General features: G+C 39.5%; 1 protein-coding gene across 1 annotated transcript; it reads left to right on the top strand.

Annotated features, from left to right (window-relative positions):
- The first annotated feature begins 29,164 nt into the window (after positions 1–29,164).
- On the top strand, positions 29,165–137,749 carry cacng2 (calcium voltage-gated channel auxiliary subunit gamma 2). Its single transcript, XM_004066076.4, has 4 exons — positions 29,165–31,087; positions 104,156–104,239; positions 130,989–131,129; positions 135,039–137,749. Exons 1-4 carry the CDS (start codon positions 30,877–30,879, stop codon positions 135,569–135,571), a joined length of 969 nt encoding a protein of 322 aa, XP_004066124.1. The 5' UTR covers positions 29,165–30,876; the 3' UTR covers positions 135,572–137,749.
- The last annotated feature ends 789 nt before the right edge of the window (positions 137,750–138,538 follow it).

The following is a 138,538-nucleotide window of genomic DNA, read 5'->3' as shown; positions in this document are numbered from 1 at the left end:
CTATCATCAAAAAGGAATTTATCATTTTCATAAAAAATATAAAGAAAAACAGAGCAGATTCAGACTTATAAAAAATTTAAATGAAAATGATTTCTACAAACTCTTTACCTGTGTCTAAACTGTGCACTGACTGTGGGAAACCACATGATGGCAGGTTTTGTTAATCAAAAAAATCAAAAGCCTTTTTCATATTAAACATTGGTGAAAAAACTTCAATTCACACAAATTCTTTCACAGATAGTCGTAGACTGTGTACCCAAAAATTGTGTCTGTATGTAAGCACTGTTTGTAATCAGGTTGCGTCTACTCTCAAGATAGAAAACCACTCTGTTTGATAAAACCACCACCAGCCCTCCTTCCCTATCCTCTGTCCTTGTTCTTGTGATAGATTAAAGAAATAGACATCCACATATTCAACTACACACATTCACACAAGCACACACACACACACACACACAACAGACATGGGCACTACAAGACAAATTGAGCTTTATCTGATGTGAGAGCCCTACCAGGAATGCATGGGCACACATGATGCGAAGTTAGTAGCATTAGACAAGCTTGTCTAATGCTACTGATGTGCAAGTTGGTAGCATTAGACAAGCTTGTCAGGCTTTTGCAGGAGCGATTAAGAGAGATGGAGGGAGAAGGGATATGTTGGTGGTCTTGTTCCCATGGAAACTGTGCAGTCAGCACATCTGTACGTGCTATGTTTTGTCCATTGGCATCCTGTAGCTTCTTCCCTTTGCAGCTGGACCTCGCAGCATGTAGGCAAATGCATTGGTAGAGTGGAAACATGTAGAAAAGCTTCTGTGGATGCAGTTGTCATGGCATCATGTTTATACCTCATGGGATATCATCTTATGCTGTTGAACAGCATTCCAGAAACAAGAAGCAAGCACATGTAGCATCGGGAATGAAGCGAACTCTAGTGTGTTCTCAGACCCCCCCCCCCCCCCCCCCCCCCAAAATTTTCCTTTTCTCATGTCTACCCCTCTGTCCGTCTGTCTTTAGCTCTCCCTGAAAGCTTGAGGAGAATCAATATGTTTTCAATTTGCAGGAAAGATATCATCCTCTGCATTCTAATGAGGCTCCACTGGCCCTTTAAATTACAAAGACAGAGGCAGGCAGAGGAATATACAGAGAGAGCTAGATTAAGGCAAATTTTGGTTGAAGGACATTTCAATACACACTTAATAAGTCAGCGTCATAGTCTGTGCAAGATGCCCTAATTGAAGACTCCTGACCACATTGTACTCATCTTCTGATGGCTACTTCCAGCAGGATAAGGCGCGATGTAATAAAGCTGAAATTGTCTCAGACTGGTTTCTTGAACATGACAATGAGTTCACTGTACTCAAATGGCCATAACTTTTAAAATGTGAAAAACTATATAAAATATATTAAAGATGGAATTTCTCACAAAATATTGATTGTACCATGAATATGTTGACAAGTCTTCATTACCAGCTCTTGTAACTGTAGACATTTATTCATTTTGGAGAGATTGATTTTTACAGAATGATGTTTTCACAGAGGTTGCACTTTGTTCACGGTCCCTTGCAGGCCGTGTCACTGCTGCAGTGTCTGCATGTTCAGCTCGACTTCTCATTAAAAGGCAGACAAAAACAATCTTTTTTCTTTAGAAAGGCATTTGTAGTTAACCATCTGTGTCAATACAAAAGGATTGAGATGCTTGCTGTCACAATTGAACATTTATCAGAAGAGTTATTGAAGCAGGAAGATCTGTGAAGCTCTTTCCAATTTCACCAAGTTCTTTGAGTCCTGCACTCTGATTGGTTGACTCCCCCCTCCTCTAACCCTTCCTCCCCCCTAGTTCCATTATCGGACACAGATCAGTTTTTACACAAGTTTCTCACAAGGAATGTGTCAGAAGTCAGAGTGCAGTTGTAGCGCACTTGGGATTTGCGCCAGCAGATTCACGCACATGCAAAAGCACATTTGAACAGTCGTAATCACAGATTTGACGTTGTAACTCTAAATGAACACATGCAAATGGGAATTTGTCAGTTCACAGCAGAAGATTTTTATACACAGATGCAAATTTTTGGTGCACAGGTTTTCACATTCTGTTTTACAATTTCTCACATCAAATCTACAAGCCTGTCCATTTAGACACATTTTTACCCTAATACGTGTGGACTGTGGGTTTTTTCTACGTGTTACTACATTTGGGAATTACCGTATTCACAGTAACGTTTATTTTGGTGGTATCAGTTTTTCACGTATTGCAAACAAGGTTAGGAGTTACAGGGCCCTGTTCCAGAAAGCAGGTTATGTGAGTTACCTCGATAAGTTTGAGGATAAGGAAGCGGATAACCTCAGCTTTTGGTTCCAAAAACTGAGGTATGTTTCAGGGTATGTTAAGTTGCCATAGCAACTTATGATCTGAACATAACCTGGTCTGGAGCAGGTTTAGTTGGATGTTAGTTTGTTTTCAGTGAAGTGAAGGAGCATGGCGTGTCCATTTGAGAAAGATAATACTTTCTCTGTCTTGAGAGGGTGATAAGACCACTTATCGATGGTTTAAAGATAAACTTTTTTACATTGATCTAACCTGCCGTGATGATTTGCTTCAGTTAAGATACATTTTTTCTTAGTTCAATAAACTCAAGAATAACACGTAATTAGTAGTTATTTTACTTTCATGCAAATTAATTCAATTAAGTAGGTGTAACTATGGTGCTGTTGTTAGATCCCGCAGCACAAGGAATTGTGGGATACCATTCCGTTTGCCTGTCTGGACGGATTGGGGTTTAAATGTTGGTTTTTGCCTAAATGTGTTTTGTTATCTAGCTGTTTTACTGCGTTTTGCCTAGTTATTCTATCTTGTTATGTTTATTTCTTTCTGCACCATGAGTGAGAGGAAGGAAGATGATGATAACAACACCCCTTGTGCTGAAAAATGTTGTAAGTTCTAAACTTGAAGTTAAAGGTTATGATAACTGAACTCAGGCTCCATAGAGACAATTCACACTCGGTCATTCATTTTAATATTATAAGAAAGGAGAATATCTGTGGGTCCAAACTTAGACATATGACAGTTCAAGAAAAAACATTAAATTAAGATGGAAAAACATTCAATTGAGTCGGATTATTATGACATTTAGTTTGGTAATTATGTGAATTTGAGTTGTATAAACAATTATTGAGTTGGACAGACATTAGAAATTAGGTTGAATAAACTTATCACAATTACTTGTTGCTAATATATGTTTTTATTTATATATATATATATATATATATATAAAAACGCCCCTCTCACCCTCCGCGGGTGGTTTCTCCTCCAAGCTCGGGTCCTCTACCAGAGGCCTGGGAGCTTGAGGGTCCTGCGCAGTATCTTAGCTGTTCCTAGCACTGCGCTTTTCTGGACTGAGCGGTCTGAGGTCTTTCCAGGTATCTGTTGTGGCCACTCCTCCAGCTTGGGGGTTACTTCCCCGAGTGCTCCAATTACCACAGGCACCACTGTCACCTTCACTTTCCATGCTTTCTCCAGTTCTTCTCTGAGTCCCTGGTATTTCTCCATTTTCTCATGTTCCTTCTTCCATCGCTTGGCACTGCCACATCCACCACAACGGCTTTCCTCTGTTCTTTATCCAACACTACAATGTCTGGTTGGTTCGCCATTACCATCCTATCAGTCTGGATCTGGAAGTCCCACAGGATCTTTGCCCTCTCATTCGTTTCCCATTTTGATCTTGGGGTTTCCAGTTCATATTCTGCACACATGTTCCTGTATATTATTCCAGCCACTTGATTGTGGCGCTCCATGTATGCTTTCCCTGCCAGCATCTTACACCCTGCAGTTATGTGCTGGATTGTTTCAGGCGCTTCTTTGCACAGCCTACACCTTGGGTCTTGTCTGGTGTGGTAGATCTGAGCCTCTATTGCTCTGGTGCTCAGGGCTTGTTCCTGGGCTGCCAGGATGAGTGCTTCGGTGCTGTCCTGTAGGCCAGCCCTTTCTAGCCATTGGTAGGACTACTTGATATCAGCCACTTCAGTTATGGTCCGGTGGTACATCCCATGCAGGGGTTTGTCCTCCCATGAGGATCTGTCCTCCAGCACTGTATCCTCTGCTCTCCATTGCGTGAGACATTCACTGTCATTTGGGGCCTTGAGCTTGATGTAATCATGGATCTTGGATGTTTCATCCTGGATAGTGGCTTCTACGCTCACTAGTCCTCTGCTCCTTCCTTGCGGCTAGCATACAGTCTCAGGGTGCTGGATTTGGGATGGAACCCTCCATGGATGGTGAGGAGCTTGTTTTAACATCCGTGGTCTGTATCTCTTCCTTTGGCCATCTTATTATTCCTGCAGGGTATCTGATAACTGGCAGTGCATAGCTGTTTATTGCCCGGGTCTTATTTTTGCCATTGAGCTGGCTTCTCAGGACTTGCCTTACTCGTTGGAGGTATTTAGCTGTTGCAGCTTTCCTTGTTGCCTGTTCCAGGTTGCCATTTGCCTGTGGAATTCCAAGGTACTTGTAACTGTCCTCGATGTCTGCTATTGTTGGTTCTGGCCCTTGTCCCTGGGTGCTGGGCCTCGCCAAATTTCCAACTGTGGCCGAGCCTGGTCGGGCCATGTTTACAACACCCCTGGTGGGCCCCCCTTTTCCTGGGGTGCCTCCCTCCTGGGTGGGGATGGCTGGCCCCTGCCTTGCTCCTTTCTGGACCAACCATGGGCCGGGTGGGTGGCTGCCTGGAGCGCCGCGCGGGTCTCCCTTGGGGGGTCCTGGCTCGTACCTGGGGCGGGGGGATGCCCAGAACTCCTGGGTGGTGATGGGGTGCTCGTCTGGGGCTGTGGGCACCTTTCTCGGGTGGGGCCCTGCGTTGGGCCCTCCCAGCACGGCGGGGGGGCTGCTCTCCTGGTTGGGCTGGGGCGACACTCTTTTTTCCCCCCATGCCTACCTGCTCTCTGGCCCTGGGGGCCTCGCGGCGGTCCTGCTGGCCCTGGCCTGGGTGGCGGATGTGATCTCCCGGGGGGTGGTTGTTCTCTGCCTGCTGCCGTGTGGCGTTGGGGGGTTCTGGCTGCCACTGCTGCTGCGGCGGGGGTCTTGGTGTGGGGATGGCTGGGCACTCTCCCTCTTTCTTTTCACATTCCACCATCCATTTTAGAAGAACATAAACACTCAATTGAGCACAGGTGTTAGCTCACCTTTGCACTAATAGTTTGCGTGATTGAATGAATGAAATATTTAACACTAGTTGGTTTGAAGGTATAAGTATGCATGTGTGAACACTATCTGTATTATGTACATGTTGACATGTGGACTTTTTTGCAGCTAGCAGGTGTGTTTACAACATTTGAGTGTGTGTGTGGACAGGCCCCAGCCTTTGAGATTTGTATTACATCTGAACCTCACCGTAATGATAAACATCCAGAAACTTGTTGCTTCATGCTGCTTCATGGTCCCCCCCCCCCCCCCCCTCCTATGATCACCTTCCTATCCCCCCTCTCTAACATCCCTCTCTTCTTGTCTCCTTTCCTTTTCCGTCCGGTCCAACACAAAAGATTTTCAAATATGATTAAAATGAATAAAGTTTGGCCTCAATTACAAAAGGGGTTTATTCAGACATACCTCTGTTTTTTCTGAAGATTAATGACCCCTGTTAAAGTAAAATATGTCAAACACAAGAGGCCTTCAGCTCTCATCTGTCTGCCCAGCTGTTGGATAGGACAAGTTAAAAAATAAAAAATAAAAAATAAAAAATAAAAAATAAAAATAAAAAATAAATAAATAAATAAATAAATAAATAAATAAATAAATAAATAAATAATCACGAGACTGAAATATTGTGTAGTCCAAAGCCTTGTGACCATTTTAATGCTTTGATGATGTCTTTAGCAGAAAGAATGCCAAAATAAGAAGCTCAGAAACAGGGTGAACTCCCATTGAAACCCACAATAAAGCTGAAATTGACATAAAGTTTAAAGGTTTAGTATTTCCAAAACTAAAACATATTTAAAAAATCTGAAAGAATTGGAATCAGTTAAAGGCCTTATTAATAATTGGCAGTTCGAATGGTGTCTCTAGCTAAAAGTATGTTGAAGTTATAATGGTTAAAAGAAGCAAAGCTATTCAAGGATTCCCCATGTATCGGGAGGCATGAATTCTGGAAATCCAGAGATATCTTGAAAAGTTCAAGGATTTGAAGAACCAAAAGTCATAGATTGAAAAAGCTGAATATTTTAATAGTTGAATGGTTAAAATAGTTGAAAGATTGTAGGAGTTAAGCGCCAAAAAATTAGCGGAAGATACAACAATGAATAAATAAATAAATGAATAAATAAATAAGTAAATAAATAAAGAGAAATTGGAAAACAATGGCTTGAATGCTTTATATATGGAGTTAATTCAGTCTCAATAATCAGAAATGCACACAACCGGTTTTACAAATACACACGCTCCGATTCACAAATGTGATTTTATGCAAATGTGAAAAATAAATTCGGAAATACACACCTTGTGTTTCACAAACACACACATTGTGTTTCACAAATGCACACTAAATATTTTACAAATGCACAATAAGTGTTTCTCACAAATGTCCACACTGTTTCACAAAAACATTTTAGAAATTCACAATAAATGTATCAGAAATGCACAGTACGTGCTTCACAAACATGATTTTTAGGTACACATGTGATGTGAACTCACAGATCATTCGAATTGCAGAATGTGCATTCAAAATCCCGTTCTCGTTTGTGAATCTCCCCGTGTGTGTGAGAGATTTTTCTACGGTGAATATTGAGAGTCATCTGACGGAGCAGGTCGACTAATGTCACCATTGGCTAGTGAATCTGTCAATCAAACTCATCGGCAAAGCAGGCGGGTTCGCTTTTAGCCAATCGAATGGCCCCTTACACTCCTCACTTTCAAACTGACGAGGGAGGGAGCTGTTCAGCACAGCAGTTGAGAGGACGCGGGCGGCAAACATGGCGGAGAGGTCTTCCGAACGGTATCAGTCTCAGCCCGTAAGTAATGCACTTATTTGATTATTATTCCCTCGTTGTACGTCCTGTAATGTTATTGAATACTAAGTTGAAGCGTTCTCCTTTGCCAAGTGACATGTGTGAATGCTTTATGAACACTTCAGCCGAGTCTTTTGCAGAGTACCCCCACCGCAAATTACCTTAGCTTAGCCTGTACGGTCATATTTTTTATGAATGCGGGGGAGGACTTATGATGGTTTTGTCAAGTTTTATACTTGGTATACCAGCTCTTCACACAGCACGAGTAACTACAACCAACCAGGGGCCTCGAAACTAGCCGGCTTTCGACTCAAATTGTGCTGCCTGCCATGTGAGTGTGAGTGAAGTTCAAGCCGGTGTCGGTTCAAGGTTCTTAACATGATTCAGATGGAACTAAGGGGAAAAACATGCCGGATTTACAGCAGGAAAGAAAGTTTGATAAAAAGTATTGATTTGGAGATGGGGATTTGTTTAAACACTGATGCTATGCTAACTAGCTAGTTAGCTGTTCCGTGTGCTGCCTTTATGTAAACGCGATCCGGGTTAAAGTTAGACACAGTCTTTTCACAACCCAGACTTTAAGATGGGGTGGATATGTGCAACAAAGTTAATTCATATGACATTCATGAAAACGGCATTTTTTAAATATAACAGACGTGAATCCACTGTTGAATGAAAGAAGCCTCATTAAGTTTCTAACGTTAGAACCCGTATTGTGCTGAAAAGCCCTGTGAGATTGTGTCAGAGTGACAGCCACTAAATTCCCCGTATCTTTAATTCCAATGACGTAATGACAAGAATCCCAAACATTATGTTTTTAGGCTGTTTTGTAGTCGATAAGTAGTCACAGAAAGGGTGGCTGGGAGAAATCTGCTGTCAACAGTGATTAGAGTAGAATTTACTGTAAGTATTACAGACAGGCTTCCTGTGATCAGTGTCTTGTCTCTGATTTTTTTTTAAAGCTGTTCTTTACTACAAGGTCAAGTTATCATAGCAAGAGTGTTTTAAAAAAAATCCCCTTTCAAATATTTGAAAGTTATGTAATTTAATCTCAGACAGCTAAATGATCTAATCCATGTTTGTCGTGTTTTTATTTATTCTCTAGGAATTGCTGAAGCGTGACATCCTTCAAAGGCTGCATCATCGACTGTCAGTCAACCTGTTGCTGTGGAAGGCCTGCACATTCAGAAACAGACTGCTTTCCCAGCGCTGCTCCACAGAAAAACTGAAGCAATCTTTTGTTCCTCGTGCCATCAGGCAATACAACTCTCTGGCAGGGCATCTCACAAGTAATTTCTTTTAATTAATTATACCCACTGATTTTTCAATTATTTACCTTTTTTATCAATCTTTTTAATTTGTGATATTTCTATTTGTAATGCGTGTGTGTTTTTATGTGGGATCATTAAATACCTTTCTATTATATTCTATTTCATATTTTATCATCCTATTGTATTACTTTTTTACCTATCAATTGGGAATTTAGCATTTTTGCCCCTGTAAATATCTGTCAGTTGAAAGTATTTGTACTTGTATTCCATAGATCTTGTACCTGAAGATGGCAGACAACAACTGTGCAGACTTGGCCTTCTTCAGTGACGCTTAGAACGTGTATGGCTTACCTCTGAGGTATTCATGTTATTCATAAAGAAATCTTTCATTCACATATCAGGCAGTATAACTACTTGGTTATTTGTACAAAAATAAAATTACTTTTTTTAGACTCCTCTGAAAACAAAGGAAACTCTAAAACTCTTTACCCTCATGAATAACATTTTACCCCCCCTTAACAGTCTCTCTCGCCTCATTTTTTTCCCCAGTGATACATGTAACCCACTCCTGCAATTTATCTAACCTAGAAATTCTACTTATTGGCAACGTACATAAAAACATTACATTTTAAATTGATGTGTTGGCGATGCATTTGTAATTATGTGTTTGAGACATGATTTTCATGTTATTGTCAGGGTGAGAGGAGATCACGGAGGAGAAAATGTGGGCATAGCCGAGTTAATGCTCACAGTATGTAGAACTGACACAAACAGCTTCATTGTGGGAAAAGTGTACACACAATCAATGGTGAGTTGAACCTGGTTTTTGAAGCTTTAATATATACATAAAAGTGAATGATGTATTTAAAATAAATCTGACAATATCTTATTTCTTTTTGCTTTTTTCCAAATACAGGATTGAGCCAGCCCCTCTGGTGTGATGTCTTCATGAGTGTTACTGGTTTATTTTACAACATCCTGCACTCTCCTGAGGACCAAGACTTGCTCAATATCAGTAACATCACGTATTCTGCTGCCACTATATTTTCCTACCACGCATTCAGGCCAGTTTGGATGTCTTTAGTGACGCGTGGGACAGCCATCCAATCAGGATGGAGCAAAGCATGACACCAAATCAGCTGTGGCAGTTGGGCTTGACCCAGAACCCTGTTTCTGATCCCCGGGTAAGTGCTTTATTTCAGTGTTTTTCAACCTTTGTTCACTTGTTCCACGGTCTGACACTGGATTCTGTGGAAAGCTACACCGCTAAAGACGAGCTTTAGCTGGTATTTTTGTTAGAACTGAGCGACTTTATCAGCAGAATTAAGAATAAGGAAGTGAAGACTTTAACCACTTCTGATTGGTCAGACTGATGACATGTGATTAAGCCTTCAAGAATGATTGGCGGAGACAGTTAAAGGGGCGGGACTTTTCCTTACACAGTTGTAGCTGCAGCTAAATCGCGGTACCGTCATTCTTATCAAAATGTCTTCAATAGAATCATATAAACACAAAAGAAAAAAGTCATTTTAAGATCTTTTATATTCCTAACTACTCAGTGTTTTATCAGTGCCCGTTTGGATGAACAAAGAGCTGATTTCCTGGAGATGGAAAATGTTTTTAGATCAGTGAATGAGGGCAATTTCCCACGGCGCACTTGACCATCTCCCACGGCACACTAGTTGAAAAACCCTGCTTTATTTAATCTCACTGTACTGGACAACTGATGTGTGTGCAGTTCGACTAAAGTGGAAAGTATCAAGAACAGTATAATGAAATCACAATGACTACAAGGAATTTTCATCAAAAATGAATGAAAAGTATTGTTGTGTGTTGCAAACTATTTCCCTAAATTGTTTGGTTTTTTAAATCAAGTAGGAAGAAAAGCACATCTGCAAGTTCAAAATGCATCACAATGCATGGCATTATGAGCCATCAGCTGTACTAATCTCTTTGTTAACAGTCACTTATTTGCAAATTAAAAACAGTTATGGAGATATGAGGTCTGCCTGCCAGAAATAATATAAGTCATTATTAGTGGGTCTCTGTTCCTACATAATCTAAAACATTAAAAAAAACAGTGCTGTTCATAAACAGTATCTTTTTTTTTTGTCAGGGTATGCTGGTTCCAGAGATTGAATGGGAGGAGAGTGGATCCATGACTGAACCTCATCCTGGTATCAATGTCCTGGTATGGGACAGTCCCCTTTTGGGTCCACAAATGTTGGAAGTGCAAGACGACATCAACCCATTGTGGAATTCAGACTGTTTGGGAGTGGACCTACATCTTTACTGTCCCGTTTGTTTAGAACTTAATTTAGGCGACATAATTACATACAGAAGAAGAGAGACCGAGGGGAGGAAGACAGAGTTCAAATCAATACTGCTGTATTGTTCAAGGGACTTCATTGTATGTAGTAACAAGTTTATTTCAAATCAAATCCAATCAACATTTACCTGGAAAAAGAAAATATAAGTCAATACATGACTTGGAAAATAAGATTTGAAAGGGGAATGGACGAAGCGAAAGCTTATAAAAATCCAAACCCCCACTCAACAACAATCATAACAACAAAACAACGAAATTAAACATTTGACATAATAACGCTAACATACAAAAAACACCTGATGACGACAGACAGACATGCCCAAAAACTCCGACCAAACACCAAACCCCCTATAAAGGAAACAATAACAGAATAAAACTAAATAAAACAAAACAACCACTTTGATGATGATCCTTCCAAATTCCAAGACTACACATACTCATAATTGTTACATTGCATCTTGGTACACATTCATTATAAATCTTTTAAACATAACTTTAAAATGAACAAGATTTTTACAAGTTTTCATGTTGTCCGATAAATTGTTCCAGAGTGAGACACCCTTTACTGAGATACACAGCGATTTTAATGTTGTCCTTATTTTGGGTTGACAGAATTTGTTGATTCCTCTCAATTTATATTTATTAACAGCATCTCTGTTTTGAAATAAAGATTGAATGTTGGTCGGCAGAGAATTTATTGAAGCTTTATACATGATTTGGGCCGTTTTAAAATCTACCAAGTCCTGCAATTTTAAATTAACTGTATTAAGAAAAAGTGGATTGGTTTGCTCATTATATTTAACTTTGTGAACTAATCTGATGGCTCGCTTTTGGAGTATAACTAAAGGATGCAAATTAGTTTTGTAGCAATTTCCCCACACTTCAATACGATAATTTAGATATGCCATTATAAAGGAATGATACAAAATAAATAAAGCGGATTGGTTAAGCATCGAGCTACACCTTTTCATCAAACCAACACATTTAGCCACTTTAGAACGTAAATGATGTATATGAGGTTTCCAACAAAGCTTGTCATCAATAATTACAACCAAAAACACATGTTTATGCACTCTCTCAATTGGTGTATCATTAATAATAATTTCCACTGGCATCTCCTTGCTTTTCCTGCTAAAGAGCATAAATTTAGTCTTTTTTAGATTCAAAGATAATTTGTTCGTTTGTTTGTATGTAAGGATGTTATGAAAATTAGTACCAGTTTAAATAAAATTCAAATCAGTAGAGATCCCACATTTGCTTAAATTTTGATGTTTTAATCTGTTCATGTTTTCACTGAATTTTACTCTGCAATAAAGGGTGAATGTTTGCACTTTGTTGTTCTATGACCATCTTTTGTTGTGTAGTATTTAACCAGTTATAAAACCCAGAGAGATGAGGATCTTTTTTGCAAGGGCGACCTGGCCAAGAGGTGTATATGTATATGGTTACAATATAAAATCAATGACATTTGAGTTATTAAAAAAATAAAATTAAGGTCCAGCAAAGTGACTTCGGGCTGAGCAGGGGAGGTGTATTGTATATCTGTGATTGACAATGAGATGAACTTGAGGTAATGTAGTCCCACTGCGTGGTACGGAGCAAAGTGATGCCAGTTTCTCCACAGAACCTACTGTGGAAGTTAAAGATTTTTCTCCTCCACCTTCAGATGATCAAGACCGAAGGGAACCGTTTCTGAGTGTTGAAATGACACTAGCATGAAAGCTAAGAGAATAACGTACAAACAATCCCGAGTGAAACGTTCATTGTAAATCTCATGACCAGTACAGAGTTCGATGGATTCTATGTCAACTGCATTCAACCACTGTTGCCTTGCTCCCAGGTCCACTGAAAAGTTGCGCAAGCCAGTAATTTTTGACAACAGAAGGCAATAAACCAGCAAGTCATGCTAAAGCTAACACGCTAACGACCGACTGGTACAGAATCAAACATGGGCGGGGCTCTTGCCACCTGCAGAAAGCATAGAGAAAGTGTAAGGGGCCATTCGATTGGCTAAAAAGCGAATCCGCCTGCTTTGCCGATGAGTTTGATTGACAGATTCACTAGCCAATGGTGACATTAGTCGACCTGCTCCGTCAGATGAGTCTCAATATTCACCGTAGAAAAATCTCTCACACACACGGGGAGATTCACAAACGAGAACGTGATTTTGAATGCACATTCTGCAATTCGAATGATCTGTGAGTTCACATCACATGTGTACCTAAAAATCCTGTTTGTGAAGCACCTACTGTGCATTTCTGATACATTTATTGTGAATTTCAAAAATGTTTTTGTGAAACACAGTGTGGACATTTGTGAGAAAAACTTATTGTGCATTTGTAAAACATTTAGTGTGCATTTGTGAAACACAATGTGTGTGTTTGTGAAACACAGGGTGTGTATTTCCGAATTTATTTTTCACGTTTGCATAAAATGACATTTGTGAATCGGAGCGTGTGTATTTGTAAAACCGGTTGTGTGCATTTCTGATTATTGAGACTGAATTAACTCCATATTTATAGCATTTAACCAATGAAGATGTAAAAGCTAAAATTTGTAGAGAAGAAGAAAATGAGAAAGAAGAAAGTGCATTTCCCGCATTTATCAAGTTCTTTAGTACAATAATCAATAAAAAAAAAAATCCATAACGCCCTGTCAACAGTTGGATTTACGATCAAAAGTATTTTTTAACTGCATTTCTCTGTAGCGCTGTAACGATTCATTTTAATTTTTTTTTAAATTCATATCATAATTTTTGTTTACCAAAATTTTAGCCAAAACTTTAACCAGTATGACTCAGAGATAAACAGTGCTGGTTAAGTTTTTCCACTGTTGTTTTTCCACATCAAAATAATTTGGAACGGAATATTATTAGATCATTCTACCACGATGCATGTCTTTGCTAAATTGTTTCCTAAATCTTTGCTAAAGTGTTTCCACACATTAGACTGTTAATGGTTGGTTGATCTTTTTTTGCAGCCTTCACATGTGTGTTGTCCGCTGTGATGCACTTGGTTGTTTTCACGTTACAGTAAAATAAACCTACCATGCCATCCAATATAGATTACAATCAATTTATTTCATTTTTAAATGATATTACAATGGGATAGTTTGATTTGACTCAAAAACTTGGTAATCAATTAATCAATTAATAGTTACACCCCTAATATAAATTTTCATGCCGTTATTTACGTTGAAGTAATTTGTTCTACTACCAGCATAAACAAAAATCCACTTTAACCCCTGAGTATTGTGAAAACTCTAACACAGCTAACGTGTAGCGGTTCTGGACTGTGTTCTTTTTTTGTGTTACTAACAAAGTTGGGAGTTAAACAGTCACAGTTTTTTTACATGCAAATCTTGTTGCAAATCAGGTTAGAAGTTAGATGTCTTGTAAATATGTCAACACAACTAATGCTTCTAACTTGGTTAATGCGTATCGTGTTACAAACAAGTCAAGAATTACTGTGAACACAGTTAATAACGTCTGAATGACGTTGAATGATTATTATTTTGTCCCGCTTAACGCGTCATATAGATCGGTGCACCTTATATATGACATAAGTTAAGTAGAAAAATAGACCATTCATTGACGGTGCAAATTAAAATTTGGTGTGGCCTATGGTGCAGAAAACACAGTACCTTTTATTAGTTTGTAATTTCTTGTAGTTTATCAATCCAAACCCTTTCAGCTTTACTGGTGATACAAAGTTAGATGGAATTCTTAAAGTAGGCCAGGTTGCAGCAGGTAAGTCAGAGTCATTCAAGCAAACTGGAAGCTCGCGATTAGCGCAAGAGGAATAGGACACCCCGGCTCAGCCTCAAGCCACACGGGCAGAGTGAGAGGACAAGCAAGCAAGGAGCCAAGAAGAAAAGCACAATCTAAGGCAATTAATGTATAATGATTAGACCAAAAAAATGTATGAAATGCTTATTTAAAAGGGATATAAGGTAAAAAACAAAAGAACAAGGAGATACCTCAAATGGAGCTGCACTGACCTAAATAAAACATGTCTAAGTAGGACTTGTGTGTGTGTGTGTGTGTGTGTTTACATTTGCAAGAGCTGTTAAATTACTAGAAAATCTCCATAAATTACAATTTTAAATTTAAAGTACAACACATCATGCACAACTCGCAGTGGACCCTGGTGCATGTTTCTTTACATCCCTTATCTACAGTATGTTTACGTTGTCATGTAAAGAGTACGGCTGAAGCTGACAATGTACTAGAGATGGAGCAATCCTTCACTTCACAAGAATAAATACATGCACACTGAGGTGCACAGCTAATTAACATAATGACAACCTGCTGCAGAAAACCAGCCATAATATGAGTTGATTTTTTTTAAATTACATCTTTTCTGCACTTTGGGCTCATCCTAATTCAGCTAAACATTTATAAGAACGTGTTTTTTTCCTAGTGGTTTAAAAATACTTTTGCTGGTATTTTGAGTGCTTTACATCTATTCCAATGGGTAACTATAACAGATAAAGATCTGTCTTAAGGGGAAAACATATGCAGCCTCACTTTTTACTGAACATTCTAACCAGGTTTTTTTTTAGCACCATAATTAACCCTTATGCTATCTTAGATGACCCCACTCTTGCATTGACGTGTTACCATGACAAAGGTGGATAAAGGTGGAAAGATTTCATGTAACCCATGGACACCAGTGAAGATCACAAATATTTGAAGAAAAAAGGTTCAGAGCACGGTTTAGTGGGTCTAGATGACCCAACTCCCAATGTTAAAGTGCCTAGGATAGCACAAGGGCTAGAGAAACAGTGTATTTTCAGAGAATCACTGGGCTAGACAATTTTTGAGTTGCACTTAATTTTGTAGTTGCACATGTCTGTGGAATGTGGAAATTCCACAAACCTGTAGAAAAAAAAACCCTGAGAACATTTACACGTACATGCACACCAATTTTTTCTTGAGTGTTTTTTTATTTTTTATCAGTATTAACCTAATTGAAAAAAGTTATTTGATAGCAAAAAAAATGTGTGTAGTTAACACGTTAGATTTTTAACCAAAGAGCTGTTAAGAATTTATATATGTGTGAATCCCATGAAGTTACAAAGGTGTTTGTGGATGAGCTTCTAGTGCTTGGGTGAAGTAGTGCTTAGTTTTAGTTTACTGAGAGGAGAAGTTAGAAAACCTAAGCTTCCCTGTCATCTGAAATATTTAGCACCTTTCAGTCACGAGACTTCCATAATTTCAATCATTCCAGTGAAGGAGCAACACTCCTGAATTGGGATCTGCCATTAAAGCTTCAGGGCCTTATCTTAACATCTCCAAGCCTGCATTCACTGACAACAGGGTAAAGGCCCGTACACACCGGGACGAATATTCGCCAGCCGTTATTCGCCAGCGTTTTTCAACACGTTTTTTGTGTTCACACCCAGGCGATTTTCGCTGACGATGAGCCGAGCGAACATGCAATTTCATTCCCTGACATTATATGGCGCTTAATTTAAAACAGAAATACCCCTGTACACAAGGTGGCGCTGCGCAACTTTACGCTTCTTAAAGTCGCTTTTCACTCAGAAGAAGAGAGCAAGTATTTACGCGCTTGTCAGAATCAAACAAAGAAAACATGAATATTTCCAGCACCAGTAGCTCTAGCTCCAGTTCCAGCGATGAAGAAATTATTGTTCTGTTGAATGATGAAAGACGCCGGAAACGACGTCGATTTTGGGTACATCCCATAGTTACGAGAAGAGAAGAACATGGGGAGTTTTATCGACTGGTACAAGAGCTGAAAATGTATCATGATGGTTTTCGGGGATATTTTCGAATATCCGTCAGTGAGTGCATCTTCTTCGTCTTATTTCTTTGCGGCAGTGTAGACGCTAGTTGGCGTATATCTTCTTCGCCGTTACGTATGTGTGCTCAGCATGACAGTTTTGTGTTTGAGCGCCCCCAAGTTGTGTTTTACTGTAACTTCAGAAGCTCCAGACACGTGTGCAAAAGCGCCATTCTCATTGGTCGTGTAGTTTTTGACGCGGCGCGTCAAACCAAAAGAAAACGAACCCGAGGCGTTTTTTAAAAAATGACGCTTTTACGCGTGGCGTTTTTTGCGTAGGTGTGCACACTCACGTTGGTGCCCTTTGTTTAGTCACGAGGCGTTAAACGTCGACGAATATCGCGCGCAAAATTCGTCCCGGTGACTTAAAGTGGCAAAACAACAGTTGTACAAAGTCCCAAACTTATGCTAATTATATTCATTTAAAAACAAATGTCTGGAGGACAGCAATGTAGGATTCACATACCAGGAATTTACATAAAAAGGTTTTGAATAAAAACATACTTAAGGATCCCTTTTTTAAGGTCTGGTACGACCCGGGAATCAGGCCCCCCCTTGGACAGGTTGTTACTGTATTATTTCAGTTTCACATTTGGTATTGTTGTATCTTAAATTTTCTATAAAAGTACACTAGAACTTCTCTACAAACAAAAAAAGTGAGCTCGGAGTGAAGAAGCAATAATGAAACTACTTCAGCATCAGCGAGGCAAGTGCAGCCAAGCACTGTGGTGAAAAGGATATCAGCTCTGCCTCTTTACTCTGCTGTTTCAGTGTCCACCACTGCACAGCAGCAGCACAAGGATTCACATGTTGGGTCCAGATGACCTTGGAGTTGATAAACCCATGCAAGTGCAACTCAAAAATTATCCAGAGCAACAATTCTCTGAAAAGACACAATTTCTCTAGTTATGATACCAAAAACACACCCTGGTTAGATTATTCAGTAAAAAGCCCTTTAGTAACCTTTGTTTTTTGTCAATATTTCTTCTTTTTAAATCTTTTTTCTTACAACCTTTTTGAATCACTTTGCTTCTGATTTTTGTAACTAATCAGATTAATAACCTTTGAGATTACATGCACAACTTGTGTTAGGCTTGCACAGCAACTATCTCCTGTTTAGCTGCATAATCCCTGCTGACCGCCACAATCCAGCTGTTTCTGATCATCAAGTCCACACAAGACCTCAACCTCTCTTCTACACCTCTCATCTGAAGCACTGTGTTAGATCCACAGATCCAAATATGTCCACATTCGTTAATTACCTTGACGGCTTAAGGGGAACCACTTTGGGTCTATGGAATCTGGTGTGAAATTCCAGTTTAAGCCAACCTTTGATACCCTTAGGTGAGGAGAACATTGATACCCTCATGATCCTAATCATTGAGGTCTGATGTGTCTATCTTAAATTTAAATTAGTGTCTCAAATTCTGTTAGGTTTTTTTCTTTTTAGCTTACACTACTGTCTCTCTTTCAAGCGCTCTGAGATATTACTTTAGTAATTCAGAAACATACCCACTCATCTACACACAAATCCTTTTTCCAGGTTATTGTTGTTTATGTTTTCATGCTAATTTTGTAATGAATATTGAAAACACAGTTGTTCATCTTTTTATCCTTTCAGTTCAGAAGAAAACTTACAGCCTGCAATGTGGAGATTTATACGCCTGATTAGCACATTTTTTGCACTAAAAGTCTTTTTTTTTTACTAAACAAAACAACAGCACATCTAATAATCCAGAGTGCCTCACAGTGTGTCCCAAATTATTATACAAACTGTATTTCAGTGTCAAAAATATGAAATTCTTTGTTTTTCAATCAAACTCGTGGATGACACTGTGTCTCTGGGCTCTTTGGATCATGGACATCAATCTCAAATATCTATGATAGTTAGTTTGCCAGGTGAGTTCAATTAAAGGAAAAATTACTACAGAAGGACGTTCCACATTATGAAGCAGACCAACATTTTCAAGCAATATGGGAAAGAAAAATGATCATCCTGCTGCTGAAAATGGTGAAATCATTAAATGCCTTGGACAAGGTATGAAAACATTGGATATTTCACGGAAACTTCAGCGTAATCATTGTAGTATGAAGGGCCTATACCGGGGGTCGGCAACCCGCAGCTCAGGAGCCGCTGTTCTAGTGGCTCCCTGGAGCATTTTCAAAAATATTTGAAAATGTAAAAAGATGGGGGAGAGAAACATATTTTTTGTTTAATATGGTTTCCGTAGGAGGAAAAAACAAGACACAAACATTCTTAACGTTTTCCAATGCTGTAAGAATGTGTAGAATAAATATTAATCAACATTTCTGTCAACAAAAATTTGCGTCATAGGCTGCGACACACGTTTCTACCAGCAGGGCGGCGGACCGCTTAACAGGTGGCTGATGTAAATGGAACCACCGTCAGTTTTGTACATTGCTTGATGAAGTTGCATCATCGGCTGCTACAGGCATAAAAAGAGATAAACTGATGGGGAAACTCTGGGAGCCTATTCTGACATCCTGCAAAGAAATTCAAGTAGAAACTCTCCAAAAAATTAAAATTTCAATGGATGTAAGAATTGTGAAGCTGCTACAAAGTAAGGGATCCTATGTTAAAATGTAACTTGACCTATTAGGATGTATTTGACCAAAATACATTTTTGATTTCAGTTAATATGACTCCTAATGCAGCACGTTCAACAAATGACCATTTTCAGGTCTTTACAATATATAAGATGCTGTGGAACGCTGTTGTGCACAATAATGTGGAACTCTGCATTTTACGGTTTTTATTTCTTAAAAATTCTGTTATCTTTAGAAGGATTGTTCAATAACAACTGCAACAGTGAGTGAGTTGAAAATTATGAAATTACTGTCAATTGCATTGAGTATTTAGAAAAATCATAGAAAAAATATAGGATGTGTACTAAAATAAAGATTAATTCTGGTTGTGCTCACTGATGTTGATGTGATTTTGAGAGGTAATGTGTATTAACATTGTTAATAGTTATGCGTATGATTTTCAACTTTTAGTTTGAATCTGACACACTTACGGAGCCCTCCAGGTGCCAGTGGTTAAAAAAAGAAAAGAAATCTGAAAAACCCTGCGCATAAATTGTGAAACCGTGCCCATGGATTTTACACATCAATTTTTGGGTTGTCCTGACTTTAGGTTAATAGAATTAGTTGATTCCACTCAATTTATATTTATTCACAGCATCTCTGTTTCGAAGGCAGAAACATAGATTGAATATTGGTTGGCAGAGAATTTTTTGATGCTTTATACGTAATTTGGGCAGTTTTAAAATCTACCAAAACCTGTAATTTTAAATTAAATGTATTAAGAAAAAGTGAATTGGTGTGTTCATTATATTTAACTTTGTGAATGAACCTGACGGCTCACTTTTGGAGTATTATTAAAGGATGCAAATTTGCTTTTTAACAATTTCCCCACACTTGTATACATTAATTCAAATATACCATCATGGAGGAATGATACAAAATAAATAAAGTGGATTGATTAAGCATCAAGCTACATCTTTTCATCATTCCAACACGTTTAGTCACTTTTGAACGCAGATAATGTATATGGGGTTTCCAACTAAGCTCATCATCAATAATTAAACCCAGAAACACGTGTTTTTGCACTTTCTCAATTGGTGTATCATTAACAATAATTTGAACTGGCACATCCTTACTCGCTCTCCTAAACAGCATAAATTCATTCTTTTTTAGATTCAATGAAAATTTGTTCCTATTAAACCAGTATTTTAACTTGTAATATTCCCGAGTTATTTCACTTAGAGGTTTCTCTAAGTTCTCCCCTGAACATTTAAGGTTGGTATCATCTGCAAAAACATTGAATTTCATAATTTGTGATAATTTGTAAATATCATTAATATAAATGAAAAACAGAGTTGGTCCAACGGGACTCCAATTTCTTGTTCTTTCGTACCGTAATTTTCCAGACCAATCCTATCTTACACGTCATTGGACCAACGTACAGCCAATCAAAAAGTGCAACGTCATCATTAGCCGCAGGCCCCTGAACACGGCCTGTTACTAATGACTGCGGTCCGAAGCCTCCTCCATTGCGCACACTGTGACAAAGCACCCTCCCTTGCCTGCAAACACGAAGCTGAAAGTCCAGCTGCTCTGCTCAGAGACATGCAATGTGTACGCGCCCATAATTGCGTAACAGCACAATTGATTAATCCGTGTGCATGATTTTTCAGATTTATTATTTTAACCACTGGCACCTAGAGGGCTCAGGACACACTTAAATGCCACGGATTGTTTGTTTGTTTGTTTTTTTGCCCTGGTCTTTGAACTCAGAGCCAGATTCTCTTGCAAAAAGACTGGAAGATATATTTTAAAACTAATCGTACACTGTTTTTTGAGATGTCTTGATGATGGGCAGTAAACATTCTGTGTTTCTTAACTACAGTGGCAGATGAACTTGCATGTCATGCAAATTGTGGTGAACAATCTTGGCGGTATTGGTATTTTCATCATGTGAGCTGCTGCATTCTGTGACTGTTGCATTGAATAGGACTGAATTTAGAGTAGAACTTTTCTGCAGTACATGTGATGAGTTTCCCAGGTAATTGAGGTGTGAAATAGATTTTTGCTTATGATTTCCAAATCTTTGTGTTACAAACTGTTTTAATAGTGTAATATCTCTTAATGTGCCTGCAATATGATTGCATGCCCCATCTTTGGCCTTTTTTTCATCATTTGGTTTTCTGCACACCTCTTCTTTTTTTTTACTTTTTTGTACCAATTGGATCACTGCACAAAATTTTTCATCACAAGATTTCTTAGATAAAATCTCAGAACAAAAGACACTAGATTTTGCTGGTGGACAGTGAAGGCAGCAACAACAATGCCTTGCTTCTTATGATTAAGGGATTTACTGTGCCTCTCTTCTCATCTCTGGCCATCAGTAACAGAGTGCAGCAGGGACTTGAGGCTGTAGCTGGATGAGAGGCGAGAAAGAAGAATAGAGCAGAATGTTAAACATGTCCTCTAGACCTTAGGAAAGGAGGGCGGGCAGCCAACACAGCGGACTTTTCTCATTCTGCTTCTCTCCTCTTCTTTTTTGGCTTACTGTCCATTCTTCTGCATCTCGGTTATCTACTTTACCTAAATCTGATTGGATAACAGTCCCGTTTGTCAAAATCTGTGTATCTCTGGAGCTCCAATGTTTTATCAGTGACTTTGATTAATCAGCATATGAAATGTTAGTAGGCTTGAAGAAGAGACTCACTGCACCAAAGTTCAAGCAGTTTTTCCAGAAAAACTAGAGAACAGTTTCAGTTTAAGGGATTTCAAAGACGAGGGTGTGTGCAGCTGTTTATGGTTGATAAAGAAAAGGGGAATAAATAAATTACTTGAAACCTTTTATATTTTAAAAACTGCAAATGAAGGTAATTCTTTAGGGTCAAATCAGTATCAGCTTAAAATGAATGAAAAACCAGATTGTCAATAAAAAAAAAGAAATTGAAATTTTGAAAACCTTTTTTAGACTCTTTAGTACACCATTCTAAACTTGACGGAAATATTGTAAATTTGAAAACAAAATTAGAAATAAAAGGTAATTTTGAAAAATCTACATTTGAAACCTGAATAAAATAAAATATAATCCTAAAACTCTTACCAAATAAAAACGATTGTTAACATGTAACAGCTGCAGTTTTCAGTTTTTTTTTTATTGTTCAATTCACTGTTTCAATTCAGAATTTCTGTTTGTTGCAGTTGAGTCAAATTTTGTGTGGGGGTGGGGCTTTGTGCTTATTGGCTACTGTGACATGATTGGCATCGGGTGAAAGAGGTTATGGGGATGTTATCTTATAACATTGGGGGAGTTTTTTTTTGTGTATGCCCACATCAGAGAAGGCATGACACAGGCATAGCAAATTCTCTCTCTCTCTCTCTCTCTATGTATATATATATATATATATATATATATATATATATATATATATATATATATATATATATATATATATATATATATATATGTGTGTGTGTGTGTGTGTGTGTCTATACATATATATTTATATATACAGTGTAAATTTTCGAATTTCAGTATTTCCTTTAAGTTGACAATGTGTATCTCTGAGTTTAAAACTGTTTTCACATTTTTTTTATTTGTAGCCCCACCAACTCCCCACATCTTTCTTTACAACCCTCTCATCTTGTCTAAGCTGAGAAATCTCAACTATTAAGTTCAGCTCCATGTACAAAAGCTGTCTATATCAAAACACTTGAGGAAGTGTCAAACAAACATGACTGTAAAAATGAAGCATGTTCATCAGAAGAGGCACTCAACTGAAATCTGTGTGTTCATTTAAGGACAAAGGACAAATTTACAATTTGGTTTTTCATTCCCTTTAATTTAATTTGTGTCTAATCCCTTCCTGATCTGACCCAAATTCTGCTTTTGGTTTTGCACCAGTAACAGCTGACATCAAAAACCTTACAAGCAACATGTTATTGGCAAATATGGTAAACAAGTGTCAAATATTAAACACAAGGCAGCTGTAGGAGCTCAAGAAGACAATCTTAGAAAGGAGACTTTTCATTAAATCACAGGTGGTAAAAGAAACAAGTCAGACACAAAACAATCAAAAACAATGTTGCCCTAGATACTATACACAAACAATGAACAAAACCAGTTGATCCAGTTTGTGTTATTATGCACTCCACTCCATCTGAAACACTCGCTGAGGCCTGCACAGACTGCATTTTTGTAGCAAAAGCTATAGCGAGCAGCTTTACATATCAGAGGCAGCAAATGGCAGCGAGAGATAAATGTGGAAAAAGATTTGAACTTTGGTATCCAGAAATCATGAAACACTGTGTAGGAAGGGCACCTCCTCTGTGAGATACCCTTTGTACTGCAACAGCCTGCAGCTATGTTGCTCCTTTATGTGTAGGATGTGGGCTGCATACATCTGAAATGTCATAACTAATCATGTCGGAAAGAATTGTTTGGTGCCATTATGCAATATTTTATTTTATTTAAGCATTCCTCAGAATATGGGAAATATGATTATGAACTGCAGCAGTTCTGGACTGCAAGGACCAGATGGGTTTTTGCAATTTTCTTAAATACTGCATGTTTAAACGAACATTTTGCTACTGCTGAATGCTAAAAAGCTCACCAAAATTTTGCACACACCTAGTAACTTAGTTAAAATGAATTTTGTACATAATGAACAAATCCCTCTAAAAAATGATGTCATCACACGGGGCACCAGCCCCCAAATAAAAAAAAAAAGAGAAAAAAGAATGGAGCCAAAATCTCTTATGGGTTCAATCACATTATTCCATCTACAAATTTAAACTCCTCCTGGGGATTTTGATCTGTTGCCGCATGACTCATTGAGCATCGTTGTAGAGCTATTACAAAAAAATGTTTATTTTAAAATGTGAAGATTTTGAGCAGCGTAAGCGTGGCAGGCTCACAAAACTGGTGTTTCCTTGTTTCTTGTATATTTTAATCTTGTATAAAATATTGTGCAAATGTTAATACTTGAATCCTTGGTTCAAGATGAACAGAACAATTTAACATGCAATATGAACATACAAGGAATGTGGGCTTGGTTAACAAAGAACCTCAGTAGTCAAGGAATTTCAAAAATTTACAAATGATTATTCTTCTAAAACTTACATAGATCTGTTTGTCACTCCGAAGTGACTAAAAACTAACAAAGGCTGCTATGAAGACAAAACAAAACCATTTTAAAAGGGGTAGTTTTTTATGAGTTTGTCACGTGCAGCTCTGATCTATGGAAGCATTTCTGTTGCATAATAAAAAACAAAAGTCAAACCAGAAATGCTTTTTAATTTTCAAAATGAAGCTGCATTTGTTGACTCAAACAACTTTTTCTTCTTCAACACTGCTCAGTCACTTATGACTCAAAAATAAAATTAAAAATCAGTCCTTCAAAATGCTTCTTTATTTTATACTTCAACACCGCTCATTCTGTGACATAATTAAAGCGATAATGCAAGGAGGGGATTGCATTTTCATTTTCACATAAATCACACACAAAAGTGTGGCATAATGCAATTCCAGTCAGCAATTCCAGGGTGGAGGCGGGAAGATGACGTCAGTACTCTCTCGGTGTGGCCGGCTGGATGCTCCGTGTGAGCAAAGCGTGTGTCTGATCAGTGCAGCTGGACTCGTATCTTCATGTTCATTGGCAGGGGAGGGTGCTCTGTACGTGTGCGCTCTGGAGGAGGTTTCGGACCGCTATCCATCCGGGTTCTCTGCATGATCGAGCTTCTGGACTCAGGAGAACAGTGTCTCACGGGAGAACCAAGTGTCCAGTCAACATAAATGCTGATGTTATCCCACATACTTACAGCCAAGATGCGCATTGCAGCATTGCCCGCATTGCCCGCATTGCCCGCATTGCCCGCTTTGAGTTTAAATGCATCCAAAGCTAAATGTTGTTGGCACGTATTAGCCTAATCCTAACCCTTTCCTGAACCTTATGATATTTTTTTATTTTCATCAAGACAATAATAGTAAATCAGATCCCCTGGTTTTATTTTTTTATTTTTTCCCTCATGCAGGACAGCAAGCTTTCAAACTCTGTCAGAGAGAGATGGAAACACCGCTGAGGCGGCCGTCATCAAGGGAGCTGAACCTGAGACTCTCACTGGGATGATCTCTTGAACTCAAACATGGAAAAAAATTGGATAATTCTAATTGGATTTTGCTACACATTTACTAAAGAACTTTTTGAAAATGAAATGTCAAATACCACTGTCATGGTCTGGTCAGTCTCCTCCCCCTCCATCTCAGTTCCACTCCGAACCATCTCCAGCTGTTGCCACTCAACCTCATCAGCCCTGCTGTGTAACCCTTGTGCTATCCTAGGCACTTTAACGTTGGGAGTTGGGTCATCTAGACCCACTAGACAGTGCTCTGAACCTTTTTTCTTCATTGATTTGTGATCTTCACTGGTGTCCATGGATTACATGAAATCTTTCCACCTTCATCCACCTTTGTCATGGTAGGGAGAACACGTCAATGTAAGGATGGGGTCATCTAAGATAGCACAAGGGTTAAAAGGAGACTCAACCCCATCATTCAACGCCAGATCGTTGTCTTCTATGGTGACTACCCTGGTCTCACGTCTAGGTTTGTTCTGCCGTTCTCCTGTTCTCGTTCCTGCCCTAACGTTGTTTTCCTGCTACAGGAAGATCTCATCACGAGCGACACCAGCCATCTCTGAACCATCGCCATCTCAAGCAGAAAACTCTCGGAGAGGGATCCAATTAAAAACTCTTCTTACCTGTTACTCGCCGGCCTTGTTTCTGGGTTTCAGCACCTGGGTCCGCCACGTACCGGGAATCATGACAACCACTTTCTTTATCATTTTAATAAAGTGAAAGAATGAGCAGTGTTGAAGAAAATGAAAAATACATTTGGTGGATTGATTTTTCATATTAATTTTGATTCAACAAAAGGAACTTTATTGTGAAAATGAAAAAACTTCTCCTACTGGTCAGTATGCTTTCATACTGACCAGGATGGCAGGGGCAGAGGGAAAAAGTGAGGAGGTAGTTATCGCCTGAGGGGCATACAGTGCCACTCGCAGTTTTATATCCCGTTAATTTTGCTTTGTCCTCCATGATAGAGACTAACACCATTTGAAAAGCAACTTTGATTGTAAATTTTATTTTTTCCATATTTTTGGCCACAGCAGTTTTAAACACTAATGTTTTTATTTTTGGGTTTGAATTACAATATTGATTAAAACCCAAATACATCTATTTCGAGCTGCCAGGAACTATAAATCAGCACCAAAGGGGCTGGAAAATGCACTCTTCTGCTTTGAGTTTCTTGGTGTTTCTGAAGCAGCTGTGTGTGTATCCCTATGAAAATACCATGCGGCAACAGCACAGCCTATCACAAGAGGGAGACAGCTGCCATGCTTCTGGAATTACTAAGAGCGCTGTCCATTTCAGCAACACGGAGAGCAACCATGAACCAACTTTTTCCCCCAAAAACCTTCCATTTTGGAGGAAATTTCCTAGGTTGGAATCGATAAAGTATCTTTATCTTTGTCTTCAAGTAGTATTTCTGTTCATTGTAACATCTTTATTGATGGCTTTGATAGTATCTTTGGTGTTTCTTACAAAGACGGGGGGGTTGACAGAGTCAAACATACAGAACACAGATCAATGAGTTTAACAGCCTAATACTTCTGTTTTTATTGAAGTTATCTAAGCCCTTATCCAGACGGTCAAGTGTTTTACTCGCACTGCTCTCTTCTTTCGTCTATTGTGTCTTGCTCTCAGCAGGAAATTAAAATACACTGCCACCGTCTAGAAAATAACACTATGTCTTTGATAACAAGGGGAAATCTTGGTGGTTCCTGCCAAAAAAATATATATGGAGTATGAAGTGGTAAAAGGTTGACCATTAGATTTAGAGTAGCAGGATCCTATCAAAACTGAGCCATAAATGTTTCAGCGCACAAATACAGTCAGAAATGAATCAGTATGTCTGTTAAACTGCGTGAATGTTTCTGTCTTTCCATCTCTTACATCTGCAGTAAAAGAGGCTAAACATTTCAGAATTTGGCTTTTTTCCTATTGTCTGATGTGAGGCTGTCATGATCCAGGTAATGTATGACATGAATTTTAACATGAACTTTGGCATGAATGGAGGATTGTGGGTACCCTTTACAATTGTATTAATTGTAAACTCATTACATATTAATTGTAAATTCATTACAGAAATGATGAAATGCATTGATAAAAAAAACAGACAAACAAAAAGAAAGACACAGTTAAGTCACATTTGCTTAATTAAATATAGTGATCATTCACTAAAGTCAAGTAGAGCTTGATTTATTGCTTGAAAGGGAGTGGGAAGAACCAAGCTTATCTAATCCCAACCCTACTGAGTTTATTGATTTTATAGTTTTCCTAATCCGGTTCAATTCTTTTCAAGTAATAAAATCAAGTGCTTACTGATGATTGACTTATCGTCAGAAAACATTCATTCAAGATTTCAGTAAACAATAACTTGAATTACACACCATGTAACAGACATGTAATACACCTATTATTTCATGCAATTATGAATGTTATATTTACTGACTAAATATTTAACCCTAACCCTAAATATTTAATTTAAAGTTAAATGTTTTTCATAAAACTAAATGTTTAGTTTGTAAACTAAATATTTAAATCTGATGAAGGTAATTACTATCAATAAAGGGACTGGTATTGAACCAGCATGCACTGTGGCGGGGTAATAATTTTCACCAGGGCAGGAGAAGCAGCGGGACGTAATAGAAAAAACCAGAAGGAAAAAAAAGACCTAAGGCTGTGGACCAAAATGGCACGGTTATGGATACTACAAAAGTAAACAGATCACCAGTCCACCTGTGGTGTCAATCAAATAAATTTAAAAAGGAAAAGTTCAAGGTGAGAGTGGCAGGGGGAAGGGGGGCTCTGCCACAGCTCGATGTGCCAGCAGAAGAGGATGTACCGACAGGTCTCAAAAGGGTAGGAAAGCCCTGAGAAGAAACCTATTTACAAAAACATAGCCGCCATTCCTGACTCATTGACTTTGGGTCGCAGCCCAATCAACTGTCACGCTGCAGGTTTTCCTTACCCGGAGCGGAATCCATGACGGAGGCGAGCCCGGGAAGTTTAAAGTCGGAGTCGTACGATTTGATTAGGTTTGGAGTTTAATTAAAGAAACAACACAAAGTTTAGATTGTTTCTGATTGAGAGTTCCGGTCTTCCATTTCTCACTCTGTAACTTTTTTGTCACAGATGTTATTTATGCTTCAAGTGATGGAGGAAATTGGCTGTTTTTACGCTGTTTTTGTTCAAATGTAGGCATATGCCTTGATCATCCTGTCTTAAAATTTTGAATAAGACAGAAAGTTTGTTGTGTTGTGTAACTCTGCCAGTGAAACTAAGGGAGTTGCGGCTCACGAGACTTGACAAAGACATGAGTCAGGTGCGTCACCGGAAGTAGGTCGTAGCTGTTTACAGCCCCCACCGTCCGCTTATCATTTGCATGTTAGCTAAAAACGTTGTTTTGAGTTAAACAATTTTCCACAAATTAAATATTCAGCTCCAAACTAAACATTAAGTTAAAAAGCTAAATATTTCATTTAGATATTTATTTAACAAATAAATATTTTGTTACAAAGCTTAAAGGTTTAGGTCAGATCGAAATGTTTAAAAAGCTAAAAAAAAACATTTGCAAACTACATGTTTAATTTTATCAAATACAATTTTTGTTTACAAACTATAAATTTAGTTTATAAACTAAATACATAATTATGAAAAAAATATGTAACTTCAAATTAAATATTAAACTTGCTAAGTAATTATTTAGCAACTAAATGTAAGATTACATGAATTAAAAGGTTAAAATATGCATTTGCAAAATGAAACCTCTTTTTCCTAGCAGGTTGTGTGCTGTTAATATTTGACTGTCACTTTACAAACAGCACCCCATAGTTGGTTCATTGATTCTTTGATTTCCTTTTCAAGTTTTGGGATGGAAGCACCAAAAACCTGACAAAAATGGATTACCCAAACCAGTAGAGTATTGTTTTTATAAAGTTTTATTTTTCTTGGTTAAGGAAACAGGAAAAACCTAATTTGGTAGCTAACGGATTTAACTGGAAAACGTATCTTTGAGTGAGCTTGTTTTTGCGTAAAGCGCCGCTGCTGCGCACAGACCTCTCTCTCTCTATGCTTGTGTCGATTTTTTTATTCTACGCTTCTAACCATCATCCACCCCCCTCCTCCTCCTCCTCCTTTTCCTCCACTTATCTCAGCTCTGCGAAGAAGAAGAACGAGGTAGCCAAGGATTGACTTGAAATGTTCTTTTTTTGCGCGCAGGAGCCGCAGAGCAGTCGCGCGTGCAAACAAAGCAATCCGGCTGCTTTTTGAACATGCCTGACCGTTTTTTATCTGATGTCAGTAAGTGGCCGCGCGCCTGTGTGTGCGCGCGCTCGTTTGCTCGTCTGTCGGCCGTGATATAACAGTCTTGGATCGGTTGGATGCAGAGGAAGAGGAGGGGGGTAAGAAGCTCTGACGCTCAGGGAAGCTTCGTCCGTCACACCGTGTCCTGCGCTCTTCAGCGGCCGGTTGCCTGACCGGTGATGCTCGGCCTCTCTGCCTGGATGCGCCCCTGTGTCCGCGGTGTGCCATCGCTGCCGCTGCCCCAATCCCCTTATAGTAGATTCCCACTGTTGCCGGAGGAAGGTCTTGGGACCACATATGGAAACTGGGAATCAGAATTTTAGGAAAAGGGGAAAATAATCTTTTTTTAAATATTTATTTTCACAACTTCAAGATGTTTTTCCCTTTCTTTTAATCACAATTATTTTAATAATTCTAAAGGGGGTTGATTTATTTCCCATCATGGCTTATTTAATGACAGTTGTGATACTGGCTATTATCTGGCATAAATTCTAATTTTGTCTTTTATTTGGAGCACAGCTGGATTCTGCTGGTTTGAACCTGTCCTCTCATCTCTTTCACCACTTCAGATTTTCTTTACATATGCTTGCCTGGTTCACTTGTCTGTCCGTCTTCCCATGTCTCCCATCTTCGTCTTCCTACATCTCAATTCTCCAGAATCTCCATAATTCAGTAGTTAGAGTTAGAGACCATCACTGAATTGTGCCATCAACCCTTTGGAGAACACTGCTTTTTTTTTTTTTTTTTACTTCTTTTGGGGCTTTTTTCAAAGAAATCAGGCCGCCAACTGTGTTACTCTAACCCCCCCAGCACTTTTTCAGCATGAATTAATTCACACTGCATGCGGCTGTTCATCCATGTACAGGTGCGTGCGGATAAAAGTTAGGTCTGTGAGGGTGTGTGGGCACGGCAATGACGTTGTTGGCTGCATGTGACAATCTTCATCTGCACATTATTCCATACAGTACCGCTGAAGCTGTGAGAGCTGCTTCAAAATACCCGCTTTTTTATCACCCAACTCTTTTTCGGAGTTTTGACTTTTTGAGGCCTTCAAACTCAACTAAGTAGGCCCAGATCCCAGACCACATCTCTTGTGGGATCTGCTAGAAGCCTGTGTTTTTAGGTCAATGTTCTTTTTTTTCAAAGCAGGGCAACCTCCTGCCAATTTGGGACAACATTTTTGAAAGCTTTTCCGCTGAGGGTTCTGTTGTTCTGGCCAAAGTGTTCTTGACCCATCTGTTGGGTCAAGCTGACAACAAGTCCACCTCACAACCCCTCATCTTTAACTACTTTTTTATCTGCTTGTTGCCCCCCCCAAAAACCAACCATACGATTTCCCCCGAGCTCCCCTAATTCCCCTGCCCCCCCAGCTCTCCCCCGCTATCGCCGTCCACCCGACGCCGACCACCCCCAGTTTTCCGAGCTGGCGTGGCGTCGAAAACTCACAAATATTTACTTTCTGTACATCAAGAAGAAAGGAGGCCCCCCCTTCGTGGAATGTGGCAACATGGGGGTGTTTGACCGCGGCGTTCAAATGCTGCTAACTACGGTGGGGGCCTTTGCTGCCTTCAGCCTCATGACCATCGCTGTAGGGACGGACTACTGGCTGTACTCTCGTGGCGTCTGCAAGATCAAGAGCACCAATGAGAATGAGACCAGCAAAAAGAATGAGGAGGTGATGACACACTCGGGCCTCTGGAGGACCTGCTGCCTGGAAGGTGAGCTGGAGACATGCAGCACGTCTGTGCACGGGTACACCGACACCGCTCTGCCATTCCGCACCAGGAGCTCGTTCCCGGTGTGGCCACGCATACATACACTCAGATCTACGATCCATCCAAATGAAAACTACAGTTTATTCTTGCCTTTCTGTATATTTTGTGATTTCTCCAGTCCAACAAATATTATAGCTTGGACTTTCTACATCTTAAAACACACCAAACAACTGCACCAAGGCTTTACCTTTAACAGTGGAGCTGCGGGTTCTTATATGTGGCGATTCGTTTCACGAATCAAGATCATCAATTCACAGATTAAACCATGATTCTTACAATTTAATCAAAAGTTGTCCTAATAGTTGGTCTTTGTCTGTCTTTTTACTGGACAAATGAAAATTAAGGGCTGCACGATGGCGTAGTGGTTAGCGCTCTTGCCTCACAGCAAGAAGCCCCGGCTCAAGTCCCAGTCGAGAGACCTAAACCAGAAGATCAATGGGGGACCTTTCTGTGTGGAGTTTGCATGTTCTCCCCGTGCATGTGTGGGTTTTCTCAGGGGACTCTGGCTTCCTCCCACTGTCCCAAAACATGCTTCATAGGTTAATTGGTCAACCAAAATTGTCCCTAGGTGTGAATGTGAGAGTGCATGGGTGTGTGATTGAGGACACTCTACCCTGCAACAGACTGGTGACCTGTCCAGGGTGTCCCCTGCCTTTGCCCACAAGTGGCTGGGATAGGCTCTGGCAGCCCTGTGTCCCCAAAAGGGAATAAACAGTAGAAGATGAATGAATAAAATAATATGTATTTAAACACCTTAATTTTATTCCTTTTGCCAGTAAAAAACAAACCATAAATGTCACCGTTGCTTTGGATCCTTTTACAACAAATCCTGAGAATGTTCTCCACAGTTTTTCACAGTCCACACTCCATAGTCTTGCTGACTACAGTTCCAGCAAAAAAATTACCAAAAAAAGATAAAGATTACTTAAACAGCTAAAGAAAAAGTTCACAGTGCATTAATCTAAACTGACTAACAAACATTTCTGGTAAACTGACTTTTTTCATCTTTAGAGAAAATTGATCATTAGATGTATTTAATGTCCTTGGCCTATATTAAGCTTTTAGGTGTATTATAGCGTTAATTCCTCACAAAAAACCCTAAGCAGTATTTTTGCTCCATTCACATATATCTGACCATTCCTCTAAATCCCTGCCCTCTGAGCACTAGCCCCACCTAATCCATGAAAACGAGTGGGCTCTCACATTGTGACATAACAAAGTGAAGAATGGCCCCTTCCAGGAAGAGTCTGTGCTGCCAACACCACCCCCAGACTAACACACACACTTTCTCAGCAGAGCAAATTGCTTTCATTTTATATGCACATCCATCCTTGAAAAAGTTTGGATGTTGTTCGTTTTCCTGGGCAAACAGACAGGCTGCCACGGCCGGCTCAAGGTTGACATCATGAAATGGGCGGCACCCACATCGAGCAAAAGCCGGTGACTCCGAAATTGAGTTGTCTTACTTCTGGGTAGGAGAAGTAGCTCGCAAAAATAACTGATATTTAATAAAAATATTAATTCTTTAGTGTGCCAAAGGTAATATATGGATATAGTTTACTTTGAAAAGCTTAAAAATGGCAATGACTTATTGAAAAATGAGTCTAATATTGGTTAACTGACATTCCGTTAATTCGCATATTAAAGACTCTCTTTTTTTATCTACAAAAAAAACACTTGATATTTTTATTTTGAAAATGAGAAGCTTCACTGACATTTTACTTTGAAAATGTATTTACTTCAAGTGACAGTAGAGGATACGGTTTTAGCTTATGTACTTATCCAACATTATTCTGCATTTTAGAGCGATTATTACATTGCCTAAAGTGTATTTTTACTAACTCGATTGACTAAAGATCACAAATAAGCTATCTCGGACGTAGCAGAAATTCATCCTTGAATTTTCGGGACCAGATCGCAAATATCGCATACGTGTTAAAGCCCCATTCGACAGCAGCAGTTAAGAAAGAAATTTTGTTGCTGTCTTTAAGATCTCTCACAGATACCAAAGTGTCTTCACAGATAACATGTGGCTTGAGTAGGTAAACAGTTGTTACCAGCCTCTGCTCCTATTACTGTTTGTGCATAACCAATGTTATTGACACGTTTCTCAAAGCAAAATAGAGAAGGGGTTGTGTTCTTGCAGCCAACAAACTGACATGTATTTTCCAACTAACCTTTTCTAGGAGAAAAAAAAATCTGTCAAGGTTGAAGAAAATCCAGTGTGACAACCCAGTCCTTTTATTTAGCCAGTTCAAAGGCCTAGACATTATGTGGAGTGAAAATGATTCATGGGATTTACATGTAAAAGGTCAAACCCTCTTTTGGAGTGCGTAGTCAGATTACAGTGTTTGTGAGAGTCATGTCAAAGGGGGGAAAAACAGCCAAATGACTGCTTTCATAGCGTGTCGATAAAACAAACGTTGTGGACAAACATTTAGGTGGCAGAGGGAAAAAGGAATTGAAGCATATGTGAGCTGCAGTGTGAGTTTATTGGTGATCATACAATAGGGGAGCTGTAAAATGTCTTTTTTGTGTGTGGAAACAAACTTGTCAGGAGCCCAACGCAGGACACACCGCAGAGTGACACATCACACACACATTGCCACATGGACAGTTATTCCAGCTCAATCAGTTATAATAATTCAGCAAACTTCTGGATTCACCTGATGCACGGGACAAAGCCGTGCACTAATGACATCAATTCACTGCATTTAAAGGATTTCTCCTGTGATTCACATTCTGTCTGTGGGATATAGCCACTAGAATAGCTTCTGCCTTCACATTCTATGTGGGTTGAAGACCGATGCAGTGTGTATGTAGTATGTAACTCTGTTATGTGATGTAGAAGTCTGCAAACCACTGAATAGCTCAATGTCTGCCAAATTACTGCATTTTACTGTTTGCTTGAATGCATGTCATTAGCAGAACTTAGCTATTACTCACAGAGTAGCACGCACTTATGCATATCAAGTTTTTTTAATTAGCCGTTATGTGACATCCCCTGATTGCAACCTTCTATTATCACATTGGTCAAATCATGCTGACTTAACCTGGCATACACCTTTTTACTCATTCTCGCTATATGAAAGTTAATCAAAAAATTGAAAACTATTCATCTGTGTTAAACTTTGGAATAAGATATATCAACATTTGAATTATAGTATTAATAGGAGGTTCGTGCTTAATATTCTTTGTGTTGCTCATAAAATGATACTATTTTTGGATGCAGTAAATTAGAACACTCAGGACCTTTTTTTCGTTTGGCTTTCTTTTATTTTCTTAACTCTTCAAGATTAAAAAACTACCCCTTGATGGTGCAAGTAAAAGTTGGAAGCCTGTCATAATAGTAAAAAACTTAATGAACCCACTTTTTTAGTTGTAGGTTGATCCACAATGTCACAAAATTAAATGAAAATACCTCAAAATAAAGCTTTCCACAAACAAACAAGGCTAAAGGTTACAGGTGATGTGATTACGCTAATGCGGCTAACAACACTAATGTAGCTGATGGGTAGTTGTATTATTGGGTAGTGTGTAATTCTAGAGTTACTGTGAATGCAGTTAAGGTCTGACTGACAGACTTATTTCTGATTCTTTTGTATTTTTTCTTACAGTATAGTTCAGTGCGCCTTATAAATGAAAAACGTTTGAAAATTGACCATTTATTAACCCTTGTGCTATCCTAGGCACTTTAACATTGGGAGTTGGGTCATCTAGACCCACTAGACAGTGCGCTGAACCTCTTTTCTTAATGATTTGTGAACCTCACTGGTGTCCATGGATTCCATGACATCTTTCCACCTTTGTTCACCCTTGTCATGGTAGGGAGAACACGTCAATGTAAGGGTGGGGTCATCTAAGATAGCACAAGGGTTAAGTTTGCCTTATTATCTGGTCCACTCTATTTTGCAGAAAATATGGTACCAATGTTTTAAGGCTGTAACTCTCCAATTTATACACGTTTCTTAGACAGATATAAACATTTTTATACTTTTCTCTTTTGTTAAACTCTTGAAGTTCAAACCTTCCTTGAAAAATAAGTCTAACGTTCTAGATTGAAAACAAAGATCAGATTACAATCACAGATTTATGTAGATTTGTCAAACTGAGTGCATTTAGCTTGACACCGCACAGAGTAGTTTGATAGACAAAGTCAGCAGCCAATCAGGACGCATAATAGGATACTCTATTAAAAAAGAATGCAAAATTACACAGAAAAAAATCTGCAAAACAGCAAGACCGCGATATATCAAGACACGACTATGTGACGTCAACATCTTTAACACCAGAGGAAATTAAACCTAGACAAATACTAAAGGATAATTTCAAATACTAACATGTTTTTTATGAAAATGCAGCTTCAACAAACCACTACAAGTATCCCTTTTTTCCTTACTAAGTATCTTTACTTTTCTCTCATTCAACGCTTGCTCTGCATCTTTGGCACCAGATTTAAAATGGTTAAGAGCAGAGAAATATCGGAGACAGATCCAGTGTGCTCTCTATGCTTGGCCTTCACAGCTACAGTTGCTTTATAGCTGTGTGGTGCAAAGAAATGAGAGGGAAGAGGGAAAAAAGATTGGGAGGCCCTGAGAAAAGGAAGAAAGGAAAAAGAGAAAAAAGGGAGAAAAAGAGCAGGCAGCTCTGGTTTGCTGTCACACACCCTCAGGCATCTTGTGCTATCTTTAACACACAGGCCCACGTTCTATCTAACTTATATTACCCAGGCTTTTAACATAATACGTCACAGCTTGATTCAGATTTCTTTTTCATGCTTTGGACAAGATGTACATGATTTGCAGATACAGGGGAAGGCCTGCTTAAGTTTGCCATCACAATGACAGGTCAACAGGACAAAACCGGAAACATGATATCTAGGCTAACACCTTGTAACTCTCGGCTTGTATTGTAAACAATCTGCTTTTACAATAGAGCACTTGTCTGTGTGCAGATGTTAAAATATTAGCCTACATCACGACTTTGACATTAATCATCCTAATAAGCAACAGCTCAAGCAGTTTTTTTATGCTGATCATCTGCGCAGCCTGACTGCGCAGCATCTTTTATCTAAAGCCACAGATAGTGAAAGACTGTGATAGGAAGTAACACATTACATAGAATCAGATTGTAAAAAAAAAATTCTATTGGTACAAAAAAATGCCACTATATAAAGCTGCAAATAGTTTAGCTGCTGGGAACAGAAATGCCATGTAATCTGATTACTGAGATAATCTGATTAAGGGAAAAATGCTGTCATTTGTAATACTACAAGCAGTAATTATTAGTAATCATAACAATTAGTGTATGGTATAGATTATTGATGGAAAATACAATATCAGATGATTAATTTTGGGATATTTAGAACAGGAAGAGTCAATTTCAAGAAGATTAATTGAAAACTCTAGTTTTTCTACAAGAGACATATAGAGAGATTATTTTCTTTGATTTACAAACAACTTTTGCACTTTTGTAGCTCCTGCTTTTTCCTTAATGAGTGGTTTTATTTGGCTTGGCAGCTCATAAAAAACCAGGAGGTATTTCATTGTTTTTGCTTTTGTTTTATTATTTTTTGGTCAAACTTTAAAGAAGGACAACGTGTGCTGATTACATGGTGTTTTGCTTCAAAACAGCCAATCATTGAGCATCTGATCTGTTTTTTTGTTTTTTTTTACATTCAGTTGTTTTGTTTTTTTTGTCTTTGGTTGATCAAAGATCTTTTAAATTAAAATTGTAAAACACATATCACACAATCTAAGATGGCTTGCAAAGAATTGCTGGAAGGCTGGCAAAAAGAGTTATGTATTCTCCCTACACAAAGAAGCTTGCAGTCAGCATCCAGCCGCTCTCTGTTGGCGGCCTGTTGTTGATACAGTTATAAGATTGACTGACAAGGCAAAGCAGCTGTCAAACCTCAACCAACAGCTCCAGGAATCAAGGCAAGAAAGAGGAGGAAAGGAAGAAAAAAAACATTTGGGATTTTTTTTAAACTTGTTTTTTCTCAGATTTTTTACCTAACCGTAACGACTTTCAGGATTTGGTAGAAAATTAGTAGTAGTAGTTCTGTTTTTCTTAAAGAAATAATTGTTTTGAAATGCAATTTAAAGCTTAATTTTAGTCTTCCATCTCAAAATGCCACAAGAACACCAAAAAGACTATTTTTATCGGAGTAGATCTTTAAAGACATCCATGCAGCCATTCCGTCATCGTTCTAGCAGCAGGTTTTGAAGAGTATGCCAGTGGAACTCTCAATGGCTGTCACATTGAAAGGATGGGCCTATGCTGGTGGCCCAGGTGTGGGATCTGGCTCCAGAGACACAGTCTGTCACAGTCTTCTGTGATAGATCTTGCCCCGGGACAGTGGCTTGTTTTTTTGCCACAGAACGGAGCTGCCTCGGAGGCCCCAGTCATGACAGGTGGAGCTCAGCAGGCTCTAAGTGCTGCTATTAATCTTCATCACGGAGACGAAGAGCGAGCAAGGTGTGTGTGTGACAGCAGATATGTTACTGCAAACATGGTGGAGGTGTCTATGAGTGTACTCTGTGCACATGTCCAACACAGAATCATGTTTGTGAAAATATCTGGGGACTCTGATCCTTTAAAAAAACAAAAACAAACTTTGTGAATGATGATTTCCATCCAAGCAGGACAGCAGATTTCCAAAACAAGAGTTTGTGCCAGAAAAGGATTATGTTGACAATGCTGCATCTTTACAAGTCCAAATGGTTTTTGTGTGTATTTGTTTTCCTCATTTTCTTTTTTGTACTTCCCTCATAATGGGGCTTTACTTCTTAATTTAATTAGATTATGTCTAACTGCCCTAAAGGTTAAATGTTTATTTTATGATCCACATAAGATTTTGTTTATTATGTAAACATACTAAAGGAAATTCATGTTAATACATGAATTAAAATGGTTAAAAATTCAAAATTGTAATGCTCTTTTATGGGACTAAATAGCAAAATATAGGTTTTAAAAAGCTCTGATAATCTGAATCCAATGTGATTTATGAAGGTAGATACACTTAAATTGATTGCTTGATAACAGGCATAATGTGCGTATGATGCACTCTAATAGTTGAGAGACAAAAAAGGCCTGTAGTTTTCACCTATGATGAAAATTACAGGCTTCTCTCACCTTTTTAAGTGTTAGAACTTGCACAATTGGTGGCTGAATAAATTCTTTTTTGGCCCACTGTAGATTTACCTCTTAAAACCCGAATACATTTCCATATTCATTTATATATTAATAAAACAAAAAGCTGCTTGTGTTTTTGCTGTCTAGTAAATGCTTAACTAAGTAAAGTTAGAAGGTTTGATGCGTATTTGATATGTATTTGCATCAATACAAAGATTGTTTCCTTCATTGAAACTGCTTGCTTGTACATGCATGCATAAGATTTTGGTGTTTAGATTTCTTCTTAAAGATGCTGTTGGTGCAAAACCAGAAAGTCATGATCTATTCCAATGTGAAAACTGCAAAACAAAATAGTTTTACAGATGTTTGTCTGTAGCTAAATATGTAAATATAAAAAATCTTAATTTATAGCCTGAGACGCTCATTCTATCGAACAGTAATGTGGTCTTTGGATGTACAAGTAACTTCTAAAACCTTTTGAACACAAAAGCCTTACTGAAAATGTTCTAAGACATGGGTCGGCAACTTGGGCCACGCGAGCCACAGTGGGCACGCAGAGGAAACAGACAGCGGGTGTAACAATAGGCACTTGATTTGTCGTTTGTATTTTACAGATTTGAAAAAAAATTGGGTTTGAGTGACAATCTCTTCTCACAATGAGCTTTTTTCGCCTATGAGTTCATAAAGAAAAGGGTCCAGTCACGCAGCGCTGTTACTGTGACCGCACCCACCTATAATACTATAATACTAATACTGCCACTTTTCCGCGTCAGCCTTCATGAACGGGCAATTAAAAATTTTTTGAAACTGTTGTCAGTAAGATGACAGGTGGGGCTAAATGAGCCCGTGTCTGTGGATGGAACGAAAGTGCGTGCTTGAGTGGGAAAGTGCAACGCTGATCCTTGAGCTGTTGCACACATTTATGACAGCAATCGTTTTTTTGGTCATGGCATTGCAGCGGCTGACATTTATGAAGTTATAAGTTCCATTTGTTGAATAATAAACAAGAGAGGTCAGATTAAACCCAGATTGTTCTCTTTTTGTTCTGCAATATGTCAATATGTAATCAAGTTTTAAAATGAATACTTCAGCTGATCACCACTCCATTTACTGAGGGTGAAAACAATGAATAATGAAGCTGTCCAATTGTGGAAAATGTATATTACTAAAATGACCGAACTAATAAAAAAAGTAAAAACATTTAATTTTACATGTATTAAAAGCAGCATCACAGTATTCACTTATATCAAGTAACTCAGGCCCTGTCTCATAATGTAACAAAAGATGAATTATCAAAAAGCATATACTTGTTTTTTCAATGTGAATGGTTGTGAAGATCTTAAAAATATTGATGGTATTTTGTTCTGACGTATCCAATCCTATTGCTGTAGGCATGACATACCATAAATGCAATACTTTTAGTTTCAAACAAGCATAGTTGCAATATATCGGGTGCCGTTTGTAAAGTGAGACAGCCAAATATTAACAGCAATATTTTAGCAATATTTATTTAGCCTGTTTTATTAGTAAAACTGGTTTCAATTTTTAAAAATATATTTTCACCTTTCAATTGATGTATTTATAAATTTTACATTTACTAATTACATATTAAGTCTGCTAAGTTAATTGTGTTTTTATAAATAAATACTTAGTTTACAGACTAAACATTTAGTTTGGAAAATAAATATATTAAAAAAAAAAAAAAACGCCCCTCTTACCCTCTGCGGGTGGTTTCTCCTCCAAGCTCGGGTCCTCTACCAGAGGCCTGGGAGCTTGAGGGTCCTGCGCAGTATCTTAGCTGTTCCTAGCACTGCGCTTTTCTGGACTGAGAGGTCTGAGGTCTTTCCAGGTATCTGTTGTAGCCACTCCTCCAGCTTGGGGGTTACTGCCCCGAGAGCTCCAATTACCACTGGCACCACTGTCACCTTCACTTTCCAGGCTTTCTCCAGTTCTTCTCTGAGTCCCTGGTATTTCTCCAGTTTCTCATGTTCCTTCTTCCTGATGTTCCCATCGCTTGGCACTGCCACATCCACCACAACGGCTCTCCTCTGTTCTTTGTCCACCACTACAATGTCTGGTTGGTTCGCCATTACCATCCTATCAGTCTGGATCTGGAAGTCCCACAGGATCTTTGCCTTCTCATTCTCTACCACCTTCGGAGGTGTTTCCCATTTTGACCTTGGGGTTTCCAGTTCATATTCTGCACACATGTTCCTGTATATTATTCCAGCCACTTGATTGTGGCGCTCCATGTATGCTTTCCCTGCCAGCATCTTACACCCTGCAGTTATGTGCTGGATTGTTTCAGGCGCTTCTTTGCACAGCCTACACCTTGGGTCTTGTCTGGTGTGGTAGATCTGAGCCTCTATTGCTCTGGTGCTCAGGGCTTGTTCCTGGGCTGCCAGGATGAGCGCTTCGGTGCTGTCCTGTAGGCCAGCCCTTTCTAGCCATTGGTAGGACTTCTTGATATCAGCCACTTCAGTTATGGTCCGGTGGTACATCCCATGCAGGGGTTTGTCCTCCCATGAGGATCTGTCCTCCAGCACTGTATCCTCTGTTCTCCATTGCCTGAGACATTCACTGAGCACACTGTCAGTTGGGGCCTTGAGCTTGATGTATTCATGGATCTTGGATGTTTCATCCTGGATAGTGGCTTCTACGCTCACTAGTCCTCGGCCTCCTTCCTTGCGGCTAGCATACAGTCTCAGGGTGCTGGATTTGGGATGGAACCCTCCATGCATGGTGAGGAGCTTTCGTGTTTTAACATCCGTGGTCTGTATCTCTTCCTTTGGCCATCTTATTATTCCTGCAGGGTATCTGATAACGGGCAGTGCATAGCTGTTTATTGCCCGGGTCTTATTTTTGCCATTGAGCTGGCTTCTCAGGACTTGCCTTACTCGTTGGAGGTATTTAGCTGTTGCAGCTTTCCTTGTTGCCTGCTCCGGGTTGCCATTTGCCTGTGGAATTCCAAGGTACTTGTAACTGTCCTCGATGTCTGCTATTGTTCCTTCTGGAAGTGAGACCCCTCCTGTGTGGACTACCTTGCCTCTCTTTGTCACCATCCGGCTGCATTTCTCGAGCCCGAATGACATCCCAATGTCAGTACTGTAGATCCTGGTGGTGTGGATCAGGGAGTCAATGTCACGCTCGCTCTTAGCATATAGCTTGATGTCATCCTTGTAGAGGAGGTGACTGATGTTGGCCCCATTTCTGAGTCGGTATCCATAGCCAGTCTTGGTGATTATTTGACTGAGGGGGTTGAGACCTATGCAGAACAGCAGTGGGGACAGAGCATCACCTTGGTATATCCCACATTTGATGGACACTTGTGCAAGTGGCTTCCCATTGGCTTCAAGGGTGGTTTTCCACAGCTTCATTGAGTTTCCTATGAAGGCTCTTAGAGTCCTGTTGATGTTGTACAGCTCCAAGCATTCAGTGATCCATGTGTGTGGCATTGAGTCATAGGCCTTCTTGTAATCAATCCAAGCTGTGCACAGGTTGGTGTGTCGTGACTTGCAGTCTTGAGCGACTGTTCTGTCGACCAGGAGTTGGTGTTTGGCTCCTCTGGAGTCTCTACCAATGCCCTTCTGTGTGTTACTCATGAATTGATCCATGTGCCTATTTATCTTTGTTGCAATGATGCCTGACATGAGCTTCCATGTTGTGGACAGACAGGTTATTGGCCGGTAGTTGGATGGGACTGCACCCTTTGAGGGATCCTTCTGGATCAGGATCGTTCGCCCTTCCGTTAGCCATTCGGGGTGAGTCCCATCTCTTAGCAGCTGGTTCATTTGTGCTGCCAGGCGCTCGTGGAGTGCGGTAAGCTTCTTTAGCCAGTAGGCATGTATCATGTCAGGGCCCGGTGCTGTCCAGTTCTTCATACCTGAGACTCTTTCTTGGATGTCTGCCACTGTGATGGTTACTGGATTCTGTTCAGGGAGGTTGCTATGTTCTTTTCTCAGAGAGACCAGCCACTGGGCATTGCTGTTATGTGCTGTCTGTTTCTCCCATATACTTTTCCAGTACTGTTCAGTTTCTAGCCTTGGTGGGTCTGCTCGGCTGTTTTGACCCTGCCACTGAGCGTACACATTTGCAGGTTGAGTTGCGAAGAGCCTGTTTATTCGTCTGGCTTCATTGTCTCTTGTGTACCTCTTTAGGCGGCTGCTCAAGGCTAGGAGCCTTTGTTTGGCAGTTTCCAGTGCTTCAGGTATGGGCATCTGGCTGTATCTCTTAGGTACTTGCTTTCTCATTGTACCTCTTTGAGCCTCTGTCAGCTTACTCACATCCTTCCGAGTTGCCTTGATTTTGGCCTCTAACCGTTGCTTCCATGGTGGGTACTGTTTTCTTCCATGGTTGCTCTTGTAGCCAAGCATCTCAAGGATCACTGCTGCTGAAGTGTAAACCAGTTCATTGGTTTCTGTAATGTTTGTGGTAGGAATTGCCCTCAATGCTTCATTCACAGTTTCCAGTAGACTTTCAGGTACGTCACTTAACCGTCGTAGTTGGTGTCGGGGTAGCCTAGTGTTCATTGTAGACATGATCTTGTCTTTCAGGTCAGTTGCTGCCTCGCTCAGTGTTATTGTGGTTGTTGGGGCTGTGTACCCAATCTCAGGGTGGAAGTGTGGCATAACCTCCTCTCTGACCTGTTGTTCTGGCTCTCCCGTGCCATTGTATTGTATCGCTTCAATCTCAAGTTGTGATAGGAGTTGCCGTTTGTGGATGTTAGAGCACTGAGCTACCAGTTGTTTGGCAGTTAGCCTTGATTGTGGGTTTCGAAGCATCCATTCATTCCACATTCTCTGCATGTAACCCCTCTGGGTGGGATTACTTGAGTGGTAGCATTCTAACAGAACCTTGTTCTCACATCTAGTCCATTTCCGTCTTGTTCCAGTAGCCCACTTTCCATCAGGGTGCCCTGGTTCCTCAGACCTTGTTTGGCCGGGCGACGTCTGAGCCGGCATGACATGTGGTTCATTGTCTCTCATGTTGTGAGATAGGCATTAACGTTAAGGGTCTTGCCCAAGGACCCTCACTGGGTGATGTAATTGCCCGTCTTTGTTATGGTAATTGCCCCATTTCCATTGTTATGGTAATTGCCCCATTTTCCATTACCATTAGTTGTTACCATTAGTTGTTCGTTCCGCCCTGGGAATGGAACCCGGGTTTCCTGCATGACAGTCCTTACCAACCGAGCTACCCATCCGGTATATATATATATATATATATATATATCAGACCTAAGTATTTGTTTTCCAAACTAAACATTTAAGCATCTTATCTAAGTATTTATTTTTTATATAAATATTTAGGCCAAATAAAAAAATTCAGCTTTTACACTCAATATTTAGTTTGGAATGTTTAACTCCAAGTTAAATATTTAGCTACCATCCAAGTGAACTTGCAGATAAATGGACTGCCAAAATAAAAGCTAGATTTTGCTCAATCTCTAAATTGTTTCAAACCAGAGTTGTCACTCATGCATGCACTTCTGCTGTACTAATTCAAGACATGTCCAACCTACTGCCTAAACAACATTGGACGAGCCGTTTTATCTGCATTTTTTTTTGTAAATAGGCTTCTTCTCAGGTAATCGCTACACTTTTAAGACCTGTCGGCACAGCCACCTCTACTAAATCACTCCCGCCCCACTCTCACCTCAAACAGAACTTTACCTTTTTTAAATTTATTTGTTTGATTCACACCAGAGGTGGATTAGCGGTCTGTTTAGTTTTGTAAAGTAAAAAACTGTGCAGTCATCTTTCTCCTTCATCAATCACGGTCATTAAATACAAATAAAAAAGTGCTCATTTTCCACACGATAGCAGGGGGCACTAATCGAATAATGCGAGATTATTAAAACAGAAGAGTCTATAAACAGCCCCCATGCCACCTTCCCATCCTCTCCTTATCTAACTATCTTCAAAAGAAGTAAAGTTATTTTAATGCATGAGCTAGACAGAACATATCTTAAAAATATTTTTGTATTTATTTGTATTAGAATTCAGATTTAGTTGGTGATGGCACAGTTGTTGCAGAGAAGTTTTAGAATTAGCACTTCATGTCATACATGTTGCTAACCCCTGTTCTAAGAAGTCATTAATGTTTAATGCATCCACTCTTCTATTTTAGAAACCAAAGAGATTGCGACACGTCAAGATGGTTTCACCCACAAACAGACTTAACTGTTTAGAATTCATAAAATTCCATTGGACACGAAAACTGCTGACCTTCTGAACAATAAAATGGCAAAGAGCGGATTTCTAACGCCAAATGACCCTTAAGACTCACTCCGATGAAAAATTGTGTTTTTTGTGTTTTTAACATATTCTTGTGGCATTTTTGATGGATATAAACAACAAAAAATAAGCTTTTCTATGTATTTATTCATTTGAATTGTTGGGCATCAATAGCAGACGAAAAATACTTGTAGCTGTGACGTCGAAGCTACTATGGGCAGGCTAAAAGCTCCCTGCTTCGTTCCATTCTGATGCATTCACTTACAGACAAATAGAATTATGTAAATCTTTGTTTTCTTTGTCCGAGCTGGCATGTGGCTTAAAACTGTGTGGCTGGGTAGATCCGATTATGCTCGCACTTTTTGTTTGACTGGTAATGTTGGTTGAGGGTTTTAGGAGCTAAAAGCTAGCGGTAGACTGTGTAAACGAAGAGCTCTCATTTATGGTTGACAGGAGGTGGGGGACGAGCTTGATCTGTGCCAAGGACGTGCAGAGACCTTTGGAGGGGCGGGTGCTGAAATTTAAAAATGGGCATGTGGAGCACAAATTTAACAATTTATGATGACAACTTTCAGGATAGAAGACTATATTATAGCAATCCATATTATAACTTTATACTTCTTCAAGGTTGCCAAAGCATGGTTGCTTAGCTGCTGTGGCAACAAGCTTCAACCTGACTGTCACTTCCCTTCTTCTGGAGGTCAAGGTCTACTGATCCAGCTTTCTTTGTGTTCTGTTCACACACCATAAATTCTTTTTTGGCTCGGCTAAGGGGCCGTCTCTGCAAAATAATTGTATAAACTGCTGCTAAGTCTACATCTTACTGCTTCAATGCACCAGATGTGGTTGCAGTTGCCTCAAACTTTGGACAGGTCAGCACAAAACAAAGCTGATGTTTTTAGAGTGATCATTGCATGAGCTGCTGAAGGACTGGATGATCTTGCAGTGTCATTTCCTCAAGAAATGGACAACGTCATTTGAATAAGTGATGCAGAATTGCAGCACTTGGGCAGGGTCAGTTGGGTGTGTTAGTTCAAGTAGGTTTGGGTGTGGCCTCTGACTGGTTCCTGTCCTCCTGAACAGCTGTTTCCTCTCTGTGGGCTTAAATTCCATCTCTGGGGCTGTTTCTTCAGCTTATGTCTCCTTAGTTTTCATCATTCTCCCTGTTTTCTGTGGAAAAATATCAAACCCTCTCTCTTCCCCTTGCCTGACCTTCTTGACGCCTGGCGCGGATCACTCTACCGGTAGAGGAATAGACAGCCCTAAGTCACTAAGGCTCCTCCTTAAAAAATACTTTCAGACACTTCAATAGCTTTAAATACCCCTATAACTGGAGCAATAGGAAAGAGCCAGAGGGGTAGGGAAGCAATTCAGGTTTGGCCTAAGAATACTTGTCAGGAGCTCTGGACAATTAACAAGTTAAACCAAGTGGACTCAAACTGAGGGAATAAACAGAATTCCGTTGTTTATCGCAGGTATCCACAATATATGATCACAGATGTTTCAATGAAGTAAATACCTCACTACACATTTTATACACTTTTCTCAGACAGATAGCAATATTTACCCACTTTTCTCTCTTGTTTAAATTGTCAAAGTTTAACATTTCCTAAAAAAAAATAGGTCCAGTGTAATAAAATGAAAACAAGATCTGCTTTTGATTAAGCATTTATATTGATTTGGCAAGTAAAGCATTTTTTGTAAACCAGACACAGCACAGATGGACACAGTCTACAGCCAATCAGGATTCAGGAGACAGTTTGTTGTTGAAAACAATCAGAAATTACATGCAAAAATTGCACTGAAAAGAAAACTGCAAAACAGTGAGACCGCAAAAGGTGAATAGAGATATGTCAAGAGAACACTGATAAGGGAACTTAACTTGAAACTAAGGGGAAATATCTAGGAGTGAACAGATTTCTATATTAGTCTTGTGTTTGATTTAGAACAGATAATAGCGGCTTACACGTTGTATATCCAATTTTGCAAAAATGATAATCAACGCCATGACCCTAAAGAGGGATGAAGTGGGTTTGGAAAATGGATGAATTATTAACTACTGGTAGTTTCTTTTGCTGCCCTTTTAGAGAGAATGTTATTGCATGTATGTGAAATCTGAACTTGTAACTGGTGGTGGAGGACCCAAAATGCAGGCTTGGTGGCAGGAAATAAACATTTAATAAACAAATTGAAACGTGACAAAAACTATAGGGAGAAACAAAAAGATGACAAAGTAGAAAAGAGCAGACGACCTGACAAGGATGAACTGAAAACCAGACACTTAAATATGCTGAAGGCAATTAACTAAAATGACGACGGCTGTGGATCAAGATGGCCTGGGAAATAGTGGGACTGTGGGAAACTCAGAACATGACCAAAAAGCACACAAAACAACAGAACCCTTATAGAACTGTAGTTACTGGCCTCTGGCCCAGTTGCAATTTGCAAATGGGAGAGCTAATTTCTGCCTTTTATGAAGAGTAAAAAAGAAAAACATTTTACTCAACATCTGGAAATTTTTAGATTTGATGAATAGAAGTCCTTTTTTTTTAGTCATAAGGCATTTCTAAACCATTTGGTGCTCCGATAATCAGTTCAATCGTTTAGAAGAGAAATCCTCTTTTGATGGGATTTTAAAGAGCAATGACACTCTAATTCATCAATAACACTCTCTTCATCGTCTAATTAATGCAGTCATTCCACCTTCTATTTGTGGCAGCTCTTCTTATCTTCTTGTATGGCATTACTTGGTACTGTTGACCACATGACATGGTGTAACTATGGTGATACAGCACTCTGTTGGCAGCACAAGGCCACCTGTCAAACTAACATCACGGCCACTCAATCAAAGAGAATGTTTACGGGTTTCTCACACACCACCTGGGACTGACACACACTCCACAGGACACACATCAATCACACACAGCAAATTTCGTATGCAAAGTCATATTTGATACAGACTTTTCTGAGACCCCTACCTCATAATGGACATATGTAAATACCTGGGCTTTCACCTTTACAGCAATCTGGACTGGTCTAACAACACAGACGCTCTGTACAGGAAGCGCCAGAGTTGCCTTCACCTGCTGAGGAGACTGAGGTGTTTTGGTGTGTGCAGACAGCTGGTCAGGACTTTCTATGACACTGTGGTGGCCTCAGTAGTCCTTTCTCCTTTGTGCTATCCTAGGCACTTTAATATTGGGAGCAGGGTCATCTAGACCCACTAGACAGTGCGCTGAACCTTTTTTCTTCAATGATTTGTGATATTCACTGGTGTCCATGGATTACATAAAATCCTCTTCACCTTTATCCACCTTTGTCATGGTAGGGAACACGTCAATGTATGGGGGGTTCATCTAAGACAGCACAAGGGTTAAGGAGTTGTGTGCTGGGCAGGGGGCAGTATAGGCAGAGACAGGAGGAGACTTAAACTGGTTAAGAAGGCCAGCTCTTTCCTGGACTGCACACTGGAGTCAATCGAGGAGGTGGTGGACAAGAGGATGTTGGTTAAGCTAACATCCATCATGGATAACCCATCCCACCCCCTGCACCAAACTGTAGAGGTGTGACCAGCTCCTTCAGCCCGAGACTGTTACACTCACAGTGCAAGAAGGAGTGCTACCGCAGGTCCTATCTCCCCACAGCCATTAGACTGTACAACACGGTGCTGCAGTGATACACTATGTGCCCACTCTGTGTTTTTTCATTTATTGTTGCCGTTGTTTCAGTCCTTTTTGTTTCTTATAACAGTTGTTTGGTTTGTATTTTTATTTATTTGGTTTAAATTATTTACCTTGTCACGCAGGTTACAGATGTTCTTCTGTTCTTTTATAATGTTGCACTGTTAAATAGTGGGCTTTATAGGGTTAACATGGAGTGATAACTAGAAGTAAAATAGCTTAAAAACATTTTTGAGGGGTAAAGTCTCTTTATTTTTTTAATTTATCGAGTTTTACTTTTAGACTTGAAACATTATTTTTTCCTAGGAGTTTCAAAGCTTTTGAGTTTTCACAGAGTTCGACAGTAAAAGTAGCAACAATGTGGCATTGCAGCTGCCCTGAATTTGCCTAAGTCCCATCTACACAGAATCATTTTTAATTCTTTAAAATCCTGCCAATTCAATAGTCATCTCATGGTAAACAGTCTAATCCACTTTAATTTTTACATCGCAGGCCATTCCAATTCAGGACACTTGTGAATCTTGTGGGTTTTATGTGTGGGCAGGGAACCAAAAATCTGTGGAATTAATCTTGAAATTGTTTTGAGAGCTGCAGTCATGTGTTCAGTGGTGTGTTCACACTGCTGTGGATGCTGAAGTGTTTCACTAACAGGATTATGCAACATGACAGAGCTGTTAGCTGTCTGTGGTGGGACAGGAAGCAAGTGTGCCAGAGGCGTGTTGATCATATAGACCGTACAGCCAGTTATTGTGAAGGTATGTGATTTATTGTTACAGGCCCACTCAGATGACAATTGTGTTTTTTGATGTTTGGTAAATGTTCTCCTTACTAGCATTTTTTGATGATGAAAGACGTATATAGAAGACGTATAGAAAAAGAAATGTAATATTCAAAGTATTACTTTGTTTAAATTGTAGTGAATCAGGAGCAGACAAAAAATGCTATTTGAAAAAGCTTGTAGCTTTGAGGTAGAAGCTACATGTTCTTGTGACATTTTTTGATGATGGAGGACATAAAGTATAAAGAAAATTAAGCTTTCATTTGCATTTCTGTGTATTTCTTTATTAAAATAGTTGTAAATCAGGAGGAGACGGAAAACAGCTGTTTGAAAAAAACATGTTTGTTACGCAGAAAATACAATGGGTGGGACACAAGCTCCCTGCTCCGTTCCATACGGATCCACTTGTAAACAAATGGATCCATGTACGTCTTTGTTTTCCTTGTCGGAACTGGTATCTGGCTCAAAACAGTTTGCCTGGATAGTTCCAACATTGCTGGCAATCTTTGTTACTCAATCTTTTATGTTAGCATCGGGTTGTGATGGGCTGTAAATTAGTTGAGCGTAAAAACAGAAAGATGATGGGAAGTGAGGAAAGGCTTACTTTGCTCCAATAGTCCCACCCACAACTCTGAGGGAAGTTTTCTAATGAACTCCTGCCACTCTGCAGAAGCTATGTCCAGTTTTTTTTTTATTTTGGCTAAAATGGCATTATCACAGTTGAATGAACTCTGGGAACGCCTTTAAAGAAGGTCGAAAGACGATCGGAGTGGGACTTTGAGGTATATTGGATCTAAACAAAAGCACCTGAAGTGTGTTTTGAAATGTTGTAATCTATCTGGTAAAATGTGTTTTGCCTTTTTTTACTAAAAACTTAAAGGAGTTGTTTTTTTTAAGTTTTGTATTCTGATTTACATATCGACCCACAAATGAGCCATCTGAGAAACTGGAGCAGATGATCCTAAAATGGGTTTTGCGGCTATATGATTAGTATGAGAGACTGCACCAGGATAATAGAACAACATATCTAAATCTTTCTGTGTGGAATGGTAAACACGATAACAGTTGTAGGGAATGCACATTTGGTTTTTTATTTTACATATTTTTTCCCTTTTTGCTCATTAACAAACAAGTTAACAAGAATTATTGGTAAGTCCATTCACATTTTATTTCCATGAAGTTCAGCCCTCTGTTTTTTTTCAGCATAAGAATAATACAAAAAGAACATTATTAGAACATCATGCCATGCTGTATGGTCACATGGCTTGATCATTATTTTCTGCCATCACATGTGTGTTATCCACTGTGATGGCACTTGTCATTTTTATATTATAGTAAAATGAACCTACTATGTCTCAATCCAACTCGTAAAAACGTGAAAACGTGATTGACATTTAGACAGAGCGCCGTGTATCTCCCAAAATTGCTTCAACATCAGTAATGCCAACAGAATGAGTCCGTATGCAGAAGGTGCTCCGGATAATAAGGCTCTGTCATTTTATCTAAAAAAAAAAAAAAGGTTTTTAAGTCCACCTTATGGTGCAGAAATAAATGGTAGTTTGTCTACTAATGACACCAAAATCCATAATATTTGTACTGTTGAATGTGTGACAAACACTATTTGAGCTTACAGTACTGCTCAGCTCAACAAATGCAAACAAAACAAACCTGTAATAAAAACTGTCCACATTTTTGACACTTTTTTAAGTATTGCAGTTCTAAATCAGACATAAAAAAATGTAGAAGTAATTATCGTACCATGGTTAAGGGATAGCAACGATGCAGTAATTTCATATTTCATTGTGGAGAGCAACAGTTCTGTGTGCATGCCTCACTTCCATTCTGTAACACAACACTTTCCAACATAACAGTGTGTCATATGCTGTATTTCACAGTGGGACTCCTGCATTGTACAGTAGTAACAGTACGTCACGCTCTTTGTTTTACAGTATAGTAGGTTTAGAGTGGTGCAGCAGAAAGCTGTTGGCACCTCCACACAGGCTGTTTAACGCCTGGTGGGAGCGGTGCACACAGGCCAACTATTGCCTGATCCTGCAGACATCATGAGCCAACTGCAATGACCACGCACTCAGTGGTTCTTTGTGTTTGTGTGCATGAGCAGCATGTGGAAGGGCCTGTGTGGATGTACACACATGGGCCATGTTTGTGCCCTGGTTCTATGCCACACACCATCAGTCAGAGCGGGGCAACAGATAATCTGAGATCACTGTGAATGAAGGGTAAAGCCTCAATGGAGTTGGTGTTGGTGGTAACATATGGACATGGACTGATGACTGTGTCATTTGTAAGCTACAAGAGTAATGGTGTTGGTGTGCTTTTTAGCAGTTTTAAAGGCTGATTTCCACTGGTCCCTCTGTGGTGCATCTCCATTGCATTGACACAAGAAAATGAAAAATCCACAATCCAACACCACATGGATGCGCAATCACCCTCTGAACTTAATGGTCAATTTATTTGTAGTGCACCATCAATGGGGAGACTCCAGAATTGTAGGGAAAATAAAATGAACAGATTATCAATACAATTTCCAAAATTCCAGTTTGGCGGCCCAGATTAAGTAGTTTAACATATAAATAGTTTAGCATATGGCCCATCCCTGCTCTGGAGCGGGGTACCCAAACTTTTTCTTATGAAGGCCACTTAACGTTTTTCTTCTCTGATGTGTCTAATTTTAAATTTATGTCTTTCTTTTATTGTGAGGCCCTTTGGTACCCTGAAGGAGTTGTAAAGGGCTATATGAATAAAGTTACATATCCTTACTCTATTGTTATCATGCCGTTTTGTTGTCGCTCTCTCTCAAGCTACACTCACACCACCCTCAGAAATGCAAGTTTACATTGTGTGCACTTCATTAGATGCAAACGCCATATCTATTTTTTGCATATAGTTTTAGATATTTTAAAATGTTGTTCTGCAATTTTTGGGATATTTATTCAAATGAACTAAATTCTGATATTTTCATCTGTATTTACTACCAGGTCAGTGGCTTTGTGAGAGAGTGTTCAGCCTAAGACTTACAGGCCGAGTCACACCAAAGACTGTAAAAATGTTTGAAACTCAGCATTATGAGTTTGATTGGGGGTTGAACCACCAAATGGTTTCTGATTGCGGCTGTGTCTGCAGCTCACCGCTCCCTCAGAGGATGGGTCAAGTGCGGAGAACAAATTTCACGCACCTATGTGCGTGACAACCAATGGGACTGTAAGTTTAAAAGGGTGATTCTATACATTCTATATATTTCTTTAAGTTTTCAAAAAGCTTTTTACATACAGTAGGTGTACAGATTAATTCATTTAGTTTAAAATACACAATATAATAAAGAGTAACAGCATTCAACAGAGTACATAAAAGTACATTGGTGATTAAAGAGCCATTCAGTCAGGAGAAATGCTCAAGCAGTGTTTTTGACTGCAAAAGCTGACTTGCAAAGAAGATTGCTGGTTCCACCAGCTGCAACCTCCACCATGGGAGATCCACGGGCCCAGATGGGGGTTGATGAAAGGACGAAGCAGCAGCAGACTTGTGCCTCTGGAGAACTGCAGTGTAGCCACGGGGAGAGACCATCTGTGATCCAACGGCTACTCAGAGTGCGTCGCTTAGATATCATTCATTATCCATTTGTGGTTTCGGCTCTAGAAATGTTGTTTTTAACCTTTCAAAGATAAATCATATTTAAATGTCTAAAGTTTAGGTTTCTCTTTTCACATCATGTTTTAGTGTGAATTGATGATTTCTAAAGGAATATTGCATTCTGTCTGAAGCAATCATTGCAGTTTTTTTATGCACAAAACATTTGAAAACATTCACAAAAGGGATCCTTACCCAATGTCTAACCATTAATGGTGACTTCATTCTGAAAATGACAGTCCCATTTTAAATTAAAACGTAACATTTTTTATGTCGATTTAAGGAAACTTGGGCACTCTAAACATTAAGCCCTCTTTGATATGACTTTAATTCATATCCCTTTTACAAGAGCGTCATTAATACAACCACACAATATGCATTTTATAGATCTTCAAAAGCTACCCAAATTCCAAAACTGGCCAAAAGAATTGTTTTTTAATCTCAAAGCAAATAGTAAATGGCGTAAACTTTTATAACGCTTCTCTTTCTTACTTTAAGGTACAAAGCGCTTTACAGTCACAGTCCCATCCACCTATGCATGCGCACATTCACACACTATGGTGTTCCCATTGAAAAGCAGGGAGGGACTTCTTTTTTTTTCTACTGTTTACCAGAGTATGTCCACAACCTATCATTTTAAAAAGACTTGGTGCCACATTCAAAAGCAGTTCAAATCTCACAAATCTTGCTCTAGGCTTTTTCTTTCACAGCTCTATTTCAATGTATGAAAGATTTGGTGTAACAGAATTCCGGCCAGGCACAAACCGCAATTATTAATTTCTCCTTCATGATCAATTTGTAAACGGTTGGCATTTCCCCTAATTAAAATGCATGCCACGTCACTACCAAATCGCAGCATGTCTGCATTTGCAGCTGGAAGAGATCCTTTCTCATTAAAAGGTGGGGAAAAAAAAAAAAAAAATTCTTTTGAAATGCAATTTTAGTTCACTCTCTGTGTTAATACAAAAGGACTGAGATACTTGCTGTCACATTTGAACGTTTATCAGAATAGTTATTGAAGCAGGAAGTGTGAATCTGTGAAGACCTTTATAACTTTACAAGTCCTCTGACTCCTGCACTGTGATTGGTTGACTCCCCCCTCCTCGAACCCCCCTCCCCCTTTGTTCCAATATCGTACACAGATCAGTTTTGACACAAGTTTCTCGCAAGGAATGTGTCGGAAGTCAGAGCGCAGTTGTAGCGCACTTGGGATTTGCACCAGCAGATTCGAACACACGCAGAAGCAGATTTTAACAGTTGTAATCACAGATTTGACGTTGTAACTCTATATGAACACATTCAAATGGGAATTTGTCAGTTCTGATTCTGTTTGTCAGACTTTACAGCAGAAGATTTTAACACAAGGATGCAGGTTTTTGGTGCACAAGTTTTCACATTCTATTTTACAAGTTCTCACATCAAATCTACAAGCTCGTCCATTTTGGAACGTTCGTATCTTGCCCTCTTCAACACTTGAGCGGGCAAGGTTGAACCTCTGATCTTCCAATCAAAAGCCAACCACTCTACCTCTGCACCACAGCCACACACAAGCACAATTTGAAACTGACATAATCGTCATCAGATCATTTCCAGGTCTTTCTTTTAACTGTTTTCTGACCTTTTTTGCGAAATATTGATTTTTTTACCACATTTTCAGGCACGTAGAGTACATTCATATATACAATTTTTTAACAGGGAAAAAGACTATTTATAAGGTTATAGATGTGGGAACATCAAATGCAAACCAGCCCATTGTTTTAGCAAATAACACACCTGAAGTGAGTGACAAAAAAGGAGCTCTGGTGCTCTTTTTCTTAGCATCGGATAATGAGAAAGGATGACCATTCAAGTTTTTAAACTAAACTTTGTTGCAGTTCTCCAGGTAGAATCTAGTCAGCGAACTATTCTATATCGTACCCCCATGTATTCTTGAGGACAAAGGATGCATTGTTGTAAGTAGTACACCCACTCAAACCCCAGTCAATGTCTCAGGAGGAAAACAAACTGCTTCATGATCCATCTATTGTCTGAAAAAGAGGCACAAATGAGGCGAGGTACCCATCTATACTGCCTAAAATGGAACAAAGCCAGGTGTCAGTCTGCGATTCATCATATCTTTATGGCCAGTGGACAGCTTTAATGCTAAACAGCACATATGGCTAACTGACATCAACAGGAATGATGCAGCAATGATGAACTCCATTCCTTGATTTTATGTTGTGTGATCCTCCATTAATCCCCTGCTTGTGTTATGTATATGTCAAATGGTTTGAGCTTTTATGAGCTTGGTGTGCAGTACTGCAGTTTAAAAGTTTTTTTAAGTTTAGACACAAGAACAGACAGGTTAGGAGTAATTATGAAGTTAAGAAGAAACTTTTCTTTCATTAATTTTCCAATGAATTTAATGATTAATATCTTAAATACAGTAGATTACCTAAAGAAGGAGTGCCCACACTTTTTTGATGAACAAGCGCTGTCTGTCTGTCTGTCTCTCTCCCTGTCTCTCTCTCTTCCTATAGAGTGGTCTGCGATCTTAAAATTTCACCTGTGTACCCCATACAAATTTGGGAGTAACACATGTTAAAGTTGTGACTAAGACCTTAGCTATAAAGTGGTAGGCCATAAAACTGAAATCATCCACTTTGCTACTGTCCTCCGCCTTAAGAGTAGCTCCAGCCCAGTGTGCAAAGAGATTCATTAGAAAAACACTGTTTGGAAGACTTATTTTTGTTCTATTATTACTGCTCATCAATAAAGATGAATGAGTGAGTTTGTTGAAAACTTGACTCGTCTGTGCAGAGTTCAGACTTCAACCTGACAGAACATCTTTAGGATGAATTAGAGTGAGGGCTGGGAGCCAGACCTTCTTGTTCAGCATCACTATGTGACCCTAGAAATGTTCCTTTGGAAGAATGATAAAATATTCACACAGAAAACACTCCAAAAACCTGCGAAAATCCTTCACAGAATAGTTGAAACTGTTACATCTGCAAAGGTTGGGTCACTGTCACATTAAACCCCATGGTTTATGAATGGGACATCTTCTCAGGTTTATTTCTGTGCAAAAGGAGATGAATATCAAGCAAATACAGTGTGTACAGATATGTTCAGACAAGTAATAGATCGTTCTTCAAGAACTGAGATTTCCTTAAATATTGTATCTTCATTTAAAGTGTTAAGCAATGCAAATTAAAATTATAATTTAAAAAAATGGCGTAGCTTATGAGCCCAATATTATTTTACTTGTCAATTGCTTTAGCTCTGAGCATGGAGAAACAATGACTGCAGTCATGCAGAGGCAATAGGACAAGTGGGTTGATGATTACTATAATTAGCAGATAAGTGTTTTACTGGGTTGATTCTCCAGCTTTTGATTGCATTGGTACACTGTTAACATTTGTGCGCATGGAGAAAACGGTGCAGATGAAACTGAGTCTAGACACACCTGATTCAGATTTAAATCAGATTAACGATTAGATGAGTAAAAGGGGTCACTAAAGCGTTATTTGCTTTTGTGTTCATTTATTTTACCTTTATTTAACCAGGTAAGCTATTAAGAATATGTCCTTATTTACACTAATGACCTGGTTTGGTTAACACAGTTGAACAATTTAGGATTAAAATGATGAAAAATGAGCAGGTGCACTGTTAAATTATAACAATTATTACATATTTTTTTACACTGTGAAGTTAATAAGTATTTAAACCCTTGCTGATTTAGTAATTTTGCCCACCTAGAAAATAAATTAACACTTTGCCACCTTAATGGTAGGTTTACTTATACAGTCGTGGCCAAACGTTTTGAGAATTACATAAATATTGGAAATTGGACAAGTTGCAGCTTAAGTTTTTATAACAGCAATTTGTGTATACTCCAAAATGTTATGAAGAGTGATCAGATGAATTGCACTACAGTCCTTCTATGCCATGAAAATGAATTTAGTCCCGAAAAAAACGTTTCACTGAATTTCATTGCTGTCATTAAAGGACCTGCTGAGATCATTTCAATAATCGTCTTGTTAACTCAGGTTTTTTAACTCAGGTGAGAATGTTGACGAACACAAGGCTGGAGATCATTATGTCTGGCTGATTGGGTTAGAATGGCAGACAAGAGATGTTAAAAGGAGGGTGATGCTTGAAATCATTGTTTTTCTATAGTTAACCATGGTGACCTGCAAAGAAGTGTGTGTAGCCATCATTGCGTTGCATAAAAATGGCGTTATATGCAAGGACATTGTGGCTACTAAGATTTCACCTAAATCAACAATTTATAGGATCATAAAGAACTTCAAGGAAAGAAGTTCAATGTTAGGAAGGCTTCAGTCAATAACGGGAGTGAGAGCATCAGAGAAGAGACAGGGGTAGTCAGGATCCTGGCTCTTCATATGGTTTTGTTTCCTTAATTTAAATGACATGTTAATGTTAAGAAACTTTTTTCGTAATATATCTTTGATATAAATATGCTTTATTTGTTCACCACTGATAAAATGTAAAGAATCAATTATAAATTACAAAAAACTACAATCCTACTAAAAACTATGGAATTAAAACATTTTTTTTCCTTTTAAACCCTTGTGCTATCTTAGATGATCCCACCCTTACATTGACGTGTTCTCCCTACCATGACAAAGGTGGATAAAGGTGGAAAGATTTCATGTAATCCATGGACACCAGTGAAGATCACAAATCATTGAAGAAAAAAGGTTCAGAGGACTGTCTAGTGGGTCTAGATCAGTGTTTTTCAACCAGTGTGCCGCGGCACACTAGTGTGCCGTGGGAGATGGTCAAGTGTGCCGTGGAGAAATTGCCCTCATTAATCATTCACTGATCTAAAAACATTTCCCATCTCCAGGATATCAGCTCTTTGTTCATCCAAACAGGCCCTGATAAAACACTGAGTAGTTAGGAATATGAAAGATCTTAAAATTACTTTTTCTTTGTGTTTATTTAATTCTATTAAAGACATTTTGATAAGGATTACGTTACCGCGATTTACCTGCAGCTATGACAGTTTGCGGAAAAGTCCCGTCCCTTTAACTGTCTCCACCAATCATTCTTGAAGGCTTAATCACATGTCATCAGTCTGACCAATCAGAAGTGCTTAAAGTCTTCACTTCCTTGTTCTTAATTCTGCTGATAAAGTCGCTCAGTTATAACAAAAATACCGGCTAAAGCTCTTCTTTAGCGGTGTAGCTTTCCACAGAGTCCGGTGTCAGACAGTGAAACAAGTGGACAATACAATAAATCTCAGAGACGCCAGTCTTTCTGCAAGTTTTCGGCACTTTTCACACTACATCTCCCATGATGCATTGGCTTAAAGAGCCAGTGTCCCAGCGCACAATGAGTTGTCCTTGCGAAACGCCTTGAAACCCCAACAAACAAACAGTTTCTAAATTTTTCTAATTTAACTTTCATTTCATCTCTTAGAAAAAACAGCCGCAACTTCCTGCTTTTCCGGCCACAATTATCACAAAAATACACGTGAGATTGCGGGCGGGGGGGGCTGTCGATCAATACAGACCATGAAGTTCTGTTTTTTTTTTTTTTTTTTGGATGCTGGTGTGCCGCGGGATTTTTGTCAAGGTTAAAGTGTGCCGTGGCTCAAAAAAGGTTGAAAAACACTGGTCTAGATGACCCAACTCCCAATGGTAAAGTGCCTAGGATCGCACAAGGGTTACACAAATTGAAAAAGAGAAACAACAAAAAACACTGAAACCACAACCCATTCATCTTCTAATCCATTTTTGTCCCTTTCGGGGTCATGAGGCTGCCGGGGCCTATCCAGGTCACTTGCAGGCAAATGCTGGGGACACCCCGCACAGGTTGCCAGTCTGTCACAGGGCTACAATCACAATCAGGGCCAGGTGGTAATGGGACAATCTGCAAATACATTTAAATAGATTCTCAGGAGATTTATGTTTAGAGTTGTAGAAAGTAAAAGCAACTGTACCTCCTGTGTTTGGGTTACTCTGGGTTCTGGTTTGTCACCTATCTGTCCTGCAGAACTGAAGTGCAGAGTCATAGAGAGACCCACTGTAATTGCCTGTGGAGTGAATCAGTTACTCAGATGTTTAACTACTCATTGATTAACTCCAGTGCCAAATGACCCAGTAAAAGACTGAGGTTTTAATGGGCAGGTCATGTTGTGTGATGGTGTGTAAATGTACAATGAGGTATCTACTGCTGCTGGATCTCTGTGTGTTCATCCATCCCTATCCATTACTAAAACTGCTCTTTGATCTGTTTCTGTGCCATTGTTCAATTTTTCATATTATTGTAGTAAAACCGCTAAAACATGATGGTGACAAGAAATGAATCATTTACGGTATTTTGTGTTGTTCACTGCTATGAATATTTTTAATTCCTTATTACCTTTTTCTGTTTGATTTAAATTCATAAACTTAATTTTTTTTCCTTTAAATTAAAAACAAGTTCAGGATTTTTTTTACCATCTGGATGTGCTTCAACATCACAAACCGCTGTAGGAATGTTGTCTTCGCTTAATGTTCTGATTGGAGAAAATGGAGCGTCTTTCCCTGCAGCAGGTACTCGTGCACATGCTGAGTCAGTATAAGTGAAACGATTCAGCAGTTTCCTGAAGCCTCTGCAGGATTCAGGTCAGTGCAGTGACACAAGTATGTGGATATAAAATGGCTTCCAGCAGCACTGCATGTATTTTGATGTTTTATTTTTACGGTTTTAGTTTTGTTTTGTTTTTTGGTTTTTTGCTGAGATGTGCTTACTGACAAATAAAACATGCAGTCGAAACGCACAAAATCAAAATGGTTTTTCGTTTCACATCACTTTTTTATCATGCTTTATAGGTATTATGGCACTAAGCTTAATTAGCCGTTTTGACTGTAAATACAGAAAGAACTTTAGGTCTAAGGGTCATCTAAGATAGCACAAGGGTTAAGTGCAAAATTCCTGGACTTGGGCCTCTCTTGCATGGGTTTTGCTTTATCCCATAGATGGCAGCACTAGTTATCCAATATGGCAGCGCCCCTGTTTAATTCAAGAAGGGTAGTCCAGAGTCATTAGTTTGCTAGTCCCCTGAAATTATAAAAGTGAGGTGCTTCATATTATAGCATTTGTAAGCTATGAACTGGTGCTAAATCTGGGTAAAGTATTAGTCAATTGGTGTAGCCTCCCTTTAAGCTATGCAATTAAAATCATTTCCTGGAAAAACAAACCTCTTGGACTTGGGCCCCTTTTGAACTAACCGATTCAATTTTAACTGCACCTTTTACTGCAGACACCCCTTACATCTAAACAATATTCACTCCAACACTCACACAAACAACCAACATGTATCTTACACAAGGAAGGTGGGACCTCTGATCATCTGCCCCCTACCCATCCCTGGTGGGGGAAATCAGGCCCCTTGGCAATGGGGTTCTGGCTTCCTGATCCAGACAGACACTTCTCCATGCAGGGAGAGGGATCCCTGAGTTCTCTGGTGGGACCATGATCTTATCCCAACCTGTGGTGGGGGTTTTGGTCCTTTCTCTCGAGCATTGGCCCCTCCAAAATTCCAACTTTGGGTGAGCCTGGTCAGGTAATGTTTACTAGGCTCGTCAGGGACCCCCCACCTCTCTTGGGTGTCCTTTTCATGGGTGGAGGTGGGCAGCCCCTGTCTTTCTCTCTTCCTGACCTCCCGCGGCGTGGAAGGGTGGTTGCCTGGCACATGGGCAGGTCTCCCATGGGGGGCCCTGGCTCGTGCCTGGGGTTGGGGATGAGGGGATGCCCGGATGTCCCTGATGGTGTTGGGCTGCTTGTCTGGGACTGGGGAGCTCTCAGGGGGTGGGGTCCCGTGCTGGGCCCCTGGCGAGGCGGAGCTATCCTGCTGGCTGGGCTGGGGTCTGCACTCTCTGTGCTCCTGTGCCTCCCTGCTCTTTGGCCTTTGGGGTCCCTGCCGCAGTCCTGCTAGCCCTGGTCTGGGTGTCTGGCTGGATTTCATCAATCTGCTATACCATGCTGGTGTCGGGGGGCCCTGGCCTCCGCTGACACTTCAGAGGGGGTCTTGGTGTGGAGACAGACGGGCACTCTCCCTCTTTTTGCATTCCATCATTCTCACATTGCACAAATTCATTCTCCCAACTCCTGTTTACCCCCTTTTCTTCTGTGCCCTTACTCCCCGTCTCCAATAGCCCTCTCTTCTTTCCTCTTCTTTTCCGTCCGGTCCAACAAAAAAAATGGTTCAAATGTAATCAATATAAATAAAGTTTCACCTAAATTACAAAAGGGATTAATACAAATACACACCTTGTGTGTATTGGAAGATCCACAACCCCCTGTTGTAACAGTAAAATATTGTCCAACGCAAGAGGCCTTCAGCTCCTAACTGCGTGCTCAGCTGTTGGACAGGACAATTAAAAAGATAAAAATTAAAAATATATTGCTCCTCAAAGCCTTTAATGGAAAAGTACATAATTTACATTCTCGTTTTATTTAAACACTTAACGTTTACTTGAGAAATCTTTGTCATTGTTTGATTTTAAGTAACACAACAATAGCAAAAGTGTAAAAGAAAATAAACAAAACATCGTAATCTTTGTCCTGAGTAAACTTTGCATTTGAGGTGGGTAAAATGTTTGACTCTGTAGTTTTTTTTTTTCCTGTCAAAAACTTCTATTCATCCATCCATCCATTTTCTATACCCCTATATCCCTTTCGAGGTCACAGGGTTATTGCAGCTTGCCGCAGCTACTGTTAGACCAGTGATTGGATATAGAGAACTAGACAAGTGACCCCTCCCCCCCACACATTCTGAATAGGAAATACATGGTAGCTCCAAGAAGCCAAAATCTTATAGAATTCTACTGAGAAATAAACTGTTAGTACTCAGTCATTGTATATGTCAGTAAAACCATTCTTGTACTGATAATTTTTTCTCAACATCTTCTTATTAATTCTTTTTTTTTTCATAATATTTTTTCTTTATTGCGAGTCATTCAAATTATAAAGATAAGGTAAGACTTTAATTATCCCAAGATGGGGAAATTCTTTTGTCTGCAGCAGCAAAGTGACATTCAACAGTGGAACAGTATAAAAGAACAGAAGAACATCTTTGTCTTACACAACAATTACATTAAAATTAAAATACATACCAAACAATGATACCAGTTGTAAGAACAAAAATGACAGAAACAACAACAACAGTGACAACAAATGAAATAGTGTGTCACTGTAGTACTGTGATGTATAGTCTAATGGCTGTGGGGAGGAAAGGACCTACAGTAGCGCTCTTTCTTGCACTGTGGTTGTAACAGTCTCCTGCAGAAGGAGCTGGTCAGTACCTCTGCAGTTTGATGCAGGGGGTGGGAAGGGTTATCCATGATGGATGTTAACATAACCAACATCCTCTTGTGTGCCATCTCTTCGATGGACTCCAGTGTGCAGTCCAGGACAGAGTCTTCTCAACCAGTTTGTTAAGTCTCTTCCTGTCAATGTTTGTACTGCCCCCTGCCCAGCACACAACTCCATAAAGGACTACTGTGGCCACCACAGTGTCATAAAAACTGACCAATCAGATGCCTCAGTCAAAGCATGTGGTGCCCGCTGGCCCCCACCTCTAACGATTGATTCTCTCGAACCTGCTTTTAATGGAAGGGGTGTGGGACTTGGAACAAACTTACTCGTAATTGGTGACAGTAGTTGCCATAAAAATGTTGACTGACTTGGACCAATCACTGTTGTATGGCTCCTACATGGCCACATCCGTCTAACGGAAAAATGGTGACTGAATTGGCTTAATTTTGCTGGAGCTGGAGGAAAGGCATTTATTATAGGTGCCATCACACCCTCTCTGTCTCTCTATATACAGTGAGTGTGTTGGGCGAAGGCGGGGTACAGCCTGGACAGGTCACCAGTCCATCTCAGGGTGGCAACAATAAAAATACTTTTTTATTTTATTTTGCCAAATTAAAATGCTAAATTAGAATTTCGCTATGGATATTTAGGTGTTGCGATAAATAGTTCATGAACCCAGAGGGCCAAATACTTTTAGTATTGCTTTCTAAGCACTTGGTTGCTTATTTCCTCTCCTTTTTCTCCCTTTGCCTTCTGTTCCTTCCTGCTTGGTGTCTCACATTTAGGAATTTGTTGAATATTTATAGACAGATTAGATTTTAGAGAAAACAAAAGGAGGGAAGTTGAAGGAAGATAAAAGGGAAAAGAAGAAAAAACCAAGGGATGAATGGATAAAGTTTAAGAGGAAGATGACGAAAGCATGAGAGATGGATGGAGGTTATTTTGCAAAGCCAAACTCTGCACTTGGTGGCTTTTTCTTAAATGAAAAACACTGGACGGGAAAGCTGCAACAAGGCGCTCCTCAGAACACTAGATGCTCCTTACGTACTTCATTTGCTCTTTTTCAATAGTCTGGAATTAATCATTCTGCCCAGAGCACTTTCAGAAACGAGGGGACAGAGACATGGTTTGCATGGAGCAGAGAGGCGGCATTAGTGTTCATCACCAAACCGTCAGTGAGTTTTTTCTGATTAAATCTTCTCTGTTGTTTCACTTATTTAGTGATGTCTAATCACTGTTGTCATGGCGATTGTTGTGGAAACCTTGGTAGATGCTCTTTTACATTATCAACATATTTAATTATTAGTCCATTCGAACGTTTGGCTATGGTCAGATGGATGGATTAATGAATGGTCTGATGGAGTGATTGATTTATGGATGGATGGAGAACCGTGGACAAAATTGTTTGTACTGCTATAGTATTTAAAGAAAAAGCTGCACTGATCTGTGAAACAACTTGAAACAGAGAAAAGTAATGGTGATCTTACTTTTCTTTCAAACACAATCTTGTAAGAAAAAACAAATCAAAACAAACCCCAAAGCAATAAGCAGCAAAAAAAAAATGTTTTCATTGATATTATTCTTGGCTTGGTAGTTAAATGGTTAAAATTATCCAACAGTACAAACATGGTATCACAAAACACAATTGTTTCAGGAGTTGAGAAAACTATCATACATGAATCTGTTAAAAGTAAAGGTCCCAAAACCATCTCCAATCAGTATATTGATCCTCAGACATAAATCCAACAGGAAAATAGGGAAAACAAGTTAAAGACACAAAATCTTGTCTTTTAACATACATCAAAAGCATGTGAAAATTTTGGGATAAGTAATTTCTCTGTTTTATGTTGTCTGGTGTTTTGTATATGAATAAATAAAAAAGAATATGAATGGAAACCAGAGGACCCAGAACAACCTCAAAAGTAATGTATGGTCTTATCGTAAAGATCCCCGCATTCTTAAGCATCTCAGCCAAAGGAAAGTTAATGGAGAAACACCACTGTTGATAGTGATGCGTCTATTCTTTTCACAGAACTTCAAATGATCCGTTAGAGAGATGAGATAAAACTGGAGCTTTTGGACAACATTCGTTTTATGTCCACAGATGCTCTGGAGAAAAATAAGCACAGAAAAGCTTGCCTACATTTCATGGGTCTTCCAATAGGATAATGATTCTAAAGTACCGTAATTTCAATCCTAATTGATGGTTATTAACCCTTGTGCTATCTTATGGGGTCAAGATGACCATTGACGTGTTATCCCTACCATGACAAGGTGAAGAGGATTTCATGTAATCCATGGACACCAGTGAAGATCACAAATCATTGAAGAAAAAAGTTCAGCGCACTGTCTAGTGGGTCTAGATGACCTCACTCCCAATGTTGAAGTGCCTAGGATAGCACAAGGGTTAATGCATTTTAAATGTCAAGCATAGTCAATACGTTACAACGGAAATATTGTTTCATGGTTTGTGGCGGCATCTGCAGGAAAAAAAAAGGTAATTACATTCAGGCATTAACGGTACAGTGTATTAATTTCACCACAAGAAGGCAGACAAGATTTTGTATGTCACTGCCTCTGCGAAAGGAAGGACCGTGACGCAGTAGAAATTGAATCAGAGCGGGATTCAGAGAGAGAGCCAGAGCAGGGTTCTTTGAGGAAAAACGTTGTGTTGGCGAGAAGAAAAGGCGCTTTCGAGCTAAGTGGACAAATGCTTACTTTGTCGTACCTCTTGGGCTGGATTAAGTCCTGTGCCTTGTTTGCAAGCAGGTAAATGCAATTCTCCAGTCATTCAAAATAAATCATCATTATATTACAAAACTATATTATAAAAACTATTACAAATTTACCAGCAAGGAGCGCAACAATAAGCTTTAACAACTACAATATGCCTATGCTGCACAGCAGATAATTTTTACCAAAATGGCTAAATCCAGTGAAGTTGTCACAGAAGCGAGTGACGTTGTGGCTTTGGAATTGGCCCGGCGTAACAAGCCCTTAAGTGACGGGGAGTTTGTAATAAGACTGTATGCTGAAGGTAGCTTTCATTGTTTGTTTAGAGCAAATGAGAACGTACCTTTGTTCATTAAAGTTATTAAAACAACTTTTTCTGTTTATCCATTTTTTTCAAACCTGGCTCCAGTCTAATGTCGAGTTCCTAATTTGGCACTCCGCTACAAAAACTTTGAGGAACCCCTGGCCTAAAGTGACCATAGCACTGATCCAGAAACAAGGTTTGGTTGGATTTTAGCTTTCTCTTTGTCCAAAGGGAGGAAGACTTAGACTGTAAAAAGAAAAATAGAACAGAAATATTGAAAAGAATATTAGATGTAAAGACCTCAAAGCAGTGGTCCCTAAATCCAGGCCTCGAAGGCCGGATTTAGGGACATGTTTTCCAACCAACCTGCCATTAAAACTCCCTATTGGCTAAACACACCTGATCCAGGTAATCAGCATCAAATAAGGCAGGGTTTCTGGATAACCAGCAGGACACCAGCCCTCGAGGCCTGGATTTGGGGACGCCTGCCTTAACCCTTGTGCTATCTTATATGACCCCCCCCTTACATTGACGTGTTCTCCCTACCATGACAAAGGTGGATAAAGGTGGAAAGATTTCATGTAATCCATGGAGACCATTGAGGTTCACAAATCATCGAAGAAAAAAGGTTCAGAGCACTATCTTGTGGGTCTAAATGACCCAACTCCCAGCGTTAACGTGCCTAGGATAGCACAAGAGTTAAAGCATACACTTGGGACATAAAGAACAGGAAAAAAAAGAACAGGAGAACAGGAGTTAGCAGTGATGGGCGAAATAGTATATGTGTTGGAGGAAGAGGTGATTATGAATGTGAAGCGAATGAAGGAAATTTCCCAAACATCTGCAATGAAATTAACATCTGAAGCAGTCGAGTAAAAAACTCCTGAGTAAAGTTAGGATTGCTGATGGTTCAACTGATTCTTGTTGATGTTACTAAATTTCACAGACACAACAGTGAAATAAAAGAAAAAATTAGGAAAGTCTAAGAGGCCATTCGATTGGCTGAAAGCTAGCACGCCTGATTTGCTGATGAGTTTGATTGACAGATTCATTAGCCAATGGTGACATTAGTTTACCTGCAGCGTGAAGGGAGTCTCAATATTCACCGCAGAGAAATCTTTCACAAATGTGGGGAGATTCACAAATGAGTTCTAAAATTTGCACGATCTTTGAGTTCATAGTACAAGTGTACCTAAAATTCATGTTTGTGAAGCATCTATTGTGCAATTCTGAAATTTTTCTTTGTGAATTTCTGAAAAATATATTGTGTTTTTGTGAAACACAGTGTGTACATTTGTGAGAAACACTTATTGTGCATGTGTGAAACATTTAGTGTGCATGTTTGAAATACAACGTGTGTGTTTGTGAAAAACAGGGTGTGCATTTGTGAAACACAACATCTGCATTTCTAAATTAATATTGCACGTTTGCATAAAATTACAGTTGTGAATCAGAGCGTGTGTATTTGTGAAACAGGTTGTGTGCATTTCTGATTATTGAGACTGAATTAACTCCATAATGTACTGGCATCGGTTAGCGACAGTCCAATGTGAACACTGTATGCTAAAAGCACATTCCAAAACCCATGTTTAGCTGGTTCTTGAATGCGCCACACAAACCCGGTGTGTACGTAGCTTTACGCTGTTTAATACCCACTCCAATAAAAATCGTCTTTTTGTTGTTTTTAACATGTTCTTGTAGCATTTTTCTCATGATGGAGGAGTTTTATCAAATAATTTAAGATTAAAACTGAGTTTCTGAGTGTGTCTTTAGTCAAATCGTGATGGATCAGGAGCAGATAAAAACCCGCAGTTTAAAGAAGCTCTCAATTGTGACGCAGCAACTGAAATGGGGGGGGCCAAAGTCTCCCTTCTCTGGTCCACTCTGATGCATCCATCCATGTATTTCTTTGTTTTTCCTTGTCCAAGCTGGTATCTGGCTAATAACTGTATGGCTGGATAGCTCCAATATTGCTCTCCAGTGAAAAAAAGACAATTTTCTTTATTTATGTAATGATGGATGACAGGACAGCAATGAATAATGATTGACATCTCCAGAGATTACAAAGTTATTAGTTTTTTTCATACCTGTAGCATAGCAAGGGGTGAGTCTATAACATCACAAGCAGCAGTTACAGGTTATGCACAGAAAAGTCTCTCGGGTTGTCTAAAGTTCATCAAGAGATGTTAGAGTTTGGAATATGATCTGTCTCTGTCATCATGCCTTTTAAGGACTGTTTCTGTGCTCCTATCAGCACTCTGTTCCTACCTGTTCTGTCTGCCATCCTTTCACACATATTACGTTGTAAAAAAGGTCTGTATTTCCCCCTCATCCCTCAAAATCTGTTCTTCAACCCTGTTTGGATTTAAGGTGTAATAACAGGCATTATGTAGGCTTTGGAAAAATCAGTAATAAGTTCCCACATGTAAACATATCCTGGTAACCCTTGTGCTATCCTGAGCACTTTAACATTAGGAGTTGGGTCATCTAGACCCACTAGACATGATTTGTGATCTTCACTGGTGTCCATGGATTACATGAAATCTTTTCACCTTTATCCACCTTCGTCAAGGTGGGGAGAATACATCAATGCAAGGGTGGGGTCATCTAAGATAGCACAAGGGTTAATATCGTTACTAGTGGTAACAGAGCTATAAAAGGCCAGAATAACCAGCTAATAACCAAATTGTGTTTTCTATTTCCATATATTACATTTTTCTGGTCACTGCCAACATAGCACTGCCTTAAACTATGTTAACACTGACATGAAAAGTCCAAACAAAAGTCTATGTTAATAGATATTTGCGCATTTTGGGCTTTCGAGATGCACGTTCACATGTTCATACGTAGCTACACAACCTTTTACAACTTTTTGGGGGCTCTACATAAAAAACGTGTGACCATAGAAAGTGCATTGCAAGTTAAACCAGGTCAGACTTTGACCTTCCCTTGTGACGTATGTATGGTATCCCTTCTTATTAGCCGTTGTGCCAACTGTTTGAAAATTCATCACGGAGGAGAAATTAATAAGTGCGGTTCGTGCACGGCCGGAATTATGTGACGCCAAGTTTTCATTTAATCGTAATAGAGCTGTGGCAGATAAAAGGTCTTTTACCTGGCAGAAGGGAAGGGTGAGTCCAGATGGAATATCTCAAAGCATACAGGTCAGGTTTGGTATTATAAAACCACAGAATGTACAGGTTTAAGGGCTAAAGCGTGGTCTAAGACAGAAACGTGGTCAGTAATGGGCAGAAGAAGAATGCTGGAATGTGCTGGAATGTGCCGGAATTCTACTACAAACTGTAACTGGAGTGGGGATCTGGAGGACAATATATATTTGCAAAGCTGAGGAATAGGAGCTTGACTCCAGCAGAAGAGAGCATGAAAACACAGGAGGACCAAAAAGATAAGGAAGATCAGGGGGCGGAACAGGATTATGACACTGTGTGTATAAGTGGGTGTGTGTTTATGTGCACAGATAAAAAATAATGTCTGCATTGGGGAAGGCACTCATTTAGTATTTATTGCTACAAAATGACTATGCTTTGGGCCTAGAAGGTTGAACACCATTCAAAAGGTTTGATATTGAATCGTTAACAAGACTGTCATTAAAAGGATGGAGTTTTTAAGATTTGCCTTTAGTTTTTCATCAATGGTTAATAGAGCTCTGCAAAGAACTGGCAACTCATCCAGGATGTACCCCGCCTTCACTCAATAGTGGCTGGGATAGGCTCCAGCAACCATGTGACCCAGAAAGGAATTTGGCAGGTTTGGAAATTGGATAGATAAATGAATGGATGGCTGAAAGAGCTAGATACAGATCAAGGAATGAGAAACAAAGTATTTTTTCAAATTAAAATAAGAAGGCAGTATTTGATTTGCATGCAAAATCATCAACATTTGTCAAATAATACCATCTTCTGATTTTCATACATTATCTGTTTTTTGGCTTTCTTCTTTATAAACGTGATGCATCCCAGATGTAAAAATATTATACAATGTGTCCACTTGTATAACAAATAAAACTTTAAAATGTGTATTTTACCTTTACTGTACAGGGATTTTATTACTGTTTCTGTGACATTTTTATATATGTCAGTGTGGTATTTTCCGCAATACATTTAAAAAAAACAAGAGTGCACCTCATAATCCACAGCATCTTGTACTCTATCAAAATGTCAGGCTGTTTTTATAGGAACTTCAAACAAGGTTGGCTGTTTTGTATATATGCTTATGTGGCTAACATGTAGCGGTGTTAGCCTGTGTTTTTTTAGATGGTATTAAAAAGGATGGAAGTTAGCGTTGTCATAGTACTGTTTGTTTTAGCAGATAAAATCCCCTTTTATATGTTGCAAACAAGGTTGGGTGTTTTGTAAATTTGCTAATGCGGCTAATAGTGTCACACTGTGTTTCTTTTATGTGTTACCAAAAAGTTTGCATAATCACAGTAGCATTTATTTTAGCATCATTGATCTGTTTTTGTATGTTGCAAACAATTTTGGGTGTTAATGCTTATATGGTAACATGGCTAACGTGTAATGGTGTTGGAATGTTTTTTTTACTTGTTACTAAATAGGTTGGGAGTTAGCGTAATCACAATAACATTTGTTATCAGTATCAGTTTTTTTTTTAATATGTTACAACCAACGTTGGGAGTTACAGGTATTGTAAATACACTAACGTGGCTAACATGTAGCATGATACAAACAAGCTCTAGAATTAATAATTAGGTACTAAAGTCTGACTGACTAACTTATCTGACTCTTTTGTCTCAAAGTAGTACGCCGCATCTCCCTCGTGAGGGGTGAAAGAGAGGGGAGAGCCAGCGGGGCGAGAGGGGAGAGCCAGCGGGGCGAGAGCGGAGCAGCGCTTTTCACGGGGCGTCTGCAGAGCAGCTGGTCGGTCCTGTATGCGCTCCTAAGCTTTCTCTCAGCGAAACACCATCTATGCATGACGTAAACCAGAGCAGTAGTGACACACGATCGGAATTAACCGTTGACATGGTCCACGATCGGATAAACGATCGGAATAACCCACCTATCTCGATCGGAAAGAAATTTTGATCCGAACGAGTCTGATCGGGGCAGAGTATTCCGAACGGTGTGTTTACATGACGCATTTTCTTTCCGATCAGGCGTTCTTTCCGATTACTTTTGCCCATGTAAACGCGGCTTATGTCACTCTTGATGCAGACCAAGGCGCTCTTCTCGGTCACATGATAGGGTACTGCTAAAATAAATCCCAGGAGCTAGCAAAATGAGTAAAAAACAAACGTATTTTAAAAAATTTAAATGCCAAGGGGAAAAAGCCCAGTCAGGAGACAGAAGAGGAGCCTTCAACTTCCAAAAAAAAGAAAGCTATATTTAATAGACAGTACTTCTTTTATGCACCATGATTGTGGGAAGGGGAGAGGATGATGACACCTGTGCGATGTACAATGTCATGCGTGTCAAAATAAAAGCTCAAAAGGCGTCTTGACACATCTCTGTTCCTCCTTCGTCGAAACGTTGCTACATTAATCGTCCGCCACTTCTTAAAGACCGGTCCATGAAAACTTTGTCTGACGTCATACTGGTCCGTGGTGTTAAAAAATTCGAGGACCACTGCCCTAACCGACAACTCCATCCATCGTCTTCATCAACAAACTGTCTACAATAAACACTACAATTTTTTTCATGGCACAATTTGTGCTTGTATGGCATATGGGTACCTGCCATATCAGTTCTGGTAGTTTTGAACTTACAAAAGCTTTTGAACATAAACTTCTATGAAAGGATGTTAAACCAGAGGCCCATGCAGTTGATTAGTCATAGCCCCCCAAGCCCCCCTATCCTTTACACTCATATCCCCTACTTTCCATGCACTGACTCAATGGGACCTCACACACGTAAACACATGCAGCTGCATTTGCATGCACAAACACACAGAGCTCCTGATGGTTTCTTACCAGCCCTCTCCGAGGTAGTCAAACCCCTTAACATGTCCTCCCTGTGGACAAGAGCTAATTGCTCAGATTCATAAGCATGCAGAGATTCACTGTAAAGCAAATATAATTTGGGCTTTTTTGCAAGACAGCGCAGCACACATGTATGTACGATTTGATTTCCAATAATTCATTTTTGTACACACAAAGTTACATTTACTAAATATAAATTTCTAGAATTGTTTTGAGATTTAGAACTAAAGTTTCCTCATAAACATTTTCACTATATTACCAAAAGTTTTCGCTCACCTGCCTTGACTCACATGAGAACTGAAGTGCCATCCCATTCCTAACCCATTGAGTTCATTATGATGTTGGTCCACCTTTTGCAGCTATTACAGGTTCAACTCTTCTGGGAAGGCTATCCGCAAGGTTGAGGAGAGTGTTCATAGGAATTTCTTATCATTCTTCCAAAAGCGCATTGGTGAGAAGGCCTGGCTCTCAGTCTCCGCTCTAATTTATCCCAAAGGTATTCTATCAGGTTCAGGTCAGGACTCAGGCCAGTGAAGTTCATTCACGTCAGACTCTGTCATCCATGTCTTTATGGACCTTTGTCCATAAAGACATGGATGACTACTTTGTGCACTGGTGCACAGTCATTTTGGAAGAGGAAGGGGCCGCCCAAAACTGTTTCCACAAGGTTGGGAGCATGGGATTGTTCAAAATGTTTTGGTATACTAAAGCATTCAGAATTAATTTATGATAGAGCTGACAGTTGACTGTGGAATATTTAGGAGTGAGGACATTTCACGATGGGATATGCTGCACAGGTGGCATCCTATGACAGTTCCACGCTGGAATTCACTGAGCTTCTGAGAGCGGCCCGTTCTTTTACATTAAACAACAAAGATGAATGAAAATAGTCTATTATATTAGCATTAGAACGTTGAAAATGCCAAAAAAGGGATCCTCCTCCTCAGACGGAAGTGTCACACAAACGTAGAGATCTTGTTTTTGGCTGAGGAGGAAAGGATTGAAGTGGAAAGCTGCAGGGACACCGATGGCTTTATCGGGCTGCAGGGATCCTGCAAACCAACCATCAATAAATAAAACTTTAATAAATTGTAAATCAAACAAATGAGCTTCCAGATATTTGGAACGTTCACGCTCATTCAGATCACCTGTTCTACTGAGTTAAGTCGGTCTGCTCTGTTGCTGCGCGGCATTCACCTGCTGCTCTGCATGCTCACTTCCACTTAATATCGTAAATGTACAAGTTTTTTTCTCATAAATTTACGACTTAAAATCTTTTAAATTTACGATTTTTTCTCTTAAATTTACGAGTTTTTATCTCCTAAATTTACGAGATAAAAACTCGTAATTTTACTTTTTTTTTTTAATACTCCGTCGTACTACACAGTTTGTGTGACGATTGCAATAAAAAAAACACCCCTCTCACCCTTCCGCTGGTGGTTACTCACACAAGCTTGGGTCCTCTATTCAATTCAATTCAATTCAATTCAATTCAATTCAATTCAATTTTATTTGTATAGAATCACAACAACAGATGGGCTTCGAAGTGAAACATGAACTCAAAAGGATCATGAATACAGAGAGTTCAATAGGAAAATACTAAAATGAACTAACAAACTGACTAAGCTATACTGGCATCCCTGCCCTTAGACCCCCCCTTTGCGTTAGGAAAAACTCCTAAAAAACCGGAATCCTCTAACAGAGGCCTGGGAGCTTGAGGGTCCTGCGTAGTATCTTAGCTGTTCCTAGCACTGCGCTTTTCTGGACTGAGAGGTCTGAGGTCTTTCCAGGTATCTGTTGTAGCCACTCCTCCAGCTTGGGGGTTACTGCCCCGAGTGCTCCAATTACCACAGGCACCACTGTCACCTTCACTTTCCAGGCTTTCTCCAGCTCTTCTCTGAGTCCCTGGTTTTTCTCCAGTTTCTCATGTTCCTTCTTCCTGATGTTCCCATCGCTTGGCACTGCCACATCCATCACAACGGCTCTCCTCTGTTCTTTGTCCACCACTACAATGTCTGGTTGGTTCGCCATTACCATCCTATCGGTCTGGATCTGGAAGTCCCACAGGATCTGTGCCCTTTCATTCTCTACCACCTACGGAGGTGTTTCCCATTTTGACCTTGGGGTTTCCAGTTCATATTCAGCACACATGTTCCTGTTTATTATTCCAGCCACTTGATTGTGGCGTTCCATGTATGCTTTACCTGCCAACATCTTACACCCTGCAGTTATGTGTTTGATTGTTTTAGCCGCCTTTTTGCACAGCCTACACCTTGGGTCTTGTCTAGTGTGGTAGATCTGAGCCTCTATCGCTCTGGTGCTCAGGGCTTGTTCCTGAGCTCCCAGGATGAGTGCTTCAGTGCCTTCCATAGGCCAGCCCTTTCTAGCCATTGGTAGGACTTCTTGATATCAGCCACTTCAGTTATGGTGGTGCATTCCATGCAGGGGTTTGTCCTCCCATGAGGATCTGTCCTCCAGCACCGTTTCCTCTGCTCTCCATTGTCTGAGACATTCACTGAGCACACTGTCAGTTGGGGCCTTGAGCTTGATATACTCATGCATCTTGGATGTTTCATCCTGGATGGTGGCTTCCACGCTTACTACTCCTCTGCCTCCTTCTGTTCTCCTGGGTTTTTCAGCTCTCCATCTGGGTCTTGTTCTTCTGATTTCTGGTCCACCAAAAAAACTGACCTATTGATGAGTTCACATATGTCAGACTCCTCCTAAAATAATAATAATAATCAAATCCAATTGTATTTTATTTGTACAACATTCAAAATATCAACAATCAAATTTAACCATATACGTACATGAAGGAAATCATACATTTTACCTTCCCAGAACTGTATTGAAGTTTTCACATTGTGGTAAGTAAACAACATTACCCTAATCTTGTAGGATAGCTTATCATAACTGCAGTAACATAAAATGTAATAAACAGTAAAACATATGCAAAATAGTTTCAGAGATATCAAAGATTTTTTGCTTCATTTCTCTTCCTCCACGGGCTGCACGGTGGTGTAGCGGTTAGCGCTCTTGCCTCACAGCAAGAAGGCTCCGGTTCAAGTCCCGGCTGGGGGACCTGAACCAGAACATCAATGGGGGACCTTTCTGTTTGGCGTTTGCATGTTCTCCCCGTGCATGCGTGGGTTCTCTCCGGGGTCTCTGGCTTCCTCCCACCGTCCAAAAACATGCTTCTTAGGTTAATTGGTCAACCTAAATTGTCCCTAAGTGTGAATGTGAGAGTGCATGGGTGTGTGATTGCGGACACTCTACCCTGCGACCCTGTCCAGGGTGTCCCCTGCCTTCGCCCACAAGTGGCCGGGATAGGCTCCAGCAGCCCTGTGACCCCAAAAGGGAATAAACAGTAGAAGATGAATGAATGATGAATAAATACTCTTCCTCCACTACAGGCCTCTTAGTGTGATAGAAAAGCTGAACCAAACATTTCTGAAATACTTCCAATAATATGCATTTACAAAAATAAGGCAAACCATGGATCACTACGTGATGTATTAACATAATATCCTTTCTTTTAATTAGTAACAGCAAAGTGAGAAGGTTTTTAACTGTGAAATCATAAATAACATGTTGGAACACAACATTATTTCCCTCAGTTCACCCTCACAGCCTCCTATACTTTCATGCTTTGGCATAAGATTATTTTTTACACAAAGATATCGCAGCCTCATAGCTAAAGAAACATGCTTCTCACCACTGTTCTTGGTTCAAGACTTAGCACGTTGATTTCAGCACGCGCTACAGCCCACAAACTGGCCGGTAAGGAGTTAGCTGACATGGCTAATGTCCCGAGTATTGACACCCCACTCATCTTCCTATGCTATGATAGCAACGCCTGTCCTGTCTTTTTGTGGTTGAAGAGAAAAATCAGCTGACACAAGTTGTTCCAAGTCCTTGTGTTGCTTAACTTAGGCAGCTGCACCTCGCCCATTCTCTGTGACTGAAGTGAAAAGACCGTTACGTAGTGAAATCGTGCTTCAGAGCAGTGCTCAGAGCTGCTAACCCAGTGTAATAGATGCCCCCGTGTGGGGGTTTGGTGAACAGGATGATGCATTCAAGTGTTGTAGGACATTTAAAACGTTACTGTTGGAAATAAAGTAAATGAAATACAGTGATCCCTTGCTATAACGGGGTTTACTTTTCACGTTTTCGCTACTTCATGGATTTGCATTGTGTTCTGCATTCTGATTGGCTAAAAAGTCACTCTGCTTCTTCTCTACCTGTGCGTCAATAACGTTGCAGTTTAATATGTACACGTACGTAAAACAGCTTGCCAAATTTACATTACGTAGGTGCAAATTCTCTTGCAATTTCGAGTTTGCTAATGGAAAAAAGAGCGACAACAACTGCCTATCATTATGTTCTTCCCCCGAACAAACACACCTGCACCGCGGGCTTCATGATGCAGGATGCAGCGGCTCAGTCTGAAGAGCAGTGAAATACACCTGAATCACTATTTGTCCGATTGTACTTTGTATTTTTTTCAAAATCATTTTAAATTTTCTCCCGTTTAATCCAATTACTCGGGTCGCGGTGGGCGGGGCTTATCTCCGCAATTTGAAGCCTTCTGTTCATATTGATGATTCAAATTATTATTTGACAGTATAGTACAGAAGTTATTTGTTGAAAAAAACGTTTTTTAAAGTACTTTTATTTGTGAAACAAATGCTTGAGCATGTAAAATGTTTTTTTTCTTTCTTATCAATGTATAATACAGTATTTAATTGTATAATAATTGTTAAAAAAAAAAAAAGGTTTCTACTTCACGGATTTTGCCTATCACGGGTTCTTTTTGGAACGTAACCCCCGCGAAAAACAAGGGTTTACTGTAATGAATTTTTTGATTCCTCATGTGGGCTACAATTACGTTAACTTCTATATAAATAAAGACTGATCTGATTTGATTTTACTCCTTGGTTATCCCAGCAGTGTTCGGGTCATTGTCATGTTTGAAGTCCCAGCTATGACCTGTCTGTCTTCCATGCTCTAACTGAGGGAAGGAGGTGTTTTCCCAAAAACTCACAATACATGGCCCCAGTAATCCTTTCCTTAATACAGTGCAGTCGTCCTGTCCAGTGTGCATAAAAACACCCCAATAACATGATGCTATCACCTCCATGCTATAGGGATGGTGTCCTATGTACAAGTGTACAAAATTCTAGCTGATAGGTGTAGAAATACATATTTGCACGTTAAAATTTCGAAACTTTTAAAACATCTTGAAAACATACTAAAAACCTAAAAAATTTAAAATAAAATCTGGAAAATACAAATCATAAAACTAGAGTTTAGAGACTCTTTTATGCCAAAGAATGTACTTTTTCTTATTTGTGTTGAATTTTTCAAGAGGGCTTCAGTTGTGTGGAAAAATTGTCAAAGCTGCTTTTTAGATTCTATCTAATTGGAAATAAAGATTTAAACAAGAAAATAAAACTGGTTCATTAAAGTTGGTTAGATGTCAGATAAACAGCAAAATGCCTATAATTTATAATTTTTACAAAATATTTTAGTTTTTTTATATAAAAATTAAATTGGCTACCATTTGGCAACTATATGTGAAATCGACAAATTTTGACGACAAAAAAACAAACGTTTAAAGGGAGTCACAAAAAACAATAAATGTAACTTGTCAGGAGGATTTGAGGTGCCAAAATTGAGATCTATCATTTAAATAAGGTAATAGTTTTGCTTTCCAGAACTCAGACAAAACTCCCCCCAAACCCAATTGAGTTACCGTAGATGGAGAATATAAAGTCCCTTATAAAATCTGGGACAAAAAACAAAACAAAAAAAACAAGCACAAAATGAGATGTTTAGTGGCTGACATGTAAGTTGAGAAAAGACAAGGCAGCAATCTAAGACATCAGCCCAAACTGCTCATAATGGACAAAAGATGAGCCAAAACAGTGACTGAAGAAATAGATGTGTTTTCTGAAGCAATGCAAAATGTGTTGTAAAGGTTGTCAGGTAAACACACCTTAAATTAACCTGATATGATTGATTGTAGTAGGTTTAGGGGATGTCATCTGGACTTGGTTTTAAAGTTGGAAGACGTTTCGCCTTTTATCCAAGAGGCTTTGTCAATTCTGAAATAGCTGGTCTAAGAGCTGGTATATATGCGCTCATGGGGGAGGAGTCAGACCTGAAACTGGAGGTGTTGTCCACTTAGCCTACATGGTTTCGGGTCGTTAATAGTCCTTTGTCCTCAGCTGGGGGTTGGGGACCCAGTGACTCGCTCTCCAAATTGGTCGTCTCTTTCAGCGGTTAACGACTCAGGTGGAACTGGTTTGGTTTGTTAATGTTTCAAAACACTGCCGTAGATGGATGGAAGAATAAACCTGAGACCACCATTCCTATTAAGAGAAGGTTTATCCTCCTTGACAAAGATGGCTTCTTTCACTCCTCGCTCAAACCATCCTTTCTCTCTGGCTAGTATTCGGACTTCACTGCCCTCGAAAGAGTGGTTTGTGGCCTTCAGGTGGAGATGTACTGCAGACTCAGGTCCACTTGGGTTGGCTCTGCGATGTTGTTAAAGCCGCTTGTGTAGAGGTTGTTTGGTTTCTCCTATATACTGTTCATTGCAGTTCTCTTTGCAGTGGATAGAGTACACAACATTACTCTGTTTGTAGCTGGGAATTTTGTCCTTTGGATGAACCAGTTTTTGTCTGAGGGTATTGATTGGTTTGGGATGAACTGGGATGTTATGTTGTTTGAAAATCCTTTTAAGTTTTTCAGACAGGCCTGAGATATAGGGAATTGAAATACTGTTCCATTTCGGCTCTTGTTCCTTCTTGTCTTGTTTTCCTGCATGTTGGGATCTGGTGAATGCCCACTTGGGATATCCACAGGTTCGGAGGGCTTGGTGGATATGTTGCTCTTCCTTCTTCTTTCCATCAGAGCTTGTGGGGACCTCCTGGGCTCTGTGTTGTAATGTCTTGATGACGCCTAGTTTGTGCTGTAATGTTCTTGATGTTCTTGTCTACTGCGTTGATATGATCTGTGAAAGTCTCCACTTCCTGGCTTTTGATCTTGACCCAAGTGTCGTCCACATATCTGAACCAGTGGCTTGGAGTAGTACCTGGGAAGGAGTCCAGGGCTCTTCTCTCGACTTCTTCCATGCACAAATTGGCCACAATGGGTGAGATTGGAAAGCCCATAGCACAGCCGTGCCTCTGCCTGTAGAAGTTTCCCCTGAATTGGAAATATGTGGAGTTGAGGCACACTTCCAGCAGTTCGCAGATGTGGTCTGGTGTCAGATTTGTTCTGTCTTGTAGCTGAGAATCCTGCAGTAATCTCGTCCTCACTGAAATCACTGCCTCCGTGGTGGGAATGCAGGTGAAAAGGGAAGTTACGTCGTAAGACACCATCGTCTCGTCGGAATCCAGCTGAAGATGTTTGACTTTGTTTGCAAAATCTTGTGAATTCCTAACATGATGCTCTGTGTTGCCAACTAGAGGGGCCAAAATAGTAGCCAGGTGTTTAGCCATGTTGTGAGTTATTGAGTCAATGCTGCTGACAATGAGTCTCAGTGGTATTCCTTCCTTGTGGATTTTCTGGGAGGCCATAAATGCATGGAGTGGTATTACCCGGGTACAGTCTGTAATAAAGAGGCTTGTCGATGACTTGATCTCTCTCCAGTCTTTGTAGGCAGTCTATAACCTTTTTCTTGTAGCCGCTGGCTGGGTCTCTTCTCAGTGCTTCATATGTGGTGGTGTCGCTGAGTAGGTTGGTAACTTTGGCTTCATAGTCCGCCGCATTCAGGATCACAGTACATCTCCCTTTATCCGCTGGTAAAATGTTGATACTGTGGTCCTTCTCCAGGGCTGTCAAGGCCTTTCTTTCATCTGAGGAAAGATTGGAAGGTGGTGGTTTGGCACTGGACAGTGCCGCCGAAATTCATTCTAGGTTTATTTTATTTTTTTTTATTGTGCTCTATGATGTGGAGAATCAAGCCCTACTGTGACAGTGCTTAGGAGATTCTTTAGTTATAATATCGTAGTTCAGTTCCTGTGAATTAGAAAATTTGTTTTTATTATCTGGAACCACTTGTGGAGTTGAAGAAAAACTATAACAAGTAAAACTATTTTGGGGAAAAAATTCAGCTTATATTGATGAGAGCTACTTCATAAAGTCTTCAATTAGCCAATTCTTTGCTCTTTTGCATTTGGAAAAAAAATGTTTTGATGTAGGCAGATTTGCAGCTGTTACTGTATATGTGCTTATATAGTGATCCAAACATCTGCTGACTTAATTATCAATGAATATGCACTGATACCATCATATCTGAGAAGCTAACCCTCCTTTTATTTATTCTACCTCTGTCTCTTACCCAAACCTTTCTCCCTCGTTTTTTAATTAGCTACTCTCATTTTTTGATGTCTTTGTCTCTGTGCCAAAGGGATTTATCAGACTGGGAGACGAAGGAAAACACAGCAGAAGTTTTAAAAAAACAAAACCAGGATAGAACAGCGCAGGGACCAGAGAAAGCGCAGAGGGATTACTTAAAAGAGGGGCATCCTGCTGTTACGGACTGGCAGTTGATGTTACTTTCTATTAAGAGATCAACAGTTTATCAAGCGTAACTGTATTATTGTTTGACTTTTATGTGAACCACTTTTTTTTAAGGTCAGCCAGACTGTATATATATGTTTGATTTATTATTATATTGATTCAATTTTTTTAAAAATAACATTAATGTTATTGTTGTACAGTAAACCCTTGTTTTTCGCGGGGGTTACGTTCCAGAAAGAGCCCGTGATAGTCAAAAACCGTGAAGTAGAAACCTCTATTTTTTTTTTACAATTATGATACAATTAAATCCTCCATTATACATTGAAAAGAAAGAACAAACCATTTTACAGGCTCAAACATTTGTTTCACAAATCAAAGTACTTTAGAAACGTTTTTTAACAAATAACTTCTGTTCTGTACTGTTAAATGATAATTTTAATCATCAATGTGAACAGAAGGCTTCAAATCGCGGAGATTAGCCCCGCCCACCGCGACCCGCGTAATTGGATTAAACGGGAGAAAATATAAAATGATGATTATGAAAAAATACAAAGTACAGTCGGACAAATAGTGACTCGGGTGTATTTAACTGCTCTAAGTTCAGACTGAGCCGCTGCATCCTGACTCCGCTCTGCAGATTTTTCTTCATTTAAAGCCCGCGGTGCAGCTGCAGGTGTGTTTGTTCGGGAGAAGAACATAGTGATCTGCAGTTGGTGTCGCTCTTTTTTCTTCTTCGCAAAAACATCCTTATACACCGACATGCCAACATCAAGAGAATTTGCAAGTACATAATGTAAATTTGGCAAGCTGTTTTACGTACGTGTACATATTAAACTGCAACGTTATTGACGCACAGGTAGAGAAGAAGCAGAGTGGCTTTTTAGCCAATCAGAATGCAGAACACAATGCACGCTGCAAATCCGTGAAGTAGCAAAACCGTGAAAAGTAAACCGTGTTATAGCGAGGGATCACTGTACACCATATTGTCAAAAACAAAGGTATTCGCTCACCCATCTTGACTCACATATGAACTGAAGTACCATTCCATTCCTAACCCATAGAGTTCAACATGATGTTGGTCCACCTTTTTCAGCTATTACAGCTTCAACTCTTCTGGGAAGGCTGTCCACAAGGTTGTGGAGTGTGTTTATAGGAATTTCTGACCATGCGTATTGCGTAAGCGTATTGGTGAGGTCACACATTGATGGTGGTCAAAAAGGCCTGGCTTTCAGTTTCCACTCTATTTTATACCAAAGGTGTTCTCTTGGGTTCAGGTCTGGACTCTGTGCAGAATTCGAAAACCATCCCACACCATAATTCCACCTCCACCAAATATTATACTCAGCACAATGCAGTTCTAAATGTACTGTTCTCACATGGCAACCTCCAAACCCAGACTCCTCTATCAGATTGCCAGATGAATAAGTGTGATTCATCAATCCAGAGAATACATCTCCACCGCTCTAAAGTCTAGTGGTGACGTGCTTTACGTCACTGCATCTGACGCTTTGCATTGCACTTGGTGATGTGTGGGTTGGATGCTATGGAAACCCATTTAATACCCATTCCATGAAGCTCTCTACTGTGCTTGGGTTAATCTGAAGCTCATATGAAGTTTTGATCTCTGTAGCAATTTATCGTGCAGTAAATCGCAGACATCTTGCCACTTGGCGCTTCAGTAGCTGCTGTCCCTTCTCGGTCAGTTTACATGGGTTACCACTTCATGGCTGAATTGCTGTTGTTCCCAAACTCTTCCATTTTGCTATGATAAAGCTGAGAGTTGACTGTGGAATATTTAGGAGAGAGGACATTTTACCAGTGGATTTGTTGCACAGGTGGCCTCCCATGACAGTTCCACACTGGAATTCACTGAGCTCCTGAGAGCGGCCCATTCTTTCACAAATGTTTGTGAAAACAGTCTGCATGCCTGAGTACTTGATTTTATACAACTGTACCCAGGCCAAGTGATTAGGACACCTGATTCTGATCATTTGGATGGGTGAGCAAATACCTTTGGTAAGCGTATTTCGCTTTTATAATTATATTCAACGAAATCATCTTTATGATCCGGTTTAGAAATTTGTCAGGAAAAAATTTTAAGAGGTGGATTAAAAACAAAAGGATGCTCCACAGAGTAAAGGTTTGACAGCAACATTAAAACTAGAAATTGACTAAAGGAAACAAACTAAAATGTTAAGACACCAGAACCAGCTGCCTTTACTGGACGCATGAAACAATACATCCTTGTTTGCAAGTGACAGTATTGACGTGTCCACATTCAGGTAAAAGCAAAAAGGTAAAAAAAAAAAATAAAAAGAGTAATCAGAAAGGAAATGTACTGAGCACTGGACAAAAAAAAAGTGTTGACATACATTTATATTTTTGAACTCTAATTAGCACTTTGTGCACATAACTTAGTATTTTGTGCAGACAAATTAGCGTTTTGTGGGCACAAATGTGCCTTTTATGCATACCATTCAGCATTGTGTGGAGCGATTTAGTACTTTGCGGGCACAATTTAGCATTTTATTTTAATTTTGTGCACACAAATTAGCATTCTGTGTACACAAATTACCATTTTGTGCACACAAATTAGCACAATGACCACAAGTTAGTACTTTGTACACACAAATAGGCATTTTGTGGCCAGAAATTAGTATTTTATTAGCATTTTGTAGGCACACATCAGATTCTTTGCAGACAAATTTAGGTTTTTAGGCAGACAAATTAGCATTATATTAGCATTTTGTGGGGACACAAATTGATTTGAGTTTGATATGTTTTGATTTATTTTTCTTTCAAGCATTAATTGTAGTTAGTACTATAAATAAATCACACATATTTATCAAACTAATTACAGAAATAATGAAATGCATAGATAAAAGTAAAAGATAAACAAAGACACTCTAAAGTCACAATTACTTAATTTAATATTTGATTTGATTTATTGATTTATTTCAAGCATTGTGGTCAAAGCAATAAAGAAATTACACATTTATCAAATTCATTACAGAAATGTTGAAATCCATAGTTTAAAAAGACAAAAAATAAAACAAAACAAAAAAGTAACTTAAATCACATTTGCTTAATTAAATATAGAGATAATTAACTACAGTTAAGTAGAGCTTGATTTATTGCTTGAAAAGGAGTGGGAAGAAGCGAATTTATATAATCCCACCCCTACTGAGTTAACTCATTTGATGGTTTTACAGTTTTTGAGATCCGGTTCTGATCAAGGAAAGATTCTATTCAAGTAACAAAATCCAGTGCTTATTGATGATTTATTATCTTCAGAAAACATTCATTCACAATTTCAATAAACAGTAACGGTACCAATACGTAATAATCATTGATTATCATTAGAAAACATGATGACAATAAACCATTAATTATTGCTACACATTGCAAGTAAACAAAATTGATAGCTTATTGATTGCAATTAAAACCTTTCAGTAATAATTAATGCACATTACAATGTAATACTCATTGGTTGTAATTAAAAGATCTTATTTCACCACAATAAAGTTCACACACGTATTCGGAATTATTCAAAAACTCCTCGTATAACTCCTCTTATCTTCATATCCTGAAATCAGAGTTTCTTTATACCTTTTCTTGAATATTTGGATATTTGAACATTGTTTGAGCTCATTACTTAACCTGTTCCGAATTTTAGTGCCACACACCGACACACAGAAACTTTTCTTTGTGGTTCTTATCAGTTTGATCTTGAAGTTCCTACATCCCCTCAGTTTGTAGCCTCCTTCATTTTCTAAGAACTGTTTTTGGATATTGAATGGTAACGATTTCCCACTGGCTCTGTATAAAAGTTGCGCAGTGTAAAAATCCACAAGGTCATACAGTTTTAAAAGTCTAGATTGATAAAATAAATTGATTGTATGATCAAGATATCCGGTTTTATGTGCAATTCTGACGGCTCCTTTTTGAAGTAAAAAGAGAGAATGTAGTGAGCTCTTATAATTATTCCCCCAAATTTCTGTACAGTAGGTGAAATATGGTAGTATTAAATTACAGTACAATAAATATCTACTGTTTTATTCTAATATATGTTTAGATTTATTTACGATTGAAATACTTTTTGAGACTTTAGTTTGTATGTGTCTGATGTGTTGCTTCCAACTTAGTTTGTCATCAATCAAAACCCCTAAGAATTTGATTTCTGTAAAACTTTCAATTAAGATATTTATTTCAATCGAGAGCTCTTTATTGGCGTTGTAGTTACCAAAAAACATTACTTTGGTTTTATGTAGGTTCAAAGATAATTTGTTGTATCCATCTATAATGTCATGATTTTCAGGCGGAAAGGACCCAGACGCTGGAACCCAGAATAATGAGAGGTGAGTTGAAGGTGAGTAAAAGTTTATTGTTTCTCCGAGGATGGTTATGACTTGGCTTTGTACGAGGTCCGGACTTGAGGTTGGCTGGTTGCGTGGCTGGAGGTGCTAACGCGGTTAGCGACAGAGGCAGAGACTGCAGGTTTCCAGATGCTGCTTAGCAGAAGGTCCACAGTGGCAGAGGCTGCAGGTTTCCAGTTGCTGCTTAGCAGAAGGTCCACACTGGCGTCACTCCTGAAGTGGTTTCTGTTAAAGGGCAACGAACTGGTGTCGGTTTAAAGGCTTTCAGCTCCTTAAGATGAGCTGAGGTGACAAGGATGAGTGACTGCAGCTGGTGGTAATCAGGAGTGGAGTGGAGCACAGCTGGAGGGGGAGGAGTCTGACAGGCACCATGACAGAACCCCCCCCCCCCTCAACGCCCGCCTCCAGGCGGTCCTGGACGCCGATCCGGGTGGGCACGATAGAAATCGTCGATGAGGGTACGGTCCAGGATGAGGGAACGGGAAACCCAAGAATGTTCCTCCGGACTGTACCCCTCCCAATCCACCAGGAATTGGTGGCCAAGACCCCGGCGTCGGACGTCCAGAATGCGGCTGGCCGTGTAGGCCGGCGCACCGTCAATGAGCCGGGCGGGTGGTGGGGATGCGGAAGGCGGGCAAAGAGCGCTGTCTTGAACAGGCTTGATCTGGGAGATGTGGAATGATGGATGGATTTTGAGGGCAGCGGGCAGCTTGAGATGAACACAGGAGGGATTGATGACCTTTTTCAATCGTGTACGGGCCGATGAAGCGAGGAGCGAGTTTTCGTGACGTGGCTTAGCTTGGATGGGAATGTTCCGTGAGGACAACCACACCCTCTGTCCTGGCTGGTAGGTGGGCCCCACCACCCTGTGGTGGTTGGCGGACCGGCAGTTGCTCTCCTTGGTGTGGAGGAGAGCTGCCCTGGTTTGGTGCCAGATGTCCTGGCACCGTTGAAGATGTTCCTGAACTGAGGGCACTGCCAAGTCCAGCTCCTGAGATGGAAACAGTGGTGGTGGGTACCGGAGGGCGGCCTCGAACGGAGACATTCCTGTGGCAGAAGAGGGATGTGAATTATGAGCGTATTCTGCCCAGACAAGATATTTAGCCCAGTCTGTAGAGTTCTGAGAGGCCAGACAACGAAGAGAGGTTTCCAGCTCCTGATTTGCCCGTTCTGCCTGTCCATTGGACTGAGGATGGTATCCAGAAGTGAGGCTTACAGTAGCGCCCAACGCTGAGCAGAAAGCCCTCCAAACTTGGGAGATGAATTGTGGTCCTCGATCTGAAACAATGTCTGAAGGGATGCCATGGTGTCGAAATACCTGCTGGACCAAAATCTCTGCAGTCTCGGTGGCTATGGGTAATTGAGGTAATGGGATGAAATGCACAAACTTGGAAAACCGGTCAATGACTGTAAACACCACAGAGTTGCCTTGAGAGATGGGGAGACCCGTAACGAAGTCCACAGCGATGTGAGACCATGGCCGGCTTGGGGTAGATAGGGGATGAAGCAGTCCTGAAGGTGGAGCGTTGGAGGTCTTGGAGCGTGCACAAGTTGGACAGGCTGCAACATACTCTTTGACGTCCTTGCTCATAGATGGCCAAAGAACCGTCTGCGGAGCAGGTTGAGGGTCCTTGTGACTGCTCCGTGACATGCGATACGGGACGAAAGGGCCCAGGTTATGTCATCAGATCTGAGACAAGATGGAACATATAGCATGCCGTTAGGAGGAGTGGGATGGTCGGGTTCCTCACCTTGGGCTTGGAGAACTTTAGTTTCTATGTCCCAGGTGAGGGTTCCAATGATGCAGGACTGCGGGATGATGGTGGTGTTGGTGCAGTCCTGCTTCTCTGAGGAGCAGAATTTACAGGAGAGAGCATCTGGTTTGACATTACGAGAGCCTGGTCAATAGGTTATGGAAAAGGTGAAGCGGTCAAAGAACTGACAACAACGGGCTTGACGTGAATTTAACCTTTTTGCTGAACGTAGGTATGACAGGTTTTTGTGGTCGGTCCAAACGATGAATGGTTGAACCGCTCCCTCCAGCCAATGTCGCCACTCTTCTAACGCCAACTTGATGGAGAGGAGTTCATGGTTGCCCACATCATAATTTCGTTCTGCGGGAGTGAGTTTCCTGGAATAATACGCACAGGGTTTCAATTTGCCGGACTTTTCTTCCCGTTGCGAGAGCACTCAACCTCGACGATGAATTGTCTGGTGGGATCCAGTTGTATTAGGATAGGGGCAGTGACAAAAAGTCTTTTGAGGGTGTCAAAGGCATCTTGAGCAGCGGGGTTCCACTGGAAGGTTCTGAGGGTGGATGTTAGTTGAGTAAGTGGGGCGGCGATGGAACTATAGTTTCTAATAAACCGTCTGTAGGAATTAGCGAAACAGAGGAATTGCCGAATTTTTCCACGTGAGGTGGGAGGTTCCCACTGAGCGACGGCTTCAATTTTGGCGGGATCAGGTCGGATACTGCCAGCCGCGAAAATGTACCCTAGGAAGGTAATGGCGGTGGTACGAAACTGGGATTTCTCGGCTTTGACGAAGAGCTGGTTTTCGGCTAGTCTTTGAAGTACGAGTCAGACCTGCTCTTGGTGTTAAGGGGGATCTTTAGAATAAATCAGTATGTCGTCAAGATAGACGAACACAAAACGATTTATAAAGTCTCGTAAAATATCATTCACCAAACGTTGGAAAATGGCGGGAGCGTTGGTCAGACCGAAAGGCATGACCAAATATTCATAATGACCCCAGGGAGGATTAAAAGCCCTCTTCCATTCATCCCCCTCTTTGACCCGAACGAGATGATACGCATTATGAAGGTCTAGTTTTGAGAAAATCCGAGCCTCCTGTATGGAATCAAATATCGAACTTATGAGAAGGAGAGAATGTTTTATCTTTAACCGTGATTTGATTTAGCTCGCGGTAATCAATACACGGCCTCAGGGTCTTGTCCTTCTTTTCGACGAAGAAGAACCCAGCACCTACAGGAGAAGACGAGGGACGGATGTGTCCTGAAGAAAGTGCCTCTTGGATGTACTTCTCCATAGCTGCTTTTTCAGGACCTGAGAGATTAAATAACCTTCTTTTAGGAAGCGGAGCGCTGTCGAGCAAGTTTATGGAACAATCGTAGGGTCTATGTGGCGAAAGAGCACTAGCTTTGGCTTTACTAAAAACTGTTCTTAAATCATGAGAACAGTCTGGCACGTTAGACAGATCGATCTCTTCATGACTGGAAACAACTGAGGCATTAATAGGAGGTACCGCAGATTTTAGACAGTTTGCTAAACAAAATTCGCTCCAACTAGTGATGCGATGGAGAACCCAATCAAACTGGGGGTGATGGCGTTGGAGCCAAGAAAACCCTAGCACGACCAGATTCTGGGGGGAGTGAGTGACGAAAAAATTCCCGAAGGTTACCGGAGGTGACGTGTAAAACAGGTTTGGTACAGTGAGTTATAACAGAGAGATGTTGTCCCCCTAGACCAGCGGCTTTAACAGGAGATTTTAGTTTTTCTGTGGGTATAGCGAGAGACGAGATACCACACTGTGGTCAAGAAGGCTTTGTTCAGCCCCTGAGTCTATGAGAGCTTGGAGTTCAGAAATCTTGGACTGATGGTAGAGCTTGACAGGAACGAAGAAAAAAACTTTAGAAATGGAAATAGAGTCACCCACCTGCAGCCTGTCGTCCAGCGGGGGGGTTCTGGAGTTTAAACGAGCCGTACATTGACTGACTTGGTGGCCCTGCTGGCCGCAGTAGAAACATGCCCCTTCTTCGCGCCGTCGTTGACGTTCTTCAGCAGATATTTTAGAAAGTCCCATCTGCATGGGTTCTTCAAGTGGAACACGGAGGTTTTCAGACAAGGAAGTAGGTGGAGAGTAGTGTGTCGTACCTTGAGTAATCTTAACTGGACTTTTGTGAGTCTGAGCGGGTTTCTCATGTTGACGCTCACGTAATCAGGTGTCAGAGCGGAGAGCTGCGGTGACGAGCTCCTCAAAGGTGTGGGTTTCTGGTTGCGTACATATATAGTCTTTGATGAACTCATTCAGCGGTTGGTAAAAAAAACTCTTTAACGTAGGACCCGTCCGGAAAGCCTGGGCCCACTGTAGAGCCTTGTTGCGCAGCGAATTGATGATTAATGAAATTTTGCTGTGGTCTGACTGATAGTACCTCAGGGTTTGCCGAAATAATAGCCAGCACTGGAGGAGGAAACCGCTGCAGGCTTCGACGTCACTATTGAATGGTAATTTGTTGTATCCATCTATAATGTCAGGATTTTCAGGCGGAAAGGACCCAGACGCTGGAACCCAGAATAATGAGAGGTGAGTTGAAGGTGAGTAAAGGTTTATTGTTTCTCCGAGGATGGCTATGACTTGGCTTTGTACGAGGTCCAGACTTGAGGTTGGCTGGTGGCGTGGCTGGAGGTGCTAACGCGGTTAGCGACAGAGGCAGAGACTGCAGGTTTCCAGATGCTGCTTAGCAGAAGGTCAGCAGAAGCAGAGGCTGCAGGTTTCCAGTTGCTGCTTAGCAGAAGGTCCACACTGGCGTCACTCCTGAAGTGGTTTCCGTTGAAGGGCAACGAACTGGCGTCGGCTTGAAGGCTTGCAGCTCCTTAAAAGGAGGTGAGGTGACGAGGATGAGTGACTGCAGCTGGTGGTAATCAGGAGTGGAGTGGAGCAGAGCTGGAGGGGGAGGAGTCTGACAGGCACCATGACATATAATTTTATTTTGTTTAACTCTGTGTTTACCACATTGATTAGTTCCCTGTGATTATCTGTACAATAGAATATGTTTGTGTCATCAGAAAATAATGAGTTTCATAAGCTTTGAACATCTCTTTGGTTTCTGATGTAAATTCATCAATCTTTACAAATTGTTTTCTTCCCGTTAAATAGGTTTTGACCCAAGTTAGCGCTGTTCCTCTTATCCAATACACTTCAAGTTTATCAAGTAGGATGTCATGATTGAGAGTGTCAAATGCTTTTTTTTAATTCAATGAAAATTCCAGCTGCATATTTCTTTCTGTCCAGATCATTTGTGATTTCCTCCACAGCATCAATGATAGCCAATGAGGTTGATCTGTTTTCTCTAAAACCATATTTGTTTTCATTTATAATGTTGTAGTTATCAATAAATGTAACCAATTTATCATTGAATAGTTTTTCTAAACTTTTTGAGAATTGTGGAAGAAGAGAGACAGGTCTATAGTTTGTAAATTGGTGTTTGTCTCCACTCTTATAGATAGGAATCACTTTGGAATTTTCATTTGGTTTGGGAATCTCCCAGTTCGTAATGATAAGTTACATATATAGGTTAAAGGCTTAGAGATACTACTAATTACCTTTTCCACCACCTTCATATCTTTATCCTCACAATCTTTTGAGTTTTTATTCTTGAATTTATCAATTACAATTGATATCAGCTCATTTTCGTTCACATCAGAGAGAAAGATTGAGTTTGGGATCCTTTCGATGGGTGGATTACTGCCTTTGCTAGTTTTGCATTTTGGAATTCCACTGCCAACTCTAGACCCACGTTTACAAAATAGTTATTGAGACCTTTTGCTGCTTCAGTGATGTTAAAGCTTTAACCCTTCTCATCTGTAAAGTACTCTGGATATATTTGCTTTTTGTCCCATTTTTAATTATGTTATTTATTATTTTCCAAACTCACTTTACGTTGTTTTTATTTTCATTCAGTAGATTATTAAAGTACACTTTTTTACTGTGCAGTGTTATATCAGTTAGTTTATCTTTATATGACTTACATCTTTGTTCAATTTCTCTTGTCCTCTGTTTTAAGAATTTTTTATAGAGGTTATTTTTCTTTTTACAAGCATTTTGTAGACCGGTAGTTAACCAAGAGCATTTGGCAAATTTTTTCTTAAATTTATAAATTGGACAGTTCTTATTGTAAAGTGAGCTAAATATTTCTCAAAAACATTCATAAGGGATATCCACATCTTTCTGTCTGTACACAGAGTTCCAGTTTTGTCTGGATAAGTCATTATTAAGAGATTTCATGTTTTTTTTGTTTCTTAATCTTTTGTAGACTGGTTCTTTTATTATTTTCTTTGTCTTCACCTTGATGTAAAATAGTGCAAAAACTGGTTAAAAAAACACTCATATGAGTGTGTTCTATATTATTTGTAAAATATCAATCAGAGTAGCACTTTGAGTAGTGATTCTGCTGGGTCTTGTTATGGTTGGATAGAAACCCATTCCAAACATTCTTTTGATAAAGTCATCGGTTGCTTTATGTTTGCTGGGGTTTATCAGATTGATATTGAAGTCTCCACAGATGTATATTATTTTGTTATTTTGAGGAAAAACATCTTTTCCATCCAGTCACTGAACACTTCTAGGCTTGACCCTGGCGACCTGTAAACACAGCTTATAATGACATTTTTCCCTGAGTCGTTACATATTTCAATTGTAAGACATTCCAGTATTTCCATCCACTGCAACAGACAATTAATCAAGTACTAATAAAGCTTTGTGGTTCCGATTGACAAACTTTAAGAGGATTGGTGGTTTGTCGGTGTCTCTTCTCCTGGGAAGCGGTCTGCAGATCTCCACATTGTGTGTGTCCAGAGGAATTCCATTGGACTTTAAGAACTCCTCCACCTGTTTTTCAATGCGTGCGCCTATGACTTGGGTTTGATTTTCAATCCGGTGACTATCACGTCGTTAGAAATGGAGATCTGCTCTTGGTCATCCATTTGTTTTTCAATTATATCCTTCCTGTTGAAGCACTGTTCCTGCAAAGCCAGAACCTGCTTCACCTCTCCAATAGCATACAGAATTTGTCCATGAACAATCTTCATAGCTTGATCTCCTCCAGCACGAAATCAAACATCTTCCTCAAGTCCTCATATTCCTCAGACACTAGTTTTTTTTTTCGGTGGCATGTTTAGGAACTGCTTTTCCCAATATTTACGCTTTTATGTGGTAAATAGGGTTGAGAAGTGCAGCTGCTCTATGCCTGCGTGGCGTCTTCTCTGAGAACCGGAAGTGAATGAAAATATAATGATCATATAGTGATCATTATCTAAACTCAGTATATTTAGCTGATTTATTGCTTGAAAAGGAGTAGAAATAATCAACTTTATCTTATCCCACCCTTACTGAGTTAATTCATTTTATAGTTTTGCATGGTTTTCGTAATCCGATTCTGATCAGATAGATTATTTTCAAGGAATAAAACCAAGTGCTTACTGATGATTATCTTCAGAAAACATTCGTTCATGATTTCAGTAAACAGTAACGTGAATCACACACCATGTAACAGACATGTAATACTCATTGATTATTATCAGAATACAATTTCATTAAAATCATTGCTACACATTGCAGATCAAGTTATCAAGTAACAAAATTGAGTGCTTGTTGATTATCCTCAGAGAGAATTCTAACATCCTTTCAGTAAACATTAATGATTCACAATTTAGCTAATAATCATTAATAATAATCAACAATCATTAACTATAATTAGAATAGATTATCACATTAAACCAGTGATTATTGTTACACATTGCAGATGTAGAAGTAAAGAAAATTAATTGCTTATTGATTGTAATTTAAACATTTCAGTAATCATTACACAACGTAATACTTATTGGTTGTAATTTAAAAAATCTTTGATTATGTCACCACAATCAAGTTCACACATGAATGTAGAATTATTCAGACACCTCTTGATCCTTATATCTCTTTTAACTTCATATCCTGAAATTAGAGTTTCTTTATACATTTTCTTGAATATTTGGATATTTAAACATTGTTTGATCTCATTACATAACCCCTTCCAAAATGTAGTGCCTCTCACAGACACAAGAAACTTTTATTTGCTGTTTCTTATCAATTTGATAACCCTCCTTCATTTTCGAAGAACTGATTTTGTATACTGCATGGTAATGATTTCTCCTTGGCTGCCATACAGTTTAAAAGTCTGGATAAAAATTAATTGTATTATCAAGATAGCCGGCTTTATGTATAATTCAGATGGCTCTTTTTTAAGTAAAATGAGAGGATGTAGTGAACTCTTATGACTATTTCCCCAAATTAGCACTTTGTACACACAAATTAGTATTCTGTGCGCACAAATTAGCATTTTGTGTACACAAATTAGCATTTTTGTGTACACAATTTAGTATTTTGTGTGCACAATATAGTACTTTAAATGAGCTGAATGATGATTCTGTGCTTACAAAATTAATATTTTGTGCTTACAAAATTAATATTTCTTGGCCACAAATTAGCATTGTATTTGCATTTTGTAGGCATGCTTTAGCATTTTGGGCACACAAATTAGCATTCCGCAATTTTTAAAAGGACTTTACAATAAATGGCGTATACTTATATAGTGCTTTCTACCTTCTTACGAAGGCCCAAAGCGCTTTACAGTCACAGTCCCATTCACACACACATTCACACACTGATGGCGGCTCCGCTGCCGAACACTGGCGCCAACCTCCCACCAGAGGCAAGGTGGGGTTCAGTGTCTTGCCCAAGGACACTTCGATACATGGGCGTGCAAGGCGGGAATCGAACCTGCAATATTATGATCATGGGTCGACCGCCCTACCGCTGCACCACTGCCGCCCCAATAGTATTCTTAAGAATTGTAAAGTAAACAATATCCATGTATATGATAATTTATTACCTTTGGTAAACAAAAGAACAAATCTTTTATTAAATATTAGTTATTTTCCTGAGCTTTCTTTCAACCCGGAAGTAAGATGACTATTTTTGAGTCACCGGTTTTTGCTTCTTGTGGGTGCTGCCCATTTCATGACATCAACCTAGTCTGCCTCTCACGAAAACAAACAACATCCAAGATGGATGTACATATTGTGCATATAAAATGAAAGCATGTTTGCGATCAAGGCTAGCTCTGTGAAGAAAAGGGGTATTTTTGTTAGCCTGGCGGCAGTGCTGGCAGCACAGACTCTTCCTGACAGGGGCTGCTCTTGTTTGTCTACGTCAGCTCATGAGAACCGGTCGTTTATGTGGGTTGGGAGTTGCTGGTGCTCAAAGTGTAGGTTTTTAGAGGAATATTTAAAAATGCGTGAACAGATCAAAGTACAGTTTTGGGGTTTCTTTTCTTGAGGAATAAAACATTATAATACACTTAAAGTCTCAAAAATTTGATTTCGCATGGTATAGGCCCCTTTAAGTAAATCTAAAGCCTAATAGACTTAAATGAAACAGACAAGCTCTAACAGTAGATACTATAAAAGGAAGAAAACAGTCTTGACATTAAAAATGTTGAAGGAAACCCTCACTTTTATAGTTTTTGTCAAACTTTAATGTATGTATCACGTGCATTATCCACCTTAAGCTTGCCTTGCCATGAAACTATAAAATATGAAAAATATTTTGAAATTAAAACTAAATGCATTTAAAAGCAGTTTGATTTTGTACTACTTTGATCTAAGGGTCTGAACTGTTTTTTTGTCCAGTGCAAAAACAAATTATTGTTTAAAAGTAATTTATGGGATTCATTTCTACATATATTTTAATTACCAAAATGTTTCTTACCAACATACTTCTAAATTCTTGTTACATTTTGTTACTTTCTACTGTGCATTGCATCAAGAAAGCTGCTCCACTCTTCAAAAAAACAAAAAAAAAGTCTCTTTTCCCAAAGCAAGGTGTAAGAATTCACTCTTTCTTTTTCTCTGGCACAACTACATATCAAATTAATTTACGTGTTCTGTTCACACACATGTATGGGTCTGCTGATATGAAAAGTAATTGCTTACTCTAAATTAGTTAGAGCAAATAGGGTAAGAACTTAATTCCACATTTATAACGATTATCTTTAATAGGTCTGTGTTGTCAGACGTGTGCTGAAATTGTGTAGAAAGGAAAGAGCTCATTCTGGTTCAAAGACTGAAATGAAATGCAGCTCACAATAAAGTCACTTAATCAAGTGAGGGTTTTCCTATTACTTTAATTCTTCTTAAATCAAAAGGATTTTTTTCCGAAGTGCATTGGGAGTTTTGTTATATTATCAGATTTTTGTATCAATTTTATAAAAGTCTTAAAATAAACTCTGAAAATTTACTTTTTATTTTACTGGGGAGTACATTTTAATTGCAAATGGAAATATTCTATTATCCAACAATATTTCTTTATGTAAAATTGTTATTTTCTTGCTGTGTGTAGCTTTGCCTAAATGCAAGAGTTTTAAACACAGAAGCCTGAAACGCGCAGTTTACTTAGACGTTTCATTGAAAGTGGTTGCTTGACTGCACATTACAGAGGGCTGTGTGAACATAACATCACAAGCATATGAATTGCAACCTCGAAAAATTTCAAATCGCAATAAATATGACAGGCATTCTTTTGGGTAATTGTAACTTTGACCTTCACATACTGTACACGAAAGCTGAGGGTACATATTCATTTTTTGGTACAAACTTCATTTTTCTCTTTTTGATCAAATATTTATTTCATGAACTAATTTTTCTCCAGGTAACTAAGGTTGGACTAATTGGGATAATACCTAACACACATGATGCAGTCTAGCTGCGTCTGATAATGGAATCGCCCCACACCACAGGAGTTAGAATCCTAAATATTCAATGAGATTAAGGATCTCTGATGCCTCACACTGGAGTCGAACATGCTAAATTCAAATAATCAGAACTTTATTTAAAATTTTAGGAAATTAACCCATATGAAGTAGCATTAGGTCTAAAAGCTTAACATTTCTGTAAGAGGGTTTATTCACAAAAAAAATGCTTCCATGTTAATCTCAATCTTCGAACGGCTTCGTCAAGGAATTATTTGAAGTGCGTCATATAGTTTTAGTCCTTTGTCCCTGGAATTCAAACATAAACACTTTGTATGCTATGTTATAAAATCTATGCTCAAAATGTCCCACTTTGTTCTGGGTTGAGTTTCCATGAATCAACAATTGAGACAATTTTGTGAGCCTTCGGTAACATTTTCACCCTGAACAATGACTGATTGGACACCAGTGTTGTGTAATTTACTTTTAAAGAGTAATTGATTACTTTACTGTAGTAACTGGATTAAATGAATTTACTAATTCCTTAATTGAAAAAATAATTCAGTATTCGTTACTTTACTTTTTTCCCACTCACCTAAAAATTCTCAGGAAATAAAGCTAGCATAAACAAGATACCCTTGTAAAATCTACTAAATTAAACAGAAAATACACAAGAATTTCCCTACATAAATTTCACCACATGACCATGAAAGAATGTACATTGTATAGTAGCCTACATAGAATGTGGATGGGTTGCTCATTGACACTAGGGCAGTGGAAAGCAGTTCATTCCAGGACATAACTTGCACTTCACTGAAATGTTGTTCGGAAATAATTTAAGTATCTCCAGTTGCCGAATGTCCCTACAAATTCGTCCACATCCATGTTTCCGCCGTCTTTATATTACTTTGACCAATCTCCAACTCTGCAATAGTGCACATGTGTGCACATGTGTGCACTCATGCATCAGTAACTCTGTTTTTTTTATTAGTATCCGTTTTGCTTTTTTTTTTAACTAAGAGACAATGTCAGTGCCAACTGTTTACATGAATTCATTTGTTTCATCAGTCACCTATGGTTTCACTGTCCCAAAATGTGAATACTGAAGTAATGAGGGTTTCTGTAGTCTAGTAATTGTAATTTAATTACTGAAATTTGAACTGTGATTTATTACGTTACTCAGTTACTGACAAAAGTAATTAAATTACAGTAATTCATTACTTTGTACCCCAAACACTGTTGGACACAAACATAGCATTTGACATTCCATGTTTAAGTGTTACATGACATGTGAAAACTTTTCAAAGATGTTCCATGCATTATTGGCTTCATTATGATTCCAAACTTTAAAAAAAAGTGCGCTCCAGTTTATAATGTTGTTTACCACAACTGATTACATTTTCCAGCCCAGTAGGATATAACAATTGGTGGGCTTCCAGGACGGTTCTGTACTAGACCAAGATGACTTTTGTTTCTTTTTATTTAATCTCAGATAGCTTGATCCAGTAGACCCTGATTTATCAGCAGCCCTAATCAGGACAACATTTAAAACTGTTTAAATGTTTCCTTTACAAGTCTGTTTCTTATGTAGATTTAAGAGTGAATGACAGAAATCTAAATGAACATGTAATGTCTTTAGTTTCAAATTATTTTTTACAATTTGCATTGTTGAGTAGTGCTAATGGAACAGACAAAGAAATGTTTATGACAAATTAAGGAGGAGGAGTATCTTGTAGTCAAGAAAAAAGTGTTACAGTCCCACTCTGATCATCTTTTGATCCATTGTAAAAGCGTTCTCAATGGTCTTTTAACTGTGATCATACCTTTTTTTGGTAAAATCCCAAAACTTGAGTTTTTAGATGTCATTTTCTAGGGCATAGTTTCTGTAGAGGGGCATTAGAGATTCCCATCTGAGTTGGTGGGTGGGGCTGTTGGTACGGAGCATACCCGTAACCCACTTCCAATTACCCATCTGTTTACATGTTCCCTTTTAGTTTATAGACCCCCCCCCCCACCTCCAACCTAACATTACCAGTTCAATAAAAAATGCAAGTGATATTGAAGCTAGGCAGCTGTACAGTTTTGTACCATATTCCAGCTGGGACAAGGAAAGCAAAGACGTACATGGACATAGACGTCTACAAGTGGATGCAACAGAATGGAGCTGATCAGGGAGCTTGTTGCCCACCCAGTGTATTTTCTGTGTAACAAATAAGTTCTCAAACTGTGTTTATTTTTTATTCTGCTCCTGATTTATGACAATTTTAATAAAGAAATACACAGAAATACAATTTTAATCTTAATTTTCTTTTATATATGTCCTCCATCATCGGCAAAATGCCACAAGAACATGTTAAAAACAGCAAAACCAAAATCTTCAATGGAATTGGGTCTTTAAGAAAAAAGAGAAACATTTTCTGTGCTTCACACTTGTAATTCACTACAGTGAGCTACTGTCTACTGTGCAACAAATCTACTCCAATGCTCATCCACCTTTGCAGCTGTGGCATTACTTCAATGGCAGATACACTGAGACAGAATTTACATCGGGAATAAAGACAGCCTGCCATGTATTTGCATAAAACACCATGCCTGCCTAGAGAAGGGCAATGACACATCTTATTTGCTGGTCTTGCACACATTTTCTATACCTCATTGAGAGGGTTAAGATGTTAATATTTCATAAAAGGCTGTCTGTAAGTGTTTTATCACACTACATTAACTCATTCTTTACAGCTATGTGGTCAGCCAATGAGCATGTTTCTGAATGACCTCCGACTACTCAGGAGGTTCGCCAGGGTCTCTCTTATTGATATAGATAATCTTTTGAGAGACTGTGAGGGTCATCCCTAGCAGCTAAGAAAAGTGGGAGACCGGATGGTCTTAATCCCTAAAGGTGCAGGTTGGTATCATAGTAATCATATCTGCTCCGAGAAGAATGCATAATTTTCGAGAGGCAATTTGGAAGGGCAACACTTCATTATGACAGCATTGAGGAGCAGTTGGAGAAGATGTGGAGGTGTTTCTCAGAGTGGGTTTTACAGCAGGCACAAAGATGAGAGGCAGCACAAGAGCTGTCAATTTCCACATTACTTAATTCCTCGAATTGTCAGATTTTTTGAGTGCACAGCAAAAACACAAAATATCACCAAATATCACCACCACAAGTATTTTGGTCTAGTTTTTAGTGTAAATATCTGACTTAAGGCAAAACCACCTTCAGTAAGGCCTAACGACAAGACGATAAACCTTGAGTCATTTGATCTTGAAAACATCTTTTAAAGATTAATTATTTAAAGCAATACTTAAAAAGAAGCAAGATTTTTTTTTAACTTTACATTATTTTTCTATGAGGTTTTATTTGTGAATGATAGGTGGTTTTATTCAAGAAACAGACTTGCCTGATTTAGGGAAACTAGACTGTTGTGTTTGTCTCATAATCAATCATTATTTTTTCAGACATTGTTTTTCTCTTTTTTTATTTCATTTCCACCGGAAAACATATACATTAAAAATCTATGCATGACATCTTATCTATGGTATATCTACAACTATTTACACATTGTTACTCAAAATAATTTGCAGTATAGAAACCTCAAAAACATAGTTGAGAATTCATAAGTATTTTCTTTTTTTACTTTTATACGCCGGTACAGAAATTAAATAACAAAGTCCTTAAATAAATCTAAATTTATTTTAGACCACGTAATTTTAGTTCTATTTTTGAGATATTATAGTTTAGAAAGAAGTCTGTACATGTACTGTACATGTACTGTAGCACCTAAAATAGGATATATTTGAGGGGAAAGTGTATAAACTTTAAAAATCGTGGGAAAAAACTAAGCAAGGCACCTTTATTTTAAGACCTAATATTACCAATTTCCAGAGCAAAATACTTAAACATGAGTGCTTTAACGCTTAATTTAGTCTTAAAAGGGCAGGACATCACCATTTTTTAAAATAAATCTTACCAAGACATATTTTACTATTTCCATTGTCAGACTTTTTCACTCTTTTAAACAAAGAAAAAGATCCTATATTATGTATCTTTTAACCTGTTTTGAGAAGGAAATCTTTTCCAGTGTTACCATGTAAAAATGGTCTTTTTATAAATCGACAATGAAGCAAGAGATTGATTTGTAATTCAGAGGTTGTTAGGAGGAAGAGGAGCAGCGGAGGGCTGAGCTGCCAGCTCACTTCAAATGGGAATTTGGTCTTCAGGGTACAGGCTCATGTATGTATGTGAGAGGCAGATAGGAGAGTCAGTAAAAGAGATGAAGGGGGTTGTGCATGAGAGATGTAGAAAAGAGAAGGAAGGGAAAATGCAATTCCAGATTACATGTGCTTGTGGTGCAGCGTGGGTGGGCATGTGTTGGAGGCTGGGAGAGACACAGAGAGCAGTGTTGGTGGAGAGGGACTAATATTATGGAGTTCCTACCTAGTGGTGTTGGCGTGCATTTAACACATTATGTGATAATCAAATGAACACTTTAGTGTATATCCATCCATCTATCCATTAAAAGTGAAATCCAGAAACAAAGACAACTGTAATTAAATCTGTGGGAGTTTTGGAAGCAGCGTGTCTTTATCTTCTACTTTCTACATCACCTGGCAACCACTATAGGGAATGTGTTATGCCACCTATAATTGCATGCATGGTTCACTATAATGACAATGACAGGAACAGGCTGAATAATATTATGATGTCCCAAAATAACTGCATTACAAGACAGAATCATCAGTTTATGCTAATAGGTGAGGTTTAAATCACAAAAGAATCCCATTTAGCTCAATGAACTGTTTACTGTGTTTGTAACTAGGGTATAAATTCAAATTGGACATAAAAGAATCAGAAGCCATGTTGTTTTTACCTCTTTTAGAGTGGCGTTATGCATCTAGTCAACATAACAACACACAAAAGAACCATTTTTCAATGAAAAGGTTATTTTCCTGAGTTCTTACCTGGAAGTAAGATGAATTGATCTCTGACGCCCCGGCTTTAGCTTCTTGTCAGTACTGCCCATTTCATGACGTCAACCTAGTGTCAGCATTGGCATTGTGTCTGTGTCTCACCTACGAAAACAAACAACATCCAAACTTTTGTGAAGATAGATGTGCATTGTGCATATAAAAGGAAAGAGTTTTTGCCGAACACTGCTAGCTCCACAGAGGAAGTGGGTGTTAACCTGGGGGTGGTGCTGGCAGCGCAGACTCTTCCTGGAACGGGCTGTTCTCACTTGTCTATGTTAGCTCGTGAGGACCCGCTCGTTTTCATGTATTGGGAGGGGCTGGTGGTCAGAGTGTAGGTTTTTAGAGGAATACTCAGAAATGCATGAACGGATCAAAATATCGCTCTGGGGTTTCTTTTCGTGAAAATGAACATTATAATACACTTAAAAGCTCAACATTTTGATTTTGCATGGTATATGCCCTTTAATCAGGCAGATTGTGGATTTCAGATCTACTAAAAACATTAACAGTGAGCGTGTTTAATGTTTAATGACACCCAATAATAACTTCAATCCAATACCCAAACCTATTTTGGGATTGCATTGCTGCTGGAGCCTATCCCAGACACTGTTGGGTGAAGGTGGGATAAACTAAAACAGATTGCCAGTGTGTCACAGGGTCACACAATCATACCCACACTCACAGTCACACATTGGGGCAATTGGTGTCAAACTCAAGGCCTCGGGGGCCGGCCTCCTGTTGGTTTTACAGAAATCCTTCTCTATCTAAAGGCCTGTACACACCGGGACGGATTTCGCGCGCGATTTTCGCCGACGTTTAACGCCTCGTGACTAAACAAAGGGCACCAATGAGAGTGTGCACACCGACGCGAAAAAAACGACACGCGTCAAAGCTTCAAAAAAAAACCGCCTCTTGTTCGTTTTTGTTTTTTTTGACGCGTTGCGTCGAAATCTATTCGACCAATGAGAATGGCGCTTTTGCACACGTGTCTGGAGCCTCTGAAGTTACAGTAAAACGCAACTTGGGGGCGCTCGAACACAAAACTGCATTGCTGAGCACACATATCAGCGAAGAAGATAATCGCCGAGTTGCATCTACACAGCCGCGAAGAAATAATGACGGACATTCTAAAATATCCCCGAACCAAGCACCAGTTGGAGCAACTGGTGCTTGAAATATTCATGTTTTCTTTGTATGATTCTGACAAGCGCGTAAATACTTGCTCTCTTCTTCTGAGTGAAAAGCGACTTTAAGAAGTGTAAAGTTACGCAGCGCCACCTTGTGTACAGGAGTATTTCTGTTTTACATTAAGCGCCATCTAATGTCAGGGAATGAAATTGCATGTTCACTCGGCTCATCGTCAGCGAAAATCGCCTGGGTGTGAACACAAAAAACGTGGCGAAAAACGCTGGCGAATATTCGTCCCGGTGTGTACGGGCCTTTAGGCTGTTAACCTGGATCGGGTGTGTTTAGCAAATAGGGAGCTTTAATAGCCGATTGGCTGGAAAACTTGTTGGACACCGGCCTTCCTTTTAGGGTCACTGGCTGCTAGGGCCTAACTTGGCTATTGTTGGGCGAAGGTGGGGTACATCCAGGACAGGTCGTCAGCCTGTCACAACACACAGTCACACCTAAGGACAATTTAGTCTATGATGCATGTTTTTGGACTGTGAAAATAAGCCAGAGACCCCTGTGAAGCCCTTATTTTATTAACTTTTAGCAAGGATATTTATTACACAGTGTTTTAATGGTACTTGATAGTTTGTTGGTCTACTTTTCTGTAAAACCGCTTTAATTTCCACTAGAGGTGAAATTAAATTACCACCAAAACTCCAGTTAAGAAAAAAAAAACACGTCTAGTTTAATACTACAACAGCTTTTTATCTTGACTACTAATATACAAGGACCCTACTCAGGCTTTTTTCACTGTACAGAGTATATAATGAATTATGTTTTATATATTTTAATACCTAACTAATGACTGAAGTTACAACCATAGTGAAGCTTTTGACCAGAGGTCTGGAGCAGTAGTGTGTTTTTGTGTGTCAGCTCCCTTAGTGTGACTCATGAAGCGTGTGTATAGAAGGGCAACAGTTCTTTTGTCCTTCGATTGCTGTTTATCAAAAGCTGTTTTAATTGGGAGGGCATGCAATTACCACTTGCAGACACCCAAGCTTCACACAGGCAAACACGTGTATTGCAGCAGTCTGCCTTGATGACTAGCACCTTCACCTCCATGTTTGTTCTCTCTTTTATTTACATGTGGCTCATTCTCTCCTCCCTCCTTCAATATCATCACCACTCCCACACACTCGTATTGTAAGACATGCATCTTTTTAGGCACTCACTGTCTTTTTTGTGCTGTTCTTTTTATATTTACAGCAATATCTTGCTTTTTTAAGAAAATAGTCTTAAATCAACTTTACAACATTTTTATGTGTATTTTTTTTCTTAACCTCCAAAGAATTTTTCCCTCTCTCTGACTTTTTTTTTCTATTGTAATGTCATCTATTTTCATTAGTAGTTAATACCGTAATTTCCCCACTGTAGGGCGCACCAGTTTATAAGGGACACTGTTAATAGATGGTCTATTTTCAAATTTGTCAGATAAAGACGCACCAAACCATGAGGAGCCTTAAGTTAGACAAAAAAGTCAGAGATAAGTCCATCAGTCATTCAGACTTTATTAACATATTTACAGTTAGTCTAAAATGTAACCCACTACATTAGAAAGATTAGCCACAGGATTATTCACGATACCTGTAACTTCCGACCTTGTTTGTAACATAAAAAAAAGACAGACAGATACGTCAAAAACAAACGCTACTGTGACTATTCTTAAGGCCCGTACACACCGGGACGAATATACGCCAGGCGTTATTCGCCAGCGTTTTTCGCCACGTTTTTTGTGTTCACACCCAGGCGATTTTCGCTGACGATGAGTGGAGTGAACATGCAATTTCATTCCCTGACATTAGATGGCGCTTAATGTAAAACAGAAATACTCCTGTACACAAGTTGGCGCTGCGCAACTTTACGCTTCTTAAAGTCGCTTTTCACTCAGAAGAAGAGAGCAAGTATTTACACGCTTGTCAAAATCAAACAAAGAAAACATGAATATTTCAAGCACCAGTTGCTCCAACTGGTGCTTGGTTCGGGGATATTTTAGAATGTCCGTCATTATTGCTTTGCGGCTGTGTAGACGCTACTTGGCGTCTATCTTCTTCGCTGGTATGTGTGCTCAGCAAGGCAGTTTTGTGTTTGAGCGCCCCCAAGTTGTGTTTTACTGTAACTTCAGAAGCTCCAGACACGTGAGCAAATGCGCCATTCTCATTGGTCGAGTAGATTTCGACGCGACGCGTCGAAAAAAAAAAACGAACCCGAGGCGGTTTTTTTTTTGACGCTTTAACGCGTGGCGTTTTTTCGCGTCGGTGTGCACACTCTCGTTGGTGCCCTTTGTTTAGTCACGAGGCGTTAAACGTCGGCGAAAATCGCCGGCAAAATTCGTCCCGGTGTGAACAGGCCTTTACTCCTAACTTTGATTACAACATGTAAAAGAGAGCACAGTCTGACACAGCTACACATTAGCGTACTCACAATAGGCTCCCTGTAACTTCCAACATTGTTTGCAACACATTAAAAGCCGACTGACGCTGCTTAAACAAAAGTTACCGTGACGGCACTAACTCCTAATCTTGTTGGTAACACCCAAAAAAACACAAAACACAGTCCAACACTGCTACATGTTAACCACTTAAGCGTGTGTACAATAACACCTAAATTTATTTGCAGCTTTAAAAAACAGACTAATGTTCTGACAGAGTGCCGTGTACTTCTCAAAATTATTTCCACATCAGTAGGCACAGCCAGATTTAATTAAAATATAAGGTGCGCTATTATATTTTGAAAAATATTGAGGCTTTTAAGTGCACCTTACAGTACAGAAAATACGGGACACTATTACATTAATTAAAAAACAGTATTACCGCCTTATTTGCAGGGCTTAGGGACAAGAGACACCTGTGAATAATATGCGAATACGGAGAACCAACCGCAGCTGAAGAATGTCTGTCACCAATCCTTATTCCTCAAAAACAGTTCTGAAACATTTCTGATGCTTTGTAAAATATTTGTTAAAGAACACTGGAATATTGTTCAACATAAAGAGTTTTTTTAATCATTTTTCATCAGAGCAATAGACTGTGCAGTAGCTTACTTTATAACACACATTAGGTGTGTCACTCGGTGCCTTAAAACCAGGAGTTTGTGCTTCCTCCGTCATCAGTTTAGTGCGAAAGTGCATCTTCTTCAAGAAGAGGCCGGTTTCATCCAAATTAAACACCTGCTCAAGATGATAATTATTCTCCTCGATTATCTTCCTCAGCATATCAGGATTTTTTTGCAGCCGCTTCTGAGCTAGCTGATGATATTTCTCCATGCAGGGGCACAAGCTTTGGTTTGTAGCGATTGAGGAACCGGTGAAAATAGCTGTGAAATATTCCTTAGCAGCCATCAAGGAAGCCGAGGGGCGGGCATGCTCTTCATCTCCGCTCCCTTCCTCCCCCGCAGCACCTCCTTTGGATGCAAAAGTCTCATACCAGTGTCTTAAGCTGAGTTTTTGTGATGAACCGGAGGAGTCACGTGACTGAAAAAAATCTGCGAATAGTGAAACGCGAATACGCAGGGGAACACTGTAGTAAGCCATTTCACACATTTAGGGTTAAAAGACTGTATAAACAAAATAAAATACATCAAACCTTTATTTAGACATAAGGATTTTCTCTTGCATAATGTTAATGAATTTATTTGTTTTTTCTCCTTCACAGGATCTTTTAAAGGCATGTGTAAGCAGATAGATCACTTCCCAGAAGATGCTGATTATGAGGCAGACGCTTCAGAATACTTTCTACGTGAGTACTTTCATCCATTTATATTTTCGAAAGATCTTTTTTAGTTGTGTGCCAATTTTTTCAGGAGTCAAAGGTGAATTTTAATGCGTCATTGTTACTTTACACTTTGCCACAAAACCTTTTGTACAAGGGAAAGAAACAATTACGGATGTTTCTGTAATTCCTTTGTGAAATGCAGCACAGTTCTTTTGTCTTTAAAAAATAAATACAGAAATTGGTTCCAACCTGTTTTTTTAAATCATAAAGTAGCAATAATGTATATTGTATAAGTATACTGCTGATGTTACTGACTTGATATGGCTGTTAAAGTGCAGGTCAGAGTCCATGATTACCCCTGGGTTTCTGACTTGATTTGAAGCTGTTAGAGACAGAGAATGAAAGGTAACTGCTAACACTTTCTCCTTGTTTCTGTGGACTAAAGACAATAACTTCAGTCTTGTCTGAGTTTAGCTGGAGAAAGTTGTTTTGCATCCAAGCACTGATCTGTTGGATGCAACAACTAAGTGAATCCACTGCCCCATTTTCACCTGCTGTCAGTGACACATAGATCTAAGTATCGTCTGCAGAGTTCTGATAAGATATGTTATTACTGCGAATTAACTGACCTAGTGGCAGCATGTAGAGGTTGAACAAAAGGGGTCCCAGGATTGATCCCTGGGGCACACCACAGTTCAAGGCCATGAACATGAGACACAACCCCCAATTTCAACAAAATATTTCCTGTCTTCTAGATAGGACTTGAACCAACTAAGGGCAGAGCCAGAAATTCCAAGCCAGTCTTTGAGTCTTTTTAAAAGGATCCCATGAAGAACAATGTCAAAAGCAGCGCTCAGGTCTAGCAGGATTAAGACAGTGACTTTGCCAGCGTCAGTGTTTGAGGCAGATGTCGTTAGGTACCTTGATAAGAGCAGTTTCTGTTCTATGATGGGGTCTAAAACCTGACTGTAAAACATCAAATGAATTTTTTGTTAAGAGAAAATCAGTGAGCTGTTGGAAAACAACTTTTTCTAGGACTTTTCCTAAAAATGGCAAGTTTGAGATGGGTCTGTAATTATTCACTACTGTGACATCAAGATTGCTCTTCTTCAGGAAAGGTTTAATGACTGCAGTTTTTAAGGCCTCTGGAAATGTTCCAGATTGAAGCGACATGTTAACTATTTGAGTAATTGTTGCTGACAAAATGTTCAGTACATACTTTAGAAATCTAAACACATCAAGGCAGCATGCAGACGAACTAAGAAAGGTGTTTATCAGTCAGTTACAGTTACAAAGTGAGTCAGCTTAGAGCAGGGGTCGGGAACCTTTTTGGCCAAGAGAGCCATAAAACGCCACATATTTTTAAATGTAATTTAAAAAGAGCCATACAATAATGTAGCGTCCCTTTCCCACACTGAGGCACGGAGACTTAACCTCTTTTAAGGTTCTTTATTCTGGTTACTGTAGACCACAACAAACGCCGTAAAATTAATTCAGCAACTCCTGAATCTCTCCTGTCGACACGAGACGAGAGCGCTTCTCCCAACTTTATATTCCCCTGCTCCCGCTCCAGCCCTCCCATTTCCCTTATTCGGCCCATAGCTGAACCCCATTGGTCCAAACTACCTAACAACAGGCTCAGCGACAGAACTGAGAGCCAATCAGATCTCTGCTTGATGCGTTTCAAGAACTCCAGAACTTATAACGCGGCCCAACAGCCACCCAGTCCAACTCAGACCGCAACGATATGTTTGAAACTAAATATACAAGTGAATGTGTGCATTTGATGTAATTTCAACACTTTTAAAGTACAATAAGTCTGTGGATTATTTTTAATAACATTGTTATGCTATTGCTAATAAATGATGAGTATTTCTCGTGGTAGTTTTGCTGATGGTCTAGTCTGGTTGATACGTGGTGAGTTTCTGCTTCATGCAGGCATTGAGACTTTAAACGTGATCTTATGTCTGACTGTTCTTTAGATGTGAGGCAGACGCTCACATGCATACGGGGAGACAAACACACACTCACACACTGCAGTGAGTGACGGGCAGCGGGTTTTACGTATTTACAATCCCTGCGCGGTTCACCTGCTGCCTGTCCCCACAACACCTCAGCCCCACCCTCTGCTTTCTTCCTCACACATCCCGTCCCCGCAACTGCGCGCTCTTTCTCAGAGACGGGAGCGCGCACTTTTAGGCACGGCAATTCACAGGTTTCCAGCTGGTACAAACTCTGTGAAATTATAGATAATAGTAACTGATGGTGCTGGCGCAGATTTTTCTCTCCAAGCACCGCTACTACTGCGCGCCTCTGGCATCGCATCGCGCCCGAGAAGGACTGGACTAATGATAAAAAAAAGCATAATTAAAGATTTGTCTGCGAGCCACATGTGACCATCAAAAGAGCCATAGGTTCCCGACCCCTGGCTTAGAGTGACTTGGTAGCTGTTGGGTAGTTATTTTTGTTGTGGAGTTTATGACTTTTTTAATGCCTTGAACCTTGTCATTGAAAATACAGCAAACTCATTACATTTAGATGTGCAAACCAGTTCCAATGGCAGCTGAGCTGGAGGGTTCGTTAATTTGTTTACCGTTGCGAACAAGACGCGAGAGTTGCTGCTGCAACTTCCAATGATTTCAGAAAAGTATCTTTCTCTTGTTCTGCATAAGATTTGGTTGTAGGTGTACAACTCCCCCTTATACATTTCGTGATGAACTTGGAGTTTTGACATGCTCCGCTCAGCTCTGCAACACTGCCTTTTCTGTGCCCTGACCACATCATCGTTCATCCAGGGAGCTTCTCTACCTTTTCTGATTTTTATCTTCATAGGGCAATGGCATCCAGAAGATTCAAAATGCAAGAAGTAACAGAGTTCACTAATTCATTAACATTAGCACCAGAGGCGTTTTCAAAGTTTACCAATTCTGCAAATTGTGCCCTGGTGTTTTCATTTATGTGTCTCCTTCGAACAACTGCAGGACCAAGTGGTGGTTTGGGAGCAACGGACAGGTCAAAGAACACACAGAAATGATCAGACAGGGCGACATCAACCACACTGACATTGGAAATTATAACCCCCTTTTACTGCATGTTTTAATAAATGTTTAGCTCACAGTGTCATATAAAATGTAACCTTTTTGCTCAATCCGAGCATAAATTTGAGCATACTCAAGGTTTAAACTGGGGACATGTCCTGTGGTCTGGAGATGGTGTGCCTCTTGTTCCCTTGCCCCTTGTGTTGTCCAGTGGAGCCTGAGGGTCCCCCTTTGCACGCCACTGTGCCAAAGTCCTGGTGCTGTTCCCTGCATTCTTTCAACACCAACTCCCAGCCTTTCTAGCAACACATTTAAAAACCACAATCTGATACTGCTACACGTTCGCCACGTTAGCATATTTACAAGTACCTCCGATATCATCAACCAGAATCAATCCATGCAGAAGGTACTCAGGATTATAAAGTGCACTTTTTTAGAAAAACATTAAGTCTTTAAAATGCACCTTATAGTGTGGAAGATATGGTTTACAAAAATGAAAACAACAACTTACACCAATACACACCACTACATTTCTCTTCATGTTTTACCTGCTTCTTTGTGTCTCACAGTGACCTTATTAGACCTTATTGACAAATCATCTGCAGTGGCGCAGTGGCTAGCACTCATGCCTCACAACAAGAAGGCCCCTGGTTCACTGGGGGACCTGAAACAGATCATCCGTGGGGGAGCTTTCTGTGTGGAGTTTGCATGTTCTCCCCGTGCATGGGCTTTCTCCGGGGACTCCAGCTTCCTTCCACCGTCCAAAAACATGCCTCATGGTTTATTTGGTTACTCTAAATTGTCCCTAGGTGTAAATGTGATAGTGCATGGGTGTGTGATTGTGGCCCTGCGACAGACTTAACCAGTCCAGGGTGTCCCCTGCCTTCGCCCACAAGTGGCCGGAATAGGCCCCGAAAAGAAAGAAACGGATTAGAAGATGAACAAATGAAAAAAAAGAATGACAAATCATAAAGTGCAGTCACAATAAGAGAGAGAGAGATTGCAGGCGCAGAGTGAGCTCCGCTGCCGGCCGGAGCACTCTATGCCGGGCAGCAGAGCGAGATCCCCTAGTTTGATTCTTGTTTATCATTTTTCCCCACTTGAATTAATGTGGGTCACAGAGACACGGATGTTGCAGCGGAAAGCAGCTTTTGCAGCAGGACAGAGTGAGTACCAGGAAAGACTGTGAATGAACAGTCTCCAGACATGGAGATGCGATTACAGATGCTTTTGTAGAGGTTTTTAGAATAAATAAATCCAATCTCTAAACATCCTCCGTGTCTTCCATGCATTGTCCTGAGAGACACACAGACAGAAATGTGAAGGTATCTGCTGTAAATCCAAGTATTGTTCACTTCCGTGTTTATGAACGACTTATCACGTGAATTATTTCATGGGAACGACTTAATTATTTAGTGGGAACGAATTCATTGTTTTTTTTACTCATGTCAGGTCACGGGCTCCGTAGCAGACAAAAATCAAACAAAAAAACGTATTTTACATCAAATTTGTGTCAGCTGCCTCTCTTGTCTGGGTTTATGGTATTATTTAGTCTTTTTGTTTATGGTGAGGTTCACCATCTATTGCAGGAGCTGTCTGAATGGCGGCCGCTTTCGGTGGTACTTTTGTCTCACTGTGACCCAGTTTATGACTTGCTGTCCCGTATTAGCACATGGAAGGAAGAAATTAAAACAATAATTATGTCAAAAATGTCATAAAGTTTGGGAGGAGAACGATCAAATTCTCCTCCATGTTTTTTTCAACTTCACCCGCTGATCAGATGGAGCGGCGAGTCTTTTTCTGCCCTGCTGTCAATAGAAATTACTAGGAGTGTGTATTGGCAATAGTTTGGCGATTCAATACTTGTCCCGATATGGGCCTCACGACACGATACGTGTCCCGCCATTGTACCGGAACACATTTTTTCTTTCTTTTTTTTAAAGTATTACTTGGAAAAAAAACTCTACCTTAAATTTTAATAAGTCTTCCATTGTAATAAAATTGTCAAATTCAGTTTATTTAATGATTACAATGTTAAGCACTGGAACTGTATCTCATATATAAGTTGCTTTTACCTAAGCAAATTTATAGTGCTTTTATTTTTGTAACTTAAAATATATAAAGGGAACAGTCAACATTGTCTGAGTGAAAAGATCTGAGAAATCTTTTTTTAAAGTCTTGAGGTATACGAGGTAGCCAGTGCCAACTAAAAAATGAGAGTAAATGCAAAAGTGAGAACGAGGCCAAAGGAAACTTATCCACTGAGGACAAAGGGAAGATTTATAAAGAGGACAAGAGGATAAGAGAGGACAGGGACTATGTGAGGAACATACCTGATGAGGAAAAATTGTTAAAGAACAAGGTAAAGTCAAAGAACTGAGACTCAAAGATGGGAAAACTTTTCACAAGCAACACCTGATAAGGACTGACACAGGAACTGCACCAAAAAGGTGAAGATTTTTTTTAAAAGATGGGTAGATAGAATGGGTTAAAAAGGAAAGCAAAAATGAAGAGATGAAAGGATTTAGGAGATGAAGGACAAAGAGAAGGGTATCAGTGCAGTGCTGTCGCCCTCCCAGCGGTTCACCAAATAGGACAGTTTCTTCCATAAATACTCCAGGCTCCTGCAAAGTGGGTCATACTTCTTCATGTCCTCCTCCTTTCCCTGCATCCGTGCCTTTTCCTGTTGCTTTCCACCCATCTGTCTGTCCATTTCCATTGAGGCTTTCTCGCCTGTCTGACAGCTGGAGGATGGAGATTATGTGGTAGTTGAGAGATCACTGGGAAGAGAAGAGGAAAGTAATGTCAGATTTTTTTTAAACATTTGTTAAAGTTAGTAAGGTTTTTTGGGGATCAAGACTGCAACAAACTCACACAACACTGTTTTTGAGCAGCTCCGTCAAACTAATTCTTATGAATTAATATTTGTGCCAACACATTGAGAAGAGAAGGCACAGTTTTGAGATCAAACTTTCCCAAATTGTGACCAAAATGTTCAGTATTAAAAACAAAACTTTCTGGCTTTCAAAATCTTTTTCTTTGCTTTCAAATGTTTGCGTTTGTGAAACAAATGTGTCAGATGTGTTGTCTTGCATCTCAAATCTTTGATTTTGCATTCACATCTCAGTTTAGTGTGATGTTTGTGCCACCAAAAAGCCAATCACAGAAAAGAGAGTTCATGCAGATTGGTCTAGATTCCATCCAATCAAGTTGCCATATTTATCTAGAACAGTCTCTGCTACCAAAAATCAGAAACCAAGCAGGTTCTTTTATTGTCAAGTTTACCTCTCTGGCTTCATTTTGCTTGTTCATTATTTTAAAACAGCATTTTAAATTATTAATTTTAATTATGTTGGATATTATTATGATTCTGTTTTTTTTTTCAGAACCACAGATTTCAAAAGCAATATTTTCCAAAGTAGCTTTGTTTTTATTTCACATTGCTGTTTTTTTAGAATGACTTATTTATTTCATGACGAGCTTAATCAGCAGAATCAGTGAAAATGGGTGGGATCTAAACACACATTGATTGATCCCTTGAAATCGCCTCATATTCCTAGTTCCCCGCTCTGAGGTGTGCCAGTTAGAAAGATGACATATTTCTGCGACATCTGCATGGCTTTGCTGACATTAGCGGATCAAATAGAGACAAACAATCTGTCTGCTGCAGAAGAGGCAAACATCGATGCGCCCTCGCCTCTCCCTTTCTGCATTGTGCGAGCACCGGTTTCAGCACACACGGACACACGCACACACACACACACACGCTTACACACACATTCCAAAACACTTCATTTCTTTTCACACCTGTTAAATATTTTACGTGGTGTCTTTTAACAATCTTATTACTGCACTTTAGACTTTAGATCACCTGATCTGTATTGTGCGCAAATGTAATTGCAAATACATCACAGCATCAGCGGTGGTGGATGTGCAATGACAGTTTATCAGTACATAAAAAAGGATGTCACTGTCACACGCGCCTCGCATTTCATGGCACTATTAGAGGACTGGTTTGTTGTGTCACCGGAGCATTTTGATGTGTTTTTGACCTGTTTCCACAGAGTTACCTAAAGTCATTAGTTGATGCTTGTGTATGTCAATTTTCAGAGAACGAAGAGAAAGTCTATACATATTATTATTTTAAGAAGAAAAGTACTGCAGAAGGAGCAAACGAGATAGTAGGGGAGCAACAGAGGTGTTAGAAGGAGGAAGATGAGACAGCAGCATGATCCACAGTAAGCATTTATGACAGAAGATAATGAGGAAGACAAACATGAGACGGCATCCGACGAGGGACAGTCAGCATCATTGGTCAGAGAAGCAAAGCAAAACTCAGCAAAAGCAGGGGCTCGACCTGTTCCTGGACCAACAGGTGAAGTAGAATTATGTTGCCCTAATAACCAAACGGTTCCATGTTTTTTAGTCTGAATAGAAATGTCTACAGATATAATTAATAATTACCATGGCCTTCGATGGTAATTATTAATTGCTATTGTTTGTCCACCCGCCTCTTGAGAATTGACCACAATAATCCCATTGACCTAAATGGGATTAAGATCTGGGGGGTTTTCAGGCCATTAACCCAAAATCTTAACGTTCTGGTCACCGAGCCACTTAGTTATCATTTTTGCCTTATGGCACGGTGCTCCATCGTACTGGAAAATACATTGTTTGTCACCAAACTGTTGTTGGGTTGTTTGAAGAAGTTGCTGTTGGTGGGTGTTTTGGTACAATTTTTTATTCATGGCTGTGTTTTTGGGCAAATTTGTGAGTGAGCTCACTCCCTTGGATGAGAAACAACCCCACACATGAATGGTCTCAGGATGCTTTACTGTTTGCACGACACAGGACTGATGGTAATGCTCATCTTTTCTTCTCCGGACAAGCCTTTTTCCAGATGCCCCAAACAATCGGTAAGAGGCTTCATCAGGGAATATGACTTTGCTCCTGTCCTCAGCAGTCCATTCACCATACTTTTTTGCAGAAGATCAATCTGTCCCTCAGGTTTTTTGGGGGGAGAAAGTGGCTTCTTTGCTACCATTCTTGACACTGGGCTATCTTCCAAAAGTCTTCGCCTCACTGTGCGTGCAGATGCGCTCACACCTGCCTGCTGCCATTCCTGACCAAGTTCTGCACTGGTGGCACTCCGATTCTACAGCTGAATCCTCTTTAGGGAAACAATCCTGGTGTATCACGCTCCTTTGTCTGGCATTCTACCCAATCAGCCCGACATAATGATTTCCAGCCTTGTGCTCGTCAACATTCTCACCTGAGTTAACAAACCTGAGTTCCTTCTTTTTCTACTGTTTAGTAGCGCATGTCCACCACCGGCAGCTGGAAGAGGCTTGATGTGCAATGTCCCACCAGGCCTATTTCACAGCTCTATTCCGATACATGAAAGATGTTGTGTCACATAATTCTGGCTGGGCACAAACCACAGTTATTAATTTCAACTCCATGACCAATTTTCAAACAGTTGGCCCTTACGTGTTTTGAAAAGGACCATATGTCAATACCCAATGCGAGTCCGTGATTGGTCAAAGTTTGACCAATTTCAACTTGCAACACGCATTCAGTGGCTACAAGTTTTGTACGTAGAGCCCGAAAACAGTCATAAATACTTGCAAGCTATGCTTGAACATGAGTTTTCAACAAAGAAGCTCGAAATGCATGTTTACCTCCATTTGCATAGACTTTTCACTGGAAGTGGTTGCTTAAACGCGCGTTGCAGAGGATGGTGTCAACCTAGCTTAATTGGTGACGCCAGATTATCAGTGCAGTATATCCTAAGTTTTTGAGGATGACTAAACCAGTTGGACATTGGCATGCAGTTCCAGAAACAGTTTTTTGGGAGTAATATTACAAGATACAGTTCAATCATCCATCCATCCATTTTCCAACCCACCTAATCCTTTCTGGATCACATGTTTAGCACAGGGCCACATAATCACACACACTCATACCCAAGAGGCAATTTAGAGTCACCAATTGACCTACAAAGCATGTTTTTGAACTGTAGGACGAAGCCGGAGTGCACAGAAAAACCCGAGGACAACATGCAAACCTCACACAGAAAGGTCCCGGCCAGAATTCAAACCAGGGACTTCTCGCTGTGAGGTGAGGCAACCGTACAGCTTAACCAAAAGAGCAAATTAGCTTGAAAAAATCAAACAAACAATTATTACATTAACTATTATATAGTCCACAAACCCTAAAAAAATATATTAGTGCAAATTAGATTTTTCCGATTTTTTCTTAATGTACTTCGATTTGTGCTGTAAACTTTTTTTTATTTGACTGTTTTTGCTACACTTACTTAAATTTCATTCTTTCCATCCTTTCTTTTGTTTTTTTTTCAAACTGTTCTGCATTTGCCCTCTAAGTGAACCGTGGTAATGTCCTCAGTCCTCCAAAAACAAACTAAAACTTTTTTTGGTTTTGACCAAAGTTTGCTTGTGTGTTTCCTGAAGAAAAGTTATATGTCAAAACAAAGCAAAGTATTCCACGAAAATATTTCTTAAGTGTATATTTGAGGAGGTATATAAAAGAACAATATTTATGATAATTACACATTTAAATGCATGGCTCCTATACATAAATGTAATATATAATATGTATTACATTTCTATTAAGTGTCTCAAAATAAAACCAGTGTTCCCATTTAGACAATGTCGAAGGCCTGAAACATAAATAGATCAATATGACATATACATTCAAGCTGTCATTTTGAATGTATTGTACGCTTCCACTCGTTCATTCTCTGTCTCCCCCTATTTTCCCAGGAGCATTTTCAGTCTATCTTCCTCAGTCTCTTGATCTCTGAGCCATCTCATGCTTAACACCCCAACCCCACACCCCTACCGCCCCACTGCTACCACCCCCCACCTCATCCTCCCGCTTTGTGGATGAATGTGCAGATGCTCTTATGTAAGAGCAAGCACCCAGCCTCATCTTGCAGCAGATGTACAAAAATGCCACAGCAGTCGCCACCCCCATACTTCATTGCAGCACAGAATAAAAGATAGCGATAAGACTTTACCGTGCTGGTGTACTCATTTTCTTCCCTTTTGATATGCATCATTTTGGAACCATGACTCAATTGCAGTACAGTGACTATCTTCTGTAGCCACGCAGCGGAAATTAACGGGGAAGAATGCCTAAATTTGCAAGACTTAATCATCAGATAAGATCAGGAACCTACAAAAGGAACAAGCTCTCCTGAGCAGTTAGACGACATGAGCAGAACTTTCACCTTAGCCTGGTAAGACTCTTTCATGTCCTACATACAGTGAAATAGTGTTTGTGGGGCATGCAGTCTACATTGTACCCTATCTACCATAATACTCTTGAACTCCTGCTGTCCTTGAAATAAAACTTTCCATTACCATAACATAAATTCAAGCAAAAGTTTCTGAATATTGATACTAAGGGAGTAACCATCCTTTAAACAATTTAATTTGATCCTATTAAATTACCTAAAATCGATCCAGCACATCTTTAGCCAAAAATTCAACCAGTGACTCAGAGATAAATACCAGGGTACTGAACAGTACAAGTGAGGTTTTCCAGATTCTTTATATCTCTTGCAAGATAATCAAGTTTAATTTTAATGTGTGTACTAACAAACAAGCAAACAAGAAATAATGGCAAATCCTTTTATATTTTAGCTTCACAAAGTTCAGCCTACTGTTGTTTTTGCACATCGAAATAATACAAACAAAACATTATTAGAACATTCTACCACACTGCATGCTCACATGTATTTGCAAAATTCAGTGTTTCCACACATGACATCACATGTTTTGTTTACTGAGATGGCACTTGGTCGATTTTGTGTTATAGTAAACCTACCATATTTCAATCCAAATGGTATTTTTCTATATCGATTCATTCATTCATTCATCTTCTAAACCAGTTTTGTCCCTTTCGGTGTCACTGTGCTGCTGGAGCCTTTCCCATCCAATGGTGGGTAAAGGTACCGTACCGGTAACTAGACAGGTCGCAGGGCCACATATCACACACCCATGCACACTCCTATACACACCTAGGGACAATTTAGTTAACCAAAATTAACCTATGACGCATGTTTTTGGACGGTGGGAGGAAGCCAGACTCCACGGAGAAATCCCACGCATGCACGGGAGAACATTTAAACTCTACAAAGAAGGGTCCCCCATTAGTGTTCTGTTTCAGGTCCCCGAGCCGGAACTTGAACCAGGGGCCTTCTTGCAGCGAGGCAAGAGTGCTAACCACTGCGCCACCGCGATTCAGTTATTGATTTATCTGCTTTTGAAACGTTTTTTTCAATGGTACAGGTCGATTCATTTAGATTCTGCCTCAGACAGATTGATCTGGTTGGAACGTAGGAATGGAAATCAAAAAAACCTTTGTGTCCTTTCAGAATTAACATTTTCTATGAGATACTATACTACAAAATACTCCCACATATGTGGGCTAATAATTGCAAACAAGATATTTTTCATTTGCTCACATAAAAAAGTGGTTATCCTTACAGAATAATTAAATCCCATTTTGCAAAAATGAGCACACCACAATAATAGTTTTCGGAGAAAACACTTGAAACTACAGAATTCTTATTAACAGGCATTTAACCACAGGGGAGTCCAATAATTCATTTAAGGGGTGTCCAGCACACAGGTGACTATAAATGGGCATTACTTAGCAAAGAAAAGCCTTTCCCATTTCATGCTGTCAGCACTGGCTCGCCATGGAAAAGAAATGTTACAAAATCTGAGAAAGGGAATCAATTCTCTACACAAAAAAAGATGAGGGCTACTTTAAGATCAGCAAACCTTTACATATAAATAAAACTACTATGGCAAAAGTGATCCAAAAATGTATGAAAGATGGACGTGCACCAACTGTCAGAGACATCCAGCCCGTGCGAGGAAGCTAACATCTCGACAGGAGCGTCTTCTGATGAGAAGGCTTGAGGAAAATCGGCATGCAAGTTCACTGCAGTTAGCTTAAGCAGTAGAAAGCCAAACTGAAGTGACTGTTTCCCGTGACACCAAATGTGTCAAATATATATATATATATACTGTATATATAGATGGAGAGAGAGAGATTATATATAATTAAATGTACATTTGCAGTACTGGTTTGATCTACTATAAAGAGGCATGATCATCACAGTTTCTGTCACCAGTGAGTAAGCTGGTAAAACATAACCCAATCCATAAAACGATTATCGCAAGACCTTGATGGAACTGTTGTAATTTCATCATTTATTTATGCATTTTGTCCATGCATGAGGAGATTCAAGAACTTATCAGAAGTGACATCAGACAAAAGGTGGGATAAGGTGATCAGTCCATCACAGGCCCACAGACACAAGACTAGCATTTACACAAATGTTTGCTAAGACAGTTTTCAATTTTTAGTCATAAGTTTAAACTGTAAAAAGAAACCTAAGAAAACTCCACATTTGTCACTATTTAACTTATTTGCAGCTTTTAAATAACAAAAGTGAACAGAACCTAAAACAGTGGTATAGTCCAAGTCCAGGTCCTACTCCTATTCCTTTTTGGCGTTCTATCTTACACCACAACTTTTCTGTTATGTAAGGCCTATTTAAACTATGCAATTTGTATTGTATTACAAAGTACTTTAGATCCTCAAGTATAGGTGATTTTCCAGGTCTAATTGCTGGATTTTGTTATAGAACTTATTATTGTAAGACTAAAGAAGGAATTTTGTATGAGTTTTTCTAACTTTCTGTTGCGCAGGGATTGATGTTTTGACTCCTCCCTAATGCTTTTCGTCGTCCACTGCAGCTCATATAACACATCTGATAAACCAATTGGAAACAGACCCTCTATTAAACACAACAAAAACTGATCCATAAAGGAGGCATCCCAAAGGGGTATAGTTAGGGGAACAAAGGCATCAGGGAAAAACAACATAAACTAAAACATTTTTGTCTACTTTCAACATTTTTCTTTCAATATTTTGTTTTCTACCCAAGCTCTCTTTCTTTCCTTTCTTAATGCATGGTAATACAGTGAAAGGGGAGCACAGCGCAACCTACTGTGTGGAGTATGTGAAACAGCGGAGTCTAAACTTCAGGTCAGATCTGCTCTGATGAGCAATAAGGGTGCTGGTCTGCAAAAAGTATCATAAAGTGAACAGTCACCAAAGCAATAACAGAGGGTTCACTTGCAATACATATCCTTGATAAGTATTTCTTCTGATACAATTCTTTGTATAGCATGTATAATATTCCTTGATTGGAGTAATTAATGGGTTTTCTGAAAAAAACTCCTAAAATGTTGGAGCTATTTTAGTGGCCCCTCCTCTTTTTAAGCACCTAAAATGCACATAAAGGGCTTTAGTATAGAGCAGCTTACACAATTTGTCAGGTTTACAAAGTGGAGTTTAAGTGGAGTTAACTGGCTTACCCAAGGACATGTCTACTCTCAGGACTTGGAATCACGCAGCTAATAACCTGACTGGCAGGCAACAGCTGTAACACTCTGGCTACAATATTTGCTAAACTTAGGCCGTCAGCCTAATGAGACCATTAAAAGACCCATTTTTTTTAAGGAGATTTGTTGTGATGGTTTTGAATGCCCCGTTATTCAGGCCATGCCATTTTTACCTTAGAACTTGTTCATCCTTTATTGAAACTTTTTGCCTCCCCATTGGTGAAACACAAATGCTGATGACAAATTTTGTTGCTTTTTCTTTGTGACGTGTCCATCTACATGCGCAACCCTTTCTAACTACCGTATTTTCCGGACTATAAGTCGCACTTTTTTTCATAGTTTGGCAAGGGGTGCGACTTATACTCCGCAGCGACTTATATTAGAAATAAATTGAAATAAATACATTGTTAACCCTCCTGTTATGTTCATTTGTGAGCAACAGAGATGATGTTCCTGGGTCAATTTGATGTATGAGGTATGTTAGGTGTTAAGAGTATGTTAAGTGACTCAGAGAATCAGCAAACTTTTTTTTACAGTTAGATCTTGAAGGCTAACAACATAATATTCTATTTTCCAATGATTTCATAGATTCAGAAATGCAATAAAAGTGAAAACTGTTTCTACAAATACAGGATGAAAACAGAGTATTAGTTAGCCAATGATGCTTCATGAAAGGAATAAATAAATAAGTTTGAGAAAAAATTACTGTGAAATTATTAGATAAACAGTCTGCTATGATTGTGTCATATAAGGTTGTGAAAGTTAAAATGCGACTTATAGTCCAGTGCGACTTATCTGTGTTTTTTTCTACTTTATAATGCGTTTTTGGGCTGGTGCGACTTATACTCCGGTGCGACTTATAGTCCGGAAAATACGGTATTCATATTCTATTTGATATGTGAATTTCTGAGACCCCTCTCTAATTAGCTGATCCAAACTTTTTGTAAAAACCCATTTTGCAAAACTGCAATGAAAGCACGTTGGAATTCACTGAGCTCCTGAGAGCGGTCCGTTCTTTCACAAATCTTTGTGAAATCAGTCTGCGTACTTGAGTGTTTGATTAGGACACCTGATTCTGATCATTTGGATGAGTGAGAAAATACTTTTAGTAATGTAGTGTATGTGACAGCTAAAAGCTAAAAAGGCTTCTGATTCACAACGATTTGTATAAAGAAATACTGAGAAACTCAAATTTAAGTCTAATTTAATCTAACTTAAGTTTAATGTCCTTCTTCAGCAGAACAATTTTACAAGAACATGTTACATAAAAAAAACACAATTTTAATTGGAGTAGGGCTTAAAGAACCCGACTACCACTTTTGAACATTTTTTACTGCAAGAGTAAAAGACAAAAAAACATGTTAAGAGTTCCAGTTTTTTCTACATCCACAGAAAAAAATGTGATGAGAGCACTCTATATTTGTACTTTTGTAAATAGAAAATTGAATATATAACAATCCTAATAATTCTGATCGGGACGCTAGGAGACAGGCTACATCACCCACTGTTGACATCATCTGATTCACTGATGTCACTGCTGCTATTTTTGGCTGGCCAGTAGTGACACAGGGGCATATCACGATTTACATGAGTAATACGGGATGATAATGACTGGCAGGTTAAGCAAGCCACATCGTGTGTGTGCTACCTAAACGCTCACACTGGCATGCTGTGTTTTGCGTGCGATTACATGCCTTTTTGTCTTATCATTTCCAAACATTTTTTAAGGAACAATTATGTTCCAGCCTTACATGACCATGTGTCTGCAGATCCCCACATATAGGTCTTCCCCTTAAGCTGATGTGCTGAGCTCCCATTACCACATGTTCTTTGCTGCTGGGTTCTCCCACGTGGGCGGATTTTGTTTGAGGGGGGGGGGATTGTTCCTGCATGAATAGTCTACAGTGTGAATGGGAAACACCCTACTTTAGACAGAGAGCACGCCAGTGAGTAGGCAGTAGTCTGATCGATGAGTGTGCTCACTCAGTAGCTTGTTGAGATAGCATATGTGTGACCAAGTAATAGAGATATTCTGCACTGTAGGATGTGTACGCTCTACCCTGTATGTGTGTGTACAACCCCGGGAGCTCCCATGGTGGTGTCCACCCCCGCCTCTATAATTCAGCCACTATTACAAGCCTCTCCACTGCTTCGACTAATGAAACCATAAGTCAGCCAGAAACACACTTTTAAACACACACCACTGCAGCAGAACCAAACTGGCAGTCAGAGGAATTTAACAAAAATGAAAGTTTAGGAAAAAATAAAGAGCCTTGAAAGTGTGGAATACAGCAGCTGTAAGACTACCAGCCTTGTGTGTTTGCCCACGCTGCTTCAACACTGCAGTGTAGAACAGTGGAACATCACAGACTGGCAGCTTGCCCATACATTTAAATTGCAAGTGTGATTTGAAAGGATGCTGAAAGGTGTTGATATAATGCTGTTATTCTGAAACAATCTTAAAAAAGCAATCCCAACTAGAAAGGCTTGTACATTTGGTTTTAAGACCATTTAAGACATTTTAAGACTCATACACAGGGGCCTCAAGTCAAAACATATTCCTACTTGTAATTGTGAGTCCCCATTTGTCAACTCTCTGAATCGAATGCTTTCCCTGTTTCATAATTCTTGATGAGGATACAACACTTGTATTCATTTGAAAGGCCTACTCTGGTGAAAATTGTTTTATTGGTGCTTTTAACATGTTTTTGTGGCATTTTTCTCATGATAGGGGACATATATAAAGAAAATTAAGATTAAAATGTGATTTTTGAGTAATCCTTAATCGTTGTGAATCAGGAACAGATGAAAAAAATGCAGCTTGAAAAAGTTGTAGCTGTGATGTACTTGTTAGCGGGCAACAAGCTCCATGCTCCACTCCATTTCGGTCCATTCCTGTGCAACTAGATCCACGAAAAACATATAAAAATCTAGCATACTGAAAAATAAGGCTTTTACCAAACCTTTTCTTTTATTGATTAAGTATAACAACAAACAAATACAACATAGTCTTCTAATGATGACCCAGAACTCAATCCCAATATTCGTACTGACATTTTTTCAAGTTTTTTCTAATGCAATTTCCTGCAAACTTTTTTGTTGCTTTTTTTGCATCAATAGCTCAATTTTATTATTATTTTAGCTTAGAGAAAATTAATGATAATTTCAAAGTTAATATCATGAATTGTTTGATAGATGTTTATATTTGAACAAATAATCTGCAGGCTTTAAGGGCCTATATAATGCTTTTCTCAAGCCTTTCAGAGTAAACTATATCCATATAGATGATAATATATTACCAGTACCTTTAGCACACTAAAGAGCAATGTTTTTATTGAACTATAAGTTATTTTCGCAGCTCATTTTTCTACCAGAAGCAGGGCTGAAAGTAAGCCGGTACGGTACGGTACGGTACTGCGTACTGGTATAGGATCTGGCGGATGTACGCCGAACCGGCTACAAGATCAGCTATGTGGCCGCTCTTTGCAGCTTTAACACACATTCAAACGCAGCTGTGGGCTAAAACTACCGCTAATGAATCGCTAATAAAACTGTAGACCGGCCAGCACTTTATTTGATCATTTTACCGTCTCTGTGGTTTTTAAAATGTAGCCATGATAAGATGTCGCTGCGTCCTTCTGTCTTTTCACGTTATCTGCTAATTCTCTCACTTTCCTAAACAAACATATTTAGCATGCGCAAATTACAGGGTACCTTTTGATTTGTTATGTGGGATCACTTAATTCACAGTCAAGGACGCACATGCAAGCTGGAGGTTGGTTAGTTTGCAATGGGAAAAGTAAAACAATAAATGATTCCTACAGTTTTTTTAACACTATTGGGATTGATAGTTCAAGATGTAACCTAATATGGTAGTAGTGAAACATGCAGCAAAGAAAATAATTTACTTTTGAAAAAGTTATTGAAAATAGAACAATGCAAGGAAAGTTAAAATTTGTAGAAAGAAGGTGCATTTCTGTGTTTATCAAGTTCTTTAGTCAAATAATCAATTTAAATATATTTTCCACAAACCCTGTCAACAGTTGTATTTACAATCAAGATTTATTCTTAACTGCATTTATCTGTAGTGCTGTAACGAGTCATTTAAACAACGATTCATATCATGATTTGTGCTGACCGATCCAATTCATAATCCATATCAGTTCACTTTGAACGATCCGATTCCCTGACCTAAAATCGATGCAGGACATCTTTAGCCAAAACGTCAACCAGAAGTTTTCCAGATTGCTTATATTTCTTGCAAGATAATCAAGTGTAAATTAAATATGTGTACAAACAAATAGAAAACAATAATAAATGGTAAATCAATTCACATTTTACTTCCATAAAGTTTTTATGTTTTTCCACATAAAAATAATTTGGACATTCTACCACACTGTATGGTCAGGTGTCTTTGCTTAATTCAAAGTGTTTCCACACACTGGACTGGAATTATGGACTGATCATTTTTTGCAGCCCTCCCAGGTGTGTTTTCCGGTGTGATGCACTTGTTTGTTTTTACTTTATAGTAAACTAAACTTACATTGCCTCAATCCAAGTGAGCGACCTTGGAGGCATTTCAGGCTGACAACTCGAGCAGAGCGTTTTTTTTTAGATTAGATTAGTTGACTTTATTTATCCCACGATGGGGAAATTCACTTATCTGTGTTTTAACTGGTTACTCCTCCCTAGGGCGGTTCAATCAATCAACTCACCTGTTCAGCATCCTATTTAATCCCAGGCGTGCGTGTCCATTCTTTCTCTTCTTTTACCGCAAGCGTTGCGTTTGTCGCCGGTTCTCCTACTAATTTTTTCAGCATCATGATGTCTTCCCCCCGATTTTTCGGACTCGATGGTCCCCTTTCTTCTGGTGTGGGGGCATCCGTCTCCCCGCGTCTGCCCCTCCTTTTTCGGCTGTTCAGCAGGCGCAGTACCGGCTACCTGCGCGTCTTTCGGCGCGGCAATTCTCGCGTCTCCAGCGTGCATCTGCAGGGGGAGTGTCCTGCAGTATTCGGGTTGTCAGTGTCGCTCCATCGGGAGATGTATGGGCCGTGATCGCCGGAATCTGTATGGTGAGCGGCCGTGCTGCCCTCTTCTGTGTTTTTCTGTGTTGAGGCTTTTTGGAGTTTGCGGCTCTTCCTCGTTCCTGCTCAACCCGGTCATCGGTGATGTCACGTCCCTAAGGACCCTGGGATTTGCAGTTATTTTTCTTAAAAGTAATGATGTGTCGTCCTGGTGTCGTTTTGGGGATTGTGAGGTCTTTTCCGTGGTTGTGAAGGCTGACGGTCCTCGCCAGGTCGGGTTTTTCATGCTGGCTGACTTTGTTGTGGCTTTTGGTGTATTTCTCTGTAGCTGTGTGTTATTTAGGACCCGGATGTGAATTTTGGCCATCATTCGGTGCTGGCTTTGTTGTGCTGGCTCTCTTTTTGGTTTCTTTTCTGTTTTAGCTGTGTACATTCGATAGTTTAACCTGCATTTTGGTCCGTCTATCGACCTGTCTCTCATCTGTGGACATTTTACTTAGCATTGGTCTCTTTATGCAGCATCTGTGGCTCTTTTTTCATTTTAATTCGCTGGGTCCGGAAACAGCGATCCTCGTGTCTACACGACCGCATGCTCAGATGTCTGGTTCTGCTCCACCGATTCTCTCTTGGGGCCGGCTGGTTTGTGGACAGCCACCCTGCTCTATGTTCCCCAGAAAGTCAAGCCCTAGCCTTCAGGGAACTAACAGCTTTGTACGCGGCCCCGTCTTCTCAACTTAACAGATATTTTGTTATTTTCTCTCTTTGGTTGGTTCAGGGGTTTCTGGCTGGTTTGTGGGGGTTATATGATGGGCTGTTTCCAGGGCCCCATTTTTTCCGTTTTCAAGTCAGCCCCTAGGGTGGCCACTGGGAAGTATTCAGGTTTGACGCGACTTATGTTGGAACTGTCTGCGCCTCGCTGTTCATCCATTCTGGGCATCAACAGCCTAATTCTTCGTGATCCTTCCGGTTTTGTTTTGCACTTCGACTGACCATGCCATCTCCATGATTACATCCACCGGACGCAATGCATGGCTGGGGAAAGCGGATATTGCATATGTTCTCACTGTTCTGCCTCTCCATCCCTCCCAGTGGCGTCTTCTTGATGTTAGGTGGCGCTCAAAGTGTTATTTATCAGTTTACCTTTCGGCTGTCGTAAAAGTCCTCATGGTTTTGACTACATTGTCAGAAGCCCTGTGCTGGACTATGTGTAATCCTTTGGGCTCCCCTTCGTTTTGCATCTTTTTGATGTTTTCTTGGTGGTCGATTTTCCTCCATTATCCCCGGTCTTTTGCGTTTCTAGATTCTTGGAGTGGTTTGTGTTATGACGATGACTGTTTCGGGTCTTTGGTCTCCCTCCACTTGCTTTCTCAGGCTACGCCCTCCGTTGGTTTTGGGGAGAAATTTATGAAGACTGGTTTATGAATGTCCGGCCGCCAGAAATTTAGGACATTAAACCCAAATCCACAGCACCAATGTTCCGTTAACCGATCATGTGCTTCTGAGAGAATTCAGCCGTGGAGATTATTACAAAGGTTGTTTTAAGAAGTGCGATGATAAATAGTTAATGTGTCATCGGTTGACATGGTTTAGTGTTTAAATAACTTTACATTACGAGCTAATTTCATCCTGGCTGTTGAAACGATATCACTAGCTTCAGTTCCAAGAGTTAACATTTGTGTCCGCAAGCCAAGCCTTAGTCTGCCCTGTTTTCAAGCAGATGACACCCGACTAAGAGTATCTCCATTTGGAGACTTGTTGTCATCCGTCTCTAATTGCATGAGGTTCAGCCCGCCTAAAATACTATCAAAACCTACGATCCCTCATGGATCTCAAATTGTTCTTCATTTGCCAGTATCTAGACACCCTTTTGCCAATTGATATTTCAGTAGTCTGTGCTTTTGTTGTCCACCTTTTTGAGAACCGCTGATTTCAAGTAAAAATCATCAAATCCAGCCGAGCTGCAGTCCATTGTAAGTGAGATATCGAGCTTCCTCATCTATGAATCTCCTTGGTCCTCAAATCTCTTTGGTCTTTGGAGACCCTTCCATTCGCCTGCTCTATGGCCTTCTGAAGGGGCGTCCCTCCGGAAATGACACAAAGCATTCCAAAACTGATCAGTTTCTTTTTGTTTTTTTGTTTTTTAACTTGTCCAGTCCAACAGCTGGGCAGACAGATGAGAGCTGAAGGCCTCTTGTGTTGGACATATTTTACTTTAACAACAGGGGTTATTAATCTTCAGACAAACCAGAGGTATGTCTGAATAAAGCCCTTTTGTAATCGAGGCCAAACGTTATTAATTTCAACCATGTTTGAAAATCTTTTGTGTTGGACCGGACGGAAAAGGAAAGAAGGAAAGAAGAGAGAGGGATGTTAGGGGGGGATAGGAAGGTGATCAAAGGAAGCCCCCCCCCCCCCTTCATAAAATCATGAAGCAGCATAAAGCAACAAGCTACTGGATGTTTATCATTACAGTAAGGTTCAGATTTAATACAAATCTCCAATGTCCATGTGTTAACATGTACACAATACAGATTGTGTGCACACATGCATACTTATGCCTTCAAAACAACTGGTGTGAGATATTTCATTCAATCAATCACACAACCACAAATAGAAAAGCAAAACAATTAACAAGAAATATTGCAATTTAAAAAACAAAACAAAAATCCAGGAACAAAAATGTAAACATATTAAAAAAACAAAAGTAATGAACTGCTAAAAATTTAAATTAAATAATAAACTTTTGCATTAGCTTCTGGGCGCAGCTAATGCAAAAGTTTGGTGTTTGATTAATCAACTTTTTACCCCAGTTCAGGCAAAACATCTTTGTGTTTTCCCTGTTCTTAAAAAAATCAAAACAAATATGGAAATTACCTTTGTTTTTGTTTTGTTTTTTCTGTCTGCATTTTAGTTTCTGGAATTTTGTTTTGATTTTTAAAATGCAAAGTTGTATTTTCATTTTCCCCTTCGTTGGGATCTTTAAAATGTTTTGCATTGAGTGATTTGTTGATGTGATTTGGACTTCAGGGGCCTGTTTCAGAAAGAAGGTTCAACCAACTCTGAGGTAAAACTTGAACTCTGAGTTGGTCTATCGAGAGATTAACAACTCTGAGTTTTCTGTTTCAGAGCAGCTGATCGGAGTTAGGTTAATCAACTCTGAGTGGACTGATTCGGAGTTAAGCGTGTGCACCGCGACTATAAGAAGCCATTATCAATGAAGCGCAGATATTACGTGTCACCATGGCAACCGTGGAAAAAAAGAGGTCTGCATATTTTTCGCCAGCTGAACTTGACGTGCTGCTGCAGAGTTACAGTGAATATGAGCACATATTCCGGAAGAAAAGCAACACTGCTGCATCTGCAAAACAGAGACAGTTAGCGTGGGAAAACATAGCTGCTCAAGTTAATGCGCAAGTTTGCATTTAAATCATTGTTATAAAATATTGGCTGTAATAACTTTTTAAATAGCGTAAGGTGTGAATTAAAAAATGGCGATATTTAGGTGTACTTTTGCAGTGTTATTCGTGGTGTAATTGCATGAAATGCTGCATAGTGTACAGAACCAATCTGGGGGGAAAATGCATTTAACGTCGGTAAGGTTTAGAGGACTTTTTTTGTTAACCTTCCCCTCTTGCAAACGTTGGTCAGTTTAATATTAATACATGCAATTGTGTTTTTAAAAGTGAACTTTTGTCTACCCTTGTATTGATCAAGTGGTATAGGTTTATATGGGATTAAGAAAAATAAGCAGTACTAGCAAATTGTGTTTCCAAAAAGTAATTGTTACATTAATCTAATTCAAAGTCCCTGATTTCATTTTCATGTAGATGCAATCCTGCAGGAATTAAAAGAACATGGCAGCAGCTAAGAATTAAGTATAAAAACATAATTCAATCAGGTAAAATTTGAGCATGTCATGGATGTAGGCTTTGTTGACAATATTTGACATATGAAACATCTACATAGCAATACATATCTAATGTTGTTTTCATTGTATATATGTAATTGACTGCAACGAAAAACGGTAACGCTCAAACAAAAACGTATGGGGAAATGACAAAAAATCGAGCCTTGGTCTCAAAATCCTCGCACGACGTACATTTAATTCTCTACGAATTAATGCAGCCTCCTCGTCTACTGGGTCCTCCAAAAAAGGACAAGCCATTCTTGTCACTTAGACCGTCTCTGTGTGATAGAAATGTGGGCAATGAAGGTTAAAGCGAAAAATACCGCTTCATCTTTAAATAGGGGAGGGGACCGGCAGAAACCATGAGTTTAGAGAATAAAACCTGCTCCCGACCAGGTTAGGTTGACAGCGTAAGTAACCATGGACACTGACTCTGAGTATAAGTTACCTCTCTTTCAGAAACGGGTTTGACTTACTCTGCTTTCTCTGGTTTAACAAACCTCCCATTCTGAAATTGAAAACCCAGGGTTTCCCTGATTTCAGGGTTAACGCACTCAGAGTTTACACTTAAACTCCTTTCTGAAACAGGCCCCAGTAGATCCGTGTTGTTAGTCCCACAAAAACAAATTTGCCGTAAAATGAGGGGAATGTTTGGTCAAATGTTGGATGTCAATGTTAAGTCTTCTAGGTTGGCTGTAATTATCAATGTGACAACTAATCTATTCTTAATCTAATCTAATTTATCTATTGTTATAAGGGTTTTAAAAAGGCAGAATATGTGTGATGTGGCAAAGTGTACCATGTGGAGATACAGTATACAGCAGAATGGGAAAGTGCAGCTTCACATAAACTGAGATCAGTAGACAACCAAGAAGACAGAGTCTTAGCATCCACAGAGGCCTGCAGCATGCTCATAAAAAACTAAAACCATACTGTGCATATCTCTTTATGCTGCTGCCATTCCAGCACATTCACTCTCAGCTAAACTCTCTCCATCTCTCTGTCTCTGTGCCATGATGTGCTTGGTAGCAAGGTTTGCCTGGAGGCCTGTGCATTAATTTTTTTTTCCTTTTAAACTCTCTGCCTTCAGCTTAAAGCAGGAGTGTAAAGAAAGAAGGGAGAGACAGTGAGACAAGGAGTGCTGTAGGCAAAAGCAGCTTCACAGAGAACTCTGAGCCTCAAGTCTTTGAGCCTGTCCTCTTGCCTCCTTTTTTACCTCCTCTGCACTCGTTTTCGTTTTGTTTTCAATTTTCTAATCGTTTCCATATTTATCCTGACTGTAATCCTTGTGTTTTGTCTGAGTTTTCTTTCACAGTTTCTTGTTTATTTGTTTTTTCTTACTCTTTGTTTAGTTAAACTGTCAAATCCTGAAATATTTTCCTGTTTTTGTGACCTTCTCTTTATTTTTCAGTGAGCTCTGGCATTTGTTTTCTATTATATATGTCTCTTCCACATTTTGGCCTATTTTCTGTTCTCTAGGAATACAAAATTTTTGGACTTATTTTTTTCATTTTATTTATTCACGACAACTTACATGTGATATTTTGACAATACCATACAATGCTGCATTCACAACTGACATGCATCGCCCGTTCAAGAACGCACTAAACACGCAATGCGTGAACACTTATTTAGCCCATGGTGTTCACATTGGACTGTCACTACCCAATACTTGTTCACCACTAACAGCTAAAAAGAGCCTTGGTGCAAAATGCTGAAGTGGTGCAAATCTAGCAAATCTTGCTCCAGGATTGTTGTTTCCAGCTTTATTCCAAAATATAAAATACTTGGTATATAATTCCGGCTGGGCACAGACCGCAGTTATGTTTTTCTCCATTATCAATTTTCAAATGGTTTGCACTTCTGCGAATCAAACTGGTTTAACTGGTTATAGTTTAACTTTAAAATGTTTTAAAAAACATAGGGTCCGAAAATAGACTAAAAACTATTGTAGCTTTGTGAACAAGAGGGATTTGACCGCGGAAGCCCTAAACATGCATATACGTGCGTTTACATAGATTTTTCATTGGAAGTGACTGCTTAAACATGCGTTTAGAATAACAATTGCAAAAAATAGCAAAGCCACATGGATATCCCCAATTTTTCTAGTTAGATCTTAACTCCTTCGTTCCTGAAGTGAAATGCCCTTGAGCAAGAAATTGAGCCCATTTGGTTTTGTCAACCAGTGTGTCAATGTTGACTACCAGTAGATTATTTCTATATAAAGTACATCACATTATCTATCAGTACAATGTTTCCTGCAATTTTATCATGTGCTTGTGATGCAATTATTTCAGCCACGATTTCTTAAATTAACTATCTTCTTGCATATTTCTACTCTGTTTTAAGTCATATCTGGTATTATTTTTTGTCTTAATTGCAGACAGGTAAACCTTTACAGACCTTTAGCTCCAGTGTGTACACTACACTAAACCTTCAACCGTAACTAGTGGATTCTGAAGTGGAGAAAAGCAGCTTTGCCTTACTAGTTTTGCATATTGGTGCAAAGCCAATATGAACAGCTGCTTTTCTTCACGTCAGAATCAGTGGATTCACGTTGATTGTGATAACGGTCGAAGAGTTGCTGAACGTCCAAAAGGGTCTTTTTTAGGTGACACTGGCGGTGTTGAAGGGTTAATCTGGACTTGATAAATGACTGTGGAAAACAGAAAAGAATTCTCAGACAATGCGTGATTCTAATTTTACAGAATTTTGCTGTATGTTGCGATCCTAATTGAATTTAATTGAAATATAGGGGTAAAGATCCCATAACAACACAGTTTTTAAATGTTTTAAATGTGTACAGATTTTAAATTTCAAATGCAAATGCCTCTGGAGTTCTCCGTGTTCAGAGGTGTGCAGTACATATGTGCAGTAGCAGACTTACCAAATGTGCAGAATATGATTTAGAACTGGCTTGTTGAAAAATGCATGAATGTCCCCTAAGAAGATGTCATCCTGAAGGAAGTAAATGTGCTTTTTTGCATTAATGCTGCCATCGCAGCAGAATAAAATATTTTACCCAGGGGGGTTTGTAATCATCACAGAGCCTGAATTTTGAACTTGTTGCTGATAACCCTTTTTGTGGCCTTTTTTTCTCATCTTTTCTCATTTAATCTCATCTTGACCATGCCGAGTCTAATCTTTCAAAGGATTATCTCTGACTAATGTAAAAAATTTCCACTTTCAAAATGCTAATAGTCTATTCCAGATTACGTTTCTCCCTATAAAAAACAAGTGCAAAACTTTGTGCATGTTGGAGAATGTAATTTCTTTATGACTACCGGTATCTTTATAATGGTTTGCTTTCGTTTTTCTCACAGTGCTATCTGACAGACAGCAAATGAAGGCTGTGTTTTATTAAGAATATAGTTGTGCTTATTTTTTTAAAGTTTTTCTTAAAGACCCAATTTGATTACAATTGTGTTAATGTGTTCTTGTGTCAGTTTTCTCAGTATGGAGGCCTCTAAATTCAGAAAATTAGGTTTAAAATGACATTTCTGAATATTTATTTATTCAAGTTGTTGTTAATCAGGAGCAGGTGTAAACTACCATTTAACAAAGATTGTGTTCATTCTGTAGAAAATACTCTGCAGCTCTCTGCTCTGTACCATTCTAAAGCAGCCACTTGCAGAAAAATAGATCCATGTACGTCTTTGCTTTCTTCGTCTCAGCTGGCATCTTAGTTAATGTGAGGCTGGGGGTGTGAGGGGCGTTAAGAAAAGTAAACAGAGATCTCTCAGCAGTGGAAGGAGGAGGAGGGAGTGGGGCTGCTCTGCACCAACAGTCCACAACTGAGAGGCACATTTCTAATGGACTCCTGCCACTCTGCAGGAGACCTAAAAAATTGTCACAAGTTTTGTTATTTTAGCTATGAAAAAAAGAAAGCATAATCATAATTAAAAGACCACTGGGAACGATTTTAAAATAGATCAAAAGATGATCAGAGTGGGACTTTAAATTCTTAAAATCCTGGAATAAAATGTTACACCTAAAATAGAAACCACAATATTTTCCCATATTTTAAAATGATGTGCTTAATCTCTTTTCTTTAAAAGAAACTGTAAATTCCTGATAACATGTAGATTCTGTGTCTATATTTGCTGCTGAAAAATCAAGAAAATCTAAATACTTTTGAATAGTGTGCAACAAAATTTGGTGTAAATAATATCTACATGTCTGCATGATATCCGATCCAAAAGAATATAATTTCTTTGGTTTGGCTAAGGATACACAAAATTTAAAAACCATCCATCACCATCAGCAGTTGATGTGGTCATCTGATTTCCTCTAAAAATCCATTGAAGCTAGTTTGCCTGTTGACGTTTCTGACAGCTATTCTTCTTCATCCAGGAGCTGTGCGAGCCTCCAGTATCTTCCCCATACTGAGTGTGATCCTGCTCTTCATGGGGGGGCTTTGCATCGCCGCCAGCGAATTCTACAAGTCACGCCACAACATCATCCTCAGCGCTGGCATCCTCTTCGTCTCTGCAGGTATCATGGGAAGAGGGTAAAGAGCGATAACAACTGTTATTAATCAAGATCACTTTGTAAAGTTTAGTAAGATCTAGAGTGGCATGAGAGTAAAGTCTGAGTTTTAGGGAAAAAAGATTACAGGAAAAAGGATGAAAAGGTTCAATATTGATTAATGAAAGACATAGTAAAGGAAATGAAATATACAAAAAGTGAGAAATACAAAGACCTGCGGTTACATGTGCAAAATATCTTTGATCGGAGAAAAGATCGGATAAGAATTAAACTGTGTACATACGCCACATTTTCAGTCAGAATAAATCATTTGGACATGCGAAGAACTCTCTAAAATACCGGAAACAACCGTAGAACAAGAAATATTGAGTTCCGTTGTAAACAAAGAAACCGGCAGCATAGAGTGAGATGATCTTCTAAACGTGATTTTATTATTATGATTATTATTAAGTGCTTGTTCGCTCACAATTTTTTTTAACTGTGCTTTGTTTGGAAGAAGGGTTAGGGTTAGACCAGGGGTCGGGAACCTTTTTGGCCAAGAGAGCCATAAACGCCACATATTTTGAAATGTAATTTCGAAAGAGCCATACAATAATGTAGTGTCCCTTTCCCACACTGAGGCACTGAGACTTAACCTCTTTTAAGGTTCTTTATTCTGGTTACTGTAGACCGCAACAAACGCCGCACAGTTAATTCAGCAACTCCTCAATCTCTCCAGCGAGATGAAAGCGCTTCTGCCAACTTTATATTCCCCTGCTCCCGCTCCAGCCCTCCCATTTCCCTTATTCGGCCCATAGCTGAACCCCATTGGTCCAAATTACCTAACAACAGGCTGAGCGACAGAACTGAGAGCCAATCAGATCTCTACCTGATGCGTTCATTGAACTCCAGAACTTTTAACGCGGCCCAACAGCCACCCAGTCCAAGTCAGTAGGCAACGATATGTTTCAAACTAAATATACAAATGAATGTGTGCATTTGATGTGATTTCAACATTTTTAAAGTACAATAAGTCTGTGGATTCTTTTTAATAACATTGTTATGCTGTTGCTGATAAATAAGGCGTTGAGACTTTAAACGTGATCGTAGGTTGGTCTGAATGTTCTGTAGATGTGAGAAAGACTGCTCACGTGCACACGCGGAGCCAAACACACACTCACACGCTGCAGTGAGTGACAGGCAGCGGGTTTTACGTTATTACAATCCCTGCGCAATTCACCTGCTACCTGTGCCCACAACTCCATCCCCCACCCCCACCCTCTGCTTTCTTCCTCACACATCCCGTCCCCGCAACTGCGCGCTCTTTCTCTGAGACGGGAGCGCGCAGTTTTAGGCACGGCAATTCACAGGTTTCCGGCTGGTACAAACTCTGTGAAATAATAGATAATAGTAAATTGATAGTGCTCTCCAAGCAACGCTACTACTGCGCGCCTCTGGCATCGCATGGCGCCCGAGAAGGACTGGTCCAATGAAAAAAAAAAAAAAAAAAAAGTGTAATTAAAGATTTGTCTGCGAGCCACATGTGACCATCAAAAGAGCCATATATGGCTCGCGAGCCATAGGTTCCTGACCCCTGGGTTAGACTAATACGTGCCAACAACATCTTGACTGAACGTAAATATGTGGGAATAAAATCAGCCTTTATTTTGTCTGGAACTGATTGGATAAACAAATTCACATGATTGTTTGCACGGTCCTCAGGACTGCGCAGCATTTGTCCATTCAAAAGCCGTCACCGTTAGTTCACAAACCGTCCTCCGCTCTGAGACACGGTCCACCCGGGGGAGACACGGTTCTTCTGAGTTTGGCAGCTCACTCACACAGGGCAGCGGACGGACTGCCTTTCTCTGAAGCGCCACACCGTCTACCCATGACGTAAAACCAGAGCAGTAGTGACCCACGATCAGAATAAGTTGGCTGGATAGTAGCTCGGTTGGTAAGGTGGAAGGCTGCCACGCAGGAATCCAGGGTTCAAATGAATGAATCAGCAATGGTAATGGGGCAATTACCATCACCCAGTGAGGGTCCTTGGGCAAGTCCCTTAACGCTGCTGCGGGGCTCATCTGCAGCTCACCACTCCCCCAGGGGATGGGTCGGAGAACAAATTTCGCACACCTAGGCCTAGGTGTGTGACAGATGGTGGAACTTTATCTTTAAATTGTTTATATGCACCACGATCGGATCAACAATCGGCAAAACCCACCTATCTCGAATGAGTCTGATCGGAGCAGAGTATTCCAAACGGCGTGTTTGACGCATTTTTATTCTGATCAGGCGTTCATTCCGATTACTTTTGTCCATGTAACCGCAGTGGTTCTAATCCAAGGCCTTTTGTGCTAAGCCAAATAACTAATTAACCTGAGTGAGGATGAATGAATAATTAATGGACCTGTACCAGAGTTGTCTTGGATTGGGCATTCTATCATCCACAATAAAGAATCCTTCTTTTCTGAGCAAAGGTAATAAATTCAAACATGACGTTATGACACTTAAGTACCAAGTACTAAAAATGAGAAATATGATGAGGGAGGTTTTAAACAACGTCTTACATATTCCCAAAAGATCGTAAAATAAACCTTTGGTTGGAATTAAGTTTGTTATTTAGTCCAGTTCAAAGACCCATGCCAATTATCTTTGGATCTATTTTTAAAGCATTTCCAATATTCTTTTAATTATAATTCTGCAACTTTTAGGCAAAATCAAATCAAATTGTTGGCCTGGCCCTACTTCCCATTATCCATCCATCTACACTCTCTCCTGCAAGCTTTCAGCCCCTCACACCACCATCCTAAAATTTCATGTGCAACAAAAATAGTGAGCAATATCAGAGCTATCCAGCCATACAGCTTTGAGCTAGATTTAATCTCAGACGAGGAAAATAAAGATGTACATGGATGTTTTCTTCTACAAGTGGATGAATCAGAAGGGAGTGGAGCAGGGAACTTGCAAGTTGCCATTGTAGGTTCTACATCAAAGCTGCAAGCTTTTTCCCAAAGCATTTTTGTGTCTCCTCCTGATTCACAAAGATATGAATAAAGAAATACTCAGAAATGCAATTTTAAGCTTAATTTTCCTCAAATACATCCTCAGTCATCAGAAAAATGCCACAAGAACATGTCAAAAAAACAAAAACACAATTTTAGTTGGTGTGGGTCTTTAAAGATGTGTCATTGTATGATAGAAAACGGCTATTAATTTAAAGAAAAGCCTTTAATATCCATCTAAAATAAAATGTAAAGTTTTCTTGAAATTGTGTCTATGAAGACTCTCATTCATCCAGGTTGATTCTATCATAGTAGTAGGGTTAGGGGCTGTCATCTGGACTTAGTCAAATTTCCTCAGTTTGATAGGTCATTGTATGAATGTATAACTGATTATTGTATTGTTTTTGTGTATTATTCTTATTTGTTTGCTTGAAATAAACCATTTCTAAATCCAAATCCAAATCCAAAAAGTTAGAATACGTTTCACCTCTTATCCAAAAAGCTGTGTCAATTCTGAATTAGCTGGTAAAAGAGCTGGTATATATATGCTCATGGGGGAGGAGTCAGACCTGAAACTGGATGGTATTGTCAACCTAGCCTACATGGTTTCGGGTCGTTAAGAGTCCTTTGTCCTCAGCTGTGGGTTGGGGAGTCAGTGACTCCCTCCCTAACCAGGTCATCTCTTTCAGCTGTTATCCACCTGGGTCGTTAACAGCTGAAAGAGATGACCAGTTCTTTTACCAGCTAATTCAGAATTGACAACGCCTTTTGGATAAGAGGTGAAACGTCTTCTAACTTTAAAAACTAAGTCCAGATGACAGCCCCTAACCTACAACTAGGGTTTTCTTGAAATTGTTACCCTTTTGGATTAGCATTTTTAAAGAGAATCTATTTGACCTTGTTGTGTTTTCCCTTCTCTTCCAACCTCCAGGTCTGAGCAACATCATAGGAATTATTGTGTACATATCAGCCAATGCAGGTGACCCCTCTAAGAGCGACTCCAAGAAGAATAGTTACTCATACGGATGGTCCTTTTATTTTGGCGCCCTCTCTTTTATCATGGCTGAAATGGTGGGCGTTCTAGCCGTGCACATGTTCATCGACCGCCACAGAGAGCTGCGAGTGGGTGCAAGAGCCGCCGACTACCTCCAAGGTGCAGCCATCACTCGTATTCCCAGCTACCGCTACCGATACCGACGCCGCTCACGTTCTTCATCCCGCTCAACGGATCCCTCACACTCCCGCGAGGCATCACCAGTTGGCCTGAAGGCCTTTGGGACTTTACCTTCCACTGAGCTGTCAATGTACACCTTGCCTAAAGGCCAAACAGGCACCCCTACAGCTACCTATAACTCCACAGAAAGGGACCACAACTTCCTACAGGTCCACAACTGCATTCAAAAGGACCTGAAAGACTCAGGTGGCCACAGCAACACCGCCAACCGGCGCACTACACCTGTATGAGACAGAGATTGACCACAGACCCTTGCATAACATTACTTGACGGAAGACACTGGAAAGTGGCAAAAGACAGATTGTTGTGTGCGGGGTGGGGGAATTGTTCATATTTGGATAGAAAAAAAGAGTGAAGAATTGGGTTTCTGTTAATAAAACAAAAAGAGAAAATGGAAAACAAAATGCATAAAAAAAATGTGCATGATCTACCCATGAACCATTGTTTAACAAGTTTTTTGTAAAGTGTTGAGCGGTCGGGGTTAAGGGGGTGAACATCTGGGATGCTTTGGTAAGATAGGCAATGGTTGTTTCTAGGAACTGTGGAGGGATGGGCTGGGCCAGGAAACCTGCTCAAAAGTAACCTTCATATTTTTACTTTTCTTAGGTTTAGAAAAAGGGACCACCGCCTGCCCCCCTCCCCTCGGCCCATCTTAAAAACCTGCCCCCCTGCACTACCATCGCAACAAGCCCCCAACACACATGCCCTCAACGCTCTTAAGCCTAATTTACACTAGTCCTTCTGTGATGCGTCTCTGTTGCGTTTATTAATCAATCGGAATGTTTACATTATCTCTGTCAAGTCTCCATCTAACGTTCGTCCCTCCACAACGCAAGTTTGAGGAGTTCTATTTCCATTTGAGCCGATTTTGCGGCAAAAAGCCAGAGAAACAGCAACAAGGTACGAGTTTCAACATAAAACTTCTGTTGTAATTTCAAAATAAAAATGTATAAATATTTATTTTATATATTGGGTGTCGTGGCCAAGTCATAACGCAATTAAACACCGCAGATAATACCAGCTTCCATTTTCACTTTGGACAACAAAAGTTTAATTTGGAAGTATGCATGCATGTTTTATATCATAATTTATGATATAAAACATGCATTTTATAAGGACTCAGTGAGGAAAGCTCTCTGAGTCCTCATAAAATGGATAGAGATGGTTAAGTAGAATCTTTTTTATTTCAATTTTTCCTGTCGTAAGAACTCCTCCAGAACTTAGGCTAAGAGGTGGGGGGGGCGGACTAGACACACATCGGAGACAATGTAAACTAACTGATGGTTGTAAGACGAACTCCACACACAACGCCGCAGACCAGTGTAAATCCGATGTTACACCCCACTCCTTTGTTTAGTTGCTGTATCTTCTTGGTTTCATTCTTTAAATCACATAATACTGTGAAAAAACTGCAGTGTGGTATTCAAGCAAAGAGCTATTAATGCTGCAAAAAAATCATAAAATTACTATATGTATTGATTCTATATAAATATATGAATATATATGTTAATATATCATAAAGAAATACTTCCCCTGCGCCAAAACTATCATCAAGAAATAAAGTTAAGTGACCCAGGAGTAGCTAACTGGTAAAACTAAATCAAGGTGTCATGGAAACCACATCACCATGAAGAAGTCTGTAATGGAAAAGGCTAAAGCTTACCTGAAAAACTGAAAGTAGTAAACATTTGACATGTTCTTTTTTCTGCAACAGCAAAATATTTTTAAGGAAAAGCTGACCTCTGGTTTTTTTGTTTGTTTGCTTTCTTGTCGTTGCTTTTTTTGTCCCATAAAACGGGACAAACAGCAGAGAGAACTTTGGAAAGCTCTCTTTGCAAACTTTAAGAAGACTGTGGACAATGAGCCGTCACTACTGCCAAAGACACAAAGTAGTGCGTGTGAGAACATAGCTGCCACAAAGCTTGAGCTAAGTGACGACAAATAATGAATTTACATGCATGCTTGTCAAAAATCATCTGATCTACTTTTAATGAACTTCTGTTTTAAACAAATGAACAATTATACAATATAAGGGCAGTGGGAAAATATAAATTAATGTTACAGTACTGTGTCTCTTTGATTTATTTTTCTTTTGATCAGAGATTTTGGGATGGGGGCTGATTAATTACATATTAAAAACAAAAACAAGAGAAAAGTATTGTGTATAGTTTTTGAATAACTTTTATTTTGGCTTTTCATTACATGCTATTTTCACAGATTATTAGATCTTTAAGACAGCCTTAGCCTGTTTCTTTATTTTATTTGATTTTTTTTTTGTTTTTGTTTCAGTGTAAATTCGATTTTTAGATTTAACTTCGTTCAAGTTGCCAAAAACAGAATGACTCTGAACTTGGATGCATCAAGTCCTGATGACAAATAAAAATGGACCCTTACCTTTACGGAAATCATTGATTGTACCGTGAACTGCATTTTGCCAATGGGAACAAATTGAGGATGTACAAAAGATGTACAACACCCCCGTAGATCAGAGTAACTCCCCAGTTTTTACAGTTTTCCGTGTGATTTATTAACCTTGTTTAATTGTTCTTATACTGTCTTAAGCTTAGCTTGTGGTTAATTAATAATTTACACAGTGCAACTAAGAAACTGTGAAAAAAAGCACTGCAAGAGATAACGTAATATAAAGTGGACAACTGAATGAACCGATATACTTGAGACTTTTCCATAAAAAAACTGCACGGTAGATCTCTGGTGTTGGGCTTATTAGCAAAAAGTAGCTGAAAACGTTGGCTTTTTTTACTTCGGCCTTCTACTCCTCTCTGGAGCAGACAGCAGATTTCAACATGACCAGAGACAAATTTCACTGACTGAATTCTGCATGTGAAGGTATTTTCCAAAAATGGTCCGGTAGCATTGAAAAAAGTACCAAAATTGTTATAATTGACTTACTTTTATATATAAATGAAGTCCATGCACCACTCCTTCCGAAGAAACATATGGATAACCTGTTTGTAGAAATGTTCCTTTTCTTTTTTCAGTTTTAAAAGTCTTTCTGTCTCAATGGAGATCACTGCAGTGGGTCTCCACAAATTCCTCCATTTAGAAAATGATGCAAACAATATTAAAGACTGCACTTGACTTGCTACAGCTAATTCTATTATTCTTTATCCGCAGTATCACATTCTCTGGGATCACCAGCGCCATCTGCCTTGAGGCACACATACTGCGTGCCTCAT

This window comes from Oryzias latipes, chromosome 1 (genome assembly GCF_002234675.1).
Source record: "Oryzias latipes chromosome 1, ASM223467v1".
In the NCBI taxonomy this organism is placed as follows: Eukaryota; Metazoa; Chordata; class Actinopteri; order Beloniformes; family Adrianichthyidae; genus Oryzias; species Oryzias latipes.
Note: the sequence above shows the minus strand (reverse complement) of the source record. Positions and strands in the feature narration are given on the sequence as shown.

Coding starts and splice junctions, on each gene's coding strand:
- cacng2 (XM_004066076.4), top strand. CDS start 30,877: ATGGGGGTGTTTGACCGCGGCGTTCAAATGCTGCTAACTACGGTGGGG. Junction 104,240..130,988: donor CGCTTCAGAATACTTTCTAC/GTGAGTACTTTC, acceptor TTCTTCATCCAG/GAGCTGTGCGAGCCTCCAGT. Junction 131,130..135,038: donor CATCCTCTTCGTCTCTGCAG/GTATCATGGGAA, acceptor TCCAACCTCCAG/GTCTGAGCAACATCATAGGA.